The sequence below is a fragment of the Sardina pilchardus genome, chromosome 12 (assembly GCF_963854185.1).
Source record: "Sardina pilchardus chromosome 12, fSarPil1.1, whole genome shotgun sequence".
In the NCBI taxonomy this organism is placed as follows: Eukaryota; Metazoa; Chordata; class Actinopteri; order Clupeiformes; family Clupeidae; genus Sardina; species Sardina pilchardus.
The window spans coordinates 15279676-15412175 of record NC_085005.1 but is presented as its reverse complement, the minus strand read 5'-3'; the positions used below and the strand labels follow the sequence as shown (position 1 = coordinate 15412175).

At 42.8% G+C, this 132500-nt stretch overlaps 8 protein-coding genes and 4 non-coding genes across 16 annotated transcripts; 9 read left to right on the top strand and 3 right to left on the bottom strand.

Moving 5' to 3' along the window:
- The first annotated feature begins 4287 nt into the window (after positions 1 to 4287).
- LOC134097749 (flap endonuclease GEN homolog 1) lies at positions 4288 to 12745 on the top strand. The gene is made up of 14 exons (XM_062550696.1): positions 4288 to 4401; positions 4752 to 4946; positions 5791 to 5992; positions 6838 to 7014; positions 7366 to 7476; positions 7597 to 7670; positions 7906 to 7991; positions 8585 to 8735; positions 8911 to 8947; positions 9057 to 9137; positions 9477 to 9607; positions 9827 to 9888; positions 10449 to 10598; positions 11192 to 12745. Exons 2-14 carry the CDS (start codon positions 4786 to 4788, stop codon positions 12607 to 12609), a joined length of 2841 nt encoding a protein of 946 aa, XP_062406680.1. The 5' UTR covers positions 4288 to 4401; positions 4752 to 4785; the 3' UTR covers positions 12610 to 12745.
- Positions 12746 to 15159: 2414 nt separating this feature from the next.
- On the top strand, positions 15160 to 20487 carry si:ch211-51e12.7 (uncharacterized protein LOC336335 homolog). Its single transcript, XM_062550967.1, has 6 exons — positions 15160 to 15306; positions 17529 to 17614; positions 17797 to 17943; positions 18100 to 18234; positions 18906 to 19019; positions 19435 to 20487. The coding sequence occupies exons 2-6, from the start codon at positions 17529 to 17531 to the stop codon at positions 19523 to 19525; spliced, it is 573 nt and encodes a 190-aa protein (XP_062406951.1). The 5' UTR covers positions 15160 to 15306; the 3' UTR covers positions 19526 to 20487.
- Positions 20488 to 23542: 3055 nt separating this feature from the next.
- mrps10 (mitochondrial ribosomal protein S10) lies at positions 23543 to 25777 on the bottom strand. Its single transcript, XM_062550704.1, has 7 exons — positions 25648 to 25777; positions 25442 to 25494; positions 25087 to 25153; positions 24824 to 24963; positions 24505 to 24613; positions 24272 to 24361; positions 23543 to 23864 (listed from the first exon to the last, which is right to left on the bottom strand). Exons 1-7 carry the CDS (start codon positions 25717 to 25719, stop codon positions 23778 to 23780), a joined length of 618 nt encoding a protein of 205 aa, XP_062406688.1. The 5' UTR covers positions 25720 to 25777; the 3' UTR covers positions 23543 to 23777.
- A 29852-nt stretch (positions 25778 to 55629) lies between these two features.
- Positions 55630 to 84829, top strand: tulp4a (TUB like protein 4a). 4 transcript variants are annotated; one of them, XM_062550629.1, is made up of 14 exons: positions 55630 to 55693; positions 56936 to 58037; positions 66795 to 66923; positions 67924 to 68085; positions 70644 to 70824; positions 74093 to 74200; positions 74393 to 74562; positions 75393 to 75617; positions 76239 to 76473; positions 76743 to 76887; positions 77233 to 77377; positions 77534 to 77627; positions 77759 to 81381; positions 81601 to 84829. In XM_062550629.1, exons 2-14 carry the CDS (start codon positions 57786 to 57788, stop codon positions 81715 to 81717), a joined length of 5586 nt encoding a protein of 1861 aa, XP_062406613.1. In that variant the 5' UTR covers positions 55630 to 55693; positions 56936 to 57785; the 3' UTR covers positions 81718 to 84829. The 4 variants fall into 4 exon arrangements, with proteins under 4 accessions (XP_062406613.1, XP_062406612.1, XP_062406611.1 ...); XM_062550628.1 differs by having other exon boundaries at positions 77206 to 77377; XM_062550627.1 differs by having other exon boundaries at positions 76239 to 76506.
- A 674-nt stretch (positions 84830 to 85503) lies between these two features.
- tmem181 (transmembrane protein 181) lies at positions 85504 to 96137 on the top strand. 2 transcript variants are annotated; one of them, XM_062550800.1, is made up of 16 exons: positions 85504 to 85724; positions 87137 to 87240; positions 87430 to 87488; positions 87643 to 87733; positions 87880 to 87998; positions 88940 to 89068; positions 89308 to 89388; positions 89683 to 89782; positions 89984 to 90114; positions 90420 to 90511; positions 90622 to 90679; positions 92926 to 93028; positions 93118 to 93169; positions 93299 to 93921; positions 94035 to 94101; positions 94233 to 96137. In XM_062550800.1, the coding sequence occupies exons 1-14, from the start codon at positions 85594 to 85596 to the stop codon at positions 93486 to 93488; spliced, it is 1440 nt and encodes a 479-aa protein (XP_062406784.1). In that variant the 5' UTR covers positions 85504 to 85593; the 3' UTR covers positions 93489 to 93921; positions 94035 to 94101; positions 94233 to 96137. The 2 variants fall into 2 exon arrangements, with proteins under 2 accessions (XP_062406784.1, XP_062406785.1); XM_062550801.1 differs by lacking the exon at positions 85504 to 85724 and adding an exon at positions 86418 to 86534.
- A 188-nt stretch (positions 96138 to 96325) lies between these two features.
- Positions 96326 to 99689, bottom strand: dynlt1b (dynein light chain Tctex-type 1b). Its single transcript, XM_062550792.1, has 5 exons — positions 99534 to 99689; positions 98742 to 98783; positions 98517 to 98640; positions 96831 to 96908; positions 96326 to 96562 (listed from the first exon to the last, which is right to left on the bottom strand). Exons 1-5 carry the CDS (start codon positions 99558 to 99560, stop codon positions 96492 to 96494), a joined length of 342 nt encoding a protein of 113 aa, XP_062406776.1. The 5' UTR covers positions 99561 to 99689; the 3' UTR covers positions 96326 to 96491.
- Positions 99690 to 101479: 1790 nt separating this feature from the next.
- On the top strand, positions 101480 to 101552 carry trnar-ccg (transfer RNA arginine (anticodon CCG)). The gene has a single exon. It is a non-coding gene; the product is annotated as a tRNA-Arg (tRNA).
- Positions 101553 to 102682: 1130 nt separating this feature from the next.
- trnar-ccg (transfer RNA arginine (anticodon CCG)) lies at positions 102683 to 102755 on the top strand. The gene has a single exon. It is a non-coding gene; the product is annotated as a tRNA-Arg (tRNA).
- A 917-nt stretch (positions 102756 to 103672) lies between these two features.
- Positions 103673 to 105843, top strand: zmp:0000000634 (putative nuclease HARBI1). Its single transcript, XM_062550931.1, has 3 exons — positions 103673 to 104450; positions 104591 to 104708; positions 104968 to 105843. The coding sequence occupies exons 1-3, from the start codon at positions 103735 to 103737 to the stop codon at positions 105388 to 105390; spliced, it is 1257 nt and encodes a 418-aa protein (XP_062406915.1). The 5' UTR covers positions 103673 to 103734; the 3' UTR covers positions 105391 to 105843.
- Positions 105844 to 108253: 2410 nt separating this feature from the next.
- Positions 108254 to 110668, bottom strand: LOC134098403 (uncharacterized). Its single transcript, XM_062551434.1, has 3 exons — positions 109486 to 110668; positions 109028 to 109360; positions 108254 to 108880 (listed from the first exon to the last, which is right to left on the bottom strand). The coding sequence occupies exons 1-3, from the start codon at positions 109943 to 109945 to the stop codon at positions 108381 to 108383; spliced, it is 1293 nt and encodes a 430-aa protein (XP_062407418.1). The 5' UTR covers positions 109946 to 110668; the 3' UTR covers positions 108254 to 108380.
- A 15150-nt stretch (positions 110669 to 125818) lies between these two features.
- On the top strand, positions 125819 to 125891 carry trnar-ccg (transfer RNA arginine (anticodon CCG)). Its single transcript has one exon. It is a non-coding gene; the product is annotated as a tRNA-Arg (tRNA).
- A 4210-nt stretch (positions 125892 to 130101) lies between these two features.
- On the top strand, positions 130102 to 130174 carry trnar-ccg (transfer RNA arginine (anticodon CCG)). Its single transcript has one exon. It is a non-coding gene; the product is annotated as a tRNA-Arg (tRNA).
- The last annotated feature ends 2326 nt before the right edge of the window (positions 130175 to 132500 follow it).

Genomic DNA, 132500 nt, shown 5'->3' with positions numbered 1-132500 from the left:
AAATACAGTAACATGTATACATATACACATACATATACACACATATACACATACATATACACACATAAGCACACACGCATACACACATGCATGCCCATACACTCACACACATGCACACATACACACAAACACATACACACAGACACATGCACACACACACAGAATTAAACCTAACTTGTGTAAATATTTCTATTCTTATCTAAATTCAGCCATAGCGGTGACCCCATACACTGTAACCCAATAAGTCTATCAATTACTTTGGTTTCCTTGGACACCTACATAAACAACAGCTGCAGGGTTTAACAAGCACTCCATGCAACCTTACCACTGTGGTCAGAATATCAGCCTCCAGAAATGCACAGCGATGGTGATGGAAATAAGCAATCATCCATGGCAACACAAAAATGCATTTAGCTTCTTCAGTCCACAGAATGGTCTTCATGATTTCTTTGAATGCTTTTGTACTTTCTGGCAAGAAGACCAATATCCTTTTTTTTAATGACGAAAACCATTTACAACCATCTACAAAATTATTTCATTATTTATTCAAGGTGAATCTCCAATAAATTCTCATTAATTACATTTCTTATTTTTCCATTCATCTTTGTTGCGTTCTCTCACACACTCAGGGCTGTCTGCATTTGACCAGGCCCTATAGTGAAACAGACACCGTTCAGAGGTTATGATTTTGTCTGGTGTCAGTGTGTGTGTCAAAGGTAGAATGTTTCCGTCATAATTCAAAACGCTCAAAAGCTGCCCTTGCATAGCTGTCAAAAATCTGTCCGCTTTTAGATGTAATTCGAACACTCCTCACTGGAACATGTTTGGGCCCACAACCACATGCGCCCCCCTATTTTTAGGGTGACATTCACAACAATCACAATAAAGAGGCTATTTATACTGCCTGCTCAGTTCGAGCACCAATACATCATCCACGGATGACACGCAAGCGTTCCGCAGCTGGAGGAGAGTCACTGGGAAAGTCGGGGCTCGTGACAGGACCACTGGCATGACAACTATTTAGTATCAGTCATAATAACAGAAAACATTACCAGTGTAGCCCTACTGAGAAGCATTACAGGCCCGTGTAAACTTCATTAACCCATAGGCTGTGGGAACATGTTCACACGTTTTTTTCCTTCTACGATCATTATGTTACAATGACATTATGATATTTGACTCGTCAAGTTTAGAGTTTGTTATCTTGTAACAGTGTGTTCAGTATAGGGATAGACTGCAATGACTAAGTTGTACTGTACCATCACAACTGGAAGCTGGGAGACGTCATCTGACATTCTGAGGATAGCAGGGATAAGAGATTTCAGCTGGAATTAAATCAATTCAGTTTAATGTTGCGAAGGGAGATATAGGCTATAGGGTGAAGGAATGGCAAAAGGGTCATTCCGTGTCAAATCACCCAGTGCCGGAAAGTGACCCTCTCCGAAAAAATCCGAAATAAATCACAGGTGTTTGTAGACTAGACCTATGCACAAATCTGAAATAGTATACCTGGATCACTAATGGTTTAAAATCTACAGCCCTTTGAAGCTTCAAGTCATTTTAAGCATTGTGGTGAACAGTCCTTTTTGGTCAACTTGCAACGTTATTGGTTCTTTTGGTATTTCACACACATCAGTGAAACTATGTGAATGGAAGCACATTTTCCTGTTGAATTAAGAAATCTAATCAGATGAGACGTGTCTTGTGTAATTTCCCCTCTGCAAAGCTCTGAAAATGGCTATAAATTCATTATGTGAAAAGACATCATCACATTTGAAGGCTTCTCATTCGAAAGGTATGTGCCACAAATTTCATCAGGTTTTTTTCCCACTCATATATGGACTATAAGGTCATGTCCATGCATCAACTTTGGTTGTAATCGTTGTCATATTGTCAGAGCATTTTGTTTTAATTGGGCTTGATTTTCAAAAAGCCCATTTTCGTCCTATCATTTCACCATGTGGACAGTTAACAGGATTTTTTTTAAATTTGACCATATCACATTCTGTATGTGAGGATCATCTGTCCAAAATGTGGGCTTGTTGCTGAGTTTCTTTATTGGAGATATGATTTTTGGAAAATATTCTCTATAAATCCACTGAACTTGCATTGGATCTGCAGTACTACTTTGCACCACATGGGATGCTCTTTTAATACAATGGAAGTCAATGGAAGAGTAAGAGATTCACTTGTTTGCTGCACATATCCAATCTAAACACACATTTTATGGTTCATAGTTAAATTACTCCAAGTAATGATTGCAACATGAACAACATACTACTCATAAATAAATCTTATTTAGCTAAATAAACTGATCAAGCTAAATATACACACATAAGACTGACTGATCATACATGCAGCAAGAGGATTTAGCTTGCCATCTTTGTAACAGTTTTCTACACCACCATAGAAGTCGGAAAATGAAAGTCATGAACATATTCAAGAAAAAAGGGGTTTCAAGAATTCAGTGCATTATCAGATGCAGAAAAAGCGTCAGATGCAGTTTAGAGCAGATATTTCACTTGATGAAGATGACCATGCATGTTTCCATCACATAAAAATTTTAATCAAAAGGTATGAGGGCTCAAAACGCTATTGCCTGGATCCAAGACGCATTCATGAAAAGGAGATAACTCATCAAGTATCTTGTATGTATGATGACCAGTCAGTCTTATGTGTGTATAATTTGCTTGATCCGCTTATTTTCTCTAAATAAGATTTATTTATGAGTAGTATGTTGTTCATGTTGCAATAATTACTTGGAGAAATTCAACTAGCCTGAACCATAAAATGTGTGTTTAGATTGGATATGTGCAGCAAACAAGTGAATCTCTTACTCTTCCATTGACTTCCATTGTATTAAAAGAGCACCCCATGTGGTGCAAAGTGGTACTGCAGATCCAATGCAAGTTCAGTGGATTTATAGAGAATATTTTCCAAAAATCATATCTCCAATAAAGAAACTCAGCAACAAGCCCACATTTTGGACAGATGATCCTCACATACAGAATGTGATATGGTCAAATTAAAAAAAATCCTGTTAACTGTCCACATGGTGAAATGATAGGACGAAAATGGGCTTTTTGAAAATCAAGCCCAATTAAAACAAAATGCTCTGACAATATGACAACGATTACAACCAAAGTTGATGCATGGACATAACCTTATAGTCCATATATGAGTGGGAAAAAAACCTGATGAAATTTGTGGCACATACCTTTCGAATGAGAAGCCTTCAAAAGTGATGATGTCTTTTCACATAATGAATTTATAGCCATTTTCAGAGCTTTGCAGAGGGGTAATTACACAAGACACGTCTCATCTGATTAGATTTCTTAATTCAACAGGAAAATGTGCTTCCATTCACATAGTTTCACTGATGTGTGTGAAATACCAAAAGAACCAATAACGTTGCAAGTTGACCAAAAAGGATTGTTCACCACAATGCTTAAAATGACTTGAATCTTCAAAGGGCTGCAGTTTTTAAACCATTAGTGATCCAGACATACTATTGAAGATTTGTGCATAGGTCTAGGCTACAAACACCTGTGATTTATTTCAGATTTTTTTGGAGAGGGTCACTTTCCAAATTGGCTGAAATTGGGTGATTTGACACGGAATGACCCAAAAGTGATAGGCGATAGCTTTAATCTTTATATTGCTGGAGTCACATGAGTCAAAAGAGGTGGCTATAAACTGAGCATGGCTGAGTGGAGCTCTGAAAAAAGTAATGCATTAGGCTATTTGTCATTTGAATTGCACATACAGGGAGCCATCCTGTGGTAACAAGTGAAAAATGCAAGGAACCAAAAAAAACATGTACAAAGTGACATCTGTTCAGTTAATCTATAGCACCCTATTCCATTGACATCTAAATCATTAATGCAAACTACAGGGCAGAGTAAAATGTATGATCTGAAATTAAAACTTAATTTCTACTGTAGGCTTTCTTATATTAGCCTCTATATCACTGGAATAGCCTCCAAGTCTATCATGTTGTGGAGTAAATTTGTCTTCTAAAGCCTACATGATGGTGTGGCATTGGGTGACTTTCACATAAAACAGGGAATTTAGTCCTCCTACTCCTAGGGGGTTCATGTGAGCCTTTTTGTATCAAATCACAAAATATTATTTATCTGAGCAAACAGTGACACACATGCTCTCTCTCTCTCTCTCTGTGTGTGCCAGATCGGAATGTAATTTGGGGTTTAATTACGAGGTTGAAGCTGATATGACCTGATATGGCCTTGGCCTTTGGGCAATTCCATCATGTCAACTCGTTTGGAGCGCGCATACTAGGCCTACTCCAAATCGTAGAGGGCGCTATGTCCCCACTAGTTGCTTGCTTTGTCTCACATTATTGTTTACTCACACACAATCGGCGGCGGATTTGAAATGAAGGTACTCTTTGCATAGTTATGCTTTAATAATCTACTGTAACAACGTCTTGCTTTATATCGTATTGCGTAATATTACGTACAATCACAACATATACTACCCTGATACTTGTTTTTAGATGTAAAGCGTACCGGTTCACTGGAAAAGAAAACTAGTGTTAGCTGATGTTAGCTACCTAGCGTTAGTAGCCTACAGGTGGTGTCTGTGTTGTAGAGACTTTGGAGGACGGCTAGCTAGGATGAGAAACATTAAAGAAGTCATATACATATTATTCCCTTCCGTCTCGGCTTACTGCTCTGTGTGGTGATGATGTCTTGTCAATAAAGTTGACGGTTTTGGCATTTTTTTGTTAGGTTTGTTGTCCCTGCCGCTTGTACCACTAAAGAAATGGGTGTTACGGAATTATGGCCCATGTTGGAACCAGCACGAGAATCTGTACCATTGTACAGCCTCACTGGAAAGACCCTCGCAGTGGACCTCAGTTTGTGGGTCTGCGAGGCACAACAAATCCAAGCGATGATGGGTAAAGTCCACAAACCACACCTTCGGTAAGAACCTCTCATGTAACCCAAACGGAAAATTTCACAGCTTGTGGTACATTTGAATAGCCTACCATCGGTCTGGAGACATTAGTCTACTCTATTCATGAATTTCATCAGGTCCCTTTCCACAGGTGTATGAAATCAAGACTGCGTGGTGCTTGATTAATACACCTGTGGAAAGGGACCTGATGAAACCCATGAATATAATCTATCTTTCTATTGATCTATTCAAATATAGTTGTCAGCAGGTGTAGGCCTATGCCCAAGTACATGGGTTATTCTATGAAACGGATGCTAGCATCCACAACATTTGATGAGATGCATAAAGAGGCACAAACTGGGGCCAAAGTGGACTTCTAAAGCCCAAAGCTAATAATTCCAGAGTTCTTGTTAACATGGTGTAGCCTACTCTTCTCGAAGAGTAGGCTATCATGCCCTTTTTAACCATCAGAGGTGCATGGCCATTTCCATGTCTCTGGGTTGGCCGACATTACATAAGAAATATATTCTCGTGATATTTTCGTGATTAAATATATTTTCCTGATGATGACAATAGATAGATATATAATCATTAACTTGCTTTGTCTGTAAATAATTAGCATATTGTTACTTGACATAAAATACATGAAAGACAGTTTAACAGTCTTTGCCTGTTGAGCACCCAAGAAACTAAGCAGAACAATCCTGACATTATTTTAACTATTTTATACAAGTTTACTTTGGGTGAAAATATAGAATGTGATATAGTGGAAAAGGCAGCCATTTCATACAATGACCCACTTCACAAATAGGCTGAATATAGGCATTGAAACACAAGGTACCTATTACTAAATGGACATCTCTTCTTCAGGAATTTGTTTTTCCGAGTCTCATCTCTCAGACTGATGGGAGTTAAGCTTGTTTTTGTAATGGAAGGAGAAGCTCCCAAACTCAAGGCCGAAACCATGAGCAAAAGAACAGAGATGAGGTTTGGAGGATTTCAGAAGAAAGCTCCCAAACCAGCAGCAGCTAAGAGCACCAGTAGGGGACGCTTTAACGCCGTTCTCAGAGAGGTTTGTTCCAAGTTTCAAGTTCCAAGTTCCAATTCCACTCCAGAATGGTCACTGGCCTGGCTCTTGCTCTTGCTCTTGTTATAACCAGGGTTCCCACGGGTTATGGCATTTTTGGAATATCATGGAATTTCTATTCCAGACATGGAAAGTCAGGGAATTGTATAATTTGTAGCGCAAAGTCATGGAATATTAGGGAATTTTGTGGTTGCAGTTTAAAACTTACTTGCCAAAATACATTAATACAAATATATTTCCACACAGTAATGGTGTATATCTGGTTATTGGCTTTACTGCTTGTTTGAGCCCAACTTTCTTTATTCAATGCCCATTTATTCATTCCCTGCTCTAAATAGTAAAAGATTCTCAAACATTATGCGGCTGCTCTGAAATCATTAGTTGGTCGATATATTGTACCATTCGTTATAGTAAGTCATAGAAATTCAGTCATGGATTGAAATGTCGTAGAATTTTACATTTGACTTAGAGTGGGAACCCTGTGTAACTCATTCTCTCAGACTATCACAGATGATGTTGCTATATGTTAAAAACTGAAATGTCACAGATTAGGTACACACAAATTGCCTGCTTTCAGTCAGAAGACCTAACTTACTTCCACGCTATACAGACTTAAAACAAGTCTGATCATTCTGAGCCGTAAGTTCCTTTTGTGAATAGATACCGGACTCCGTTGCCAGATGCCCACCTATTGTCAATGTCCACTGTTGCTCAAGCAAAATGTAAACAATGCTGTATTTTCGTAATCAACAGGTTTAGTGACAGCATAGTTCTGTACCCCTACACGTAAGTTTGTTTTTTTTCTGACCTGTCTTGGGTGTGTCGTCCAGTGCGGTGAGATGCTGGATTGTCTGGGTGTGCCGTGGGTGACCGCTGCTGGGGAGGCAGAGGCCATGTGCGCCTTCCTGGATCTACACGGCGTTGTGGATGGCTGCATTACCAACGATGGAGACGCCTTCCTGTACGGAGCTCAGACCGTTTACAAGAACTTCAATATGAACACAAAGGTCAGAATTAATACCTTGTCTATTTGTCTTTTGTTATCAGGTATGACATTAACTTGAGATAGTTAATTAAACAGGGAACAATATTGTTATCCACATTGTTATTAGTATACATTATATCTTTCCTCCATCCACAATGCAGGAATCATGTTCACTTATGGAGTAGTCTTTGCTTGCTATCGAGTTAATTATCTCAAGCCAAGTGTGGGGTATCCCGACAACGGTATCCTTTTGAATGAACAGAAGTCTTATTTAAAAGCTTGATGACACCAGTGATGTGTATCATTGGGACGGCAATGTAATGATCCACCCAGTTTCAGTGTTGTCTTGCTGTCCCCATGTGTTCCACTGTAGGATCCCCAGGTGGACTGTTACAAAATGGCAAAAGTGCAAGAGAAGCTCCATCTCTCTCGGGAGACCCTTGTAGGCTTTGCGATGCTGCTCGGTTGTGACTACATCCCAAAGGTATTTCCTCCAGGTTCGGAGGGCAATGCTGAGAACTTACCACCAAGGATTTTTGAAATACAAAGCTCTCATAACACTTTGACGAGAAATTGATGAACTAGGGTTTTTAATTTCTCAAAGGGTGTTCCTGGAGTTGGAAAGGAACTGGCACTGAAGCTGATACAGAGCCTAAATGGAAAAAGTCTTCTGCAGAAGTAAGAATAGTAATTTCTTCAGTTTTAAGCTCAAGGGGGTTTGAAAGAATGCTGAAATTGGGGGAGGGGGTGGGAGGTAAACTGCACATTTCCCAGTGAATTAAGATTCCTAATATTCTTATATTGACAATATGTCACAGAGTTATAGAATTAATTCCCGAAGGTTGACCATAGCTTTTTAAAATGTGGTGTAAAAGATCTGTGTGTGTGTGTGTGTGTGCGCGTCCTCTCACAGGTTCAGGGAGTGGGCAGCTGCTGGTGTTCAGGCCCAGGAGATGGCCGTTAAGAAAGTCCCCCACTGCAACGTTTGTCACCATCCAGGTGAGAGAGTCTGCCTGAGGTGTCGGGTTACGGGGGTGGGGGGTGTTCACGGATCAGGGGCTTTAGGCACCACTTTCTTGATTAAGACCATTTCACAGTAGGCTCTGATGTCGCCACCTACACGCTAGACGTGAGCGCCTGCGTTGCCTTGGAGCCTCTTAGCCTTGTAAGGTTACTTTGCTTATCAGCGAGGCCCAAATTTACAAGCAGACTCGAAGTCAGGCCTTGAACAGACCACACTCCTCTGAGTTCGTCTAGACAGCATGAAGGCATGGTCTATTAACTAATGTAGTGCTTGTCGTCTTTAAAATAGTCACAGTCCCTCTCAACTCAAAGGCTGTCTTTTGTGATTTCGCACAAAGCTTACCTGAATCACCTCATATTAATGCACATAATTCATACTTGGAATGATAGAGAACCTATTAGCAATGCCTTTAGAGAATGCTGCGCAAAGCTTTGCAGAAATTGGCACTTTTATTGCATTTCTTTAACCCCTCATTCATTTTATGGTGCAACAATAATTTCTTTCTTTGACTTTTTTTGGTTTGTTTGTTGTGCTATTTTATTTATGTCTTGTTTTTATGCTTCTCCAGGTACTGCCAAGGCTCATGAGCGCAGTGGTTGTACCCTGTGTGACAGCACCCACTTCTGCCAGCCTCAGGACTACGATATGCAGTGCCCGTGTGACTGGCATCGCTCTGAACGGCTACGCCAGGCCAATGCTACTGAGTTCACCGTCAGGAAGTATGTACTGTAGTAGGGCCGGGCAATATGGACCAAAAGCCATATCTTTAATGATTCTGTCTTTGGAGATCTCATAGTACTTTTCTCTGATGTTCAAAAGCTTCTTTATCATAGGTTGAATGATGTTGGCAAGTCATGGTATTTTCTGATAAACCTCTTTTATTTGTCCTTGAAGGAAAACTTTGGCATGTGAAAGGTTCCCTTTTACTGAGGTGAGGATGTTTGTTAATGCTGCATGTTATCACAATTAATGTATTACAATTAAACAAATCAAGATAAACTATTAAAAGAAACATAAATCTAGTTGATTCTGTTTTCCAGATTATTGAGGAATTTCTGGTGAACAAGGATAAACCCATTCAGCCTCTCAGAAAAAGAAAACCTAACCTTTTGTCCATGCAGGTACTGTTTATGAAAACATTATGCATTGCATTTATATTGTGTATGTATGCATGTGTATGTTTACAGCTCTGACCACTGCACATTTTTCCGCGACATTCAAATGTCTTGATGGTCATATTCAAAATCAAGTGACTACTGCAAATAGGAATATGAATGTCAAGTAATTTGAATGTCACTCAGCAACCGTAGGATGATATCAGAAAAAGTGCAGTGGTATCATCATTTATTGTGTGTGTGTGTGTGTGTGTGTGTGTGTGTGTGTGTGTGTGTGTGTGGGTGTGTATTATTTCCATAAAATGTGTTTTTTAAATATATTTTGCTTTGTCCCAATTTTTCAAGAATTTTGCCCTGGACAAAATGGAATGGCCAAAACACTACACCAGTGAGAAGGTCTTGACATTGATGACGTACACAGAGCTGGTGAACAAGAGGCATGGCAGAGACACCCTGAGTCAGATAGAGCCCATTCGGTGTGTAGGCCTTTAGTTTCATAGTTTAGTTTAGTTTGATTCAGTAGATAGATACTTTATTGATACAAATTCAGTGTATGCAATGCATTAGACATTTGAATTACAAGTATTAACTGCAACATTTTACGTATTTTTCCTGTCCTGTTTCCTGTTATTTTAATATACAGTATATGCACAAACCATTTGGCCATATCTCATAAAGCCTGTTTTCTCCTTTAGGATATACAAGCCAAGAGTAAGAAATGGCATCTCCTGCTTTGAAGTCATATGGAAAAAGCCAGGTAAGAAAAATGACAGTGCTGTCCAAATGTTGATTCAGTCATGTCTTTGAATTGATAATTCATTGCTCTGGTCATTTGACACTCTCAGGTTCTCGCTGTGTTGGTCAACCTCGTAAAAGTGGCAGGTTGTCTGTCCACAGCCTGTTAGTGTCTTGTTGTGAGGTCAGGTTGAGTCCGGGGAGTGAGGTGGGAGAACAGGCGCGTATCGGGTGCTAAAGGTGCTAAAGCTGCTTCCTGTGGCCACCAGGGCTGCTGGCCCATCTCAGCCTGTCTGATAGCGCTGTGTGTGTGTGTGTGTGAGTGCGAGTGCGTGCATGCGTGCGTGTGCAGTCAGTGGAGAATAATGACCGTGAAGAAAGTCTGCTTGCTTTTGTGTTCTATGTGCACTTTTATGTGTCGTGTGTTGGATACCATTATTAAATTGGTCAATCTAATTACTATAAATTAAACTTAAATATGGTCCCACAGCAGGCTAGTTATTGGCTTGCAATATTACTATTAATATACGTTGTATGTTGTAGTGAGAATATGGAGTTAAATTCGAACCATATACTTTACAGAACACTATGTATTCCCTGATGACCAAGAAACTGAGGACCAGGATGTGGTGAGAACTGTGGAAGAAGAGGCACTCTTCCGGGTGGCATATCCAGACATTGTGGACCTCTATATCAAGCAGAAAGAGGAAGCTGAGGAAAATAAGAACAAAAGTATGTTTTTCACTCTCTTCCTGCCTACGGTTGTAATTATATTTCCCTATACATTTTTTTTTTAAAAAAATGGAAAAACTCTTAAGCCACTACAAATGTAATCTACAAACCTCTCGCCATTTAACCTCATCAAAAGAGCTGGTGAGCAGTGTGACACACTGCGAGGTTTTTCGTTAGTGCCCCCTGACACTTCAAAAGACAGGTTTTGTCACTGGCAACCCTTCTCCCTCACGTGAAAGGCTTTGATAAACCAAGAGGTGTCGCACAGGAGCTCCTGCTTGTATCCTTCAGCTTGGGCCTTCTGTGACACCCCCGACTCTCTCCCACCAACCATCATCAACACCACAAGACACAACAACACTTGTTAGTCACACATTGGTGGACACACACACACACACACACACACAAACACAGAACATTTCCTTAGTAACTATCTAAATACACGTCCACTATCTGGTTCCAATCCTTGTAAGAGGTGTTTTCTAAAATGACTCCTTATCTCTAGTATAAGGATCTGAAATAACTAATTCACACATCCAAAATGGGAAAATGGACATTGACAAGTGAGTGGATGTTCTTGGTTTGTCTTACAGAGAAGAAGCCGAGGAGCAAGAAAGAGAAATCCCCAGATGTCTGCGATGATGACGTGTCTGATCTTCTGGCTCGGATGTCACTGAAAAACGCCCCAACAGAGAGCACCGCGAGCTCCACCACAGCTGTTCCAGCCAGACCAGCTGAGAAACTCCCAAAGGACCCTTGCGCTGAGGGAAATCAAGATGGCATCAAAAAAGACACCGTTAATCAATTCAACGTGAAGCCGAACGCTGAGAAGCCACCGTCATCCCCTCTCCCTGGACCAGTGTCCCCGACGGCGACATCCTTATCCACGTCCACTGTGGTGGACAAGCTGCATCTGAGTGATATTGACTGGGAGGCCTGGTCCTTCACAACATCTCCGTCCCAGCCAGCGTCAAGCAGCAAGATCGATCAGGAATCGACAGAGTGTGTGAACACAGAGGCTTTGGGGTCAGGTTTGGTAGGATCGGTCTTTGACTCCGGATCACAGGTTGGCCCAGTGTCCAACAGAACGGAACTCTTGTCTGAAAATGAACCCGGTTCACTACGGGAAAGACTCCTCATGAGGAACGCTCTGAAGTCTCTTAGTTCACGCAGTGAGCCGACTGAATGTGTAAATCTGACAACAGATAGATCATCAGAGGCCCAGTCCGTCCCCTTAAAGAGAGCTGACTCCACTGTGGTCTCTGGACGTTCAAAAGCTGACACTGGTCATTCAGGAACTGAGAAAAGTCGATCAGTTTTACCACAGTCTCAGCCTCAGAATAAAAAGCCAGCGCAGCTTCATTTGTCTTACAAAGCTGCCAGTGGATGCAACTCTGAAATCGCAACAATAAAAGCTGCCACCACTTCCACTACCGCACACAAAGCGAAACAACCTCACGTGGGAAGCACAAACCCATCCGCCAAGTACAAATTTGTGAAGACAAATAAAGAGTATGCCCCTGCTCTGCTGCAGCAGCCCAACATCCATGATCTGACCAGCAGAAAGCAACCCAAAGGGCCTGACCCAAAACCCCGAAAGGTCTCGAAGCCTAGCGTCTGCGTCGGTCTGGTGTACTCGAGCGACGACAGCGATGTGGAGAACCAGCCCAAGAGAGGGCAGCAGTGGAACAGGGCCAACAAAGCCAAATCAAAGCCCATTCACCCCAAAGTCATCCACAGTCATATCCCTGCTGCAGCCAAGACAGTTTCTGCGCCCAAGCTAAAACCTTTGAGCGTGACTGATCCCAGGTCAGATGAGATCCCGGGCGTACCGCTGTCTGAGCGTGTGCAGCAGCAAAGCCAGAGAGCTGAGGTGGAGGTGATTGACTTGTGTCTCTCGGCTCCGGCCTCCCCACTTTGTGCTGCTCCGAGTGAAAACGACGACTCCGTCATCTCCATCGAGAGCCCCCTGCCCCTTGCAGAAAGACTCAAACTGAAGTTTGTGAAGTAAGCACCAAAATACTGCATTGGAAATACTGTGTATTACTGTAATAAATATTGTGTAATACTTTGTGAGTCCTTTTAGCTGTAGCACTGTGAAGTGTTATTTTTTATTATGTAAAATTAAAGATGTGTTTCATGTGCAGTACTTTGGACGTTCTTTCATTTCCATATAATATTTAAGGGCATCCATACTTGTGATTTAAGTGAACTTGACAAAGTGTGAATTTGCCTTGTCAAAAGCATGGCCACACATGGTGATGAATACATGATTAGGCTTGTTCTGAGCCTGTGTTCATTTTCAAGCATGGGCAGCAGTTTGACGCAGCTGCCGCGCCAGCAGCCTAGATGATTTGAATGTCTACAATGTTTCCTCTTGGAGGTGGAGGTGGAGATGAGGGTGGTGGTGGTGGTGGTGGTATCACAGCCACTGCTGGGGTCGGTTTATGGCAACTGGTGTTGGTACCCCTTGATCATTAGTGGCTTGTTGCACACCTTCTGCCAACATGAAAGGGTGTCTGTTCACGCAGAAACATGACAGCTGCATCTCATGAGGACGAACCTACTACCTGTTTAACACTGCAAGGCTTCAAGGTCATCTTTAGTTTTGTGAATTTTGACACTCTTCTTCCTCCTCAAATTGATAGGAGCCTTATTTAACCTGTAAAAATTAAAGGAAATGCTTTTAAAATAAGGTCATTGCAAATGCCTTGTGTAAAAAAAAATTCTTAATCAAAACCGTTTTGTTTTTCAAGAATTAAGTAAAGTTGCATACATAAAGTAGATAGATAGATAGATAGATAGATAGATAGATAGATAGATAGATACTTTATTGATCCCAAGGGTAAATTCAAGGTATCATCACTTACCTCAGTTGACCGATATTTTAAAGATCAGTTTGGTGTTGTTAAGATGCTTCATAACTGATACATGCTTACTACGTGTAATACACATGTTATGGACTGGGTCCTGACACATGCGGCTTGTAATCTCACGGAGATGCTAAACCACCAGGTGCAACGTCTGTCTTTTGTCTCTGGTCGCATCAAACTGATAATTGTGGCCAGACTGACTTAAAGAGTGATTTCCCACAAAAGGGAATCCAATTATTTTTCTTTCTTTTACACATTAGTAGTCTATTGCGTCTCATTCACACATTGGTGCCAACGAACGACGGCCTTCGAGAAGGTCGCTGTTTGGCACTTAACTTTTCTTTGAACTGCTGCCGTACCTGTGAACTCATAAATCGCCGGAGGGTCCCTGCAGTATATAGACTTCAGCCTCTCTCTGTTCGATTAGACAAGACGCTGATTGAGAACGTCATGGACAGTCAGCCGAATACTCCGGTCATGATGGGAGAGCATTTGGACGACCTTACGGCTAAATTACTCAAGCAGTGGGAATGGAAGAACGGAGACGGCTCGTTCGTAAGTGGACAGCGGACCGTACATAGTGCCTCTTCGTCACCGGAATCATCAATTGATTCGATGTGCTCTTCTCCGGAGATGCCTGGAAGCGCCGGTGGGTGCCAACCTTTCGCCAGTTTCCCCTACACACTGTTGGGACACAGTCCATCGCAGCGTACGCCACAGAAAACATCTAAATCCAAGATGTCGACAAAAAGGCGCGTCAAGGCAAGTGAGAGGGAGAAAATGCGAATGAGAAGTTTGGCTGAGGCTTTGCATCACCTCCGTGACTATCTGCCACCTGATTATAGCCGTAGAGGTCAGCCGTTAACTAAAATCCAGACACTGAAGTACACGATTGAGTACATAAAGGAACTTTCAGATATTCTCAACCATTCGTAATCTCATTGGAGGTCATCATCTTTACCATGGACACACCCAGAGACAACTACCTCTGTTATTTAATAGAACTTTGGGATATCATAAATCGTGCGTCATTTTGTGCGCTCTGGTGACCTCTGGCAATGCTTGGAATTTGGCGTTGTAACGGCGTCCAGTTTTTTCAATGATCTTACTGCAATGGATTCGTATTTTCTTTGTTGTTGTTGTGATAAAGGATGGGATGGTAATTCAATGTTGTATAAATTTGTTTTGCTGAATATCATCCCTCACCTGATGTAAATAATAATGTTTCAACGTTATTTGGCACTTGAAGATGTGTCAGTCTTCCGTAGACTATGTTGTAATTGATTTAGTGGATTGTTCAGTGTTAATAAAAATATTACTTTTAAAAGCGGCCATTTGGTGTCTTGTAAATATGTCAATGTAAAAAAAGAATTTTAAGAATTATGACAGGTAACATACGACATACTGTATGTGCCTTCATTTCAGGGCACCGAAGTTTTATATTTTGCACGAATTGACCACAGAGTTCAGCTTACGCGTTCTCCAGTCCACCCAGCCTGTGGATTGAAATAATTCCAAACATGGATTCAAAAGCAGTGCGTTTATGCCACCAATAACAATGCCACAATCACATTGTGGCCATTACGACATCAACCCATAGCCAACCACATCCCGACTTAGTTTCCTGTGGGCGTGATTCTTGCTACAATGTATTCTTGACAAAGAAATCTGAGCTGGATGTATTGGTCGGCACACGCCGCCATTTCAAAGCATAATAACCGATAGGGTAAAGATTTTTATTTTATATAATGTTTATAACCTCATAAGTTTTATAGAACAGGCGCATTTGCAAGGGTTTTGTTATTTTTAAAACGCTGTCCCTTCTGCACCCCAAGGTAAGATTTGTCATATTACCTTCCCTCGGTATTTTGTACTAGGTTGGAATGTAGTTTTTGTCAACCGCAAGGATGACATTGATAGAATGTTTTTTTTTTTTTTAATATTCATATGAACCTGCATGTGAGAGGTGTGCTCGGACACGGTGACTTCTATCTAATTAATATTCCTGTATTCCTGACTATAATCCTTGAAATATGGTCGACTGAAATGCCAAGGCATTCAATTCCAGATTATTTTAATGCTCCATAAAGGTGCTTTTACGCTTTAAAGTGCGTTCCATTTCTGTTGGGATATATCCTCAGCGAAATACTACAGTTCCGTTACTTTAATTCACGACGTCGGTTCTAACGGTAGGCTACTTTCCAGGCTAGTAGTCGCAATATCAGAGCAGTTGCAACAATTACGATGTTATGTTCAGGTAGTATCCAATGCCATTTCACTGTTCTACCTGTAACGCTTTAGAAATGCCAGTAAATGTCGACGCGCTGAAGAAACACTGGAAGGTATAGCCTACACTTGAATTCATGTCTACAACGGCAGGCCTAGTATGAAATGAGACCACAGTTAATTATGGTTGCATGTTTCCATTGTTTTCAGTGGCATCTTTCTGTGTCAAAGAACGGCTTTCCCTCTGAAGTCTTCCTGGGAAAATGTACGTGTTTTAGGGTATCCATAAGACAAAGCAGAGGGCAAATCAACAGATGGATTGCTTATCCGTAATATCAATATTAATGGACGGCCTGTGTCCCTAACACAATCAGCGTTCATTTCGTAGAATTAACCCTATTTACCAAAGTCTACAAAACTTGGTGGCCTACAAAACATCACTATTCCTATATGTTAAAAGGAAGTAAGACCCCCCCCCCCCCCCCCCCCCCCCCCCCCGGCCCCTCCACTGAGGCAATTTGATATTTTGGCCAAGTGGCCTTGTGATCTGGTGTTGAGAGCTTCTCAGCTGTGTACACCCCACTCTTTGAGATCCTTTCTTATTCCAAATGGTCTGCTAAGGGCTGGCAAGTAGCAGTCCTCGGATACATTTACACCGGTGTCACTCGGAATGTAAGTCGGCTTTGAATAAGCTCCTTTGAGTACTTGCTAAACCTGGATGTCATGGATCTCAGTCAGCCCACAACTGCTCCATCCATTTGTTCTCACACATTCCTGCACAAGACAATTGTTGGTATTAGCTGTTCAGTATCTTTTTTTTTTATTTTTTTTTTAACATTGCATATACTGAAATCGTGAGTTGATCCACTGACCAGCTGTGGACTCAGCATATAATATATATGTATATAATATATAATAACATATGCAACATATGTATATAATGTATATGGTAATTCTCTGTGTATTGCACAATTCATTTTCTGACTTTTTAATCTCTCTAAATGCTCGTTTGGTGAGATGCTTCAGGCTGTGTGGTTAATGAAAAGTTAAACGGCATAAACTTGTTATAAGCACTGTATATAGTTTAACCAATCAACTGACATGCAATTAGATGTATACATCCAGTGTAAAAGGCAGTGGGGAAATTATAGAGATTTTTCTTTTCTAACCAAGATCCGTGCTGGCATTTCCTCCTCTCATGCTTGATTACCTCCCTCAGGATGCTTCATTTGTATTTCCCCCCCTCCAGTCAGTCAGAGTATGCTATTTACAGAGAAATCTGTGTGTGTGTGTGTGTGTGTGTGTGTGTGTGTGTGTGTGTGTGTGTGTGTGTGTGTGTGTGTGTGTGTGTGTGTGTGTGTGTGTGTGTGTGTGTGTGTCTGTGTCTGTGTCTGTGTGTGTGTGTGTGTGTGTGTGTGTGTGTGTGTGTGTGTGTCTGTCTGTCTGTCTGTCTGTCTGTCTGTCTGTCTGTCTGTCTGTCTGTCTGTGTGTGTGTGTTTGAGAGAGTGTGTGTGTGTAAGCGAAATAGAGAGAAAGCGAGTGAGATTCTGTGCTTGTATGCTGTTACATGTGTACAGTATGTGTTTTTGCATGCACACTGATGTCATGTTGATTGCCTTTATCTCTTCACCTGATTCCCCATTCCCAACTCACCCCTCCTCTAAAAGACAATAGACATGAGCTCAGGCGTTTTCCAGTCCACAATTTCATGGCGGATTGGAACTATGTCAATTGCTTTGCGATTTGACATAGTATTTCTGCTCTTCGATCAAGGCCTTGAATTAAAACTTAGATAAAATGTTAAAAATGTACTAAAATGTATTTTGTACAGATGGATGTTGAAACAGAGCAAGTCAAGGAGCAAACAGACATCCCAGCTGCTCCCACAGAGGAAACCGCACATGAGACAAAAAACAGGTTAGGCAAAGTGTGTTTCATACACTACTTCAGAGTTCTATGCATACATCATGATATGAAATACAATATGGATTTTATGTGATATGTAATATTTATATAGATATATCATGAATGTTCAAGATCTTCACAACTGTCTAGTTAGTAGCTCTACACAGGTGCAGTACATGTTTCCTATTTCACAGAGACCGCGGGGTGAAAGGTCGCGGACGTGGTGACCGAATGGGCCGAGGAGGGCGAGGTGGGCGTGGCATGATGAAGACGTTCGGACCCCATGGACGGGGCAGGGGTCGAGGACACGATGGTTTGATGAACGGATTTGGGCCCATGAGGTACACAGTGCAGCACACACCTCCTCTTCAGACCCCTCTAACAGCCCAATATCTCTTATCCTTTCTGCCTTGTTTTGCACATTACAGTGACAGTGACAGCTAACAGCTTCTCACTTCCCTTGTTGTTTTTGACACACGTTTTTTGTCTTTCCTCAGAAGGGGGATGGGAAGGATGCGGCCGTATCCAGACTTCAGAGGCAGAGGGGGTATGAGGGGCGGCCCAAGAGGCATGGGTCCCCCGCCCCCTCCTCCTCCTCCGTTACACCTAAGACCTTATCCCCCCATGCCCAGGTACAGTAGGTGAATGTCTCCAGCTCCAGGATGGTGAGCTCCAAAAGAATTACATGTCAGACGATTTGTCATTCAAGGGACAGAGAAGAATATTTCTACACTTTGTAAATGAGAGTTCAGGAAAATCTGTTACAATGTTACAAGATAGATAGATAGATAGATACTTTATTGATGCCCAAGGGGAAATTCAAGGTCCCAGCAGCTTAAGACACCACAAAAAAACATACACTTCAATGTAAACAGGATGATAAAAAGCAATGTAGCATTACCAGGAGAACAAGGCTGCAGCTTTGTAAGCTTCTAAGGTCTGTGAAGTTTTCAGTTGCTGTGGCACATGCTGGGACTCCACCTTCACCAGTGTAGGAGTGTCTCAGACACTGTTTTCTGAAACAGACTTTAAAGGAACACGCCTAACAGCTGACCTGTGCCTGGCCCGTAGCTAAAAGGAAGCTATAGCTAACTGGTTTGGCCCACTTCCAGTGAATTACACCAAGTAAGGTGAACGGTGTTAGACTGAGTTAATGCACCCACAGAGAAAAGAAGGGTATATATCCTGTTATCTAACTCGATACGGTCAGAGGTTAGATGGCAAATATGCTTATTTTAAGTTGGGCAAGTTTTGGCTTTATGTAAATATCCTCATCCTCATCATCCTCCCTGTGTACCGACAGGCATGGTCCCCCTCCTCATCCGCTTCACGGACCTCCTTGTTTCCGCGGTCGGCCACCTCCACCTCGGGGCCACAGTGGTCCCCTAGGCCCCCCTCGTCACTTTCACCCACGAGGGTAAGACACCATGCAGCATCTCTCCTCTCCTCTTCTCCTTCCCTTCCCTGCTTCCAAAATGTGCACAGATGGCTTTGCTTCTTCCTTTACTCTTCCCTGTCATGTTACAGTGCTTTGACTGAGACTGGATCAAAAAAGGCAAGAAGTAAGGTTAATTTGGTAGGGGGGGAAACAGAAATAAATAGAGATTAAACTATGAATTGAAGACACAGGTACTGAAAAGTGTAGTGCATGAGATACACTCAAACAACAAACAATTGAATTGATTAGACATGAATAGTCACCCTGACTGCAGTGTGGTTGGTAACATAATACTGTGTTTATGTGAGGCATCAACGCTACTTTTGACACACGCTGATTGACTAGTACAGCGGACCACCCGAATGCAAATGTGTGATTTTATCCTTTCATACAGCTACCACAATGGACCCGCCCCTCCTCCACCTCACCCCCCGCCCGGCCGGGGTCACCGGTGGGCAGGCCCGCCGAGGGGCCGGCGTTTTTAAACGCGGCTCTGGTTTAAACTGAGCGCTTTTCCTTAACACTCGGCGCCGGTCAAACAGGTATTAAACAAAGACAGCCCGCCCATGTTTCGGACTGGATAGCTGCCAAAAAAATCTCCAAAGTTCCACGTCCCAAAAGAAACCCGCTTGCTCCGGAGAGGTTTGCTTTGTTTTGAGAAAGCTCCCTTGAGAATCAACAAATTGGCGAGAAAGTATGAAGTATTTTTTGGATGTGAGAACATTATTATTTAAACCAGAAAATGACTCTCCTGGAAAAGATGAAGAAATATAGCCCTTTAAATGTTGTTCAGTCCAGTTTGTGGTTATCCTGTGAGCCTTAAAATATGTCATTTATAACCCATAACATTTTAAGCAGTAAGAAAATGTAAGAAAAGAAATGAAAGGATAGCATTTGCATCTACTCTCTCAGCCCCATGACAGTATTCCTGGATTCCTGGGACCTCCTTAACTTTCCTCTGGTGACAGTGCATGGATGTACTTTTTCAACTTGACAAGACAACACATTAGCACCATAGTCACAACAGAAGCTCTTATACTACAAGTGAAACCATACTCTGTGAAGTATTCTTGATCCAATGGAAGTGATCTTTTCTATCATTAATGTGCAGCTACCTTTAAGTTATTTGAATATTGCTGTATGGAACCATTCATGTTTGTGTTCAGCAACCCAAACTGTGGAGTGAGTTAATATATAAGAAATAGAATTAAGTATAAATACATATAATAGTGAAATACCATTAAATGCCGAAACAGTGCATATATATGCATTTGTACTTTAAGGCAAATCAGAAGATTGAATTGCTTTAAAATAGTGTAAAGTATGTGTTCAATATTGAAATGTTATAATACCTTCACTTGTGGATTTGTGAATGTACGCTTGGTAAACGGACAACAGATTTGACCTAGTCATGAAAAAAAAAATAAAGTTAAAATAACCCGAACTGTTTTTTACTGTTTATTCAAAGCCAGCATAAGAATGTCCGTTCTTTGTCCGTTGGACATCTAACTCACACCAAGTACAAGTCACTATAAGGAAACGGTGACCACAATTTAAAAGCTATGCCAATGAATGTACATATTGCACTTAGAGTATTTTATTTGAATACTATAAATTATAATATTGAAATATTGTATTTACACTCCTTATGGAGATGTTATTATATTCTGTATATGTTCCACAACATATGAGGTTAAGGCTCATTTGTAAGTGAAGTTGGAGGACCAAGAACCCATTAGGAATATGAAACTTGAATGAAATTTGATTTAATTAACAGAATACACAGACCTACATTTATTTGTGAGAAGAAAGATGAATTGGGCTGAGACAAGAGAAGAATGAACAAGAGGGCTGTGACATGTTAGAATAAAATTGATATTTGTGATATATTAATGTCTGCATCAATCAATTACTCTATGAAAGCTTAAGGATTGTGATTGAGAGTCACAGTTAAACTGACATCAAAAGTCCTCACCCTGAAAAAGTAGATGTAGAATTGCAACCGTGTGCTGGATTTTCATAGCATTCTAAGGGAGATCTTTCATCCACGGTTTTTGCTTCCAGTGTCAATCTCACTGTTTAATGTGAATAAGATGCGACTCGCTCTGCTCATGGTGTGTGTGTGTGTGTGTGTGTGTGTGTGTGTGTGTGTGTGTGTGTGTGTGTGTGTGTGTGTGTGTGTGTGTTTTAAACACATCTGAATTCAGTCTTGTGCATGGTAATGCATGCAAAGGTGCAATACCTCTGATGAGGACAGATTTAGTTTTTCTTTTCAAGCACCAAGAATGATCTCATGTGGAGGTGGAATTTAGAAGGATGTAAGCAATGCAATAAGCCACTAAAAACATTGGCAATGATTTAAGAATATAATCATACAGGCCTTGTGCATTTGAATGTTTCACATTTAAGTATTATATACTCGTGAAATGTAAACATATATTTACTGGTCTTTGGAGTTGATATGTCATCATATGGCCTAAAAAAGCTCTGTTTGTTTTAAACACCTCACAACACGATATGACTTGAATTATGGAAAATACCGGTAGTATGCCACATTTGTATTTCAGTCCATGTATTCTAATCTACCGACAGCAACGGCATACACCAAATATGTGCCTCAAAACAATGACTTCAATGCAAAAGTAATAAGGAATATTATTCAATCTATCTGTAAAATACTGTACTGAAAAAAAAAAAACCCAAGCCAGAACACCCCTTGGACGAGACTTTTCCGATTGGATCGAAACAGGTGTTGCACCTTTTTGTATGAGATCTTCAGCCTCCTCTGTTATCTTCCCTCCTCTGCAACTGAATGCTTCTCTTCTCTGCTGTTGGCTGTGCTGCTGCCTCTAACAGTGATGACAGACTGATTGTTATTGTCTCCTGAAGGGACACACATAGTCACCCTTTCCAAGGCGGTGTGATGCGGAAGCAGACTTTCCTCTCTCTCTCCCCCCCCCTCCTCCTCTTCTTCCACCACCGCGTCTCCTTCCCAGAGACATGCAGCTGTGGTCACTCATCAACTAACACTGCCCAGGTGAGAAACAACCTCAGCTCTTCAGCTAGTTTAACCCCCCGAGCATGACTTCCTTTGTTTTGCAGGGGGATGAAAGCAGACTCTGTATCTGTATTGGTTATATACTATATAACCAATATAGGGCTTTACTAGTGAAACGTAAATGAAAGTGAATCTGATTCACCTTTTTACTGCCTCCAGCTATTTTTTTAAATGAATGCTCATAAGCAATGATAGCCTAAACATTTATTTTAGTGCCTAAGTGCCACATCCCTCATAAGACACTGCAATAAGGGAAAAAGGACACGTTATTACATCCTCTGTGTAGCTTTACTGTAGTGTGAATTGTGTGAGAGCTCTGCTCCGTGTGACTCATCACAAATGACTCACTGGAAGCACTGCATAGTGCATGCATGAGTTGATATGGGGCCAGAGGGCTCGGCAGCAGGAAGCCTTTCCAGATGAGCTGAAATTAGAGAGCAGAAGAAGATGGCAAAAGGACAGTGTTTTCTGGAAAAGTCGTGTAAATGGAGAATCGGGGTTTGTTTGTGATTTTCATATAAATTAGAGGCACTGCTTTGTATTTTGTTCTTTGCACTCATTAAAGTATATTTTAAACCCCCCTCAATTGTTGTTGTATTTATAATTGGTTAAACAATATTCAAATTGCAATTGTGCAAGGATGGAATCCTTTGTGCATTTAGATCCTGTGATTCTATATTTCACACAAAATGATAGGTTTCCTGGGTCCATGATTAGTCTGGCCATCACCATGGCGCTTTATTTCTATTGCACAAGAGGCGTGATTAGTGGGCATCGTTCTAATGACTCCGTATGCTTGGATAGTCCTTCAACCAATCAGACCAACCATCCGGTGCGTCTTTTGGATCAGGTAGTTTGTGATTGGGCCCAAAGGTTGTGGACAGGAAGCAGAGGAAATAGATGTGTTTCCAGCCTGAGCTGCCGGGCGAAATCCAGATTCGCCGGCAGGTCAGGCAGGGTTCACCCAGCCTAGGTCCTGATAACTAGGCATGTATTTATCAGAGTAAAGACTTTTGGCTCTTTAAAAAGAGCACTAATTGGGCTTTTCCTGTACTGGATTAGAATGTGACATTTGCTTCTGCCCATTTTACAGCCTCTGATCTTTAAGACTGCTTGTAAAACCGCCTGAAATAAATAACAAAAAGCCTACTGTTTCAATATGGTGCAAAGTTGAGCCTGTAGAGGGAGCTATGGCACTTTGAGAGGCAGAGCCATACAGTACATAGATAGAGCCATACATACATAGAGATCTATCTCTGTTCAGCTCTGGCGAGAGGAACGAGCAGGATTTAGGGATCAGTTCCGTTGATCATCGTCTGAGCCGAATAAATAAATGACATGCAATACATTACTACATTACATGGGCCATACAGCATATTACTGCTCCTGTAGATACTCATCAAAGGATAAGCAGTTGATACGAACACACCAAAGACTTATGTCCTTTCTTCAATGATTTAATAACACAAATATTTAACAGAAAATTATATTAAAACAAATGAACAATTCCGACATACACGTAGATAGATGCATTATACTTTCTCTGTTGACAATGACACAGAAATTTTCAAATGCCACAAATTGCAGCCTATTTGGAGTAAATGTTTGGAGACCACTCTTCAAACAGAGGGCAGGAAAGAAGTGAATGAGACGTTCTGCTGATGTTCCTCATTCTCCACTCACTGGCTTGCTTTTTCTTGCTCTTCTGTTGGTACTTCATCCCACATGGGTTTCTGGATATGCTCTGGAATCCTCTCTATGGCAGTCTATCAAGGGCCACAGACAGATAGTGTAAGTTGTAGAATAACTAACGAGTTCTAAGGAACTGCTTTGCTGTACACAGTCAAAGGAAAACTTCAAAAACATTATAGTTGTAAGTAAACACAGTCCACATGAGCAATTAGCCAATAAACTGTGCCAACTAAACAATTACACAAACTAAACACTCACCAATTGAATTAACACAATTAAATTTGACTGCATATTTCCAGAGTACTTATTTTCTTTGTAAAATGAAGTGTATCAATGTTTAAGTGATATAAAAACTGAACTGCCATTGAAATCTACATATTCACACTGTGTAAGGCCTACATTTTGGTTTTAAACAACATGTAGTATAAGCATCACTTCCCATGAACATAACCTCCCAGAAACAAGGTTATATGAGACTCACCTTTGTCACCTCCATGGCTACACCTTCAGGGAGATTCCTCTGAATGTATTCCAAGTATACTTGCGCTGTGGATCCCGTTACCCTCGACAGCTATCAATAAGAGAAAACTGGCCTCAGAAGATTCATTCATATGAATACAGTTTACATGTTAAAAACTGCATTGACCCACTCCCCACCCACATACATACACACACACACACACACACCTATGTCCCTATATATTATCCACTCACCTCAATGCATCTGTAATGAGTTCTCATCTCATACTGAACCCTATGGTTTTTGAAGATGTGCACCGACTTCAGCAATGTTAACCTCTCAATGTGTTTTGGTGGCTCATATCTACAAAAGAACCAAAAAAAGAAAAAGAAGCAGAACAAAATTAAAAACCTCAATTTGATACTGTACTTTGATGATAGCATAACGTAATACTAATAAGCACTGTTGTTACCACCACAAATCCTACTCACATTAATAATCACATTGATTAATGGTGCTTTAACTGCAATTTAACGGGTACCAGAAAATGGCACGTTGTGACTTTCTACTCACACTTTGCTGAGACCAATGCCCAGTTCTTTGGCAGCCATGGTGGCAAAGAATTCATAACTGTCCAGAACAGCCTTGTCATGACTCTTCACCAGCACTTCAACCTTCTGATAGAGGGTATCTGGTTCATCTGTGACCGTGATCTTACAAAGAATAAATCATAAAAAAACAACAACAATGAATATGGGTTACATAATCCTGAGGTATGCTGAATATTATGGCTGACATTTAGCATCACTGACAGCAGTGTAGTCAATGGAACTTACAGCAGGGGCACTTCTGAGGACACAAGCAGTGTGGAAAGTTGCTGGTAACGGCAAACGGCATGATTGGCTGAAGAGAGAATGATATCAATACACTCTAAACATTAACGGTTGGTAAACATTTAACGCCTGCCGTACATTGCAATATTGTCTAAACAAAGTCACGGAACAGCAACATAGCTGTAGGGATATGTCATATCGCAAAACGTCTATGCAGCTAGGCCTACGTAATATTTAGCCTAGTTGACTGCCGAGGTCATTAATTATTATGCTGCCGAGACGGCAAAAGTCAAAGTTACAAAGACAACCCTTTGAGCAATCCTTGCAAAAGCAATCCCTAGATACTGCACATACAAACCTGAGAATAGCCGGTCTGTCATACAGTCCACAAATGTCCACTTGATGTAATGCCTACGAGAGGTAGGGATGTTAGTGTTCACTGTTTAGCCAGTCTAACATTAATCATAACATGACACAGAAATATCGCCTCAAACAAAACTATGTAAAAACAACATTGGAATACATAAAATAACACTATATTCATTGTTCTAGCGTGTATTTTACCCGTGATGTCCTAAAGATTGTCCTCGCAATTGCCCCAGCATTTCTCCCGAGCATTATTATGGGAGCCGCCATGATTGCTATCCCAGGGTTCCACTCTCTCTATCGTCTGACAAGATCCTTTGTGGATTCATGAGTCGCCCTACGCGCCACCGCCGCCTACCGGAGAGATAGACTCAAAGTCGTCAAAGCAAAGCACATCCACTTTTAAAAAGATTGGTTGACAAAATGAGAAATCTTCATTAGTTGACAAAATGACTCATCTTCATTAGTTGACAAAATGACCAATCTTCATTAGTTAAAATGACCAATCTTCATTAGTTGACAAAATGACCAATCTTCATTAGTAAAAATGGCCAATCTTCATTAGTTAAAATGACCAATCTTCATTAGTTGACATGACCAATCTTCATTAGTTGAAATGACCAATCTTCATTAGTTGACAAAATAACCAATCTTTATTAGTCAAAATGACCAATCTTCATTAGTTAAAATGACCAATCTTCATTAGTTGACAAAATTACCAATCTAAATATAGCTGCAAGCAGCAATGAGGGGCCAAGCAGGGAGGTTTGAAGATTTTTGCAGCGTTGGATTTGTCAGCAAATTTAGCGCATTGTCCTCAGGATGTGCTCTCAAGTCCACGTACCAAGTTTGGTGTCGATACGAGAAAGTTTTGCTAATTATAGCGCCCCTAGTGTTCAAACGTCACCAAATTTAGTTTAGGTCCTCAGGATGTGCTCACAAATCCACGTACCAAGTTTGGTGTCGATCCGAGAAAGTTTTGCTAATTATAGCGCCCCTAGTGTTCAAACGTCACCAAATTTAGCGCAGGTTCTCAGAATGTGCTCACAAGTCCACGTACCAAGTTTGGTGGTGATCCGAGAAAGTTTTGCTAATTATAGCGCCCCTAGTGTTCAAACGTCAAACGTGGGCGTGCGCAAGTGGAACCCCCGCCCCCCACGATCACCATAGAGGAGATTGTATGTGCTTTTGTCTGGGTTTGGGACAGAGAGAGAGTGGATGTTAAGAAAATAGCCAAAATTAATTTCTATTTTTTTTTTTTTTTTGTGTGTGTCCTTGGGATGTGTTCCCAAGTCTTGATACGTGCTCAGTGTATTAAGGCAAGAGTCAAGGCCCCACCCACCAATTAACAAGACTTTTCCATGAACGCTGTAGCGCCACCAACAGACCAAAGTCAAAACTTTCAAAAGGCTACTCCGGTCACAAATTTCATCCGATTCTCACCAAAATTTGCACACATCATCTTCAGACCATGCCTTCTTATTGCATTGCTTTTTGGAAGAATTGACAAAATTATTTGCCCGTAACAGCCAATCAACTTAGGCGGCGAAGCCGCCACACAGACATTAAACTTATATCTCTATGGAAGCCATAGAACCATACTGTAAAAAGTTCTGAAATTTAACACACATATTCCGCTATGGCCAATGGCCACTTTCCCCAATTTACAGACTCCAGACGCCAAAACTGTAGCGCCACCAACAGGTCAAAATTCCTCAATTTTTCAACAACATTAATGTAAATATCTCTGCTATGCTTGAACCTATCAAGCTGAAACCTCCTGAGTGTATTAAGGCAAAAGGTATGGCCCCACCCACCAATTCACAAGACTTTTCCATTAACGCTGTAGCGCCACCAACAGACCAAGATCAAAACTTTCAAAAGGTTTCACAGGTCACAAATTTCCTCCATTTCTCACCAAAATTTGCACACACCATCTTCAGACCATGCCTTCTTATTGCATTGCTTTCTGGAAGAATTGACAAAATAATTTGCGCGTAACAGCCAATCAAAATTGGCGGCGAAGGCGCCACACAGACATTAAACCCATATCTCTATGGAAGCCTTAGAACCATACAGTAAAAAGTTCTGAAATTTAACACACATATTTCTCTATGGCCAATGACCACTTTCCCCAATTTACAGACTCCAGACCCCAAAACTCTAGCGCCACCAACAGGTCAAAATTCATCAATTTTTCAACAACATTAATGCAAATATCTCTGCTATGCTTGAACCTATCAAGCTCAAACTTGCTCAGTGTATTAAGACAAAAGTCAAGGCCCCACCCACCAATTAACAAGACTTTTCCATGATTGCTGTAGCGCCACCAACAGACCAAGGTCAAAACTTCCAAAAAGTTTCACAGGTCTTAAATTTCATCCGATTCTCACCAAAATTTGCACAAACCATCTTCAGACAATGCCTTCTTACTGCATTGCTTTGTGGAACAATTGACGGAAGTGCTCGCCTCTAACAGCCAATCCAAATTGGCGGCGAAGCCGCCACACAGGAAGTGAACCTACATCTCAGCAAGGCTTTCACGTCATGGAGGTATTATAAGAACTGGAGAGAGGGACTAAGTCCCGCCCCCATTCATTTCAATGGCCGATGCTAGGCTAGCTACTTCAGCCAAAAAAGTTTGAAATTGGCCGCAGCCATCTTTGAGAAAATGGCGTTCCATGGGTGTCCATTTCCGTCACCAGCTAGAATGAGCCAATTAGGTTTCACGTTACAACGAGACAACATAGGTACATCGTTGATGAAGATTGGAGAGTGAGAGAAGGTGTTCGTGAACGCGCTCCTATCGTTACAGGCGCAAATGTATTTAATTATTTGAGTTGGGATGGTGGTGGAGAAGTTTGCCCCTTGTCTCGAAATCCTATAATGTGATATCCATATGTCATGATATAATAAACATGGCGAGTCAATATTGAGCAAGAATTCACTTAGCATACACATAAATATGATCCCCACAGTAAATGCTTTGAACTGACTGTAGCCTAGGCCCCTATGTGCGCAATAGGCTGTCTACCCGACGAAAATGACTCATAACTAGACATGGGATGTAAGAAACGTGTGGATACCAGATATGCTATTTGTGCTGCACCCAGTGTGAATTTGCAGCTTAAACCTACAGACAGATGAAATGAAGCCAACGCATATTATAGGCTTACCGGTAGAAGCGCGCATCCATGTGTTATGTTTCGAGCAGCATGCATTTTAAGTCTGCTGTCACTGTCGGAAACTTTTGCCGTTATCTAGCCTACTGTAGGCTGTGACCCCCAACGCTGCGTTGTTATGAACTAGGCTACAGGTCTGCAGCTGAGCGTTTTAAAATAGTTTTCATAGCCTAGCCTACACGACAGCGAGTAGGTTAATAATTGGGTTTAGTTAGAGAATTTCTTCGTATTTCCTAGAATGTCTTATCATACCTTGCCAACTCATACATAGTCTAATGCAAATAATAGTAACCTATTAGAACGACATTTGCTTTTTTCTTTTATTCACAAAGCCTGGTATAAAGATAACCCACAGGCATCAAGTATCGGTAACTTAATCCTAGTCGTCAGTCATTTTATTTATGTCTTCTAGAATGCGTTATCAACATGGACGCGCGAGGACGCTCGTGCTCAACACCAAACTCGTGCATGAGCTGAGACAGCTCGTGCATGAGCTGTCTCGTGCATGCGCTGGTGCCGGATATGGTACAACCATGGAACGCCATTTTTTCAAAGATGTCGGCGGCCAAATGACATGCTAACTGGCTGAAGCTAACCCTCCAAATCCTGACCCCCTGTTTCACGTATCAAGACTTGGGAACACATCCCAAGGACACACACAAACAAAAAAAAAAAATAGAAATTAATTTTGGCTATTTTCTTAACATCCACTCTCTCTCTGTCCCAAACCCAGACAAAAGCACATACATTCTCCTCTATGGTGGTCGTGGGGGGCGGGGGTTCCATTTGCACACGCCCACTCTCCCATTTCATGTGTTTTGACCACTAGGGAGGTGCTATAATCACATGAAGTCATCTCATTTTTCGTTCATGTTTTCATGGGGGGGGGGGGGGGGGTGACTTTCCCACATTTTCCCATGGACTTCCTGGATGACCACTACCTCTATCCACCTACCGTCTTGGTGGTAAGACACCTGGGATTTTCCGCTGCTGTGCCTCAGCCGGAGGCCATGTGAATCTTAGTAATGCCGCAGCCTCGAAAGGGATAGAGGGACTTACTCACTGTTAAACATGCTGCTAGTTCATTCTCTATATATAGCCCACTCTTACCAGAGATGTCTCTGCGACGGTGTGTGTTTGGACGATTGAGAGCTGAGCATTGTGGGTAAATCACACTCAAAGAGTTTAAAGGGGGCCAAGCAACAACATTAATGCAAATATCTCTGCTATGCTTGAACCTCTCAAGCTCAAACTTGCTCAGTGTATTAAGGCAAAAGTCAAGGCCCCACCCACCAATTAACAAGACTTTTCCATGATTGCTGTAGCGCCACTAGGGGCGCTATAATTAGCAAAACTTTCTCGGATCGACACCAAACTTGGTACGTGGATTTGTGAGCACATCCTGAGGACCTGCGCTAAATTTGGTGACGTTTGAACACTAGGGGCGCTATAATTAGCAAAACTTTCTCGTATCGACACCAAACTTGGTACGTGGACTTGAGAGCACATCCTGAGGACAATGCGCTAAATTTGCTGACAAATCCAACGCTGCAAAAATCTTCAAACCTCCCTGCTTGGCCCCTCATTGCTGCTTGCAGCTATATTGGTTAAAAAGATTGGTTGACAAAATGACCAATCTTCATTAGTTGACAAAATGACCAATCTTCATTAGTTAAAATGACCAATCTTCATTAGTTGACAAAATGACCAATCTAACTTGTTTTAACCATTAGATCGTGTAATATGAGTCCGAATAACATATTGGTTAAAAAGATTGGTTGACAAAATGACCAATCTTCATAAGTTGACAAAATGACCAATCTTCATTAGTTGACTAAATGACCAATTTAACTAGGTTGTTTTAACCATTAGATCGTGTAATATGAGTCCGAATAACATATTGGTTAAAGAGGCCTGAAACATTAATAACTTTTTTTTTAACTGAGCCTCAAGATAATAATTAATAAAAACAAATATTTATTGAGTTCACACAACAAGAGGTAAACAGTAGGGCCTACAGAAAAGATAAGGGGGGGACACATTGATAAGGCCAGTATAGGGTAGTATATTATTGGTTTGGGAATGGAATAACAGTATGAGGCTTAGGGGTAGGCCTACCCATACAAGTTTGGTTTAAACGTTGGAAAGTTGTTATGAAAAGAGTAGGGACAGGTCCTAAAAGGTGAAGTCAAATACTATACATCAGGTGGTTCCTAGTGTCAAGCTATCCATGGCATGTATGAGACCACTTTGAGTGTCCACAATAGTGCATTGTAGGCTAGTCTATAGCTCGGCCCCATGTATTAACAAGCTAAAGAAATTTCACAAAATCAGTTTGTAAACCTTGGTTAATAGAAAGGAAATTAAGTCAACAGCATACTCTGAGTAGCGTATTGTGTTTTCTCTGTGTGTGTGTGTGTGTGTGTGTGTGTGTGTGTGTTCCTAACCAGACGCTGGTTTCAGCCCAGTTTTAATAGAGCAACGTTCAGGCTCTAAACGGTTCTCATGAAGCTGATTCTACAGAGTTTGTTACCTAAATGGTCAATAACATGAGATAGTATAACTCTTCCTCCGCAAAATAATACTTGACATCTTCACATAATGCAAGCACAGGTTACTTCAGGTCGTATTTTAATGCCAGATTCCAGACAATTCCACCGACACAAATATGAATATACACTATATTGCCAAAAGGTGAAAGAATGTCTCTGTGTGTCTGAAGAAGCTTCATATGAGGTTGGGCAGCAGTATGTCATCACCACATTTGATCTTGGAGTCTGCATGAAGGCAAACCCTCTTGTGTGAAAACCACATCATAATGATTGGCACATTCCATTTAGTGTGTGGCTATACCTGAAGATGTTAGGCAAAAAGATGGAATGCACTGGACTCTCTGATGCACAGTTGGAGGCAGGCCTAATTTCCTCAGGATCTCTGTCAGGTGTGCTTACAGGGAAAAACTATGCCCGCGCAATCCATTGTCAAAGTTATGGTGGAATCTTTAGAACGCCTGTTGTTTGCAGAATTCCTGAAGACTGAGACTGAGACATCTCTGAACGATTTGCCACCAGAATCAAAGGAGTGTCTTCAGTTACTTATACAGTCACCCAACAAAAATACTGAGACAGCTGTGCTCACTGACTCTCATGTTTGTGCTAAAGTACATGAAGTTTCGTTATGAGGTGAGTGCTAGAAAACTGGGCAAAACAGCTATTCTCTGGATGTCATATGTTGACCACATTTGGCTTGTCATGAATTTACTGCTGGCTGTGAAGAAGAATGACTTTGAAGCTTAAAGGGATATTCCGCCATTTTTGGAAAAAGGCTCATTTTCCACCTCCCCTCGAGCAAAATAATTGATATTTACCCTTTTCCCATTCATCCAGCCATTCTGTGAGTTTGGCGATACAACTTTTAGCTTCGGCCTAGCATAGATCATTGAAACTGATTAGACCAATAGCATCTCGCCTGCTAGCATCATGTTTAAAAGTGACTAAGATTTCCGGTAATTTTCCCATCTAAAACATGTCTTCTCAAGTTAGAAAGTGCAAAAAGACCAACTGAAAATGAAACCTGGGCTCCGTTCGAATCGGGTAAAACTGCTGCCTTCTAAGATATCCAACTAGAGAGCAAGGCAGCGAAGGCCGTTCGAAACCGAAAAAACGATTTTCGCTGCCTTCTAAGATATCTTAGATTTCCCGAATAACGGTCATTTTTGAAGGCAGCATCGATGTACACTTCAAGCTACCTACTACCCATGATCCTCTGCGGTCAGCTGTCAAATCCATAAAAAAAAAAGATGGCTGACGAGACGGCAAAAGTGGACTTTGTGTACAAATGTAAGTATTTACTTTACTTTTCATACACTTTTTCACTTCTTTCTCTGTATACTTACCGACAAATACATAAAATACTATCAGATAATGTCGCTATTGTAACCAGCAGTTTATTACATATGTGAGTTCACAGCTTTTAGCCAGCTAGCTAAATAGAATTAATGGAAACCGTAACGGAACACTAATAACCTCGAGACGACGTTAACGTTAACGTCTTTGCCAGTTTCATGATACTAATGTCTGAATTCACAATGAAGTTAACAAGTTTCCAGTTATGATGATATGAATCTGCAACTCGATCCAGTAGTAAATATCCCTGTTAACGTTGTTACGTTACGATGGCAAGACTAATCACTGTGACATTAACGTTAACATTTATGTGTTTTTCGCAAATTACGTTAGCATCAATAGGTCGCTGCTTAGACTCGGCAAAACAAACCACTGCTATCAAAAAAGTTACCCCATTAGGAGCATCAAGCTATCGTGTAGTGAGAAAATAATAAACTAAAGTGTTTGATGGCTGTTTCCTTGTAGGGACATCCAATGACACAGGACGGTTCATCCGGGCGAGGGGTGAGGCAGACCGGCTGTTCACAGGGCAGAGGAACAGCGCGATGGATGGTTGGAAGTAAGTTTAAGTTAACTGTTACTGTTAGAGGCTTTGAAATCAAGTGTCTCGTAAAAAGCTCTGGATATTAAATAAGCATACTGTGACATTCTTTATATGGTCTTAGCTCTGACTCAATTGACTGTTTGTTTTAGACAGCTCCTTAGGTCTGTTGACCTGGATGGCAAAGTGACCCCACAGCAGGCCCGCAAAAAGTGGGACAATCTAAAGAAAAAATATAAGGTATGACCAGACCATCGACCCAACAGTACAATTTTTATGTTTTAGTGTAGGCTACATTATGATCCAACAGATCATTAGGAAAAATAAAAGTGTAAGATAAAATAACATCAAACAAGATTACTACTTAATTGTCTGTGAATTCTGTTACCGTTACTGGTTACAGTAAATGTTACTGGTAGTTGAAAAGCTGATTTTTCCATTGTTTTATTGCTAATTACATATTCCTCATACCGGTAGGAACTGAAAAACCCTCCAACAGGGACAGGGACAGATGCTGGGGAGGACACGGCAGCCTCGTGGCCATGGTTCTGTGCCATGGATGAGTTTCTGGGGCAGAGGCATTCCATCTCCCCTCCAGTCATCAGGTCCTCAATGCCCCAGAACTCATCCAGGGAAGCAGAGCCATGCCGCGAAGCTGCCGTGTCCTCCCCAGCAGAGACAGACAGAGAGCCGCAGGGAGAGGCCAGGGGGCAGAAGCGTAGCAGCTTTGCTGCTTTCCTCAAGGAGCAATTTGAGAGGGAGGAGGCCATGGAGAAGGAGAGGCAGAAGGCAGCCGACGAGCGGTTTGCCCGCCTGGTGGCGGTGTTGGAGAGGATGGCAGAAAGATAAATAAATATATATTTTTAAAGTAGTTACACTGTATTTTGTCCCTATTAAGTGAGTTAAGTTACACTAGGCAAGAGGGACATCAACATGACATTTACTGTGAAGTGTATTTAAGAAAATATACGAATAATGTGACACAACAACAGAGTTTATATAAGTTTAAAAAAAATGTATTTGGTATGTATCTAATCTAGTTTTTAAAAGCTCCCCAAGCAAGCCGAATCTCTACACTAATTTAAGTGGCGAGGGAAAACTCCCGCATGGGTAGAAACCTCGGGAGGGCCCAGGCTTGGGGAGCGACCACCCTCCTTGGTCATGCTATTTAAAAGAATAGAATAGAATAGAATATATACTTTTTTGATCCCGTGAGGGAAATTCAGTTCTCTGCATTTAACCCAATTTAACCGAATTAGTGAACACACAGCACACAGTGAACACACAGTGAGGTGAATCACACAACCCAGAGCAGTGAGCTGCCTGCCCAACCAGCGGCGCTCGGGGAGCAGTGAGGGGTTAGGTGCCTTGCTCAAGGGCACTTCAGCCGTGGTGGACTGGTCGGGGATCGAACCGGCAACCCTCCGGTTACAAGCCCGATGCGCTAACCAGTACACCACGGCTGCCCCTAAAAGTTCCTGCAACGACATGAACAACAGGTTATTCAACATTGTGAACTGATTTCATCAACAGTGATTACAAGTGAAACAGGAATTGGACTTCCGGGCAACTTCTTAGACAAGACTGATAAGGCAAAGGCATATGAATGTGTAGCAAAGGATTTTGATGATGCCAGTGTCCCACAGGATCCTATCAGTTGTCTAGTCATAGAGGATGGAAATACCATTTTCCCCCGGATTAAAGACCTTCCTAGAAACTTTGAGGAAATATCAGAGTTGATCCTGAAAGTTGCATTGCACAAATCACCGGTGATTTTCAGAACAATGATAACTCCATTAAGAACATTGAACGAAAAAGAAGGGGATGTGGGGAGAAGCTTATTGTTCGTGGAGGAAAAACTATACGTCCAAAAAACTGGAAAGGCTTTCTGATGAATGATGAAAACAAAGAGCAGCTAACACAGGTTTGGACACATGGAGCAGTGATGCTTTCTCGCAAATGTTGCATGGTCAAGATGTCACCTTGATTTGTCAGGGAAAAGCATATCATTTTTGCTCTAATGTCAAATCAACTGTGACGGAAGAGGTTGCCTCACTAGAATCTACACAGGAAGAAACTGATTCCAGGGTGATACTCTATTGTTTGTATGCAAAGGAAAGGAGGTTCAAGTATGCACGTTTGCAAGTCCTGACTCAGACATTTTCTTCATCCTGCTGCACCATGTTAAACAGATGAATGGGCTTGAAGTTTTATTTGAGACGGGGAATGGAAACAAAAGGCGTTGCATTGATATTACCAAAGCCGCACTGTCTCTCTCGCCTCTGATTTGCATGTGGACCCCTCCTAGCCCATAGACTATTATTAAAGCGTAACTGCACCCTAAAATATGTTCTTTGAGCTGTCGATTGATTGAAATTACTCATAAGTGGTGAACCACACTATTACCAGGGTTAATATTGACAAAAATCATGTTTCCCGAGAAAAGTAACATTTTGGAGATCTAGCTCTCCGCGCCTTCTACAGGTTGAAACATGCTATGGCATTTTGGTCCAAAATGCTGACATAGTCCTGCACTTCTCTGGCAACTCTACATCACCAGGGGTGCATTTCCCGATGACAATGGATAGACGCACTTACGAGGGTTTTCTACGATTCATTTTATATCGATCGTTTGGTTTTTCCGACTGTTTCCCGAACATGCTCGTAACGTGAACGCGCGTGCACTGCTCTTAAGATGCTCTTAACTCATTGGCTGCCAGCCATTTTCAGGGCAGAGCGCTTCTTACTGCCAAGCATTTTACAGCATTTTGACTGATTTTCAAAGACCCACATAACGGTGAGTTTTATGAAACCTACCACAAGAAAGAGTAGACTCTCTACTTTCATCAGGAAAAATCTGTTTGTTTCTAGCTTTTTCCGTTCTTTAGTTATTGGCACTAGAACACATGTTGGTTTCACCAAAAACACCAGTTTTTGACCAAAAAATGGAGAAAACAAGCTTTTTGTGAAAGCATACATTTTCTTGCTTTATTCACATCTCCAACATCTGAAAAGTGTTTTCCTTCCATGAAACATCTAAAACAACATTGAAAAGGTCTTTTCATAGAAAATACATAACTGTGTGTGTGCGTATTTGTGTGTGTGTTTTCACCCCTACACAGAGTAGTTCATCTTAGCTGTGAAAATAAACATTTTCTTACTTCATTGAAACCTCAACCTCTGAAAAGTGTCTTCCTTCCATAAAACATCAAAAACAACATTGAGAAAGGTCTTTTGATAGAAAAGTGAAAAGTTTTTGCAAATAAATAACAGATACCTCCTGTGTGTGTGCGTATTTGTGTGTGTGTTTCCACCCCTACACAGAATAGTTCATCTTAGTGTGGTAAGCTGTAAAACACTCTCCTGCGTGCAAGGGGACAGAGCAAGACTTGCACCACATTTTGGTCTCGCTGCGCAGGCCCTTGCGAACAGACCCTACACATCCTAACTGGTGGGCATCAGGCGCTCGAGCTTGTGTCTGCTGAGCTGCCCGCTCTCTGGGTCAGTGTTATACGGTGCTCTCGGAGTACGTCAGCCTTCCTCCATGCCATTCATCCCTGTGATCTTTGCTTGATGCACGACCTGTGCATTATAGAAATATATACAATTACCATACAAATATATATACTTGTTGTGTAGTGTAGTGTTGTGTAGTGTTGTGATGTGATGTGGAGAATACTTTTCTATTTGTACCTTTCTTCTTTGCATTGCCAACGGGAGTGGGAGTGGGGGCCCTTCTGGATGAATGACCTGTACATTACAGAAACATATGCAATTTGCCTACCGTACAAATCTATCTTGTTTTATTACAACGGTGTGATGTGGAGAATACTTTTTTTGGTTTTTTTACCTTTTTTTGCACTTCGCACAGGAGTAGGAGCTCTGCTGGGTGCGCGATCTGTAAATTGAAAATGTATTCACATTAGATAAAAGGACACGGAGTATGAACTAGTGGGACTAAATGGCGTTCATGTGACTGAAGGAGGTTAGCGGCCGCTTACCCCTCTCGTCTCTAGGAGCTGCATCTGGGGATGAGGCCCTACTGTTGCCAGTGGATGCAGACGGCAACCACTCGTCTGAAGAATCTGGGTCTGGTTCGCTGAATTCATCAGATTCTGTGTCTGCTGAGCTAATCGGCGATGAGCTATGCGGTGCTGAGCGTGGAACCTGAGGTGAAACCCGTGAAACACGTCTGCTAACTCCACTTGGCCCGGGCGCATCTCCCTGGTCTCGGTCGTTCTCTATATCCCTCCGACTGCTGCGACAAATACTTTGTTGTAAAGTTGTCTGCAGTGCAGTAACTTTGACTTGCGTTTCGCCGGCGCCATGTTGTTCCTCTGATGGATTTCAGCCTGGCGGGTTGCATTGGATCATGCTCGTCGCCACCTACTGTGCAGGAGTGTGTAAAGGTACTCACTATCAGAGCTTCAACATGCATTCAGATCACCTCGTAATGGACTGCAAAGTGAACTGTGTTCAGCCATGGTAAGTGATATTCCGCCTTGAACGCATCCAAACATGAACGTGTCGTGAATCCAAGCATCTCTGTGGTAGCAATCAGCGAACAGGGGGCGTTCCCAAGAGCGATTACATTTAAATTTCAAGCCTACTGTTATTGTTGTGTCCCCCGTGGTTTTCATACTTTACCAAACGTTAGTGATTGGACAATGAATTCAAACTTTAGACAAGCGTCCACAAACCAGGAAATAAACGTTTGCCAATGGATCTAAGCCAGACTCTCTGCATAGAAGAGAGTCTGGTATGCAGGCTATGGTCTTTACTCTTCTCCCATGAAAAGTGTCAATGCTGTCACCTTGAGGCTAATTTCTCTAGTACATTCTTTGATTACAAGCGTGATTTTCAGTGACAAGCTCCGCCAGGTTGTTCCCCAGCCCCCCCTGTAAAAAAACGTGATTGACGTCTATAGATGTCAATGGCAGTGAACGTATGTGCTAAGAATGATGTCTTTAGACGTCAATGGCAGCCAATGAGTTAAGGGGAGCTGTCCACTGAAGCAGTGCTGAATATCTCGCAACTCTGTCAGGAGGAGGACACGTTAGCACGAAGATGACAAGGGCGCGGGAAGTGGGTGCTGAGGGTGCTGCACCCCCTGCTATAGCAAAACAATTATTTTTATCAATACAAAGTTTGCCATAAGCTAGCATATTTTGTAGCCTATAAAGGCATATAGTAAAAGCTTCTGCAAAAGCAGAAGGTGTGGACACAAATAGCAGATAAAATGGCAGCCGTCACTGGGATCCGGCGGTCAGGGCCAGATTTACAGAAGAAGTGGCAGGACTTCGCCAGTCTAGCGAAGAAGAAAGCTGCTGCTGTACGGCAGCAGATAGCTGCAACAGGTGGAGGCAGCAGCACAGAACCTCCCCTAACCCCTGAAGAGGAGATGGCCCTGGGTATCCTGGGGACCACTGCGTCGCTGGGGATCCCTGGGGGCACTGATGTCATGCGGGGCATCAACCATGAACGGCCAGGGACCTCAGCAGAACCACCACCCCCACCCCAGGAACCCAGGAGCTCCGTCCACAACATCCCTCCTGCCTCTCCTGTTCCTGCTGCTGCTCCTGCTGGTCCTTTTGCTACCTGTCAGTGCAGCCAGGACCAGGTGCAGCTTGAGCTGCTGAAGGTGCTGTATGGCATCGCAACGGAGGCCTCCAAACGCGGTGCCACATATCAGGAGCAGGTCCTGGCCCTGAAGAGGGCCAAGTTGAACCTCCTGGCTCGCCAGGTGGCTTTGGAGGAGGCAAAGTTAAGCCTAGGACCCTCTTGAAAACGAGATGTCACATCTCAAGAGGCTATCCTAATAAATGAATTTCAAAATAAAAAAGTTTGCTCGGCCCACTCTTTCGGTGCCCAATGAGTGTCCCCGGAATCACCTTGTGCGTATGAACGCTACGCTTCGGGAGAACAACAACCCCATGGAGGTGTTCAATGATCGTGCGATCATTGAGAGATACAGGCTGCCGAGGGAGGCGTTCACAGCGGAAACGCAACTCCTGGCCACCCTCAGGTTCTACGCCACAGGGAGTTTCCTCTAGGTCGTGGGTGATGGGCATGGCCTATCCAAGGCCATGGTCTGTGTCATGGTCCGTTCAGGCGGTGACCGACTGCCTGTCACGCCTGGTGCCTGAACACCTCCCCTTCCCCACGAGAGAGGAGATGACGGCGATACAGGGGCAGTTTTTCCGCGCGCATCAAATTCCGCAGATGACTGGAGTGGTGGATGGCACGTTAGTTCCAATACTGACACCCCACGATGATGGTCACATCTATATCTGTAGGAAGGGCTACGCGGCCATCAACTGCCAGCTTGTGTGTGACCACGAGGCATCATTCGCGACGTCGTGGCAAGATGGCCTTGTAGCACCCACGACTCCTTTGTCTTCAGAGAATCCACCATTGGCCGGGAGGCAACTGCGTCCAGGGGTGAGTGGCGACTCCTCTGCGACAGTGGGTATCCTCTCCGGCCATTCCACTTTACACCTGTGGCCAACCCTGAAGACGACCACCAGCAAGCCTACAACGAGGCTCATCGTCTGGCGAGGAGCGTGGTCGAGCGCACCATCGGGCGGTGGAAGATGCGCTTCAGGTGTCTTCACCGATCCAGCGGGGGACTCCTCTTCAGTCCAGCAAAGGCCTGCGCTGTAATTGGTGTAACAGCCATGTTGCACAACATTGCCGTGCGGGCAGGGCTTCGGCTGAAAGAGCCTGAGGAGGACGAAGAGGAGGCTGCCGGTGTGCCACACGAGGGAGGACATCCCGACGACCAGCCTCAACATTACCAGGCTGGTTTTGAGGCCCGCCGTGATGTTACTCCCTCCCCACAGATAAGTGTCACCAATCACCACCAGCACATCTTGCATCCTCCCTATGTTTTTGCCACTACCCTTCCAAGTTCTCTCCTACACCGTCTGCACAACTCTCTCATATTTTGTTCTCTGCCCCATTCTCCTGTTGCCTGTTTTGCTTTTAGAGTAAAGCATGCTTTATGTCAGTTATTAGCTGTTGGCTAATTAGCTGGTTTGAATTGCATTGAGCTCAATGAGAATGAAACCAGCTAATTAGCTAACAGCTAATAACTGACATAAAGCATGCCTTACTCTTAGTATGTTAAGGGTATAGTGTTGACATGGGGTTATTTGAATTCCAAAGGCCAAAGGGACTTTATCAGGGTGCATAGTGTCCTGGATCCATGAAATAACTGGCCTTTAAAAATAAAAATAAAAATCCCCTATGGGAATTTAACATGGGCGTTCCAATACTTATGACCCCCTGTATTTTAAGGAAAACATTTATTTATTTACAATACATTATTCATTCACAAAGAAAATTAATGTACTTAAAGGTTGAATAGTTACTCATTGTTTCATTTAAGGCATTAAAGGTATACTATGCAGGATTGGCGATTTCATCGCCGGTTTCGCTTTCAATTTCGCTCATTTTATACTTGCATATTTCTCTGCAGAGCTTCCCCTACAGCTTTAGCGTGTATATTTGACAAAACTCCTCAATAGGTCAGTCTGCCGTGCCTTTTCATGAGACTTTACATGACACTTCCTGGAGTAGAGCATGGGTGCGTGCCCGGTGTCTCCTGAAGTTGCAAGTGTGGTTCTACCGCTACAGACCACTAGAGCGGCCAAAAAAAAACACTGTTCGACCGGTAATGACTCATTTAATCATATATAAAAGTATGGAACGAATTGATTAACTGAAAAACGTTGCATAGTATACCTTTAAGATACATTTCCAAAAGATGATTTTATATTTAACTTTAAGCATGTGTTCTAATACTTTTGGAGGGCACTGTATATGGCGCGTCGGGGTTCTGTTCATCCTGTCGGGAATTATTTTCCGATAATGATGGTGATGATACATTATCCCTTACATATATACTCGTAGATCTACGAGGTGTTTTCACGATGCTCTTAAGTTACGATGGTTTGGGGAAACAGTCGGAAAACCTTAAGATGCTCGTAAGAGGGACTTAGGCTTACGATGCTTTCGGGGAACGCACCCTTGGTCGTTACAAATTAGGAATGGAATTTTCCAACACCTGCTGCCCTGATTACCTGTGATAAGCCAAGTCTGAAGCACTCATTCCCAGATTGACACGAAATCACCATGGTTCGTGTGTGCCCCTCCCTTCCAAATTTCAGAGCGTCCCGTCCATTTTGAAAGCCTTTTTCAGAAATCTTTTACTTCTTCTTGTAACGCGGCAAGCAATTATGTGCATTATCGCCACCCTCTGAACTGGATGATGACTCTCTTTGTACAAAATGTCCTGTCACAACTTTGAACTGCGCAGATCTTCCAGAATAGTCCGGCAGCCCAGAGCCTTTTGATCACACGAAAAGAGTAACAACGTTTGACCAAAGGGGCATCCAGAAGATGACCTCTCCTATGAAGATATGGATGTCTGCCGGAGCCCCACTGCTGCGTTTGGCCCCTGGGGGCCTCAAAAAGGGCTGAAAAAATGTGTTCGATCAAACATTCAAAAGTACCATTTCAAATCAATCTGATATGAACAGTCAGGTCACACAGAGTACTGAATGGCCCCTGCCAGACAAATTATCTGTTGCGAAGGGCCCGGCAGATATGGCTTAGATCAAACGAAGGAGGTACTGTTGTGGAAAATTGTTCCACTATGCGAATCCAATTATCACTAATTAATACTAATTACCACTTAACTATATACTAAATACTAAATAGCACTCTGGAACAAAGCGTCCGTAGGAGACAATGCAGACAGGAGACTTCTGGTAGACTGTTGTTCTTTATTCCCAATATTGCAATGATAGTACAGCGAAAACAAAGTTTCAGGCTGACAGTCAAGACAATAGAGGGAGAGTGAGGTGTCGTCCGCTGGGCTGCCCGATGAACGTCCTACCTAAGATGGCGGGGTCTCATCTTATATACCTAAAGCACACTTCTTGGCGTCCCTGCTCGCATCACCCCATATTCTTTTAGCCAATCAGCGTAAAGTTTATGTAATTTTCCTCGGACCTTGTGTTCTTGTCTTTCTTTGCTTTGATATGCCAGGGGATGATATAGACTCTCTCTCTCAGACACTTTCTTCTTGACATTTCTATTATGGATGGTTGTTCCAAATTAGTTGTGTGGCGAGTTTTCTGGTACCTCAGACAGTGTGCCTCCCATTGTCCTCTATCGGACCCCGCCAGCTCGGACCCCGCCAGCGGATGACATCCCCTCTCCCTTGATCATGAAGATTCACCTGGTCCTTTCTCGGACCCGACCAGCGGATGACCTCCCCTCTCCCTTGAACATGAGGGTTCAGCCCTAATATTGCTTTCTGTCCCATATAACTCTTTGGTTTGCTTAGATGGTCAGTTAAGATATTCTGGATGAAAGTGCATTCAGCAAAACCAGATGCTAATGCTGGTGCTGATGTTTGCAGAAAAATGCCAGACACAGGAACACACACGAACATACAGTACTGTATGCAGTAGGCCCCATGTTACAGCTTATGAACCACACTAAGATCAAAGGCAGTAGGCCCAATTTTAAAGCTTATGAACCATGAGTGCATCCTGTGAATTCTGACTAAAATATCACATATAATCTGAAAACCACCACAGTACCACATAAAAAAAGGACATGCCCGGGTCACTTCCAGGCTAACGAGTTTTGGCTAAAAACGGTGAACTCGAACTTTCTCAAAATACATCCGAATGACATGATTTTGGTGTCAACTCAACGTATGTACTCCCAATAGTCTGAAAAATTGATCTAAAGTGCATTTCACTCCGGATTATCCCTTTAAATTCTTTCTGCCAAAAGGGGGTACTTTTATTACAAAGTGATCAGTCATTGAGCTTAGCCACTGTAGTTACGGCTACGGAAATGTTGAATTGGGCCATTGGGCTGTGCAACACGCTATGGCATGTCACTGTGGTTGATGGTTTAGTAGGCGATCTCACGGATGCCTCCTGGCACAACCAAAGAAGCTGTTTGTCCAGCTGGAATTATTATTAGCTGTGAAAAGTCCTGGTTGGGATGTCCTGGGATATTTCAACTCATGATCAGAAACATTTAAATAATTCGAAATAACTGATTTTTAAATATATTTTTTTGTTAATCTGTTTTATTTATCGAAGGCGTTACATTAATGCCTTATTTAATTATTGGCTCCTTTTATGTCACAGAGGAGTGCAAAGGCCTTGCAAAAGACCTTGCCTATCTCACCAAAGAGGTCCCCTTCGGCCTGGTTGGCCAACAACTGGCCGAACAAGGCTATGGAAAAGAGGATGACATAAGGTAATCTATGCATGCAGATATCCCTTTCCTTACCCTTTTTAGTCTGTCTACTTTTGACTATCATAATGTTGTGCTTTCATAGTGTAGCGTTCACATAATTCTAAAATGTAGTGTACATCATGTAACTTGTCTCAACGTCTACTTTGTTTTCAGGTCCTCACTTGACCTTATTGAGGGGGTACTGAATGAGCACATGGACAGATACTCCCTGGTTACCCATACCCTGGGGCCAGAGGTGTGTCATGTGTTCGACGTGATCCGACAATGCCTTCATGCCAGAACCTTGGCAAAAGAAAAGTAAAATTGGAGTTCTTGGATGTAAATAAACATGTAATATTTCGGTATATTACACTTTAAGTCTGTTTTCTGTATTGCCTAGCATGAAAACAAGTGTTTGACACCGAAAACTCGATGATTGAGTCCGTTTGTGGAATTTGGCAGATTTAGAATGGACCTCTGTATGGCTTTAACATGGCTCGCTTTGCGCATGGTCTATTTTGTCCTAAACGCTCGTTTTTAAAAGTGTGCAGCTCACCGAGTGGTTACTGGTCTTCAACGATCTTCTATAGCAAGTTTAGCAGCGAAATTCAGCTTCGGTCATCTGTTATCAGGGATTTTCGAAATCCTGGAAGTACCTTTTCAACTGTGTGTGCCTAATATAACCATAGACCTAAAAGAAATATAACACAACATAATTTGAATTTCACAGCGAAACTTGCTTCAGTTTGGTGGTTTGCTACCCCGTCAGATTACAGGATAATCAGCTATATTTTTGGCTTTGGAACTAGCCTACTTCTGTATGACCGTGCATGAAGTTAGCGCTTGATTGCCGACTTGCTGTGCAGTGTGAAAGCGGCCATTGAGTGTGTTAGGAGGACGCAATTTTAGTTTATATTTTCGTCGTTTTAGTCATTCTAATTATAAGGAAAAGAAACGAAACTATTCTGATGTTGCTTTTGAACAGAAGAAAGCAGAGGCAGAGGGTTGGAAGTAGGGATTATCTCACACCTCAAACGTCATAGGCTATAAGCGCTCGGTTACATGTCGGCAGTCCGACATCCTGCCAGTCCGACATCCCTTTCGTCCGACATGCCGCTATTCAGACATGGTGTTATTCCGACATGCTGCCAATCCGACACATTTTAGTACCCCCATTCCGACAGTTTACAAATCCTATTTTTTTTCCACGTCATTTGCCCGACGGACACAAAGTACGTCAAAAAACACACCCATTCTTCTCTGTTACATTGCTCCACGATTATTAGTCACAGCGAGATGAGACCTATATTGCATGAAAGAGCTCAGAACCGGGGCTTTCCAACGAGACTAGACACGTGTCTGTACGATCAAGTATGAAAATAAAAAATAAAATCATGAATTTAAATGAAAGTAGGCTATATCATATTTACAGTCTATTGCTCTGCGTTCACCCACGCAGCCACTGCTCTCGCTTGAATTACTCTGGGACCAGGCATCGCACAGACATAACACGCATATCAAATGAAAGAGGAGAAACAGAGCTTTCCATTGATACCAAACACATCGATCCTTTTGTGTTATAGAAACAGACGAAATGACAAACAAATAAGAATCATATAGCTTCGGCTACCGCTATACTTTCGTTTGATTTACTCGTGAAACCGTGGTTAAAAAGATACGACATGTGCATGTCAGATAAAAGAGGAGAGCTAGAGCTATCCACAGATACCAAATACAACCTTCTAGACCATAAAACAGACGAAGTGACAGCAGAATAATAACTTAATTTAGCTCCACTTAGTCCGCGAATAATGAGACAGAGAAGAAAACTTGCTATGTACTGCTTTCACTTCCACAAGTCGTGCACGCAACAGACACATAACCATATCAAGAAGTCTTCACAATGACATTTTAAATGTGAATCTTTATTATTTTACACAATTGGATATAGTTCTGATATTAATAGCCTATTGATGACCTCATGTCGGAATGGCACGTTGTTTGAAAAAAAAGTTAAATACCGCCACTGCGACCATGGAAAAAAAAAATGTCGGAGTGGTGGGACTTTCTCGCATAAAGAGACATGCCTCCACGACGACAATTGGACGTCAATGTCGGAGTGCTGGTATGTCGGAATGAACGGCGGTAGCCTAAGCGCTCACGTCCATCTCGGCGAGCAAAACTGCAAGTCAGTCCAAGCCTAATGTTGGTCCTGTTTGGACTGATGGCGACTCATGTAGCGTTCTCTAAATGCAGCATGTTCTTATCAATGGCTTTGGAGTGCAGATCTGCTATGTCGGGCAAGGCCAGAACAGGCGTACCTGAAAGACAACGGCATAAACATCTCAATAGGTGTGATGGGGGAGATAGAGGGTGATAGCACATTGCAGAGGTGGCAAGGCATCCTAATAATAAATATTAGTATTGTAATAGTAATACAGTTACAAAGATCTTGCTGTTACTCCAGACACAGGGCTGAGGCCAGGTTTAAGGTTGGGTATGGAATTCGCAAAACGGCTAGCAGATTTTGAAAATACACATCTCAAATAGTCCTTCCCTCAGCAGTTACAAAGATCTTTCTGTTCCTCCAGACACAGGGCTGAGGCCAGGTTAAAGGTTGGGTATGGAATTCGCAAAACGGCTAGCAGATTTTGAAAATACACAACTCAAATAGTCCTTCCCTTAGCACGCATCATGTGTGGAATGGACAGGGCTCGAAAAACTCTCAACAATTATATTGTTGACCCGCTAGGATCATTTCACAGCTCGTTCGTCAATCTAACAGTCGTAGGCCTACTCCTCCTCGCGCGCCCTTTCGTGCACATGCTCACAGCTTGTGAGCAAGTGCTAAAACGAAACCAGAGAATGTCTAATAAGGGGAGAAGGACCACTAGCGAAATACTTCCGCATGGTACTGCAACTAGAGGGCGATCGCGAGCAAGTGATGAATGAATGGGTGGCAATGGAGCTGAACCCCCCAGTACCACATTTGTCTTTATATAATTTTTTCTCCTGAAATTGCATTAATGCATGCGATGCAGGATAACTTGACTTGACAATCAGCAGACCAATGCAATTTTTAATATGTGTTGTTATTCCTAAAAACCCTTTCAAAGTTTTCATGTCACGTGACACAAGCGAACCACTTTACGGCCATAGACCTAAAAGAAGGTTCAGCTTCACGACGGTCGTAATCGGTCGCGATTGTCGCGAGCATCCATGAGCTACATGCTAGCATGTTACAGGGAAAACGGCCCATCTTATGAAAAGCAGAAAGGACATGAGTGACTTTTTATTTCATTTCCAGTGGAAAACCTATACTCAGGTAGCTACTACGACAATGTACATTAAGAAATGAAGTTGTCAACTGTGAAAAAAACGAGTTCTAGCCGCTTAGCCCCATAGACCACAATTCATTTATCACTTGCTCGGCAACGCCCCTAGCGGAATTTCAACAGATTGCAGGAACAATCCGGTACAATGGAGTTAATAGGAAGTGGACCGGCTCTCCCTAAAGGGGCTCTGACGAAACCAACTACTGCGCGTCCCCTATGTCCCCCCTTGTTGTAGGCCTATGTGTCACTTCATTTGTATAGAAACGGTGGATTTGTACAGAAACTGAAGCACCCACAACCCACGTAAAAAGTACGTTATGTAGCAAAAATTTTATTTTACCGTGACTCGAAGAGTGTGGTATGGCTGAAACAGCTCGTGCATGTGCGTGCATGTTCTTCGAATGGGTGGAGTTACATTTCCATTTCAGTGCTTCCAACTCAGTGGCTGTAAGTGGGTTAGGAATAGGATTAAATGATTTTGCAAAAATGGCCAAAAAAGCGAATTCCATACCCTACCTTTAAGGGACATGGGTCACATGATTTCCTTACCCCCCCTGCTTGACAATGGACCTTAGTTCGCCCAGCTTGGAAAATCATTCCCTGAAGTCCTTCTCCCCTTTATCAGTCTTTCCTAGTCTGGTTTTCACCATACTAAGCTCAATCTTTAAGATTGAACATTAGTCTGGGGAGGCTGCGCTTTGTTTCTACTGCACTTCGTGTTGTTTAAAGGAATAGTTCGGAATTTTGGACATAGGACCTCATTTCCAACTTTACCGAGGTGATATAGATCGGTGGAGACCGTTTTTTATCGCGTTTAGCCCCTTCCTTCAGTTGGAGTGTCCCCCTTTTGCTAATGCTGGTTTTGAGCTAACACATTTCTACGGTAACATCAGTCTGACATCAACAACAGTCTTAAGTCCCTTTCCCACCTAACTTCTAGAAGTTACCCGGACATATTTACCCGGTAGAGGCACGACACGGACGTTTCCCACATGAGCTTTATGTCCGAGTGAGATACGGGTAATTGTGTTCACACTAGACCCGAGTAGGAGCCGCGAGGGGTGGGGCAATGTCAGCACTTGCAGGGGGAGGGAGATGACGCTAAATAAATGCGTTGTTGTGCTGTGTTGCCTGGATGATGCGAACTTGCATCAGATCCAAAACATCATGAAACAACAGAAGTAGTTAGCTCGCTAGTCAGCGGGAGCTAGCATAGAGGAAAAAATAGCTAACGCCAGGACCACAGTATAAACAAAGCTCTACTTCAACCCTCTCTGGTATAAACATCCAACACAACAAATTAATAGAAAATAATGACACACCTGGAAAATATATAAACAGCACACAGAGGTCTGAGGCTGAGGCTCCTTCCCAACAAAAAGCAACAATGCTAAATAACAGCGACGTTAACTATTAGCTGTTAATTGCTAACCACTGTAATAAACAGCTAGTTGCAAGCTAATCGACAACACTTCAAGCTATTCACGTTTGCAAGGATAATCCTGCCTGTCCCGCAACAAACACAACAACGTGATTGCAGTTTAAATTTTTATTGTACGTAGGCTACACAACAAAATGTCACTGTTTTCTGTACTCCGGTGTTCTCGTCTGTGTTCATACTCGTAGGGCAATGTTTATCGTTACCATGGCAATTTGTACTTTCTGCCTCACGCTGCAAGCAGGCTGCAAGGGCGCATTTCTATACGTCATCGGTACGCCCCCCATCTCTACCCAGAACTGTGCCGGCTGCGTTCCCACCCAAGCGCACCCGGGTAACATCTAGAAGTAGTACTAGGGGGCTAGTAGGGTGAGTTCCGGGTAAGAAAATACCCGAGTTTTGCGTTCCCACATACAGCCATCCGTTTGATATCCGTTTGACATCCGGATGTCTCGCTCATGTGGGAAAGGGACTTTACTCACTCCACCGCACACCCGAGACAAGTCAATTAAATCGTCTGACTATCGATATACATGTCCGTGTTGATAGAAGAATTTTAGAAATAAAACTAACCTTGCAACTCAATGATTTATTACATTTTGAGGGACTAGTTTCTCAATATCAATCCGCCACTGCCATACAGGGAACAAAGTAGGCTATTGCAATGTTCGATGCCAGGTTCGTTTTATTTCTAACATGGTTCTATCAACACTAGGCATGTGCATCGATAGTCTGACGTTAAAATGTATTTGTTTCGGGTGTTCTGTGGAGTGTTTTCAGTGGCAGGCTGGATGTTACCGTTGACTTGCGTTATCTTGGCACCAGATTAGCACGAGATGAACGCTGCAACTCATAGGAAGGGCAGAAATTCACTGAAAATGGTCTTCACCGACCTATATCACCAAGACTGAGTTGGAAATGAGGTCCTATGTCCAAAATTCTGAACTATTGCTTTAAGTTTCGTTATTGTCACGTCCCCGTTGTTTTTGATTGGAGCCAAAGGTTCTGGCAGTAAACAGCGTATCTGCTGGTTTCCAGCCTGAGCTGCCGGGCAAAATTCAAATTCCCCAGAAGTTCAGGAAGGGTTCACCTAGCCTAAGTCCTTCCCCTAGTGAACATATAAGAGTGGACAAGATGTGTCAAGATTAACAACTAAATATTTATGACAACCGAATCAACCTTATAAAACAATTAGGTCTGATCAAACAAGGTCTTGAAAAATAAATTATTATTCAATCGTTCCGTTCCGAACGGTTCAGGTATGTTTAACGTTTTCGTTCTTGCGTTCCGCTACTAACATATCGTTCCTGAACCGGTACGGAACGTAAAATATCGTTCGTTCTTATCGTTCTGGCAGTGTTTGGTGGGCCCATCAAGTCTATTTTTGTGGTCTATACCTTAGAATAGACGTACTCATTACTATTTGCCCTTGATTTACACCGTAGCTAGTCTATGCCCAAAAATAATAAATCACAGGCGGCATCCAAAAACATTCAGATGGGCTATCCATCCCACATAGCCTACAACTTACTGGCCTATTCTATGATAAATATTTTCTTATCAAAAACATTTCTGGATAAGTGCTAGAAACTCCTTACCTGGTTGTAAGTCCATTTTCGGTTTCCGTTTTCGTTCCTTGAACCGGTTCAGAGTCCTAGATCAAACTAACTATTGTGATTTTATCTGTGAAAAGCGCTATACAAATAAAATACTTACTATTCATTAACTTCGTCCGATCAACAAATATGTGGATGGACGCTAGCGTTTTATTCAGGAACAAGACATCGTCCTGTTCAAATTAGGCTACTGTATTAATTGAATACTATTGAATAGATCACTTCTTATTACAGGAAGTTTACCAAATGAGTCTTACCATTTGTAAATGAGATGCCTGCAAGTCATCCACCACAATCCCAATGAGGTTGTCACAGAAGACCTTGTTCGCTAAGGTCACCTTAACCTTGTCCATGAGGGAAATTTGGTCTCATTTTTCCCAATTCGTGAATTATTGAACATACACAGCGTGCAGTGAATACACAGTGAGGTGAAGCGCACACTAACCCAGAGCAGTGAGGGTTTAGGTGCCTTGCTCAAGGGCACGACAGCCGTGGACTGGTCGGGGATCGAACCGGCAACCCTCCGATTACAAGCCCGGAGCAGCTGCCCCCATGCAGAGCCACGTAGAAAGAGAGAAGGCGCGTTCAAGTTGGCTGCGCAGCACAAAAACTGCGCAGCACAAGATGCACGTGGTTAAAAATCTGTCCACGATGGTCTACATGGGCGTGTTTTCGACTCGGCAGTCGGTATCACATGGCCTCAACTTATCGCGGGAGCAAGGCGTGGCCAGGCGGCTGCTCCGCAAAAGAGCAGCCGGTCTGGAGGTACTGCGGAGAGCAGCGGAGCCTAGACCCTGCCTTCATGACGTCAGGTCTTTGCGCTAATTGGCTTTTACATCCCTGACGTGTGTGCAGGTGTTTAGATGCCTCCCCATATCCACAAGAGTCCGTGCGGGTCCGTGCCTCGTGATTCGTCACATGGTCAAGTCTAGCCAAGTCTACACTACGGGAAGTAGAGAGTGTACAACTTCATAGCAGCGTTTGCATCCCCGCCCCTGCTGCCACCGGCAGCTCTTGTTGCTGCAAAAGGTCATTTGGAGTTGAACTTGAACACGGCTAGAGTTGCGACACGCTTTGATGTGGCCGCCACATGATCAAAAGTTCCCAAAAAACCTGCACTGAATGGCTGAATCGCAGGAGGGTGGGATGTACTTCTGGATGCTGAGGGTGTAATCAGTTAACTCATTGACTACTGACTAAGAGATTGGCTGTTAATAGTTCCAAAACTCCCATAATGTGGAATTTTTTTCCTATGGAGGTCTATGGGAGTGTCGCCACTCTGTTTTATCTACCGCTCTGCCTCTATGGACATAACATCAGCGTTTGCATTTGCAGCAGATACCGATGCTGAGCAACAGAGGTGGAAAAGTCACATACCTGTGTCAACCATTCATTTAAACCAGCTGATTCTAATTAGCACAACTCTTCCACTAGGTAGAGCAGCTAATTAGTGAGATCACCTGTATTAAGTGCACAGATAGAAACAATACATGGATGGACAGTGTAGGAACGCCGACAAATAAAGCCTACCTTACACTGACAAGATTTGGGAAAGATTCTTGAAAGATTGTAGTCTTTTAACTAATGCCCCTCATTCAGACTTTACTCAAAAGACTACAGTCTTTCAAGAATCTTTCCCAAATCTTGTCAGTGTAAGGTAGGCTTAACGCATCTACTTAAAAACTTTTCAGAACGTTTAACAATTATCTGAGTACTTAATATATTGGAATTACACATTACACTTACCTCTTTGGAAACAACTGTTCTGGACCAACGGTTAACAGGATGTGAGTCTGTCACTGATTATGGTCCCCTGGAAAACATTTCCGTTTTCATAGTTTGCAGTTTGTTTTCACCTCGTTTGTAATTCGTTTCTATATTTGCTGGTGTGGTGAATGTTGCAGCATTTTCTGAGTTTGAAAGTGTTTTCTGAGTTTGCAGGTTTTTTTCTGAAGTTGCAGACTATGTTTTTGAATATGCATGTGTCGTGACCCTTCTCGGCCACCGTAGGTAAAGGCATGTATTCAACTACTGCTTTTCTCAAAATTCTATAGGATTGTAATCATAAGTGACAGTAAACACTTTTATCTGCAGTAGCTGGGCCCACTAATGGTCAAGTTATTTGCTCAACACTATTTGTTGAGGGTCATCTCACCGTACCTGGCAGCATGGAAGGTAAAGGTCTGGTCGCTGTGGTGGGCAGCGCAAGAGGGCAACTGCACTCACTATATGCTCGGTGTTGACTGACAGACAATTTCCAATCAATGCAATCCAAAAAAAGTCCATTTCCAATCATCACCATGTGTTTCAGTGATATATCTGGCCTTCAGGACCTTATCAATACCAGGAAATATAGTAAGTGTATGTAAGGAGCTTTGCGTTTTAGTAGACTATGGTGTAGGTTAATCCCTAATTCCTATCATGCCAATCAAAGGTTAAATGTGAATCTAGACATTGAGTGTGAACATACCACTGCTGGAGCCAGTGGGCTTGATCCGCTGCATGGTTAGGCCTCCAGGGGACGAGATACTGAGGTACTCCACACTGCTGCTGTGCACTGGGGAGAAACGCACAGGTACCTGGGCGGACCACCCTTGGGCCGCAAGGCCCTTGTGCACCGAGCAAACAAACACACACTGTAACAGAGGCGGCGGCTGATGCTGCAGATGAGAGAGGTAGAAGGACGAGTTCACCTGGGAGAGGACAAACCGTGAGTAAGACAGAGAGAAACAACGAGTGATGGGAGAGACAGAAAAAACAGAAAAAGGATCAGGAGCTCAAAGGAGGAAAAGGTCGGGGAATTTTCTGATTTTCCACACTCTCAGTGTGAAAGATTCCAACAAGCCTTATCTATTGTTAAACCTCTATCAAGATATATCCATCAAGAGCCATTTCCAGAATCATAACCAGTCCATAAACATGCTGGCAGCAGCAGTGTCACATGTAAACTCACTGGGGAGGGATTGGATGTCTGGGGAGGGATTGGATGTCCCAAACTCTAGCAGTCTAGAGCCCTTCTCATCTCCAGGGGCACTTTTCTCCATGTGGATAGACAGCTGCTGCTGTGAAGTGCTTTGAGTGTCATGAAACGCACAATATAAATGTACTGTGCTGTTGTTTATGTGTCCTCCAAGACTGGGCCCAAACTGTCTCCCAACACAGAGCACCCCCAAACACTAACATAACTCTATGATATAAGTATTCGTCGAAATTTTGTCAAGGCGCCATTTATCTTCCTTTGCTACGGGAGCATATGCCGCCATCCTGGCAAACGGATTCTTCACCCCTTTAATATATGGTTAGGAATCCGAAATCTATAACAGACACATGTACAACACAGATGGCAAACAAGGACAACTCAAATCTATGGACTTTGCTTTATCTCCGTCCTATTTATGGTACTCAGCCAGTACCGATGACATTCGGTCTAATAACTCTGCCATGCCCCAACCTCATGCATAGGCTCATCATAGGCTTTCTTGATTGAGCATCCTTGCTCAAACTCAAGAAATCGGTCTTGTTAAAGGAATATTTCGGTATTTTACACTTTAAGCCTGTTTTCTGTATCGCCTAGCATGAAAACGAGTGTTTGACACCGGAATCTCGATGATTGAGCCTGTTTGTGGAATTTGGCAGCTTCGGAGCTCTGTATGGCTTTAACATTGCTCGCTTTGTGCATGGACTATTCTGTCCTTAAAACACCCCTAAATGTTAGTTTTTACCACCGAGTGGTTATACTGGTCTTCAACGATCTTCTATAGCAAGTTTCGCAGTGAAATTCAAATTCTGTTGTGTTATATTGAAGGAACACTTCACCGTGTTTTCATATTAAAGGAGTCCTAGAATTCAAAACCACATTCACCTTGTTCCTGTTGAATTTAGGCTGCGAGCAGTGTCCAAAGGACAACACCAAAGACTTAACCGCGTCCCCCGCCTGCTTTCGTATGCAAATTGGGAAATAGAAACAGCCGTGTTGAAATGCTCCAATCTGAACAGAGCTCAGATAACACGTAATAGGCGCCCATCCCCCTTTAGATACACCCCCTCTCATTTGCATACCTTCGATTAATTCTTGTTAAACTGCTCTTACGATGCTAGATATGTGGTCTATGGCAGAGACGTTGTAATGCTAGCGTTATTACAGCTAACTTTGGAGAGTTACTATACTAAGAAATGTACTGATAAAACTTACCAATCTAACACATTCATTCTTTTGGGGAATCTGCTGCACTTCATCTTCGTCAGAACCTTCTTCTGACTCGGTTTATACATGTACGACTGTATTCCTTATTTAAATCCATTGTTGATAGCTTTATCAAAGACTTTGGCTTTATTTACCAGCAGTAAACGTAGTTTCACTTTGCTCTAGCTTCAGACCGGTGGATTGAGCCAATCAACTTTCAGGACATATCGGCCAATAGACCAATCAGCGCGCATCTCATTTGAATATTCATGAACTTGCTGAGTGGGCGGGAAAAACAAACTGTTTCATTGCCAGGCTTATTTATGACCTTGTGTTAGGCGATCTAGCAGTGCTCCTGGGGCGTTTTCAGCCCCACAAATTTACATATGACATTATTTAGGCTCAAAGATCAATTTGTAATGGTCAAAAAATGCGTTCTATGACTCCTTTAAACTATGTTATTCGCTTAATTAAGACGAGTTGATACATACCTCTCACGTTTCAATGTGTGCACTCACTGGCTCTGGCGCGCGGCGCAACTTTGATAGCACTTAGCTAGCCCAATGCATTCATTAGGATCCAAACAGAGATGAAGTTAGAAATTACCAAACACCTCCATGTTTTCCCTATTAAAATACAGTTACAAGGGTAGTCACACGACCAAGTATGGTGAGACAAAATAAAACGTGGTGCATTTCTAAGCAGGTAAAAGGGATGACTATATTGTGTAGCGGCATAATATTGGGAGCACTTAGACTCTGCGCAGTAATATCCTCACTTCAAAGTGAAACTGAAAGTGCAAGAGTGAGGATATTACTGCACCACACAATATAGTCTCATCCATCTTTCATTGTTCTCTTTGGTTGTTCAACATGGTCTCACACCCAACTCGTCGAATGAGGACGCATGGTCAAGCCCCCTGGCGGCAATATTGGAAGCCGAAGGTCTTTCGTCACCGTGCTAAGGCGGGCTCAAGGACTCGGTACACAGATAGAGCGTTCTGATTGGACCGACTGACCCAGTGTCGGACGCAGGATTGGCCTTAACGGTGCGACCCTAGACCATCCTGCTAGGCAAAAAGACATATTTTGCCGCTAGGGTGCGTCTAGATTTCTAGGCTAACACACTACTGTACTTTTTAAAAATGTGTTCACATGTTCTACAGGAACTGTACAGCCTGTGACTGCGGTGCCTTACAGAGAGTGGTGCAATCTGCTGAATACACCATCAGAGCACGAGCACCTCTCCCCCACCCTGCAGGATAGGCTACCTGCAAGAAAAGAGTGCTTACCAAGGTCCAAAGTATTGTAAGACTCCTTACATCCTGATCATGGACTTTTCAAAACACTGAGGTCAGGCAAACGACTCTGCTGCTACAAGACCAGAACAGAAAGCCTGAGAAGGAGATTCTTTCTTTCCTCAAGCCATTCGTGTCCTGAACAAGCACTAAACAAGATTAAAAACACTCAGAGAGCGCAAACCTCCATCAAGCGAACACATAACCGCCTCCTTTCAGCTTGAAGATTTCGCCCCTTGATATCATATAAAAAAGTAAAAAGTATTACCTCTTTTATATAAGCAGTGTATTTTTTTCTTATGTAGTTTACAAATTGTGTGCAGAGTTGTAGGCTGCCCATAGGGGCGACCTTAGTTGTCTCTCATCATGCACTGACAGGAAAGCTGCCAAAGACAGGAATCATGTGACCGTCACGTGACCCAGCATTCGGGCCCTGCATAGTGAGGTGGCTCAGGCTATCAAACATTGAACGACAAAGGTAAGCATTTTATCACGTTTCGGATTCGGTTAACTTCGATTTTGACGCACAGTGAAATGAACTTAATGTGTTCATTTACTAATATGACTGCAGTTAGACTCCTGTTAATGTCACTTTGCAACTGAATAACCGTTTTGCTTGCATATTATTGTTAATGGTGGCTTGCTAATGTTGGCTAACGTTCATATTAGACAAGCTAACGATAACGTTAGATGTCAAATTCCTTTTAAATACAACGTTGTTTCTGTATGTTCTAAGGCAGATACATCTATAATGAGAATGTGATAAAACATAGGAAGATGCATCAGGAATTGTATGTGAATTGTACAGTAGTGGTTAACTTGAGCTGTTTACATGAAGCAAAATACTAGGTATTGGGCCGATGTATTTGTAGTGGAAATTGTCAAGTTTTTCTCACCTTAGATGTGGATAGAAAAATTTTAATTATTAAGCAGTGGCACTCTGGTCGTTTGACTATGTATTTGTAGTGGATATTGCATGCTAGCTAACTTTTATTTAATGTCTGAATGACCCAGATTGACGTTATATAGTCTGCTCATTTTCTAGTTGTGATTTGTAGGTGGTCATTTCAATTGACTTGTGATAAAGCTGTAGCCTATCTGTGATTTGAGTTATCATTTTGAGTCTAATGCCCCAAACATAGGCCAGAGAATGTCGTGTACGGTATGTCACGATTGTAAGACCTACTAGGATCTGATACTGAATGCTATAAGCCAGCAGTTGTTTTTTGTGCAAAGGGAAAGTTTATGTAAGCCTTATCGCATTATTTGAAGGGATTCACCAGGTATGCTTTATTATTAGGCTTAGCCTACTCGTATCTGTACTGTTTTAATTTTAATTGTCAAGCAGCATTTCTAAAAGATTCGCAATGTTTCACCATTTTAAAGTAGTGATGTCAGTGTATTTTTTCACTTTGCTATTCGTTACCTTATTGTCATCACATTGGCTTTGCCTTAATGTGTAGACTTAGAGACTTTTAGCAAGGAACATAAATATTGATGACTGCTTGAACAGCCGAGCCCCTACATTTTCATTGTGTTGTCTTTTTCAAATCAAATGTTTAAATAGATTTCCTTTTGTAGCTATCGTAAGCTTGTGGTATTTGAAAGGTCATTATTTTGTTATTCGTGTGCATGATGGTCCACCTAACCTCGATGTTTTTTTTCCCCCTTTCTTTTTCCTTTTTTATGTCACTGCGCTTCTGGGCTTTCATCTTTGAAGGGATTCCCGGCGCTGATTGGAGCGAAAATCAATGACGCAATGACGTTGCCGGGAGAAGCCGCTCTCCCGCGGAAGGACAGCTGATGATTTCCCATCCAGGCTTCACTTTCAACTCGTTCGGACATCGCTGAATAATAAAAGTAGCTACCAATTCCACTGGCACCACAAGCTGGCTTTTTGCTGTCAGATGATTGGAGTAGATTTCTGGGATTATGTTGACACTGTAGAGAAGGCATCAGAAATGATGGGCATAGACTCGGCGCCTCTAAGTGGAGTCCATTGGATGTCTGTTTATGATCGTGGGTGTTAAAGAAATACACCTTGCCGCCGGTGACAAGAACACGGTTTTTTCCCTTTTAATTATGTCGTTAAGTTGATTGGCGATTGCATTGGTAGTTTAAAATACTGCTGTCGAGCATTAATGACTGAGTTAACACAGATGATTGAGAAGTAAAGATACAACGAAGAAACATTTGAAGTCGATCCTAACAAACCAAACAAACTATTCACTGTAGACTTTGAAATGACTTGATCAACGTGCCTTTTCCGTTTATGCATATCATCTCGTTCATTATTTTACAAATTAATCATGGAACATTTGAGGTGATCACTTTGGCAACATCACCCAGATATTCCTGATTCCAAACCACACGAAGTTCATCTCAAAAGGTCACATCGCCTATTTTGGATATCATTATTGGATCGCCGACTCCAGAGTAGTGGCCTTTGTGCTATGAACTCTCAGACCGCAGCGTTTGCTTCTAGCCCGCACTGACACTTGAAGTGTCTTGGCACGAAACTCGTGAAACACCTTGCTACTACATCGGAGAACCGTTTGTTGGCGGCAGGAATGTTCGCGGCGGTCGAGCATGGCCCCGTGCTCTGCAGCGACTCGAACATCCTCTGCCTGTCCTGGAAAGGGCGCGTGCCGAAGAGTGAGAAGGAGAAGCCGGTGTGTCGGAAGCGCTACTATGAGGAGGGCTGGCTCGCGACGGGGAATGGACGGGGTGTTGTTGGAGTGACATTCACCTCAAGCCACTGCCGAAGGGACCGGACGACACCTCAGAGAATAAACTTCAATTTGAGGGGACACAACAGCGAGGTTGGTGGCAGTCTTAATTCATTTTGTTGAATTGCAGTTCAACTAGCGATTGATCTGCTTGTTTAAAGCCAACCACTGACCAAGTAGGTTCTCTACAAGAGTTTGGAAAAAAAATAAGTAGGCTATCATACAGAAATGTTGTATGTTACACAGTGTTGAATCAGTGATATTAGCCTATATGTATTAGCCTACAATGATACTATACACAAAGAAACATGGCCTACAGTGTGGTGTATGTTGATTCAGATGTAGCCTACTGTATCCTAAGTGTTAGAAGAATGACAGGAGAGAGGACATTTTGTAAACGTTTTGCTCACTAGAGCACATATGGCTCCTAGTATTGTATGAAGTAGTGTCAGATGTGCCATCTTGCTGAAAAGAAATGTGAGTTTGATTGTTGAAAGTCCATTTAAAAACTTGTCTGAAATATTACTTGCAATCACACTCCATTTTAGTATAGAATTGATTGTACAGTAGACAGAGACGTGGAAGTGGAAATGGTAGGAGGTCAATTACATAATGCAAAAAAAGACAGCACTTCATTCTTCTACCTGCATGGCTGATCAAACGCTGAACTTCCTGCGTCGGTGTCGCAGGTGGCACTGAACGAGCAAGGTGCTCGTTGGAGAATATAGAAATCAATCATGCGGAGCCCACGTCATTTCCCGCCGTGACAGTTTGGAAATTACTCTGCCTAATGAATTCTGTCAGCCTGGTGACAGATCGACTCGCTCATCTGTGCAACCCCCTAATGCAGTCTTTTTTAACTGCGCTGGAAATCTATGTTATGCACCAAGGGGTTAAACTCCCCTGTGCAGTGCGGGTGTCTGTAAAACTGCTATCATCTTGTGCTGATCTCTCTTTACCGATGTGAAATTAGCCACGTTCAAGATGCTGTAGCCTATGTGGGCCTGACCTGGTTCAGGGAAACTAAGTGAACATGAGCAAAGCACAATCATCATGTAGCCTAATACAGAGAAAGCACAAATTTATAGGTATTTTAAGTAGCATCATGTGACAATCTACCCATTTCTGAGGTATGTTTTTGTAAGCAGCTACCTTTGGTTTCATCTTCAAATTCTTTTTGATGGAATATGGTCATGCAAATGACAAACCAGTGTTTCCTACTTGCCCAGGTTATGCACTGAGATGTTCTTTGGGCTGGTAAGGAACACCCAGCAAAAAACGCCTTCACACCAAGAATCGCAGAAAAAGACTAGTGAGTTAGTTGTTCACAAGCTTTAATTCACACAATCTGGGGTTGTGGTTGGTGATATTTGAAAGGGTTTTGTATACTTCTTACGTAGTCCGTTTGCTAGTTGTAGACCAAGGGTCCTCTCATTTTTTATATATACACCCTTCCTTCCTTACTCGATCCTCGTCCTCACTGGTCTAGATAAAGAATGATGGGGCGGCAACAATGGGATAGTCTATCCAGTGTGAGTTATAGATCAGTGGGAACGAGGACTGAGCATCGAGGAGAGAGTTTGAGAGCCACCCCAAAACTCTATGGCCTAACGCCATGCTCGATGGCCTGCTTTGGCGGCCATCGAGGATTGCTAGGGTGTGCCTCGTGCCGTGTGCTGAATGGTCAGTCCTTTTGGGCTGTGCTCATCTATTCCTGGTGCAGGTGGAGAGCTCTGCGAGGTGAGGGAAGTGGAGGTGGGGATGAGTGTGTTGAATCTCAGCCAGCCAAGGCTGGATGGAGGTGAATGGAAAGGCCTGAGGTGTGTGTGTGTGTGTATGTATGTGTGTGTGTGTGTGAGAGAGAGAATGTGTGAGTGCGCACATGTGCACGTGCACTAGGGCTGGGTGCTTCGCTGATTTACTGAATTGTTTCCACTCTGATTCACAACATCTCAATTCAGTTTGAGATATGATTTGATTCTGTTACGGATATTTCAGTTAAAACCAATGTGGACATTGTACAATAAGCCCTCTAACATGGTGCATTATTAGAAACATAATACTTACAAAGCTATTTTTTCTGATTGTGTGCACTCTGAAGAGGTTCCATGAGCACTTTTCCGCCATTTGCAGCTGCATGCGTAGGTCTGTATGCTGTCACTCTTCACATTGCCAGGCATTGTATGCAGGAATACAGCGAACAATGAGTTGTTTTTCACTCAGAGGGTGTTCATGGACTGGACTGTGTTATATCGTCAATATCGAAAGCAAGGAATGGTGTCGGTGTTATGGTTGTGCCCGATTAGTTTGAAATTTGTTTTTTGAACAGCACGATACATTTTCGAACAGTGGGCACTATGGTTAAGTGAACTGGCGTGGTGTGTCTGATCACAATCTGTTTATTTATGATATCTGCAATTACTTGCTATAATACCCTCAGTTGGGGGGGGGGGGGTAACAGACTAGACTAATAGGATATGGAAATTCTAGTTGACAGTGTGATATGTAATTGTCTGTAGTAGAGACAAACACTCAGTCGCTCTCTCAATTAGATTGTGCTACACATGCTTTTTAGCTTTGATCGAAAATGTGAACGTTTAGAAATAAAAAAAATGGATAAAAATAAACAAAAAGCAATCATGGGTCTTGACCCGCTGTCTAATCCTGAAATCATTCGTAATCCCAGAGGAGTGCATATCAGTGCAGCTCATCCCATCTGATGAAAACGCAAAGATCTGGGTTTTTATTTTCCCTCTGTGTGTGTGTGTATATGTATGTGTCTGTGTTTGTGTGGGTGGGTGACTGCGGCTCACACGCACATAAGATGCGTGAGAGAGAGCGAGCGAGAGGGAGAGAGAAAGCAAGTCAATGAGGGCCAGAAAGAGAAATCGGCTCACTTTCCAATTATATGTCATGACTGATTGGAATCTTGTGAAGTTGAGTAAATGCGCAAAAAGGCAGTGGATGATCAGCAGGAAATGTGCAGGGTTCACATCACAACACTGTACAGTATCTCTTTTGTTGCACATGGCACTGGTGCCATCAGGAGTGGCAATGCTAGGTTTTTTTTTTTTTTTTTAAGTGATTTTCTTCTCTAAGAGCTTCTAAATATGCATTGGTTAATTAAGTCAGTTAATTAGGCAGTTGTTTAACACTCTATAAAGCGCAATGTTTTGGCGCTCTATAAGTGACAATAAATTAAATTAAATTAGTTAAAAACTCGTAGAGGTGATTCATGTTCATTTCATGTTTCTGGGTTTAAGATTAGATTCAACTTCATTTTCATTGTTCAAGTAAAATACCAATGAAATACAGTTTACAGTAATATCCCGCATATAAGCCGCATTGTGTAAGCTGCAGGACAGTGTTTTATGCAAGTTAAAAGAAACAAAACCATATTTACACCATATTAACTTCCCCCCTGTATTAACCTCATAGCTGGAGAAATTTGGCAAAATCAATGTATAAGATCAAGTTCTTTTAAGCGACACCAGTGGTATGCTGAAGTGAGTTCAAATTTGACAGATAGTTTACACATATTTCAGACAAACAAACCACTCATTATCACACGCATGCAATGTATCTAACGCAAAGCTGTATCCAACTAGTGCTATGCTGGTAAATAATCCATAGCACAGACTTTTTTGTAGCACATACAGCATTTATGTCACACTGTACGGCCTAGTTCATGTCTAGGTTGCCACAGAATAAGGCCTTAAATACATGAACAAGGACATACAACTTTGTAGGATGCATTTAAATTTTTAATGAATGCACTGTCAGCTCTTGGTGAGACTGGTGTTGGCTGTGTTTATGGTGTCCTATATTCAGCAAGGGCCCAGTAGCAGGGACTGTGCATTTATACGTGTGCGCCTGTTTGTGTTTGTGTGTGTGTGTGTGCAGGCATAGTGGTAGCTAGCTGGTATGGTCTAGTAGCTGTACATTAAGTTAACCTCCCTTCCGATGCCGAGACTGGGTTTTGGCCTCCTATGCTAACTCGCCTCCCAGTCCGAGGTGCTGCAAGTTGTGGATTCAAGCTCGGGCAGGTGCAGGGCTGGACTGGACTGTGTTGTCGACAACACAATGCAGGTTTCACAGGGGCCTGGTTGGGATTCTCACCGCTCAATCATCCCCCCAGTAGTTTTGGCTTTGAAGAGGGTTTCTTGGGTTTTGGGCTTGTCCGGTCATGTGCTAGTCGTGACTGCGCTTGCCTCTCCTCAGCACCTGTCATGTTCAGAGGGGTCACCCCTTCCCTGAGGCCGGTGGTAGCGCAGAAGACATGCTCTCGGGACAGACTGTCACTGCCCTTCTCCCTTTCCCCTTCATCACACACACACACACACACACACACACACACACACACACACACACACACACACACACACACACACTCACGCATAACTACACTTTAGGCTAGGTTCCCCCACAAAGGCTAATGGCTTGTATGCTATTCTTGTGTGTTGTGCACGTGTCTTTGTGTGTGTGTGTGTGTGTCATAAGCCTGTTTGTTAGCCTACCTGTCTCCTCCACTGCTTCTGTGCGATGGCCCACTTTTGTGTAAACCCTCTTCCACTGTTCCCTCTACCTGAGTGTTAAACAGCAAAGTTTCCTTGCGCTTCATAAATGATGTAGCAAAAGCTATTTTATCTCCTCTGAAAAAAGCCTCACACTGTCCTCTCTTTCCCCATAGCAGTTGGAAGAGACTAAGCTGGTGCCCTCCCTCACTAAGCTGGTTCCCAACCTCCCGTGTGCATTTTGTAGATATTTAGTGCGCACCGACATGCTGTTTTTACAAGTTGTGGTAGCGCCGCTGTGTTAGCCGGCGACGGTGCTGTGGGGGCATGTGGGAGGGGGATTTCTGGTCAGATATCACACAGGCTGCCCAGCTTTGCGAGTTAAATCTGTTCTCAAGGTAATTATATTACGTAAGGGTTACCACTCATCTCCCAGGCGCGTGTCTGTGTGAGTGTTAGGGTTAGACTTTTACCCTATTTAACCCCAATTACACATGCTAAAAGCACTCTTGATACAGGTGTCCTGGCCGATAGGTGGCCTTAAGTTTTCCCAAACACTGAATAGCAGACTTGTGGTATCATTCACAGGTCAAAGTCGTGCTAAGACTCGTGTCGGACAGTAATCTGATTAACTCCTGCAACTGGTTTATCATTGGAGTACGTACTGACAGTACCCTCTGATCGTGTTGAGGAACAACAACAGGTTGCTTTGGCTTCTTTGCCATGTAACACAAGGTTTTATGCACTTATTGTAGGTGCTTGAAATAGGCAAAGCAGAAACTCCTGACATCAAAACAGACAGGGGCATCTCAATATAATTTCAGTCTGAGAAGAGTTCACATTAGTTAACAGTATGAGTGATTTGGAAATCGCCTCATAGGGTTCATATGAATAGCTGTGACACATGTCAGTTAGCTAAAACGAGACCAAAAGAAGTAGGCTATAACACTGACAGTTTTGACTCAAAACACCAGTACCTGTACTGCCTGGGTCAATCTCTCCAGGCAAAGAATGTTTATGATGTTTTTGTGTCTTATGTGAAACAAGGGGCCCAGGAATGCCATTTCCTGTCCGAGGATGTCTACAGTGGATGAAAGGGAGAGAATTGTCAATGTAGATATTTAATAAAGAGTTTGATGGAGTCTGCCTCCTCTCTCTGTCTCTCACACACACAAAGACACTCACCTCTCTGTTCCTTTTCCTCTGTCTGTCTGTTTATTTCTGTCTAGTCTTTCTTTCTTTCTCACACACTTTAGCAGAAGGTCCTCTGCTCGCAAATCAGCCCTCTTGTCCTAGAGCAGCAAATTTCACTAATTGAGTTCTACGTCTGATTTAAAGGCCTAACGGTAAACACAACGAATAGCAGGAACCCCCCCCCCCCCCCCCCTCTCTCTCTCTCTCTCTCTCTCTCTCTCCTACATCGTCCTTCGTTGACCCCCTGGTGCCCCACTGTGTCCTTGGCCAATGATTTAATTCAGCTGCAGTGCCGCTCGGTGGAAGGACGCACTCTGAAATGCACCAGTAGTCTATTTTTGCAGAGGAGAAGCTAATATGACGTTAAATGATGGATTCTTACATGTGTGAGCCTTGCCATGTCTCAGTCAGTCTGGCCTTCATGAAAAGAGGACTTTCTGAAGAACGTATCTTGTTTTGGATTGAGCCCATTGTGTCTGAATGTTGTGAAAATGGAAAGGTAGTGTTGAGCCTCCCAATGTTAAAATCAGACAGCCACAGCACAGACACTTCAGATCCATTCATCTTTGGCTCGTCCTGTCTCTGCAGGCCATTTCTACTTTTAGAGGTGCAGACTGTAAGAAGAAGGGACACTGCTGTCCTCTCCGTTACCTGGCCTGTCCCCTGGCTTCACTGTCCCTCCCTTTGCCGTCGTCCACGGTTTATGCCCCAGGCTCTTTAGTCTGGCGGCCGCCCATGTGATACCTGATCCCAAGAACCGCTTCGTCACTGGGACTGCTGTGAGCCCCTTAAAGGCGTCTGGTGAGGACGGCCTTTTAATCCCGCCACAGCCGAGCCTATATTTAGCCTACCGTTGTTGGGTTTTTTTCCCCCCCCTTTAGCATGAGCTGTCATGCTGGAAGTCCTTGTAGCCTTTTTAGCCTTTTGTTGGGAGTTGTTGGGGGGGCGGGCGGGGGTTTATCCTGTACCAGATGCATGCGGCTGTGGGGTGGTGTGAGGATTTTAGGCCTTGGATTTAATAACGATGGTCATTCTCGAGATTCAGGAAGCAACAGGCCAGAGTAATGCTGTTGAAGTAATAATAGGTAATTGAATATTGATCAGGGGGTGCTGAAGGCGAGAGGCCTTCTTGCTGGCCTCGGCAGGTCCACAACAGATATCACAAGATTGATCCAATGCAGAGTTAGCCTTTACATGCGCTCTCTCTCGCTCTCTCGCTCTCTCGCTCTCTCTCTCTCTCTCTCTCTCTGTCTCTCTTTTCCCCCCCCCTCCCCCCTTCATTGCACTCCATCCCTCTCTGTCCTGTCCAAACGTATGTCCAACACCGCAGGAGGAAGCGTTTGCACTGTCCTTCTATTGTGTGTGTCTGTGTGTGGGCGGGCGTGTGGATGTTGGCTTGTGTGGGGGGAGGGGATTGTTGGAAAGCCTGAGCTTTTCATGATTTATGATAGTGGGGTAGGGGGAGGTGGGGGGGGGGCAGTAAATATACCTTTTACGTCACCCTGTGTTGTAACTTTGTGTTTTGCGAAAAAGACGTGTTCTTCAGCAGGAGGCACCATTGTTGTATCTGTGTGCAGTGATGTGCGTCTTCCTTTTAAAGCTTGCAATCAAATAAACACAGACGGAAGCTCTTGAGATTGCCTAAGGCACAGTCAAATAATAGCGTATGGAAGGAACCGGAATTCTAGATGAATTGTACTCCTTTAGGCATCAGTGTAGTACAATACAATAAAATGCTGATGACAGCCTGTTGGGTGCATCCGTGGTCACAGAACCGAGTGGTTCTGGCATTGCATTTCTAGAACTTTATTAGCACCAGCTTCATCGTTGGGTGCAGGGAGTTGGAAATGTCGGAATACCTTGGTGTGAAATAGTATTAAAGTATTAAAATCGAATACAAGTGTTAGAGATACGAAACTGTAATGTAAAGTTGACCCTTTTTTCAACCCATCCTGTTGACAGAAGTGGCTCCTTTTCTCCACTCCCTCTTTCTCTCTTTGTCTCACACACACACACACACACACACACACACACACACACACACACACACACACACACACACGTGTCAGACTGTTGTGGTCGGTGGCGTGGCGTCACGGGTGCAGCGCAGCTGAGCCCTGGCGCTCCCCGGGCCCGTGGCAGCCGTGACGCCGCTGATTGAGTCGTTGGCAGTGTGCGGAGGCCTCTTCTAATCCCCGTGCTTTGGAGGGAGTTAAGCTACAGCAAGGGCTTGCTGGTCATTTTAAGCCCCAACTAAAACCCCCAGTTGCTCATTGAAGTCCAACCCCACCCCACCCCAACCCCACCCCCTTTCCTCTCGTCGCCACGTGACGGGAGGCCCTTGGCTCAGGCCGTAGATCAGACTCCGGCACGATGCTGGACGAACTCACATGGCCCGAGGGTGTGGTGCTTCTCTCGTGACGTGGCGACCGGTAGGGACACTCTCACCCAGGTTGAGGGAAAGGTTGTGTGATGGACAGACGGGTAGAAGAGAGAGAATCTGTGGAATGAGGATGTGGAAGACTGGGGAAAAAAAGCGATAGTGGGAGAGAAACAGTGTTTCCCCTAGAATTTTTTTCCAGCAGTGGTGCAAGGGTCTGTCAAGTAACCCAATTTCAACTATGGCGGTGACTGTTGTGCTTTTAGAATGTGGAAATAGGCCTAATTGTGACGACATTACTGATCATGTGAAGATGTTGCAGTGGTTCTGAAAATCCAGCCGTGGTGCTGCGCCACTGCTGAATACATTGGAGGGGAAACACTGAGTGAAAGTTGGAGGAGGTGGAAATGAGATGGGGACCTTGCTTCAGCCATTACACAGCTAGTTGAGTCCCCAGAAGACAGTAATGCCATTCTGAATGACCGCAGTCCAGACAGTTGTTGTCTCCTAGTGTGTTTCTATGCTCTGGTTTGTTTTGGCAACGTAACCGGGACTGAGTGAGTGTGGGGATGGTGAGAGGAATTGGCAGACATCTGCCATGTATCATTACCCAGCCTCAGGGGGCTGTCGGTGAGGTCATGGAGTTCGTGAATGAATAATAATAATAATAATAATAATAGTAATAAAGTGTCCATTTGCCATTTTGTGATTTTGAAGATATGATCATAATTAACCGTGTGTGTGTGTTTGTTGCCATGATAGGTGGTTTTAGTCCGCTGGAATGAGCCCTTCCAGAAGTTGGCCACCTGCGACACTGATGGAGGCATCTTCGTTTGGATCCAGTATGAGGGCCGCTGGTCTGTGGAGCTGGTCAATGACCGTGGAGCCCAGGTAAGACCCCCACAATCCCAACGCCCCCCCCAAGGGACTGGGTTGTATGAAAGATAATTGACCACTGGCACCAATAATGAGGCCATAGTTGTTTTAATGCGGGGTCACGAAAAGGAAGTAACACATTGATTCTGAGTGGTCAGTCCATTTATCACCCAGCTGAGTAAAAATGATTTATGTTAATTAGAATTGAATGGGTTCAAATGAGGTCGAGGCTAAGCCTACTATGATTATGTAAGAACTAATGGAATGTATGTGATATGTTAGATTATAGAACGCTTAAGTATAAGCAGTATCACTAACACAGTTTTATACAACTGTTTCAGAGTACGTGTAATTCTGTGTTTTTCCACTCGAAAGACTTACTAGAAAGTGTCCTCACTCAAATCCGCTTAGACTCTTTTGACTCCTCTCAATTTCCTTTTTTCATGTTCGAAAATGAACAAGGGATTAGACATCTGATTCCTTTATTCTGTTGTTGGTTTATTTGTTTTGACTGAGAGACTGGTCATGGAGGACTTCACAGTGTCACAGTGTGCTATGGCTTCTCAGCACTCATGTCTTTCCTCCCTTTAAATTCCAACAGACTGTCTCATTTTGTGTCGTTAAATCTATAAATAGGCCTTATATTTGAGAAAAGGTTAAAGCTCATGGGGATTTAAAAAAAAAAAAAAAGGATGTCATGCAAAAAATATTGGTTGCATTTCACTGCAAGAGGATAAATATAGCTACAGTTTTGTTCCTCGCATGCCAAAATAACTTGAGTTTTATTAGTCCAAAGAAAGATCCTTTTTTTAAGAGCAGTCTGCTGATCAAAGGCCTTCTCCAATGGTGCCATGTCAGAATCGAGAATGTTGTCATTTTTGTGGAGAACGCTCCCAATGCGGCTCATAATGCAACCACAAAGCCACGTCCTCGCTGTGAGCGCGCCTTGTGCATCATAAGACAGACATCCGTGCGTCTAAGTATAGCCCTTTTGTTTGCGCTTCATCTTTTATAGGTCAGCGACTTCACGTGGTCACATGACGGCACACAGGCGCTCATCTCCTACCGGGACGGCTTCGTGCTGGTGGGCTCCGTCAGCGGCCAGAGACACTGGTCGTCCGAGATCAACTTGGAGAGTCAGATCACCTGTGGCATCTGGACCCCTGACGACCAGCAGGTAAGGCAGTGCCGAGGCCTATCAGCCTAGAGTTGACCTGGGCAGGTGCTAAACTGTAGACCCCCCCCCCCCCCCCACCCCCCTTTTTTTTCCCTTTCCACTGACGGCGTCAAGAGATCCCCTCTGATAATAATCATGTTTTTAATCTTCCTGTGAATAATGTTTATGTAACATCAAGCATCACAATTGGTCTAGCTGTTGTCCAACCAGGGGCTCCTATTTTACATGTACATTATATTACATTCTATTACATTCTATTACTTTACTGATGGGGAAAGGCATGGAATAGCTAATTTATCCTACCAGCTTCACACTTTAACTGGTAGAGGACCTTGTCAAATTAGGTCTTTAGGATCTTCAGAATTGGACATGTATGGTTGAAGTACTCCAATGTTAGAATCAGCCACTGTGTTGCAGCGTGTAGTAGCAACGATGCTGTGAAATATGCTCTACCTTCTGAAGACCTCATTTTGAGGAATAGAGAAGAGTTTTAGGAGTGCGATAAACTGCTGAAGTCTGACGTTAACACATCCAGCAGTGTTAGAAGAATGGTCTAGCTGTAGCGAGATGAGGAAATAGTCTAGATCAAGTAAGATGAGACAATGATGAAAATCTAGCAAGATGACAGAATGATCCAGATCTACAGGGAAGAGTGAATTGCTCGGGGTAAGGCAGCGATACAAATGTAGCGATGTGAGATAATAAGAGAGATGAGACAGTGAGATGAGACAGTGGGGTAGATCTAGAACGATAAGAGGATGATCTAGATTGTGCAAGATTACAGATTGATCTTGTTTGAGCTAATTACTTGCATGGTCTCTGAATACTAAGTGAGTAACCGAAAAGAAAGACGCAACACTGCTCACACCACAGTACAGCGGGCTTATTGGAGTAAGCAGTATTGCACTTTTCTGTTACTTCTGATGTTTTCCTTGTGAAATAGCTGCGCCTGCAGTATAATCTATCAAGGTGTGCAGGCTCCTCCCTATCTTCTCCGAATACTAAATACAAGTGGAAAACAGTTGTGATTTTAATCACACGTAAAGTAATGGCAGAAGCAATTACGTATTTGGAATGAGAACGTGCCATTGATTGGTGTTCTCTTGGTTCTGTTTCTGCTTGCTGTGTCTGGCCTGGTGTGTGTTGTTTCGGTTGCTTCTGCTGGATGCCCCACACTGCACTCACACCCCAGTCAGAGTTTGCGTCTGTCAGTGAGACGTGTCAGCCAGGCCTCTGATCTCTCTCTGTCAGAATTCTGTCAGAATGGATCCCGTCAGATCAACTCCCTCAACCCCATCTCCCATCCCACGCCGTCCCAGCAGCTCTGTGTCATTAGCTGTCACTTTCTTAAACCCTCCCACAAAGTCAGCAAAAGTCCTGTGCTTCAGTAGCCTGGGTGTTCCCATCCTGCCTTGCGCGGTGATTTCAATCACGCAGCTAAGGCAGTCTGGAAACTAACACCCAAATTTTCGCCTGATGTTGGCGACCAGTCACAGAACAGGGGAGAAAGCAAGACCATGATGAGTTATGCACAGACGCATTTGATGACATCCGTGGTGCCCAATGAACGGATCTGGGCATTTTTTCAAATACGAGAAAATGAACGTCTGGTTGCCAGACCACGTCTCATTTGAGAAGTGGTAGGCGCTAGCCAGGCTAGCGCTTCAGTGCAATTTCCAGCTTGTAGTATTTCTGGAGGATTGGCTGCTAAAGGTTGACACACCTAAGATGGGCACACCCTGTGCCAGAAACAATGAATGGAGAAGAGTGGCCGTTCACCGTATCAGTAAGCAGTGACGGCTACGTTACAGCCCATGTAGTTAAGCAGTTGTAGATACATGAGTGCACCCATATCTAGCATATTTTACAAGTCTCGCTGATCCTTGACATACCACCTGCTTGTGCCTGTTGAGGTGTCCAAGACCATGGCAACAAGGAGGCGGACATTCCCAGCCGCATTCCCCCTCCAGACAATAGCACTCATTGATGCACTTATTCTTACTGCACTCTACCTTTTTGCATTGTTCCTAAAAGCCTAAAACGTTTACCATGTTTTTAGTTGCTTTGGCTAAAAAGCGTCAGCCAAATGTAATGTAATGTAAACTAGGATTTGAGATTTCTGATACTGTCATCTTGACTGTACAAACTCTACTTAGCGTCTATCATGACGCGATCAAATAGACTGTTTTTCCATTTGCTTTGCTTGCACTGTTCTTCGTGGTCATTACGTTTTGTGTAACAACCTCTCCTCGATTATTTGAGGAACGTGATGAAACGCTTACCGCACCTATAGCTGCTACCACCTGTGGTGGTCATGTGAAGCTTGAATGGCTTTTCCTTTCAAGCATATTTGTACTGCAAAATTAACTTGGTACTTCATGAAATGCATTATTCCTCTATTTCACAAGCCTATAATGAGTCTGCCATTTGAATGAATTGTGATGATGAATCAGGCCTCCCACATCTCATTGTAATACACTGAGAGCACACACTTATTATACCCCAGGCTCATATCCAGGCTCTGATTCAACCGTTCTGCTCTTCGCTGCCCCCTGCAGGTGCTGTTTGGCACGGCTGACGGTCAGGTGATCGTGATGGACTGCCACGGCCGCATGCTGGCCCACATCCTGCTCCATGAGTCGGACGGCATCGTGAGCATGGCCTGGAACTACCCCAACTTCCTGGTGGAGGACAGCAGCGAGAGCGACACCGATTCAGATGACTACGCTCCCCCACAGGGTAAGCGTCATTGTCCAGGGTCCTTCTGCTTGCGTGCTCTCTCTCTCTCTTGCTCTCTTGCTCTCTCTCTCTCCCTCCCCCCCGCCCCCTAATCATCCTCCATGCTCGGCGTTATTGCTGATCAAGGCGTTTTTCAAAATTCCCAAATTTCTCACTCCAAATCATTTATTGGCTGCTGTAATGAAACATATTATCCGTTAAGCGTGTTGTTGAAGCCACTCTTAGCCCCTAAAGCCCTCTCTAGAGGTTCTCCTTCACAATGGCTCCTTGAAAGGGATCTGGCCGGCCTTGTAGACGGAACTACTCAAACTCCTGAAAGCTTCTTAAGAGTAGTCTCACAGTGCCCGAGGCCTGTCACCTAAATAGTGCTTTTCTATTTTGAAGAGGTTAGTGAGTTTTGATTCCATCCCAGAAACGGCGTTGTCCAACAACTGTGCATTCTAGAGTGTTCAGACCTGCTTCACTTCATTGGTAGGAGCAGGCCTACGCACAACCAGCCACAATCAGGAGCACTCAAATCTACAATGTACCTATAACACCCCCCCCTACACACTCACACACACGCTCTCTCTCACACACACACACACACACAAACACACACACACACACACACACACACACGTCCCCTCTCCTTTGACCTTGCCCCCTGATTTGTCTCTTAATCCATCCTAGACTCGACCTCCCTTCTCTCCCCCCCACCCCCACCCCCACCCCCCCTCTCCTAAAATAAGCACTGCTGCCGCTGCTGATGCCGGCGAGTTAATCTGGAGTAGAGTGATGCTCCCCTGGGGCCAGAGTACTGCGAAAGCTTCAACCAGCTGTTTTGATTTCCCACTCGCCCGGCCCTGTCCTGTCTCGTGGTCAGCGCAGATGGAACCTGGACAGTGCCCATCTGGCACACCTCGCCAGTTTTTTGGAATCGTGGCTGTGTTCTGAACTGCCTCCACTGCGCCATCAGTGTACTGTATGCATGTTGTGTGTCTGGTCAGGATGCAGGAAGTAGGATGAGTGTTCCAAGCATCACTTTGAAGTGTGTGTGAGTGAGTCTGAACTTGTTGACTTGTTGATTGTGTATGTATTTGTGTAAACTCAGCGCAAAAAAAAGACAATATGAGGTCATCCTGGTCAGCTCTTAAAGTTGTCCTGACGATCTAACCCTCTGAAAACACTTTCAATTCATGTTTTTCCTCCTCGTCATTCCGAGTGAGCATTTTTTCAGAGCCTATTGCTTTGTGAGAATGCCGTGCTGGTTTGAACGGAGGTGGTAAACACTGCCTGAATAGGTGAGGCATGAGAAGCAGGACAAAAGCGCACATGTGTCGTCTAGGTGACCGCCACTGAACGGCCCCTGCTGTTGGCCAGCTGGTAGTAGCCAGAATCATGAACGTCACCGCCACCATGCTGGGCTTGCGTCACCACATGCCCACTGCCATTACTTCAGCTACTGATTCCATAAACTTCTCCAAAAAGTATCACCTCCCTCCCCTCCCCTCTTAAAAGGAAATCAAGACCGTATGTGCATCTTAGTCTTTTTTGGGTGAAGTATCCTTGACAATCTGGTGTTGTAATCAGGATGAGTGACTGGCAGAAGACTGTTGCCAGGGTTACCAGCACCAGTACTTAAGGTTCCATGAATATCTCCAAAAAGTATCATTGACATTCCCTGTTACTATGGCTACATAATTCATACATTAGCAAAGAAATAGAAGGAATATGTCTCTCCCCCTCCACCCTAATAGTTAGTTTAACTTCCCCAAGGTGCACGTTGTGCATGTTGTAATCAGGATGGATGACACGTAGAAGACTGTGTGTTCTGCTTTCTCATGACGAGCTGTAAACACTAGTGTAAAAGGCAGCTCTGCAGCAGCAGTCTGCTAGAGGCGGTTGATACGCTAATTTCACATCTCCGTACACTTCCCTGTTTTCATAGTAACAGGAGCCCTTTTGAACATCATTGAATGCCATGTCAGGGGTCATGACTCAAGATTCTTTGCTCAGAACCTCCTTCACAGATGAAGAGGACCTGATGATGGTTCATCCGCCCTGTAATGTTTATCTGTACACCCTCTCGGCAATCTTTAGCGTCCGTGATACAGGTTTCAGCTTGCTGCAATCTCCCACAGAGGGACCTGACTGTGTCAGACCGCATGTAGCCAAACCCTCACAGCTTCACAGGCTTGGGTCCCAGTGTCCCCATATTTCTATGCGCAAGGTTTCGACCGGTGGCCTCCTTGAGTTGAGATCAAATGAAGCGCATGTGAAGTCAGTGGGTGGTATGAATAGTTAATGACATTTGCAGGATATTTTTCTTCTGGTTTGGCATGCTCTTCTGTCCCCATAGAGAAGCACCTAATGGCGTCTGACCCACGGACAGAAGAGAAGAGCAAGTTGCTGCAGAGGGAGGGAAGGATGAGAAGCAGCCATTTTGGCATAGCAGGATATACAGACATTTTAGACAAGCTACAAAACACATTAAAGTTGTCCGTCATAATCCTTTCCCCCCAACCAGGTCAGATTGCTCAAACAGAGTCCTGTAACCTGACAATTTTTTCGGTCAGACAGGGAGTGTACACTATTCTAGGGAATTTGATGAAGTATGACAAGGTTTTCCTGTTATCTGTGGGTATGTCTCCTGACTATGAAACATTATCAAGTGGACACATGGTTACTATAAGCAACGAGAGCCCAAGGTTAGAGTTGGAGCTCTGAGTAAGAGTTACAGTAAATTGAATTTGCAGTGTTGAGGTGTGGCAAGAGCTGGTAATGAGCAGCTGTGACTAAAACACTTCATGAGAAAGCCTGGATGACCTTTCCTCTTAAGAACAATGGCTTAGCATTTTTTTGCAATGCTGCTGGGAGATCACACAACCGGTTCCTAGTGTGATGGGAATGGTGGTTATTTGGGTGGGGTTTGAGTGGCTTATTTGGATGGTCATCATGACCAATATCCTGCTGATTATTTTAAGATCTTGAGGTTAAAAAAAATGTTGCCTAATTTCAGTGTTGAAAGTGCCTGAACGACATCGATCAGAAACATTGCTGCACAGCACTGCCTAAAAACGTCCCCTTTGTATAATTACCCTTGCAATTATATTTTATCCGGAAGAATATGTGTCAGTCTTTAGAAATGCCAGTGAAAAGGGGCCCAGTTCTGTTTTTGTGGCATCACAGTTTTTTTGTCCATTTTTGTCTGTAGTGTATATTGTCGCTGTCTTTTTGGCTTTGTTCAGGCTAATCTGTTTGGTTCCTGGTCTTGTTCTTGGTGTAGTGCACAGCCTGCGGCCCCTGCTGACGGTCTGCTTCACCTCGGGAGACATCAACCTGATGAATAACTATGACGACCTCTCCCCCATACACATCCGCTCAGGTCTAAAAGGTGAGGACTCCTGCAGTAACTGACTGGTATGCAGTTTGAAACATGGACATAATTTATCACAGTGCATATTTATCCGTCCTAAATTTTATTCATGATGGATCTTGAAAAGTCTTAAACATGACTTTGAAAATGGCAGAAACCCTGTGTATGAGTATTATCCCACTTAATGTGTGTGTGTGTGCTCTCTTGCAGATGTCGTGGTACAGTGGTGCTCTCAAGGTGACCTGCTGGCTGTGGCTGGGATGGAAAGACACGTCGTGTCGTCTTCTGACCCTGCCTGCGCTCCCTCGGCAAGGAACGCCACTGTCAAATTCTACAACGTCCGCGGGGAGCACATATACACCCTGGACACACCTGCACAGGTGAATGAATCTCATGTGTGTTACGAAAGGGATAATGTATAGAACGCCAGTCATTATCGGAAAATAAGTACCGTCTGGGCGAACAGGACCCTGACGCGAAGCCGAGGGGTCTTGTTTTGCCCTGAAGGTACTTATTTTCCGATAATAACCGGCGTTCTATACACCATCACGCTTATTATACGGCTACTTGCCAATAAGAGAAAAGGGAAACAGAAGTTTATATAAAAAGTCAATAAATAACTGTTTCTGTTACCGATCTACTTGCGGAGTGAACCTGTTGCCATTGGCAGCGGCCATTATACTTTCGGAGCGGTCATTATACAATAATAACTGACCTCAGAACGTTGGGGAGGCCCATTCAAAGTGAATGGGAGCTCCCTCAGCATTCCAGAGAGCCATAAAATAAAGCAAAATGAAGAAAAAATGAAGCAAGTAATAACTAGTGTTATTCCACTGCTCGGTTGAATTCCCCATTGTCCTGCGTTCTATAAGGTGTGCATTAACTTTAGATACACGCACGGCTATGAAGTAGTTCCAATTTGTTGGCCGTATCACACTTGAATATTAATTCGCCAAACTCGTTGTGAAGTTTAAATGCACTGTCACGTTACATACAAGCTGTAAAATACAGACGTTCAGATCATAGTAACATTAAGCATATGACGGAGGTGGCAGTAGGCTAAGAAAAATAGCAATCTTTCAGAGTTAACGTTCATCAGAATCCTGGGATATGCCAGCTTGACAACGGGAGATTTAGAGGATGTACATATGTATGTATGTATGTATGTGTGTGAGTTCATGTATATGTGTTTTTGTTTGTTTGCGATCAGCGTCCCATCACCACGCTGTGCTGGGGCCACCGTGACTCGCGGCTGTTCCTGGCGTGCGGGCCCGCGCTGTACGTGGTGCGCGTGGAGCACCGCGTGGCCAACCTGCAGCTGCTGTGCCAGCAGGGCATCGCCAGCGCCGTGCGCGAGGAGAAGGACGTGGCCAAGCTCACCATGCCCTCCCGCCTCGGCACCTATGTCACCACCGCCTTCGCACCCACCATCAAGGTACAGTACGTGTGGGAGAGAGGGATGGATGGCTGGAGGGTGTCTGTCACTGGTTACAGCCTCTTCCTGCATCATTAATGTATATGTCAATTGCAATTAGCCCATTTCACAAGATGTCGCCACTGTGTAAACTAACTTCCTCTGGAACAGCTCAGTCTACAGGAAAGACAGAAACAGGAAGATGTTTTACCCTGCCAATTAAGGCATCATTAACATCAACTAGGCCAGACACCTGTCACAGACACACTGTGAAATGGGCTAATTGCAAAGGAAATCCTTAAAAGGGCTTCCATTATCTATTACATAGAACACCTTCTTTCAGCTATATTATGACTTGGTGTCATGGCGGCGCATGTAGTTTTAGTGATGGCTCAGTGCTTTCCCTGTCTCTATTGTACAAAAAACTTCCTCAATAGATGTATGGCTCTTTACAAGGACTGCGCTTAATTTCGTTGTATCTGTTACAATGACGAATCAAGATGTTCTATTCTATATTCTATATTTTAACAAAGGATAATCTAACGAGATTTATTCAGTAGCGCAGCAATTGAGTTCACTTTCCCATGCACTTGTTCAGTCATGCACTGAAGTTCACGTGGCGCATGATGCTTTTCCCCTCAGCCCCCCATCCCCGATCCCAACAACATGCGGGACTTTGTCAGCTACCCCACCTCCGGGAACGAGCGGCTGCACTGCACCATGAAGCGCACGGAGGACAACCCTGAGGTGGGGGGGCCCTGCTACACCCTCTACCTGGAGTACCTGGGCGGCCTCGTGCCCATCCTCAAGGGCCGCAGAATCAGCAAACTCCGTCCGGAGTTCGTCATCATGGACCCCAAGACCGATGGGAAGGCCGGTGGGTGTTGTGTGGAACTTGGGTGCAAGAGAGGTCAGAATAAAGTGGGAACGCTTCACTATTTCTTTTTTATCTACTTATGCAATGAAATTCCATTTTCTAATCTAGTGATTTAATGAAAGTTGTCTTTTAAAATGAGTAAGATTAGTCTGAGGTGACTATGATAGGAATAATATCATGGAAATAAATTGATGAAAGACAAATCAAGGTTGAGTTGCTATCTTTACCATGGCAGTGGTTTGACATTGGCTCTGTGCTCTTTCATTCAGATGAAGTCTACGGAAACACTTTGATCTCCTCCATGATTGACAGCTGCAACTGTTCTGACTCCAGTGACATTGAGCTTAGTGATGACTGGGTGGGCAAGAAATCACCAAAGATATCCAGGGGAAGCAAGTCACCCAAACTACCGCGGTACTAAAGTCTCTTCTGTCTGTTTACTCAGACCTCTGCTCCTTTCCCCACCCCACATTTTCAGATAAAGGCAGTGTGAAGAACAAGCTAAAATCATGCAATTGTGCATCGGTTGCAAATTATGCAAAAGAAATTGTGATTTTCTGTGTGATTTTCTTAAAACCTTTTCCAACCTTCATTTTGTTATTTCATTTCAAATTGTTATGTTTGGTATGTATGTTGAACTTTTATGTTGTAGCACTAGCAGTAGTAGGTATTCTGCATGCCTGTTACAACCTTGATTTCAACCTCTTTTTCCATCTACTACCTTCTCTGTAGAGACTTAGTGTGTCCCTTTACCAACAGGATCAATATAGATCCCCGAAAGTCCCCAAAGCTCTCCCGTGCCACACAGGAAATATCTCGATCGCCACGGTTACCAATCCGGAAACCCTCCATTGGTTCGCCGAGCCTGACCCGCAGAGAGTTTCCACTTGATGACATCACACAGGTAGCTGTAGCTGTGAATGGACTTTGTTACCTCAGTGTCTCAGCTTACAGGCAGATTTAATTTTCGTTATTGACATGTGGTTCTAGAGCAATAGCAAAATATTTGTTTGGAAGTGTTTTTGACCTGTTGACCTGTTGTTATTCTTTGTTTCTTCAGCATAATTACCTTGCTCAGGTGACATCTAATATATGGGGAACCAAGTTCAAAATTGTTGGGCTTGCCACTTTCTTGCCAACAAATCTTGGCGCAGGTAAAATTCCTACCAAAGAGCGATGCTGTTTGTTACAAATCTTTAGTACATCAGTTACCTTTGTTTGGAATCATAACAATGTGTTTTCTTCTTCTTCTTCTGTGGTTTTGTCACCCTGTCCTGGTCCACAGTCATCTACAAGACAAGCCTGCTTCATCTTCAACCCCGTCAAATGACCATCTACCTGCCTGAGGTGAGAAAGATCTCCATGGACTACATCAATCTGCCAGTGTTCAGCCCCAACGTCTTCAGCGAGGATGAGGATGACCTCCCTGTCACTGGGCCCTCAGGAGTGGCTGACGACAACCCTCCTTGCACTGTTAATATCCCCATTGCCCCCATTCACAGCCCTGCTCAAGCCATGTCTCCAACCCAAAGCATTGGGTTGGTTCAGTCACTCTTAGCCAATCAGAATGTCCAGTTGGACATCCTGACTAATCCCATGGCCACTGCAGCAGCAGCGGCAGCCGTGGCGGCAGCTGCAGCAGCATCTGATCAAGGCCAGGATTCTGTGCTGACGGCTCAGTACACTGTCCCCACCAGATACTCCAGCCCTGGTCAGGTGATCTTTGGAGGACTGGAGGTCGGAAGGCTTCTGGTCGGTTCAGCGTTGTCTCAGCAGCAGCAGCTACAGCTACAACAACAACAACAACAGCAGCAGCAGCAGCAGCAACAACAGCAGCATCATCAACTTCAACCACATCAAATTCAACAACTTCAGCAGCTACAGCAACAACAGCAGCAGCAGCAACAACAACAGCAGCAACAACAGCAGCAGCAGCAACATCAACAATTACAGCAGCAACTGCAGCAGCAACAGCAGCACCAACAACAGATGCTTCAGCATCAACAAATGCAGCAGCATCTCCATCAAATGCAACAGCAGCAGCAGATTCAACAGCAACAACAGATACAGCAATTACAGCAGCTGCAACAGCATCAACAACAACTGCAACAGCATCAACAGATGCAGCAGCAACAACTGCAGCAACATCAGCAGCAGATTCAGCAGCAACAACTGCAGCAGCAGATACAACAACAAATGCAACAACAGCAGCAGCAACAACATCAACTACAGCAGCAGCATCAACAGATGCAGCAACAGCATCAGCAGCTACAACAACAGCAACAGATTCAGCAGCAGCTACAGCAGCAGCATCAGCAGCAGCATCAGCAGCAGCACCAACAACAGATACAACAGCAGCTCCAGCAACAACAGCAGCTGCAGCAGCACCCCATTCAGATCCAGATCCCACCTAACCCCCTACCTCAGGGCCAGTCTCCCGGTCCACTCCTTCAGCTCCAACAGGCTACGCTGCAGGTGCCTCACTCTCCCAGCGACCACGGAGCTGTCGAACGAGTAGAGCACGAGCACCTGCTGAAGATCAAACCCACGCGCTCCACTCCTCAGCTGGCTGAAGGTGACGCTGTGGTCTTCAGTGCTCCCCTGGAGCTCAGCAAAATGAACCCGCCTCCCCCTTACCCCGGGACGGTGGCGGCTGCAGCCGCAGCCGCTGCTTCGGCCGCCTCGGCTGCCGGATCGGCCGTCTCTGGCGGGGCAGGGGGGGTGAGTGGAACGCCGCCCCCAGTGGACTTGTGCCTGAAGAAAGGGGAGTTCACGCTCTACCCTCCCGGGGCCCAGGGGGTGCAGTACCCGACGCCGTTGGGCTACGAGAGGATCACAACGTTTGACAGCAGCGGAAACGTAGAGGAGGTTTGCCGCCCGCGCACACGGCTCGTCTGCAACCAAAATGTTTACACTCTGCAGGGCCCCGGAAGCTCTGCCACCCTCAGGGTCACCTCTTCCTCCGCTTCGGCCGCCGCCGCGTCTGCCGACGGCAAGAAAGTGCAACTCCCGTACGCATCCGCCACCCTCAATCGCCTCACTGTGCCCAGATACTCCATACCGAGCGGAGACCCACCCCCTTACCCAGATACGGCGAATCAAACTAACTCAGGGCGGACCCCGGGCCAGAGGCTCGACAGCAGCCTCATCCATGCCACCTTGCGGCGGAACAGCCGTGAGGCTGCACTCAAAGTGTCCCAGATGTTGGATCCTCAGCGCACTCTCCCCACCAAAGCAAAAGCTAGCAGCGCACTCTCAGCCACTTACCAGCAACGCGTACCCACGGCGCTTTACACGTGTAGCCAGTGCAGCAGTAACAATAATGTGAGTGGGGCCGCCGGTAGTAGCAACGGAATTGCTGGCGGCACAATCATTCGACAGGACTTTCCGCCGACAGGAAGTGGTGCGCCACACAGCACCGTCATAGTGCATTCGAACAGCGCATCGCCTCTCCCTTCTCAGTCGTCTTACAACCTGCTGAGTTTGGATGGGAGTAGCAGTGGTGGCGGTGCCACGGGTGGTGGGGGTGGCGTTGGTCGAGACAGGGCGGACTACGTGAACACTGCCTTCACGGAGGACGAGGCACTGAGTCAGTCCCTGAGGCACCTGGCGGTGGGCACCGAAGTGGGCACGCTGACTGTCAAACGCCCGCCCCCATACCAGTGGGACCCGTCGGCCACCGAGGAGATCTGGATCCCTCAGGAGCGGACCGCCACCCTGGCACCTTCGCCTGGCCCGCCGGGCTCGCATAAGCCACCGCCCCTCATTCTCAGCCCTGCCCAACACCTTGACGTGTCGCGGGTGCCCTTCGTCCTCTCCCCCAAGTCTCCCACCTCCCCAAATGCCGCCTCTTTCCAGTTGGCCGGGGGATATCCGATCTCTTTGCCCTACTCGACAGCTACAGGTTACAGTGGGGCTCAGCTTCAGGCCATGCAGGCGTCCCCACGGCCTTGCTCCCCCAAAGAAGTGGTAGCCCCCGTGCCCTTTGCCCAGCAAGACCCACCACTGGTGTTGTCACCAGGCTATGCACAAAATCTTGCCAGTCTGGCCTGCTGCCCGCTACCCCCGATGTATCCCAGCGCAAACGCTTGCGCAGGAGTCCCCATGACCCCCATTGCCTTGCACCCATGGGGCACCTACAACCCATGCCCACCCATGTCGAGCCCAGCAGGGACCCTCCCTCCAAAGACCTCTCATATGGTAATGGAGAAGCAGGTTCTCTCCCCTCCTCCACCGCCACCCCCACCCCAAACCGCCGACCTTCAAGGGCACCTTGGATCCCCTGAGGCTTCTGCCGAGACTGGTGAAGGTTTCCAGGAGGTGCTGTCGCTCAACGAGAGCCCTGTGCCCCAGCGAGCTGACAAATTCGGCAAGAAGAGTCGCAAGAGGCTGGACAACGGTCGCACGGACGAGACAAACGTTCCTGCCATCACAGAAGGAGGCAGCAAGTCCAAGAAAGATGGTGGCCGAGCCCTTGGCGACTTCAACTCCCTCATCTCAAGTCCCAGGCTGGGTGGGCGGGATAAAAAGAAGCCCAAGGGCCAAAAGGAGCAACTGAAGGCAAAGAAGCTGAGCAAAGCCACCACGAATGAGTTCCAGGACAGCTCGGAGAGCGAACCAGAGCTCTTCATCAGTGGCGACGAACTTCTGAACCAGAGCCAGAACAGCAAGAAGGGCTGGAAGACCAAGAGGAGCCTGAGAGCAGGGGCCTGCGAGCTGGATGAGATTAAGTGCCGCAAGGCCAACGAGAAGGAGGACCGCAGCCTGGGGAGCCAAGGCTTTGTGTACGTCATGGCCAACAAGCAGCCACTGTGGAACGAGGCCACACAGGTCTATCAGCTGGACTTTGGTGGGAGAGTCACTCAGGAGTCTGCAAAGAACTTTCAGATTGAGCTTGAGGGGAGACAGGTAAGACATTCTTATTTTAAAGAATATATTTAAATAAAATGATAATATAATAAATAATGTTTTCATCTACAAGGATCTTACGCAGAGCCAGCTTCAGCTTTGTTTCGTACTCATAGGCAGATGAGCACAAAAGATCCCTCTTCAGAAGGATTATACTTTTTTTTATTATGTACTTGATCTGTTTTTTTGTTGTTAATTCACTTTTGTGTCTCTGTACAGGTTATGCAGTTTGGAAGGATTGATGGAAATGCTTACATACTGGACTTTCAGTATCCGTTCTCTGCTGTGCAAGCTTTTGCAGTGGCCCTGGCCAACGTTACTCAGAGACTGAAGTGATCAGCTTGTCTCCCTCTCGCTGTGGTTTTATAAGCAGAGTTTCTGTTGTGGGACAGTTCTTAACTTGAGTTGAGTTTGATTAGCAATCGGTTACAATGTGTCCGAGGAAGCCCACCACAAGCAGCTCTGGAAAAGCCTCCACCAGAACAGGGGAAGCTGAAAACAGCGCCCCCTTGAGGGAGAGAGTGGCTCTTCAGACTGGCAGGAGATGTCTGCTAGTCTGGAGACAAGGAGCTCAGTGTTCTGCTGTTGTAATACAAACCAACACTCCTCTGGTTTACAGAGGCTAAGAGAAACGACACCCCTGTCCCCGAACAGACTGCCTTACATGAACTTTACTCTCTTGATGAAATGGTCACATCTCAGAGTTCTTTTTGTTCTGTGCTTGTGTCTGTCCAATTTTAAAAGTAAGCAACAGTAATACTTGAAACCTTTTTGCTTTCTGGAAAATGGCCATGATTTTCCAGACTATAGAGGTACTACTGGGCACTGAAATCAATTGCTGTAAGATGTGTAAGTGATATTGTGTGTAAGGAACAATACATTTACACAAGATATCTACATCTGTTGAACTCAGAGTAAGTGAGGGTTTGTCTCTTGAACTAGGTCATAAATCCCCTTTAGTCATTTGATTGGTTTTCCACTGGCGGTGCATTTTGTGATTTGTCAAATGAAAGATGGTCACTTGATTTAAAATGAGACTGAATGAGCTGTTATGAAATGTTCTGGTAGGTATGGTTTGGAAAAGGCAAAAAAAAAAAAAAAAACAACTGTGCAGCAATCACATTTCAGGGTGATTTTTCTTTGTTTGTTTGTTTGTTTGTTTGATTTGTTCCCCCTTTTTTTGTTTCACACCATATCTTTTACATAATACATGTTCATTTGTGGCCCCGTCTACGTTGGATAATATTATTTCTCTTAATTATTCTAACCTATATAACACACTTGTGTTCATCACTATCAGCATTATAATTGTAATTGTATATATTTATGTAGGCGTGTCAAACAATGTTGTTGTACCTTGTTTACGCCACCTTTGTAGATGTTTTGTTTTGGGCATCAGCTACTTCGACTGAAAATGGCACACCAAATCTGAGTATTCAAAATTCTCAAAAGTAAAATGAAAAATGGCGCATTATTAGCCATGACCCATCACTTCTATGAAGTGAGTTGTGCAGGTAAAGCTAATGCCTGGTTTAAGCAAGGTACAATGGATATTTTTCTATGTCTCATCAATGTCATTTCATGTGTATTTTTTTTTTTTTTAATTATAACAATATTTGTCATGAACGTCATGCATTACAATGTAGACCCCCTCATAGAAACAAGCTGTATGTGTCCAACACCCTGAAATAAGTGCTTCTTTGTGCAAGCACACTGACTGACAACTAGAGACATAGTAGCCTTATGTTCAGTGGAGGTGTTGAGTCAAGTGCATGAAGCCTCTGTGAAGGATCTTATAATCTGATTGCATATTTGTTGAGTAAGTCAAGTGGATGACTGGCATTGTGCTATGATATGTGCTAGCCTGCTGGTTACTACGAGCAGGTTTGAACTGACATGATGATGTGATAACCGTGAAAGGTTTCAGTATTATGAGCAGGTGACATGATTGGCCTGCTTTTGCACAGTGGGATTTCTGGTTTGTATACCATGACTCCACTGTGTGTGTGTGTGTATGTGTGTGTGTGCGTGTGCGCGTGTTTTGTTGTATGGATATAATTGTTGCCATCCGCATATGAAGTCTAGATTGCAATATATGATTCAGTTATTAGTACAGTTATTTTTACATTTTTGCTCTTTAATACCTCCAAACCTAAAAAAGTCTGTGTGCCAAAGCTTAATGCTGTTAGATGGGACCAGGTGACTGTCTCCTCTCTTCGTCGCTCTTGTACCGATTTGCTCGACTGGTCTAACCCCACCTCCACTTTTCAAATCTCACAGAGCAGTCATTGGGTTGAATTCTTCAGCTCTTACTTGTCTGTGGATTAAACCACAAGAGCTTGTTTAAATTTCTTTAAGATAATTCATGCATTCATTATGTGTATGAAGGTAATGATGGTGTCATATAAATGTAATACCAGGAAAATGTGTCTTTGGTGTGCATTAAATGGAAGCATGACTGTTATGAGAATGACAAAAAAAAAAAAGTGATTGAGTTGAGAAGCCAAAATGGAACACGCTCATAAATTCTTTTGTGTTATTTTTGTTTGTGCAATATTTTGAAAGATCCCATCTTTCCCCAACGTTAATGTTTCCCTGAGAAACTTGCACACATTTATTGTAGTGCAGGGTGTTGGTAAAATGAGATAGAGCATCATGCAGTGCTGGTTTGTAATTTTTTTTATTTATACTGAGGACATTTTACTCCTGTTGCTGTATATAAGTTATGTAGATGTTGCTGAGCATTTCTTTGTATTGAGAAGATTTGTTACTGTCGTGTTTGTAAAGGATGGATAGAGGTGCTGTGTTTTGGAATGGCTGTGGGCTACAGAAGGGAATGAGTTTGTATATGTTATAGAGTATAGTCAAGTGCAGTATAGGTCGCGTATCATGTCAGATGTGTTTGTGTACAGTTGTGAAGTCAACCGATTTCAATACAGATGAATCTGTTAAGTACATGTACTTCTCATTATCCTCCCATGCTAGATATGAGGTTTATTTGTCCAATGAGATGCACGTTTCTGTTTCTTTTTGTTTCCGTTCATCTGTTCACGCAAGGAGACATCACATTTTCCATTCTGATATGGTGTAACACTCGGTCTTCAGTATGTGCTAATTCCAACACTTGTTGTAAATCCACTTACAACAACTTTGAACCAGTGGAGAATGATCTTAAACTCCTGATGAATGGCTGAGATTAACTGTATGGGAAGGTGTAGCATTTTTTTGAAAACTGTTTAACTGAACAGATATGCTTTGTACACATAGATGTAGGCAAAGATAAAACAAACAAAAAAAGAAATACTTGAAAAAAAATGGGAGACTAATTTGGTGACTGAATGTTTTGTGGAAGGTAGCGAGGCATGCCATGTAAATTATTTTACACTGTATATGTCACTCATTTCAAAACTTTGTGCTGGTTTGGAAGAAATAAAATGGATGGATTGGCTTCTTGAGTAATGAATCAATTATGTTCCGGTTGACACTTATGTGTGTGTGTGTGTGTGTGTGGGGTGTGTGTGTGTGTGTGTGTGTGTGTGTGTGTGTGTGGGGTGTGTGTGTGTGTGTGTGTGTGTTTTGTATTACTTTTAATTGACTAATAATATCTAATCTTATAGGCCTATTAATGATCTTAATCATGCAATAACAATAGATGAAAATGCAATGTAAATTGCTACATGTAACAGAAATGGCAGTAAGAAGTACTTGATAATGAATGTTTTAATTAAACAGCCCGGTATGGGAATATACACTGTTTCTGAAAGTCATGATGAGGGTGGGGATAGTCCGAGCCAATCACCCGAGGGTAGCAAGAAGAGATGCAAGTGCTGCGATGCAATTGTTGCGACTTGTTTTCTTGAGGCAGCGTGTGATGTAGGCTAAATGTCCTAAACTACGTGGACAGTTGCCCAAATATATTTCTAAAAGTATGGACATGGAAGGCTGTTGTAATTGAAGCTTTTTTTTAGATTGATACAAATTTACGCTGCTTAGTGTATGAAATTAATGACGACATCAGCTGTGTACAAATAGCGGTCGTCTCTATCCAAGGTGCTGAAATCACGTGACACTCGCATCCAGTTCCCTGTCGACATGGATTGCTTCCATGCAAACCTAATGCACGAAGGCTGATGAATCAGTTAACTAGACTCGCTGCGAGATAGAGCCAGGCTTGTGTTTCACTTGTCATTGTAATCGTATTTATGGATAGTCATGGACACCGACTACACCAACTTTGAGAATCCGCTTTACAGCGACTTCAAATATTTCTGCAAGAAGATACAGGAGGCCTATAATGAACTAATGGAAGACATAACTCCGTACAGAGACGATCGGTTCTACAGGTAGGTCATATACGGGTGATGGATTAATTTGATGATCTCTCAGTGAAGCGAGATACACAGTAACCAACAAACGAGCGGAATTGGTCATGTCCCGCTGGGCTTGTAAGGAATAAATGGTCTATTATGTTAGCAAAATGTCATCTTCAGCAACCATGGCGATGTGGTCAACATGGCGGCACTAACGTTAGTTATTTTGTGAAATTACATGGAACCTAGTCCGTAGGTTATGTTGGCTGAGACTAGGCCAGTGTTTGCATACTACCTTACAACTGCAACCAAGTCTTCTCATTATGCTCTTAGCAACCTAGGCAAGAAGATGGTCTACATTTGTTGAGAAAGTATGATGTACTTGTGCATCTTTGAAAACTCGTAGCTCGACAGGTTTAGGCTATCACAATGGCTCATGATCGAGTCTTGACATTTTCAGTGCTTTTTCAGTTAGACAGTACCTCTGCGCGTAACTGGACTGTTCAGTCTGTATTAACCCTATATACACAGCCACATCGTGGTATCATCTGCATATTGTCACTTTTTTATTTGACCTCTAAGTCATCGTTTAATTTGTTTTGATTCATCGTTAAATAGTTAATAATCAATTGATGTATGGTGTTGACATGGTTTATTGAACGCACCCAGGGTTCTTCTCCTCCCTTTGCGAATATCACGTGACTTGGTCTCAGACCAGAATAATGACGTAGATATCGCTTAATTTGTCGCATAGTCTGATGTATACGGATGTGTCTAGAAGTGAATTGCAGCTGTCGAAAAAAAATAATTTCGCCCTACCGGCGAAGTTAACCAAATGGATATGTGAGTAAAAAGTATTTATTCTTACTCTGGGCCTTGTCTGGATAAACATGTAAGGCCTGTAAAGGCACAGCTGTTAACTTGCAGATGTGCTAACGTTGTGCTAAAGAAAACCTGCCTGTTGTGTGTGTGATCAGTGTTGAAAGAAAAGCAGGAAAAGTACTGTTCTTGTTAATTTCCTAACGTTAATGTTACCGTAATTGTGTAAAACCACTGCCAGCAGTTCAGTGATGCTTGTCGTTTATATTTCGCAACGAGGAGCTGGCTGTTAACGTTAGCTAGCTAGTCACAAAGTTACCGTCGGCGGTAACGTTAGCCAACAGGGTTCTTGAACGAGAAATTGAACAGCTGGTTAGCAGCTAATTTAGCGAAGCTAACGCAAACACAGAAAACGTCGCTAGTTGTTTTCGTGTTTCAGCAATGTAAGTCATCTCATATTTATGGATGCTAACGGTATCAGTAAAGCCAACGCATAATTGAAACCATGTCTAGATTATGCAGGTTGTGTTATTATTTTCTTGAGTTTGTGGTGTGTTTTCAAATGATCTAATACACTGTTGCCTCACTGACTGCATTTGTGTCCGCCTCTGTCTCTCCTGTTTCAGGCTCGCCCCCATGCGGCTATACACACTCTCTAAAAGACATTTCGTGTTGGTTTTCGTGTTTTTCTTGATATGCTTTGGACTCACGGTCTTCATAGGAATAGCAGGTAGGTGGTGTCAGATGTTTGTAACGCATCGTGCTACTCCGGAAGTAAGATTAATGTATGTGACGTGGGTATTTTAAGTGTAAAGTAGTTGGTGATATAAAATATGATTTTATACAATGTGGTTCAGAGCCAGTGTGTTAGATAGCCTCGTTAATGGTATATTTATTTGCCTTCATCAACCCCTTGTAGGCCCAAGAGTCATAGAAGAGACAGATTTCCTTACCAACGCAGTGACAAACGGTTCAAAGGTGAAATACACTCTTATATTTCAAGTCTGTAAGGGTGACTGTAAGTGTCATTGATCACAGAATGAGTGAGGAGTGTGTGATTTTGGATTTTGTTTTGCTGTAGGTGTGGAGGGGGGGAAATGACTGTTTAACATTCTAATGTCTCCTCTTTTAGACTGGGCAGTATAGTTTATATTCCCCACCACTGTCCACGTACAACCAACAGTTATGGCTAACCTGTGTCATCCAAGTGGCCCAGAGTGATGGTGAGTCCCCCAACACATTGTGATTGTTAATACATTTGGTGTATGATTGTGTGCACGAGCGCTGTATAATAAAATACATTTTCTTTCAGTCTGATGATGGCTCCACTGTTCACTCTTCTGTGTATTCTTTTGTTCTTCTGTTGTAGTGGCAGACTTTAAACAGCCTTTCCAGATCAATGTGCTGTTAAAAGGAGTCATGCAGGATGCCAGTGTGATGCATATCACTGATGACGTGCACCAGAGGTCACGTATGCTGCACTGTGCTGTGAGTGTGACTATATTATGACATGTATGACTCTGTAATGTAGGGCTGAAAGATTCATTTATGTTTTTAATTGAAATGGTAACCCATGCAATTAACTAATCACAAAGGCTGTAATTAATTGTACAGCTTGTAACTCGGTCCAAATAGTCACATCTTTGATGTTTTATATTCGTGTCGTCCGCCTCGTGTGACAGACATGCTGTGTATAAGCCGCATTGTGTACAAGGCGCAGGACAGTCTTTTATGCAAGTTAAAAGAAACCAATACCATATTAACTGTCCTTGTGTATTAACCTCATAGCTAAGGATATTTTGCCATATCAATGTAAAAGCAATAGCTAATAATTTGGATGTTACGGTACATTCCATATGAGTAATTTGAGTATGCTCCATATGAGTCATTTGAGTATGCTCCATATGAGTCATTTCAGTTATTATGGACTTGGAAAGTCTTGAGAATGTAGAGTGTGAACTGTATCAGTGTATCAGTTTGGAACAGTGGCACAGGTCCTTTGACACATACACTCTCTGTCTCTCTGTCTGTCTCTCTCTCTCTCTCACACACACGCGCGCGGTAGCCTATATAGACTACCCCTAGTAGACAGCTAAATATAAATGACGTAGGAGTTGCATTGTTAACTTCAACTCCTGGGAACAGTGTTGCTGCATGCTTAGGTTACAAGCTAATAAAAGAAAGGCAAACATTTGCACTTGCAGTGACTAAGCATAACACTTTCATCATCCCAGAATTATTAGGTACGAAAGAAACCCTTTTTGATGTATGATAAATTCATATTTTGTGGTGTTTCCTGAGGCATTTGCACAGCGTCGTCTAGTGTACCCCGTGATTTAGTGATGAATAATTAAGCAAGGTGTCTTAAAATACCTTCAAGCCCACATGAAGCAGTAACTCACTAATGCTCCCTTGTTTGCCTTTTCTAGCCACAGAGAGGTTGTGATGAGATCATAGTGATGCACCTGGGCTACCTGAATTATACTCAGTACCAGGTGAATGTGGCTCTAAAAGGCCTGGAGAACCTCACGTATGGCATCCGAGATGTCACATTTGTGGTAAGACCCGAGTCTGTTGATCGATCACTGTAATAGATACTTCATTATCTTACTTCATTATCTTACCATATCTGTGCTGACTGTCTACTGTACGACTAAAAATGAAAAGTAAAAAAAAAAAGACCCAAGTCTGCTCCTAAGAACACATTGTACTCTTGTAATCTTTTGTGTTACTTGTCAGCTGCCTTGTTTCTAGTTAAATTCTGTGTATTTTGTGTGTGGTTTTTGCTCTCTCACAGTGGAAGAGGTACAACCCCACCTTTTCACAAGTGGAAATCTGGTTTCGATTTGTGTTCGTTGTTTTGACCTTCATGGTAACGGTAAGGTTACAGGAGGACATAGTAGTTTAATACTAAAGTTAAAGTTAAAGTTAATAAGTTAAACATTGCTAACCCATCATATTGATATAGCAGAGAGAATATGTAGTTTGCACTTTTTTCTTGGTTTTAATGTCTATACCATTACTATACAGAACTTTCTGGAAGCCATACTCCATGTTACTATAGAGCTTTCTGGAAGCCGTTCTGTCCATGTTACTTATGTGGATATACAAAGTCAAACTGATAAACTATCAATCTAAAAGAAGCACTTGTTTTGGACTCTTGGTTCCACAGTGCATGTTTGCTCACTCTTTGAGGAAGTTCTCCATGAGGGATTGGGGAATTGAGCAGAAGTGGATGTCAATTCTACTGCCGTTGTTATTGCTCTATAATGGTGAGTCTGAATCTCTATTTAATTGAATGAGTCTAGCAGCTCAGTTTCTCTCTCTGTCTCAAAATGTTATTACAGCATATTTTAACAGTGTCTGTCACTATAATGAAACACCTATTTTTTCCCTCTTTGTCACTCTCTCCCGGTGTCACTCCCATGTTCCCCCATTTGTTTCTGTTGTGTGCCCCTTTTTGCTGAGGTCAGATCCCTTCTTCCCATTATCGTTCCTGGTGAACAGCTGGTTCCCTGGGACCCTGGATGCCTTTTTCCAGGCCCTATTCCTCTGTGCCCTGCTGCTCTTCTGGCTCTGTGTGTATCATGGCATACGTGTCCAGGTGGGTATTCTACCTGATCATCTCCTATCCTTGTATTATGTATTAAGCACGCCGTCAGATTACCTGTACCCTAAAACCCATCTCTAGACATTTTACCTTAAACCAATTGATCACAACAATTTCCAAACATTTTTTTGTTTTGTTTTGTTTCCTGAACATCAGCTGCACATAATAGTGACCAGTGCATTTGCCCTGCTTTCTTTATGTTCATCTTATTTGTTAAATGAATGTTTTGATTTAGATTTGTCTCTTCTCCTGTGGGCAAACTACAGTATAATCACCACCTATTTGTATTTGTTTTGTAGGGTGAGAGAAAGTGCCTGACATTTTACCTGCCCAAACTGCTTATTGTTGGGCTAATCTGGCTGTCAGCTGTAACACTGGGCATCTGGCAAACGTAAGTCTGTTTAAAATAATCCTTGTGCTTTGTGTATATTTGGTGGGAGCTATCAAAAGTGATTGCCTAAATGAAGGAAAAGATGACACTGAGATGCTTCTGTTTTACAGGGTGAATGAACTGCAGGATCCCACATACCAATACAAAGTCGATATTGTCAACTTCCAGGTAAAGCAAACCACCTGAATGGTAGGGGTGGGAATTGGCAAAAAAATTAAGATTCGATACTATTGCGATATTTGGGCCACAATTCGATAATATTGCGATTCTTAACATATTGCGATACACCAAGTATTGCAATTCGATTTTGCGATATATTGCTATTCATGTCTCTCATATTATTCTAAGTCATTACAAAAAATTAGGAAAATAACACTGTTCAACTTACTTTGCAATGGCATGGTGCATGTCAAGGTCCTTACTATTCACTTCTTGTTGAAAACCAAAATACACCCACCTTTTTCGATGTGAAAGTAGTGTAGAGTGTTGTGTACAACAGGTTGTGATTGTGAAGCCATTTTCATTAGGGCCCGAGCACCGAGGTGCGGCCACTGAAAGTGGCTGCACCGTAGGTGCAAGGCCCTATTGTTTTTGTACAGATTATTATTATTCTTTCTTCGTCTTAGCCCGTTTTAGGGCCCGAGCACCGAGGTGCGGCCACTGAAAGTGGCTGCACCGTAGGTGCAAGGCCCTATTGTTTTTGTACAGATTATTATTATTCTTTCTTCGTCTTAGCCCGTTTGGCCGTTTCACCAACTTGGCATGCTCCAAAACTCTTGTAATTTGGCAGGCATATGTAGAATTGCATTTGATACTGAGAGTGAGAGCCCTGGCCTAGGGTGTGGCTCAGGGGGTCTATAGCGCCACCTACCGCGCTGTCTGTTGTGGTTGACATGTGCATGCACGAAAATGAACCAAATTTGGTAGGCAGATGTGTTGTATAAATCTGAACAACTTTTACATTTACACTACATAGTGAATCTTAAACAAATTTGAGTTATGATTATGATTATGATTTTTGCACATCATGTATTTTGAAACACTTCTCCTAGACGGTTTATCGAAATCGTCATATGAGCAGTAAAAGGATCTTGAGGGGTTGCCCGAGAGGAATTGCGAACAGATTTTTGAATTTTCGAAGCATATCGAAATGGCGAAGGTTTGAATTATGGCGTCTTATTACGAAACAGGAAGTTGGTGTTATAAGCAGAAAAAAGGTTATAAATTGGATGTAATTTGGCAGCTACATGTGGAATTGCTTCTGCTAGTCAGGGACAGAGCTCTGGCCTAAGGTGTGGCTTAGGGACTCTATAGCGCCACCTAGTAGCACGTTATCTGTTGTGGTTGACACAAACATTCACGAAAATGAACCAAATTTGGTGGACTTATGTGTTATTGCTATCGCTAGTCAGAGACAGAGCTCTGGCCTAGGGTGTGGCTTAGGGACTCTATAGCGCCACCTAGTAGCACGTTATCTGTTGTGGTTGACACAAACATTCACGAAAATGAACCAAATTTGGTGGACTTATGTGTTATTGCTATCGCTAGTCAGAGACAGAGCTTTGGCCTAGGGTGTGGCTTAGGGACTCTATAGCGCCACCTAGTGCATTGTCTGTTGTGGTTGAAACATACATTCACAAAAATGAACCAAATTTGGTGGGCACATGTGTTATTGCCATCGCTATTCAGATACAGAGCTCTGGCTGAGGGTGTTGCTTAGGGACTCTATAGCGCCACCTAGCATGTTAGCCGTTTTGGGTTGACATTTACATTCACAAAAAATTCACAAGCTTGTGTGTTATTACTGCCGCTAGTGAAAAACAGCTCTGGCCTAGGGTGTGGCTTAGGGACTCTATAGCGCCACCTAGCGCGTTTTCTGTTGTGGTTGACACATACATTCAAGAAAATTGACCAAATTTGGTGGCCATGTGTGTTGCTCATGCACATGCCCACCAACACGCCTCATGTTGCTTTGTTAGATTCCGAAATGTCACAGGTCTCCGCACCGCAGGTGCTCGGGCCCGCCATCGCCGCTTGCGGCTATATTTTATTATTGCTGTTGAATGCACAATGAAGCACCACAACACGTGCCCCCCTTATAAGCGTAATAAGCTAATTTAATGTGATCAGAGTAGACCCTGAGTAAACTCGACTCAAATAAAAGTAAAATGGATAATTAAATTATATAATTAAGTATTGCGATACTTTGAGCTACAAGTATCGATTTAATTGTGTGCACAAAATATTGCGATACTGAACAGAATCGATTTTTTCCCCCACCACTACTGAATGGATATGTAGTGCTTTGACTTTCTCTGACCTTTTGATGTGTTTTGGTGTTTATTTTTAGGCATTAGCCACCTAGAAAATTTGTGTCCACTACATTGACTTAATTTCTGTACATTATCTTACAGGGTATGAAGATTTTCTTCCTGTTGGTCGTGGTCCTTTACGTTCTCTACCTGGTGTTTCTGGTGGTCAGGGCGTGCTCAGAGCTGAAGCACTTGCCTTACTCAGGTAGTTACCAGAGAGACTATAAAACATGGTTTATTCTGTGAACGCACACATACAAACTCACATTTAATGGCTCATCTTTATTCTCACAGATCTTCGTCTCAAGTTCCTGACTGCTCTGACATTTGTTGTGCTGATAATTAGGTACACTCTTGTTGTTTGTGTTTGTTCCTCTCTTCTGCCTGTTTGTGACTATTTATTCAGTAAAACAATTTCCTCCTGGTAAGAACAGCACTAAAGGTAGTTTGGGCTTGTCTGTGTTCTCTCCACCAGTATGGCCATACTCTACCTGAGGTTCGGAGCCAAAGCTCTGCAAGACAACTTTGTGGCTGAGCTGTCCACCCATTACCAGAACTATATCCTTTTTTATTTATGCTGTATGCGTGCCTCAAAATACAGGAGACATTTTTCTGTCAATATACACTACACTACTCTCAAAAAGTCAGGGATATTTGGCTTTTAGTTCAAATGTGTTGCCCTTTGTTTCAATAAATTGTTTGAGATGAGGAAATCACAGACTATTGCATGGCATGTTTTCACTTCAATTCCCTACTTTCATTATATAATACCACTGTAGCTTGAACTTTTTACATATTCCACACCTTTCACCCGAAAGCCAGATATCCCTAATTATTTGCAGTGTTTGTTGGTTGGGAAAACTTGATTTTGAACCACATTAGCGCTTTACCTGTCGATGTTTCTCATCGCCTCTATTGACATAACTTTTCTTACTCTGAATCTTGCTATAGCTAGTTTAGGAAATTGTCTCTTTATCCTTCCATTGTGTTCCTTAACACGTCCTGCACCCGCTGAGTTTTTATCCTTCTACGGCTTACTCAACTTTTATTTGTACACATTAGCCTTTGTGTACTCTCCATCCAAGAATGCCATGTATGGTGAGTAGTACTGACTCACTGAAAAGCATATGGTTGCATGTAAATTCATACGTCAGCCATCTGAATGCTTTCTTAAGAGGGTGTGTTTGTTCAATTGTTCGTTGTACTTCCAGACTCCCAGCTGAAGGATAACCCTGCATTTTCAATGTTGAATGACTCTGAAGATGAGATCATTTATGGGTAGGTATTTGCAATTTCAAGCATTTGAAGGATTTGAATAGGAATACATAGCCTAGCTCTCATAATGCAGTCTCAATTATGTGTTTCACTGTGTGCATGTCTGAGTGTTTACTATTTTATTTGTTTTGAAGGAGCGACTATGAAGAGATGCCACTTCAAAATGGCCGTGCCATCAAAGCCACTTCGAAGTACCAAGATGAAAGTGACAGTGACTGATCCATTCTGTGGTTTCTCATGATTTTTGACTATCTGACTGCACATTTGCAGAACCACACAGTGTAAATATAGTCTTTGAAAAGATTATAATATATAAATATATATTTTTAAACAAAGAAAACAAACAAGTTTTGTGTGAATGTAAGAAAAAACAAAAACAACAGCGTGCTTAAGGAGTTTTTCCCCCTCCTTGTGGTATTGACGGAATGTAAACTTACCACTTATTTTCCATTTATTGCTATCATGCTTACATGCGTTTTGATTTTACTTTTTAACGGTTTGCAACAGAAAGTGCTAAAAACTAACTTCAACACTATACTAAAATAAATCAATGGGTTGAAGGGTTCCAAAGTATGGGTAATGCTGATGGCAATTTAAATTCTCCCTTTCTGAACTCTCATGTTGCTAATGTAATGCATCTGAGCTCAAGAGGATGTCTCGCCATACTGTACATATGTGCCAAAGACACTTCCAGCAATCTATGTCAGTTACTTCTTCACGATACACATCAGTGTTTTTCCTTCTGTTTTTTTTTTTTTTTTTTCAGTTATGCCAGAATATCTAGTTAAATCTGGATGTAAATCTGAATTAACGTTTTGCCGGGAAGAACATTGTACGCCTATGATTCGGTGTAAAAGTTGATGTACGTTTTTGCCAATTCATTCCTTAATGTATGAGTTTAAACAGGCTTATCTGTTCTACTAGGCCCAGGGGCGGAGTGGGGCTACTTCAGACATGTCAAACCTTAAGTGGTCTGTACCCATCTCACAACCTGCATGTCAGGTCGTCGTTGTTCTATCTTACCACATTATTAGGCTACCAGGGCTATGGGGAGGAGGCCCAGGGAGTGAGGAAGGGTCTGCAATCGCAGTCCACAGACAAACAAATATCATGCACTTTTTAAGCTCACAGTAATCATTCTGGCCTCAAAATGTTACCGGCTGGCCAGGAATTCTCCCAATTCTCATTCTGCCATTAACTGGGCCTAATGTGCTCAAATGGTTGACCCCATTTTTTTTTTAAAATCTTGCCTGTGATGTCACATTCCAGATATGTATGCACTTTTGATTTGATGTTTTGTCCTTTTGTGTATATCAGGCTGTATGTGGGAATTCCTGCTTTTGCTGTAAGGTCTGTCTGCCCATTTCAGAGTTTTTAATGTTTTATCATGTATTTTTTATTTTCATATCAAGTCTAGTACACCATCAGAACTCATCAGTAACCGATGATGTTTATGAACACTGTTAATATGTTGTAAAGACTTAACCACCAAATATGTTGTTGTTTGTTACTCCATATACATTAACAGGGGTGTACTGGTAATGAAATTGGGCCCAGCGACTTCTCTGGTAACACCGGCTGGATAGCCTGCATTGAGGTATATAGGGGGGGGGGGAAACTTGATATAGTGTATCAATGGCTATCAGTTGCTGGAGCCCACCAGGATTTGTCCCTGTATACCAGATAGCCTGTACACCACTGTATACCGTTTATAATTCATTAGAAAATATAAATTCAGACGTTTTGGGGAAAAAATGAACGTGCCTTTCTTTTCATTTTGCACAGTATTAATCCTCCGATCTGTCTGTAAGGTTCTTGGTTGAAACGAAGAACACTCTTCGTTTGGCTGTTTACCCGTTTTACCTATGGGTATGAAGGCTGCTAGTTAGGTGACTTTAAGGAAATAAGGGATACTAATCATAGACTGAAAGGCATATTCTTACAGTTTGTAAAATAAAATCACTTGTAAATATAATTCTGTGATGTCAAGTAGTCATTAAAGTTCAATATTAAAAGCTTGCCTGACAAGGCTTATACTAGGGAGTGTGTGAACAAATCATTTTTCTAACATTTTGTGTATATTCTAAAATAGTGTTGTCTATGCTAACAAAGGGTAATGAATGATAGTAATATAATGGAAATAGACCTGAAACCCCATAATGTTTCAGAAAGATCAAAGAACGTGACAAATGAGCTTCTCTCAAAAGAAGAGCTGAAATGAAGAAAATGAAATTAGAAATAATTTATTTGCATTGTTCATGAAAAGTAAAAACAGCAGAATGGTTCACATGGGTGGAAAACCTTTGGTCCAAAGGGATTTTTTTTCTTGAATACAGTAGGCACAAAGAAATCACCAGGTGATAACTAATACAGTAATCTAGCAAAGGTAGTGTTTAAATGGCAAGCCCAAAGACACTGACGATGCAGTACATTGACTTGTTCTCCCATCTGACAGTGCAGCTTCCTGGAGGAGGAAATTGAGATTAATTTGAAAGGAGTAATACAACTGTAGACAGAAGTAAATTGAATAGCACTCAACTAAAGCTGACATTTACGACAAACATCCTCCATGTACATTCACATGCTCTGCATGACCTATGCTTGATATTTCAGCATCTTGTATCATTCACACTATAAATTGCAGCCTTCAATGTGTTGTTTTGAGGTCATTCATTAGCCACAACATAATTCAGTAAAAATGTCTGATGGATGTATGGCCATCTGTAACATACCATCAGTGCTGTTGTCCCAGAAGCATGAACTGGCTGTCTGCAATCCTGCTCCATTCTTCTGCATAATGATGCACGTCACTGGTAGAATCATGAGGTACAATTATAAATAACAAGAAGTCAGTGGATGGTGCATACGCGTGTAAGTAGGTGCAACATGCATATTTACATGTATTCATTTAGCAGACACTTTTTATCCAAAGAGACTAACATATTGCTGCTGTCGGTTGGAAACCTTGTATCTCCAAATGTGTTTGTGATTTGATGATGCAATGTTGGGTTATTTAAAAAACAAAATACAAAGTTTCCACAACAACAGCGATATGTCAATTACAATTACATTACAAGGGATTACATTGTACCAAAGATCCTTCATTACTGGCTCCGCTTTAACCCTCTCTGATTGTAACCAGAGCAACTTTAAGATTAAAGGGATATTCCGCCATTTTTGGAAATACGCTCATTTTCCACCTCCCCTCGAGCAAAACAATCGATATTTACCTTGTTCCCGTTCATCCAGCCATTCTGTGAGTCTGGCGATACAACTTTTAGCTTCAGCCTAGCATAGATCATTGAATCGGATTAGACCATTAGCTTCTCGCCTGCTAGCTTCATGTTTAAAAGTGACTAAGATTTCTGGTAATTTTCCCATTTAAAACGTGTCTCCTCTCAAGTTAAAAAGTGCAGTAAGACCAACTGAAAATGAAACCTGCCGTTTTTCTTGGCTGATTTGACATGGAACTACACTTTCATCTGGCGTAATAATCAAGGCAACTTGCAGACTACTGGCACTACTACTGCTTGTTGTCTATGGGGACTATTTTCAGGTGCTGCGTACGATATTACTGCGCCTATGGTACGTTTGCAAGTTGCCTTGATTATTACGCCAGATGAGAGTGTAGTTCCATGTCAAATCAGCCTAGAAAAACGCCAGGTTTCATTTTCAGTTGGTCTTATTGCACTTTCTAACTTGAGAGGAGACACATTTTAAATGGGAAAATTACCAGAAATCTTTGTCACTTTTAAACATGAAGCTAGCAGGCGAGAAGCTAATGGTCTAATCCGATTCAATGATCTATGCTAGGCTGAAGCTAAAAGTTGTATCGCCAGACTCACAGAATGGCTGGATGAACGGGAACAAGGTAAATATCGATTGTTTTGCTCGAGGGAAGGTGGAAAATGAGCGTATTTCCAAAAATGGCGGAATATCCCTTTAAGTGCCTTGCTAGGTCATAATGATGGAAGCTACAAATTGAACCGACAACTCTTCAGGCTTCTACAGTACATGATAGCCCAGCACTTTGCTACCACCATCCTTCAGACCATGTTCAGCCTACGTAGTAGTGTTGGGCCATATCGTATCATTATCTCAGAAGAATTCCGCTCCATGTTAAGAATGTGTCATAGAGGGATATGAACGATACAGTTGATGACACCCTACATGATGAATGATGACAGTTGATGACACCCTGCATTTATGCACCACAGGCTATGGGTAGCTCCCAACTAGAATGACAACTAGCATGTCAGTCGGCAGAATTCAAACCATACGTGAGGAAGAACTGATCATTTTTGTTAGTGTTTTGCACAGTTTTCAAGACTGCAAGCTAGTGTGCTTTGTAGCAAATGGTACTATTTTCATATCATACTGTTGAATAATAATAATTGAAAAAAAACTGATTAACATACCAATGTACTTAAAAGGCTTGCCAAGTTTGCTGAGTTGACTGAGGCACTGTTCTACAACATTAGTGGTCCACTGGTTCACCCTACTGTGCTGGTAGGTATTGCCTCCAATTGCTGCTTCCACAGACTGCAAGGGAGAACACCAGAATATCAACATAGGGTATGCATAGAACGACAACGAATAATGTGTCAAGAGACACCTCCTTTAATGCTTGGCACACAACATACCTCTTTAATGATTGTGCTCACGTCATCCACAATAAAGGTTGTCTGACAAAACAAAACACAGAAAACATTGAGAGAGATCCTATTCAGTGAGTTGAAATCCATTTAAACGCTTTTCTGCATGAAACTACCAACAGAATTCAGCTGCTGTAGCATTAGATGGCGTTGCATTGACTTGACTTGTCGTTAGAGCAGCAGCAGCAGCAACATAACTACAGTAATTGACCCTGACCGTGTTTAGAAAAATGGATGTAAACAGGAAAGCTACCTAAAGTTCAGCAAAGTATTCCTTGCTTTCAAGTTATACATATACAGTTACGTTTTGCTACCACCTGATATTGCACGTTTGCTTGGCAATGAATGATTAGGGAGGTCACAGCACAGAGCTAACGTTAACGTCAACCTATCCAACCATGTCAAGTTGTAACGTTAGTTGCCTAACGTTAAGTTTTCCTATCAAATTTTGGCCATTACTTACCACATTGTAATAGCCTATTTCATAATGTCCTTGTTTACTTTAAATGTGGCCAGACAAACGTACATATTTAAATGAAGTATGACCAGGTTAATTAAGGTATGGTTGGCGTTAGCAGGCAGTTAGCTAGGAAGCTAAACCGCTAACGTAAACAATAGGCAACATCTTCCTAACGGTAAATGATGCCTTGTAGATCTGCCTGCCAAATTCATGCTAGCCAGCTATCTTATATCAACAGCAAAATAAACTCATAGGTCAGACATTGTGATTCCGAGAACGCTGTGATTTAACATTACTGTGTTAACTGAAAAGTTAGCTACCTCTTCTCCTGATTGAAACTCATCCATGATGTTGACCCGTCCCCGTTGCTAACCAGCTGTTGTCTGCAGTTGCCCTGCTCCCGTTATCCACACACGCGCACGCGCACAGTAGCTCTAGTGAACTGACAGGAAGCATGGATTTATTCAAGTATGTCAGACATTCTCTGGGGCGTTTAAGCTCATATAAGTGTCTCTGGTTTAAGGGCCCCGAATCTATCATTTCTCCTGCTTCTTTCCTTTTTTGTGCCCGGATAAAATGTTAGAACGAGATCTGCAAATGTGGTAGGGGTTCTCCACCACTGTGAGTTACAGAATCTTGGTGCTTGTTTGCCAACAGCCACTAGATGGTGCAGAGGCGTTTGGTGCTGTGGTAGCACTTTCACATTCACCTCACCTCAATTCACCTATTGAGAATTGCAAGTCCATGTAATGACGGGATGCAGATTGCTTTGAAGCAACACTAAAGCACTTTTCCTCTGTCGTACGAACGCTATTCGTTTATCCAGCAAATAATGTCCACAGACAAGGTAGAGTATGTTGCATAATTTTTTATGAAAGTATGATATATTGTGACATTGAAGCAAGTCAAATTTGTAGTTTCTTATCTCTCATTCCATCGTACTACAGAACCGCTACCCGATCTGGTAAACTGGGCCACGAAGCGAATGCAGAAGTGCCGTTAACCCTGCCACTGAAACATTATTTTGAGACACAAAAAACCTCTTTAATGTTGCTTTAATTGATAGCCTAGTGCCTTGCAAAATGCATGGCCTGTTTTCCTTGTTTGCCTGGGCCCGCTTTCTCTCTCTCTCGTGCGCGTTCTATGGACACCCGCCCCTCCATATGCATATTTAATCCAAATGAAATATTAAAAATCATGAAAACATTGATGCATAGAAGACGACTAGCTTAATTGTTATTAAACCTGATTAGCACCATTAGCATGCTGCACACGTTTGATTAAAACACTTGCATTCAAGTTGCCAATGTTTTCCAACTCCACGACTCGAAAGGACCTGAGAAAAAATATTAGCCTACCTTGAAACTTAAACACATGTGGAGAAACTGAACAGTCCAACCAGTAGACTATGATGAGCTTGGGATCGGCCAATTCTGCAGTGACTGCTTCAAAATCTGCTCAACCTCAATCCTGCGAAATGTAAGAGCACAGCTCGCTATGGGCTACCGTAAGGGGGTCATCCCTATGTTCCCCGGGTCCTTTGTTACCCGGTTTTCCCCAAAAGGGTCCTGTTCCCCGGTCGCAATACCGAGGAACATAGGACCCGGGGAGGTACGCTCCCACGGTAGGGTGGCGCTCTACATTTTAACTTGGTCATTAGCTGTCAAATCAAACAAAGATGCAAAGTACTTATTTAAGTGGTTATTGTAAAACAAAAAAAATATATTATTTAGCACATTAAGTCATAACATGGGCAGGGTGTTGGGTAGTAGAGGGAGTTTCTAGTGTGGAGGTCAGACTATTGTCGTAAATGGTGAGAATGCACTGTGAAAGGTTGCTCAGTGTGATGCTAATAATGTAGCCTGAAAAACCATCATGCATTCATAGCGCCTCTGTGACTCTCCTGACAGCTTCAGTCATCCTACAGTTGGAAACGTGAAAAACAATTGAATTGGCAGACTGTTTGGCTGAGTGTTCATGAGAATTCATGTGGGAATCTGGGCTTTGTGACCCTTTGTTAGACTTTGCTTCCTCCAACCACTTCTTGTTATTTAAACACATATGCCAATACAGGACATTTACCCATACAGGAGAGGTGAGCTGCACAGTGACCCTCACACAGAGACTTGTAGGGCCCTAATTTACGTGGCACGCAAAGTGCACAGTCTCTCAACACGTTCTTGTGCATCCAACACATCAAATCATGTGACATGTGGAAGCATAGACCTGATCGATCTTTGAAGTCTAACCATAATTGTTTTCAGCAGGCCCAGTGGCCTAATGGATAAGGCATCAGCCTCCGGAGCTGGGGATTGTGGGTTCAAGTCCCACCTGGGTCGCAGTTATGACATTTCCACAATGTTTGATAGAGTTATCACATAGGCAAATTCACCCCACTGCCCCCTTTACCCTCAGGAAGGTTATTAGAGGAGACTGTGCAAAAGAAGCCCTCTTAAATGTTATCCTCCACCAACACAGAATGGCAGCTCAACAGAGACCAAATCAAATCTAGTCAACTGCAGTCTGGTCATTGTTAAGTGTTCGTAACTGGTCAAATGTGATGATAGATACTTTATTGATTCAAGATTACTGATTTCATTGAAATTCAAGATTATAATGGTTTCACTGGCATATAAAAATCTATCAGGTTTTTATATGACAGTGAAACCATTATAAGATCCTTGCTAAATCTGTGTAACCTGAAACATATAAAACATTGTAACCTGTAAGGATTATATATGACGTTGTATGAGGAAAACGAGAAGGGGGCCACTTTCAAGAGTAAATCATACAAGTTTTGTATATAAAACACATTGCTGGCATATACATTTTTTCTATATCTTTTCCGTATGGGTAAGCTCCTCACAGGTAATGGACTTATTAAGTCCATCTACAAAAAAAGCCCCTCCAATGTTTGTAAACATCCAGAGCCAAGGTTTGGTGCACGGCATGGGGTCAGAAAAATAACGCAGCTGATAGACCGACATGTTGAGCTATGAAGGTATGTCATTGTCACCCCAGTGCCACGAACCATACCTTAATAAATCAGTCTTAGCTGATGGCAATTGTCTGCCTGATCCTGAGCTGATAAAATAATTGGTTGACGTAAAAGAAGTACACGTAGCCATTCTTCTTGAGGTTTCAGTCAATTCACACACACACACACACACACACACACACACACACACACACACACACACACACACACACACAATTCAATAGAATGCAAAAGCTTTGTGACCCCGATATGCGCACACATTTTTCCTGTGACGTGAACCATGAAGGGGTCAATAAGGAGATCCTGTTCTCCTCATATGGGCAAAGATTGAACTTTTTTTTTAAAGGCAAACTTCAGAGGTCTATTAATTCTTCTGCTGTCTCTGCATTCTGCAGATAACAGCGGTGTAATTGAATTACTGGTCCTTAGGTGCTTTGTGCTCTGAGTGTATGCCACAGAGAAAAGGCAGCAGGCCCAGTGGCCTAATGGATAAGGCATCAGCCTCCGGAGCTGGGGATTGTGGGTTCAAGTCCCACCTGGGTCGCAACATTATGATACCTCCCTAATGTCCATCTCCATCCCATCCAGTGTGCATGCACTGCCATTACCCCCAGGACATGCTGTTCTCAAACTTGGACAGAGTGACTTCACACAGAAACAGACAATTAAGATACTTAAAAAAAAAAAACCTTAGTATTTGGCTCAACAAACTACAGAGTTCAGGCTTTGTAAAGCCTGAAGTTCTACCCAACTACATGAGGATTGTTTGTCGAGCCAAATACTGAGCTCCCTTCTCCCTCAACACTTTACAATCTGATATTTGTGGACTATGACTCAGGAAATATGACAATGTCAGTAAAAAATCATGAGTAGCCTATCCCGGTTAAGTGTACCATATAGGCCCAGAGAGGCATCTGCTGTTGTGATGGCTGCCTAGATGTTAATGCTAAGTTTGCCATGAAGGAACTGCAATCTGCTATCCCGAGAAGCCTACATTGTCGTAGGGGACATCAACCACTCAAAGACTGTACCTAAATCCCATCAAAGTGGATCATGTCCCACAAGAGGAGACAAGATTGGACCATGTCTACACATTGCTAAGGCATACAAAGCCGTTCCCCTCCCCCCATAGCACACTCTGATCACCTCTCATTAGTCCCTTTCAAATTTAAAATGGCCACATTGGCAGGCAGGTGGAGGTGGGAATATGTCCTTTTGTCTGTATAAAATGAAGGCGTAATATTCCTCTTTTCAAAAAAGCCGCCACGGTGTAGGCGTAAACATGTGACGTGATTTGCACTAAGTTGGGCGTGAACAGTGACCTCAGATGAATATTTAGTTTCAGTGCCACAAATCAGTTTATTTGATTGCACCCCAATCCAGTAGACGGCGGTAACACGAGATTAAACTACTATAAAACCTCACAGAAGAAGAGAAAGAAGATTTTCAAAACAACAATGGCGGCAGAACAAGAAGCACTGTGGTCCAAGGCACTGTGCATTTTTGAATCACTTCAGTCGCGAATGAAGTTGATATTGTTTTTGGGTTATCAAATGGCAATGCTTGCTATGGAAGACACGAGTGAACAAACAAGAAGGACACAGCCGAGGATACGCCGGGGGCATTCGGAGGTTAAACAGCTATTGAAGCTACGACGAAAGCGGAGACGGAGATGTTTGGCGATTCTCGATCAATTGCCATTGAAATCTGGAAGAACGGTGTGGAAGTTCGATAGACCACAAGGGCCAGAGTTTTGGTCGAATGCTCTCAAACATTTTGATGATGTTGAGTGGCTGAAGCGTTTCCGTATGTCGCGGCGTACTTTTGAATATTTGTTGGGACTTGTTGAACAACACCTGAGGCGCAAAACAACAAACTGGCGACAGCCACTGGAGCCTCGAGTCAGACTTGCCATTGCTTTGTGGTGGTATGCTACCCCGTCAGAATACAGGTCCATCAGCTGTATTTTTGGCGTTGGAATTACTACCGTGTGCATGACAGTGCGTGAAGTAGGCGCAGTGTTGAAGACACTTCTTCATCGCTTTGTTAGCATGCCAAGTGGGACTCGTCTTCAGGAAACTGTCGACGGTTTTGCTGCACGGGGGTATCCGATGTGTGCAGGTGCTATAGATGGCACGCATATCCCTATCCTCACGCCAAGACACGACCCAGCCTCCTATTACAACCGAAAGGGCTGGCATTCCGTTGTCCTCCAAGCTGTCGTGGATCATAACCTCTGGTAAGGACGACTCACTATCAGCTTACAAATAAATTGTTGTTTAATTGCTACTAGGTCGAACCACTTTACAAAGCATTCCCATGGAAATCCATTAAAATAGTGAGTAGATTATTAATATATTTTCTGTACTACCAATAAAGCTTTACAGATTTGTTCGTGGGAAGGCCTGGCCGTATGCACGATGCCCACATATTTGCCAACTCCCACCTCTTCAAAAAGGTCGAAGATGAACAAGGAGGGTACCTGTTTCCACGCGAGGTAAGGTTCTTGCCAAAGGTTTTGTGCATTTCTACAGCTCAGGTTTAAGTTCTCTATTAGCAGAGATCGCTTATTCGTCGTTTATGGAAGTCCAACTGCCTGTGCACATTGTAATAAGCCCTTCTGACACTCAAGTCAGTCAGCTATCTTGGCTTATAATAATTTAGCAGTTACTGGATATGGTCTGTATACTTGTGTGACTTGCTCTTGTTACTGTGGTTATTGTGTTATTTACGCTATTGATTTGTTTACCTTTCAGGTGTCCAGAACTGTAAATGGTGTGGAGATCCCTGTGCATATCATTGGCGACCCTGCATATCCCCTCAGAAAGTGGCTGATGAAGGGTTTCACCAACCAACAGGCACTCACGAAGCAAGAGCAGAATTATAACGGTCACTTGAACTCGGCAAGGATGGTGGCGGAAAAATCATTTGGGCGTCTCAAAGGTCGTTGGAGGTGCCTGGCCAAACGACTAGATATTGCCACTGCTTCAGTATCCGATGTTGTACTCGCCTGTTGTGTTCTCCACAACATATGTGAGATCCACAAAGAAGACTTCTTGCCAGAGTGGAACATTGCTGGAGACCAGAGATGCCAGGTACCTAGCCAGGTTGCTCACCAAGATCCACAGGCACACACTGGTTACCAAGCTATCCGGGAAGCTGTTATGTCAATTCTCTGAACTGTGCCAAGTCTATTTGACATTTTGTGGCTGCTGTACATTTTCTGTAAATAAAATACTCTAAGGATTCACATGGTGTTGTATAACTTAACTGACTAAAACATGTGTATGATAATCAGCCCAACTAGGAATTAGCTATGTGTTTGTACCTGATGTTGTACTCGCCTGTTGTGTTCTCCACAACATATGTGAGATCCACAAAGAAGATTTCTTGCCAGAGTGGAACATTGCTGGAGACCAGAGATGCCAGGTCCCTAGCCAGGTTGCTCACCAAGATCCACAGGCACACACTGGTTACCAAGCTATCCAGGAAGCTATTATGTCAATTCTCTGATCTGTGCCAATTCTACGACATTTTGTGACTGCTGTATATTTTTTTGTAAATAAAATACTCAAAGGATTCACATAGTGTTGTTGTATGAGAATGTACGCGTGTTTTTAGTAAGTTGCTATCGCAATCAGCCCAACTAGGAATTAGCCATGTGTTTGTATCTGATGGGGAGAGGATTTGACTGCAGGTGGATTGAATACACATTTGAGACATCCTATCATTATCCTATCTTTGGCTGAAAAAAACGGAAGCCAAATGTAATATAATGTAATATGTAATATAAAAAATAGTTGCATTTTACCTTTATTTTTAAGATGCCATTTAAGGCCGCATAGCTTACAAAAGCTGTATAGCATTTATGTTGTCCTTGTCATACAATTAGAAGTCTGCAGTCCATCTCAGGAATTTGTCACCCCATTCAGGGGCATTATCACCTATCCTGGCTGTCCATACTGTACTATAGCATTTGATCGCTTTGCCACCATTTACCATATACACTTGCACATCGACCATTTTAGCTCGTTGTCACCTTTGTAGATTATTATGCAGACTTGAATGCCAAGCTACTAGTGGAGCGGTTAAGCTCACATAATGAGAAGTATTGTGCATTTTATGACTTAAGGACTATATCTTAATTCATTGCTGTGTCCCATGGTGACATCAGGTCTGAAAATCTGTCACTTGTTTTCATTTGCACACTATTTTAGCCTTGTACTATTCATGTTCTACTACAGATTTTGTCTTCTTTTCAAACAATTATTTAGCTATTTTAGCCATGTATTGAAGGCATAGGAGACCTATTGTAATGTGAATAAATTGAAAACACTGAATGTTCAAATTGTTTTTTTTATTATTCAAACTGCACTGACTTGCAATAGTAGCAAGATTTTATCTATTCACAAGTTTATTACAGTGTAAGGCCCCGGTTCAGTGCAAAGAACTACAAGACATTTACAAAACCGAAAGTTTTTGTTTTAAAATAAGGAGTTTGCAAAGCATGAGGGAAATATATAATCCAGTTGTTGCAGGTGAGGAGGAAGAATGTGAGTCTTCAGGGTATTGTGGTGCAGGTGGGGCTGCAGCAGGTGTTGCCAGGTGTGACATCGTCTCCTGCAGGATATTTGACTACAGGTGGATTAAATACATACAACACAGTTGAGATATTCTTTTCTTTTTTTTAAGTATATTTTTTGGGCTTTTTGCCTTTATTTGTATAGGACAGTGGAGAGAGACAGGAAGCAAGTGGGAGAGAGAGATGGGGGTGGGATTGGGAAATGACCGCAGGTCGGACTCCAACCTGGGTCCCCATGGGCACTCGGACCCATACATGGCACGAGCGCTGTAGCCTGTTGCGCCACAGTGCCCCCCGAGACAATCTATCATCTAAAAACAGTAGCCCATTTCAGCTCGTTTTACAGTTTTTCTCAGTTGCTTTGGTACATTTCTCAGATCAGAATTGAAATTCTCAAAACAACGTGTTCAATCTTCAATCAGTCTGGGTCACTTTTGCACATCAAAAAAGCAGTTTCTCATTTCTCTGATCAAATTGCAAATGTTTTGGTACATACATGCAAATTATCTTGCACAATTCTCTGCTGAATAGTCTCACCCCCCACAACAATTAGGCATTAGTTCAAGTCTTTACATGCAAAATGGTTGAACATCTCGTATGAGAATTTGTGGCCCAAAAGACAGGAACGTCAGGAGGAAGACTGCACTGTAATTCCTACAGCACTGCATGTACAGTTTCCCTAAGGAGATTGTCCAATGGTCACATTTCTACTTTTTCTTTGTACTATGCAGTACTGTCTTTTCCTCTAATGACATGGTCTGTCAACAAGAAACAGTGCAAGTGTAAATGTGAATCTTGTCCAGTCTCTTGCAATCAAACTCCCACATACACTAAGGTGTAACCTACACCTTGGATGACAAAAAAAATTGTCATCAAAACTTTAGCCATGATAGTTTACATCAGAACATCCCTCCAGAGTACACTGACAACATGACTAAGTAATTTGACTGTCTTATATGTACACAATGACACAAGGACTTGTGATTCTGATACACTGACATGTTAATTTACACAGATATTTAGTTTTGAGAGATTAACTGGATTTTGAGCAAGAAACAGGTCATCCATGGTGTTTTGATATTTGTACAAATTGTTTTGAGAAATGCACTTACTGTTTTGCAAATCTCAAGGATGATTCAAGAAATGTACCAAAGCGACTGAGAAAAACTGTAAGATGGCATTCAAGGATGCATAGCCTAAAACTATAGCATTTGTCTGCATTCCATCTCATGAACTTATCACCCCATTGAAGGCATTGTCACCCATTAAGGCTGTCCATAATGTATCCTTTAGCATCTGACTATTTTGCATATCGCCAATCTAGGTCCCTTTGTCACCAAGCTGTTATGTTCTACTACGGAAAGTTCTCTTCTTTTCAAACAATTGTGTAGCTATTTTTAGCGTAAATAACCTATTGTAATGTGAATGAATTGAAAACACCGAAAACAAATGAAAACACGTTTAAATTAGATTTTTTTTATTCTTCAGGCCGCATTGCCTTGCAAGAATGGCATGATTATATCTATTTACAAGGTTACAACAGTACAAAGAACTACAAGACACCTACAAAACATATATGTTTTTGTTTTAAAAAAAGGACGTTTGAAAATCTATTCCAGTTGTTGCAGGTGAGGAGGAAGTGTGCGAGTCCTCAGGGTTGAAGCTGGGCAGCTGTGGCGGCACACTGTACCTACTGGGCCCAGATGGGCCGCCATGCTGGGGGCTGCTGTATTGTGGCGCAGGTGGGGCCCCGGCAGGTGGGGCTGCAGCGGGTGTTGCCAGACGTGACATCGTCTCCCGCAGAAGAGCGAATTCGTTCAGCATTCCTTGGTGCATGTCTTTGAACAAACTAGAGAGTGACTTAAATTGGTCGGCCCGCATCGAACTTTCTGCCTCTCGCATTGCCTTCTCTTCCTCCCACCTTTTCTTATCTTCCTCCCGCTCGGCTCTCCGTTGCTGGTCTTCCCTCTCCAGCCGCTCTTTCTCCTTCTCCTCGTCCTTACGGTCCATCTTCACCAGGAAATCTTTAATTTCCTCGGACACAGCCTTGGCTCTGCTCTTCCTTTTCTTAAAGGGGGGGGGTTGCTCTAAAGAATAATAATAATAATAATAACATATTTGAAATTAGAAAGCATATCAGTCATAGCTCATAGGCTAAACATCTGTAGGCCTATATGAATAAGAAATTCAACACAACAACCGTCAGAACACACTGAAAGGCTAAAAACATTTACCTGTTTGGCTTTCAAGATTTTCTGTTTGGCTTTCAAGACTTTCTGTTTGGCATTCGTTCTGCATTCCTTGGTCCGTGTCTTTGAACAAACTAGAGAGTGACTTAAATTGTTCACTCCGCATCGCCCTCTCTGCCTCTCGCATTGCCTTCTCTTCCTCCCATCTTTTCTTATCTGCCTGCCGCTCAGATCTCCGTTGCTCGTCTTCCCTCTTCAGCAAATCCTTCTCCTTCTCCTCGTCCTTTCGGTCCATGGTCATCAGGAAATCTTTAATTTCTTCGGCCACAGCCTGGGCTTTGGTGGTGGGGGCAGTCCTCCTTTTCTTAGAGGGGGGTGCTATTTAATAATAATAACAATATATTCAAAATTACAAAACATGTCGATTATAGGGTAAGCATAGGCCTATATATATCAAATAAAGTAAACACAAGTCAGAACACACCAAAAGGCTAAAAACTTACCTGATTGGCTTTCAGGGCTTTCTGGAAGGATTTCGGGAGAGACTTCGCCACTTTGGCTGTCAGCAGCGTCCCTTTCCTCATCTGCAAAGGTGTCGGCATTCTCGGAGGTGTTTGATGTGGGAGAACCGGTGAGAGTGGTGTCCAAACTGCCCTGGCCATTTTGAGAGTTATCCGAGTTGTTGTTCCCCCAAATGGCTTGGCAAACCTTGAAATATTCCCAGCTCACCCTCCCTCTGCCGGTCCTTTTTTGGCCACGGACCTGGTGATACTTTTTCCTCATACTTTTCAACTTGCTGGTAACTTGATTCTTCACTCGGCGATAGCCGCGTCGCTTAAGCTCCTCAGCGACCTTTTCATATAACATGCCATCCTTCACAGTCCCCGTGAATGGCTCCTCCACGGTCTTCTGGGCAGTGATGTTTAGCAGCTCCCGGATCTCAACAGCTCCCCAGTTGCTCATCTTGAAGTGCAGTGATGATCTGACAGCTGTGATCAACTGTTCCCAGATTTTAAAACTCCCGGCTGTGGGTCGCACAATTTGCGTCGTCGACACCTCCGCCCCTCTAACACGACAGTCGGCTCATGACTGCTTGGATTTACACATAGGATTTACATAGCAATAGAGGCGACAATAAGTGTACAGGAGGGATATTCAGGGTTCAGTCTGAACTATCAAACAGACTCAAATTCAGAAATATAAAGAGGCCTATAAGGCCTCAAAAGACTAAAGAAACCACACGTTTATGTCCTCTATTTAATTTACACAAGTCTTAAATGTTACCTCTGTTCAATTGTGTTAGGCTAAGTGATAATTTTGTTCAAGCGTTGTCCGCCGAAAATATGCGTGATCGAGTGATATTAAAAGATGCATGCTCTACCCATAGAGCGCTCCGCTACAAAACAAATCAAGCGCTCCTTCCGTTCTGACCATGCCAGCACGTAGCGTAAAAAGCAGTCCCTGCACTGCTCAGCTTGAAGTTTTCTAGATGCACTTGTGAATTAGCATGTTAAAAGACTACATAAAAACGACGGTCAAAAACAAACTGTGGCTCAGCAGAGGGCGAAGAGCTTGTCCCTTAAAGCGAATCATCCGTTGTTCGGATATAGCCTATTTCGGATGTCAGGAAAGTTAAATTAACCAAGTACAAGTCATGAGCAATGCAAGTATGGAAGGTTGGTCTACTTCTCCACAACCATCTTCGTGACCGTACCCTGTGCGTGATTGGTTACACTGCGATTATTCTTCTTCTTCGGTTGAAACTAGCCTACTTGGTGTACTACCGCCACCGCTGGACTGGAGTGTGGAACAGGAGTCGCAGACAGTTTAGGCTATAAATTAGTTTATTTTAACCCTTTATCCTTTGAAAAGGAAAACAAAAAAGAAAAATCGTTCCTGTTCCTCTAGCCTACCTAAAGCAATAAATATTTGCCTCTATATGGTATAGCCTACTTCTGACATTGAATCAGCACATGTCCCACTGTTTGTAGACAGTGCCGCTCACAATTATAGCCTACCATCAACATGTTTAATCATTAGAAAAATGTTAATTTGCAGTGACCAAGCCTCAGCCTAGTCAGCACCACTTCCTCATGTCTGGTTCTGTTAGCGCTTATGCTTATGTCTTTCTTCACGTTAGCCTGTTCTGTTCATGTTTCAGTAGGCCTACTGGGAAGTTAGTTAACAAGGCACTGTCCACAGTAACACAGCTCACAAGTGTCATGGGCATGACTCCATCAGAAATGTGATACTCTTTCATCCTAATACCATGTTCATCATGAATTCTATGTCTAGCTATTGTTTGTGTCTGACTGACTTCCTCAGCACTGAAATGTCCAGTTGGGCCTAAGAAGGGTGGCATCACAAAGGAGAAATTCACTTTATTTATCTGCCATGACGGCATCGCCCTTCTCAAGTAAATACAGGATGCTTGACATTTTTGTTATCTCTTTGTCAGATATTCAATCTACAGGTCACTGACAAAATGTCACCTCTCCAGATGATGCAATTCCAATCAGGCCCTTGAAGTTGTCTGTTGTGATCAGCTGTTCCCTGATTTTAAAACTCCCAGCTGTGGGTCGCACAACAGTTTACATCATCGACACCTCTGCCCATCTCACACTATAGCCGGCTCATTGACCGCTTGGATTTACATAGCAATGCAGGCGATAAGTGTACCCCTACAGAAGGGATATTCTCGGGGTAAAATTTACCCCAATGTGCCGCACCCACCCAGTATGAAACTACGGTCCGAACCGCAACAAAGGCAGGCAAATTAGCAGAGGGCTATCCAGTTTGAAAGCCCCTATTGTTAGTACTGCCCAAATACTCAGCACTAAACAAACATGTGAAGCCCACAGCCAAAGTGTGGCCAGAGGCAGCAGACTCAGCACTTCAGTAGCATTTTCCTTTTTTTTTTTTTTTTTTTTAATTATTTTCATTTTTTTATTTCTCAAAAGAAAATCATTCAGATAACATAGAGATATTGTACTGGTCCTCGGTCTTACCGTTTGCAATTTTCCTTTGTGCATTATTCCCACCCCTCACCCATAGAGGGATAACCCAACAAAACACATAAAAGTAAAAGTACAAAATGTTACTGGAAATGAAAATGGAAAAAGGATAAAAGGAAAGAAATGATAATGATAATAATGAGAATATATATTATATGTAGGGGGAAAAATAAAAATAGTATATGAGACAGCAGTAACAGCATATCGATGAGGTAGCCTAAATTACAATAAAAGGACAGCATGCATAACACTTGATATACAAGTTGATGCTTTCGCCACACCCAATAGCATAAGGGCACCAAAATTCTTTGAAAGATGGAGGGGAATCATTCTTCCTGAACATAAGTATGCATTTCTTTGCAAAATAAGTGATCAAAATGATCCTGCATTTTTTTGTGATCTAACTGTAAATTATTTGTGTCATTGAGTAAAAGAATGGATTGAGCTCCAATAGCTTTTTAAAAGACTGCAGTACCAAAACATATGCATGACTGTCCCTTCCAACTTTTTACATTTCTGACATGTTGCTGAGATAGCTATTTTATGCATTTTTTGGGAGTTCTGCAGGTTTTGAGGATGTCTTGAAATTAACTTCCTAGAATTAATTCTATTACAGATATTTAACCATGTTGTCTTCAAAAGTTCTCCACATATCGTTCTCCCATATTTTCTTCAACAAATGGCAAGAGGATTGACCTTCTCTTGCCAGAATATTGCAAAATTCACTGATTTTTCTGTTTATTGTGTCTGAGGATAAGTGTACTCCATGTCAGATAGCCCATGCCATATTTTTTTCCCCTTAAAGCAACACTGAGGAGTTTTTTGTACCTTAAAATAATGTTTCCAAAATCATTTCAGTGGTTCATCAACTCAAAAAAGTGTTTCAATGTTGCTTTAAGGGTGGTGACACTGTTGATGTTGGAGATGTCCCGAATGGAGGAGGTGTATGAGTCAATGTCCGTAAGGGTGTTTTCAAAACGCTACAATCACTCTTAAAGGGACACTTCACCGATTAGCATTAAGCTTTGTATCTTTAGAAAACCCGTCATGTTTTTGAATGGTCGTGCATCATTCCCTCAGTTTGCCTTGAGATGGGAGAAATACGGATTTCAATGTTGGACTTCCTGCTTTCAATGATGTAAAAATCATCATTTTACATCATTGAAAGCAGGAAGTCATATTCATGAGTTTCATTGAAATCTGTATTTCTCCCATCTCAAGGCAAACTGAGGGAATGATGCACGACCATTCAAAAACATGACTGGTTTTCTAAAGATACAAAGCTTAATGCTAATCGGTGAAGTGTCCCTTTAAACAGATTACCACTTTCCTTAATCAGAAGCCAACTGGTGTGAGACTGCAGCTTTATACACAAAACCGGAAGAATGAAATGTCAACTATGCGGCACTTGTCGTGGACAACGCCGAAAACTTGTGAATTGTCGGAAATTGACATGGGCCTTGCTTGGCAGTCCCCCCACCCCCTAATTGTAGGTGGAGGTTTTAACATGTAAATGAAAATGCGGTGGGCTATACAAATGCAAATCAGGGTTGCAGGGGGAGTTTTACCCTATAGGTGACATTTTGTACTGCTGTGTCATGCCCATGACCTCGCACGTGATTGGACAAGAGAAGGCTCGTCACCGTCGAGCTCCTCCAATCACATGCAAGGTCATTGTTATACGGAAGGACTCGCCAGATGAGCTCACATCGATGATATAAATAAGCACGGTGTGCCAATGAAGCTCTGTCAGTTGAAAGATGGAAGTCCGAAGACTGAGGAAAAGACCTCGGCGTGTCTGTGGCCATTGCAATGCTGAACTCTGTCATACACAGTATTATGACCACAAAAAGCGCTATTTCAAAAATGGAGTTTGGGAGAAAAAACCCAGAAGGGCAGCTAGATCAGATAACGTACAGAAGCTGCTGCTATCCAGTCATGACCCAACCGGCAGAAGTTATGTGCAACATGAAGTTGGAGAGATCGATGAAAGTGAAATGCAGTCCGAGGACCCACACAAAGAAGTGATGGAAGAACATGAAAAAATGTACCCAGCGACTGACTGTCCAGACAATGGTGAGCACCACAATTGTAACTGTTATTGTCGAGTTAAACGTGGTTGCTTCCCATTGTTATGGTTATTGTAATAATAATTAATAATCAAATACGGAAATCGCATTATAATGATTAATGAATAACTGTATGTTCTGCATGGATTGTTTTCCAGACAAAACAGCAGATAACCAAAACATTCATCTTTTCCTGGACTCATGTGAGTCAGTGCAAGATGATGAAGAAATCTCCTGGTATGCGGTAAGCATGAAATTGCCTTTGAATATAGCCTACAAGTATAACGTTTCATACATGTTAATCCAGAGCTCAAACGGTAAAAAGCCAACATGTTTCACCTGCATTATTGTTCTCCATTCTCAGCACTACTGTTGGGAATCCTACTCTACAGTTTAAACTTCTGTTATGGAACTATGAAAGCAACTAAAATAAACAATTATATCACAAACAACGTCAAAGATCCCCTGAATGAAGTTCATACATTGTACTTTACAGTAGAGTATAAAGTTGTTTGAGGTGCTGAGTATGAGCATTGCATGCATTTTTAATGTGCCTTCTTTACATAGGATGAGGATGAGTATGAGGATGACGAGGTGGAAAGCCTTGCTGAGGAGCTGCAGACCGACGAGAAGAAACTGCTGATTGCTATCAGTGGGCTGTCTCGTCAGCTTAATCGGGTTACTGCCGAAATGAATAAGCAGTTCACTGCAGTTAACTCCAGGATGCTGACCATAGAGGATAGGTTGGCTGCTCTGGGGTCGAAAATCTGTGCGGGACAGAAGCAAAGATGCGCACAATAACAAGACTGCGGTAAGAATATGTTCAATGACTCCTAGCTTTTAAGCCCGACTAAAAGTAGGCTGGTAGCCTGGCAAAAGAACAAATGAGCATTAAAGTGTATTTTTTTGTCTTCTAATTTACAGGAAACAGTACTGAATGATTAACACCACAAATGGAGATGTCATCTTTGTCAAGCTATAACAAGTGTAACTTTGTATTGAATCGTCAGACTGCTTCTGCTAGCAACACAACGTCTTCGGTACCGTGAATCAAGCTCTCTGAGATTTCTGACTGACTGCTGACTGCCTAAAGATTTCTTGAACGAATCCAGAATTTTGCACTACAGTTATGAGATTAAAAGAACCGTAAAAGATTTTTTTGTTTAGAGTGGTGTATTGGTCTTTTGTCTGTTTTGGATCTTGCATCACTTGACAACATGGACTGACTCAAACATTCACATTCATCAGCTAGCTGCCTGACAAATAAACCAAGCTAAGCAGTAAATGGTTCATCATGACCTGTGTGAAGTTGTTAGGACCAAATAGACACAATTTGTTTGTTTTGGATGGAAATGGCAGGGCCGGCCCTAGCCCATTGGCTGCCCTAGGCGATACTGAGATATTGCGAAATATTTCAGTTGTACCTTCACTTGCTATACATTTCCCACAAAACACAATGCATTATTGTGAGCCAATTTAAACGTAAAAAAAAACAACAACCGGAAATCCTTTGTGGGGAAAAGTCCAATAATTTTGCAACTCTATCCAGTAACATGCACAACAACTGTTTGAAGACAAATATTGTTTGTAGTATTCCTTTGCTTTCCTTTTTTTTGTAGATACCAATTGTGGTGGCAAAGAAATGCATTTCTTATTTGTAATTTTTGTGTTGATTTCGGACATATGTTTCAGACCATTGACTATCTGAACGATCCAATCATGACCCACCTATAGGGTGCTTCTCATTTGGTCTTTTATACACCCTCCCTTCCTTCCTCGGTCCTCGTCCTCACTGATCAAGATAAAGAATGATGGGTGGCAACAATGGGATAGTCTATCCAGTGTTAGTTATAGATCAGTGGGAACGCCCCTCGAGGACTGAGCATCGAGGATCAAGGAGAGTTTGATAGCCACCCATCGTGTCTTGGCAGAGGCTAATCTTGAGTTCAAATGTCCCATGGATTTAATCAAGTTCCCAGAGCCTTTGGATTAAAAACAGACCTAGACCATTACAGACCCTCCACCTTATGTCGTAAGGAATAGGGTTATTTTCGGTAGTCATTGTTCTATGCCAAACACAGTGTTTGTTGGCAAACAGTTGGTCACCTAACCTTAGAACACATTACAGTACATGCAAATCTGGGCATAAGTAAATCAGGCAAGTACCTGTTTCTTTTACCCATTTCCTGATTAACTGATGTGAATACACTTTCCCTTTATGTGAATTATCATGCATTTCCCCATGTTAAAGATTGATTAGAGCATTTGATGCCGACATTTTTATATGCCTTGGAATAATGATTTACTGCTTGAAAAAAGGAAATGAAAGAGAATAATTATATTTTGTCCATAAGATTTTCCAATATTTGTGGCACGGTTTTGATAAATAAATAGATTCATAAAAGGATTTATTTCTATTTTGACTAAATTTAAATGTCACAGCAAGCAACAAAATGGGTACCAGTACCTTTGTTCCATTGGGGATGCAGTGAATTAGGTGGAGTTTGTTGCCAAAGGCAGTGGATGGAAATTGTGAAGATGTTTGTATCAAATGTATTTTGATCAACAATACAAAAGTAATAAAAAGTACAAGAAAAATAATCATCCTGTATAAACTTTGATTTTATTTGTGTCAGAAAGGGATATTATCAGCACCACAAGCCTTGAAAAATATTTTCTCTCTATGTGGCAGTGGAGTAGGCCTATTATGTCTGGCTATGACGATGCCTCTTCATTTCAGAGCAACATTTTAAAAAAGGACAAATAATAACAACAGTACTCACACTAAATAATCAGGAACAAACTCAACAGATATTCACCAATGTACTGTTAAACAAAATGCAGATAAAGATGTGACAAAGCATAACAATGTATAACAATATTGAATTTACCTTAATATTTGTTACAAGAGCTTCAGACAGCAAGCCATTAATAACAAAACAAATGTTTGCTCAATTGTCGCTATTCTGCGGATTCATTTGGGTCACTTATTAATTAGCTCTACATCCCTTGTATGGACGCTCTGGTGGTGTTTTTTGAGTTGAGACTTTAGATAAAAAGCCTCGCCACACTGAGGACACTGATGTGGCTTTGCTACACAGTGTGTTTTCTCATGTTTACTAAGATTAGAGGGGTTATTGTAGGCCTTTCCACACTGAGAACATTTAAAAGGTGTTTTTCCTGTATGAATATTCTGATGTACCCTAAGACCACCTAAAGTTGTGAAGAACTTTTCACACTGAGAACACTGATGTGTCTTTTCTCCTGTGTGTGTCATCTGATGAGTAGCGAGTTGTGAGCTACGCCTGAAACGCTTCCCACACACAGTACACTGATACGGCTTTTCCCCAGTATGAATCATCTGGTGTCTTTTAAGATGATACGTGCTCATATAGGACTTTCCACACTGAGAACACATATATGGCTTTTCCTCATTATGTGTGATTTGATGTCTGGTGAGGTCTGGCTTCGCCCTGTAACTCTTTCCACATGTAGAACACTGATATGGCCTTTGTCCAGTGTGGATCATCTGGTGTTTTTTTAATTCATTTGCTTTCCTATATATTTTTCCACATTGAAGACAATGATGTGGCTTTTCCACATTAGGTCTATGCGTGATTTGATGTTTGGTAAGATCTGACCTACTCCTGAAACTCTTTTCACATTCAGTGCAATGATATGGCCTTTCCCCAGTATGGATACTCTCGTGCATCCTGAGATGAGATATTCTAAAATAGGCCTTTCCACATTGAGAACACTGATGAGGCTTCTCCCTAGTGTGCATGATCTGATGTCTAGAGAGATTTGAGCTGAAGCTGAACGTCTTCCCACATGTACTGCACTGATAGGGCTTTTCTCCTGTGTGTATTCGTTGATGATGGATAAGCTCTGACTTAATCCTGAAACTCTTTTCACATGTAGTGCAATGATATGGCTTTTCCCCAGTATGGATCCTCTCATGTATCCTGAGATGAGATATTCCAGAAAAGTCCTTTCCACATTGAGAACACTGATGAGGCCTCTCTCCAGTATGCATGATCTGATGTTTAGTGAGGCTTGATGATGAAACAAAGATTTTGGAACACTGAGGACATTCATGTTTTTTCTCTTTGGTAACCAATCGTTGATGTGATTTTCGGTATGAAGTCTTCCTGCACCGGAAACCTGTATGACTTCTCTTTTTGTGCCTTTTTTCCTCAGTGTTCACTTTTTTGTGAGACGGAATCCTTTGAAAGCCTCCTACAGTATTAGAAAACATGTTTAGGGAATATCCTCTTTCTTTTCCACTACATAGTATGCACAGTATGGTTCCTACTTTGAATGGGCAAAGTCTTACAAAGGATGAACAGCAGACCTCACAAGTCTGAAAAATAATTTTGGATGGCATGACCTGGGGGGGGGGGGCGACTCCTGAGTTGTATACTGTATTCTGTCAGGCCCGGGGTATGTTGCAGATGATGGTTGCGTTGGGATACGACCTTGCAGGTCAAGACAACCGTATGTGCTGTTTGAGTTACATGCCAATTGTGTAGACATAATCATTCCTGAACTGAATAAGAAAGGTGCTTTTTCAATGTATTGTCAGACTGCGTTGGGTCGCCCTAACGTGTAAGTCTCCGTTGCCGTAATAAAGCTCTCTGAAAGAATCCTGACTGACTCTGAAAGACTCTGCCTGAAAATCTCTTTGTCTAATCCTGAAACTTAGTACCACAGAATTTTGACAAAATAAAGAGGCAGAACAAAATGTACACCCCCCTCCCCCTGTAAAACTGTCTGCAACTTGGAAAGAATTGATCTTAGCACAAAAAACAATTACAGAGTGTCTCCTGGGTAACAAAGGTACACATGATATTTTTTTCTGATTTTTTTGAGACGCAAGTGCGTGCGCTCTGGTTGAACTGACGTGGAATTGACCCAGGGACGACGCGAAGCGAAGTACCTATTCAGTATAAACCACGGCCTTGAGTGGCACAGCAACGGAAAATTTATTAATAGATAATCATTCTTCTGCCAAGAAATATATTCCTTCTATGTGAATGATTGCCATGCAACATCAAGACGCAGCCACTCTAACTTTTGTTAGTTGTGGTACCGTGTTACTATAGAACGAAATGCGGTCAAGGTGTGTGGTTATGCTGGAATTTACAACATCATCGAACGCCATTCAGCCAATCATAATCAAGGACCGGAACTATCCGTTTTAGAAAATCCATTTTAGAAGACTGGTCTATTTTTTTCAAATGTATGCGGCACTATCCCGTCTGGTGTAGCTACTTCCATTGATAGCGATCATTAATTGCTGCAGCATACGCTTCACGAATGGAACGCTTCAGTTACGCGCCAGCTCCCCTGTTAAGTCGAACTAGGCTACAGCTACTTTAATAATTAGGCAAAATGCTAATTTAACATCACTAAGACCTTAAGTGTGAACATGGATAAGTACACTTAACGCATCTAAAAGCAATATGCAATAGTTCATGCATGCAAACTCTGCTTGTGGACAGATTTTGCCCACCTTTTAAATTAGGGCCAATTGTCTACCTGGTCTACGTCCAAGTGTCTACCTGGAGCCTAAACGTAAATAGAAATAGAGGTATGAATTTGAGTGCTAAAAAAAGAAGATCCTTCCAAGGTGTGTAACTGGCTCCATGGTGCGTACATGTCAGACACTAGTGAAGGGCAGAATGAGTGCAAAAAGTCCTTAGTTGCAAGTTTTTTTTTTTTTCACTATGGGGGAATTAGCCTCTTAGTCTTATTCATTTTGTTTTTTTTAATGGTTTTTCTTTTCCTCATTTATTGCTTATTTATCTTAATTATAGTAAACTTTTTTACTCTCGATTTGTTTTAGCCTTACATTATCTGATGATCAAGCAATTGAGCAACTTACTTCTCGGAGAAGAGTCCTCATGATCAAATTCTCTTAAATCATCTTCTTCTTCCTCTTTAATGTTCATCAGTGGAGATTCCTCTTCTGTGCAGGTCAAGATTGGTGCAGTGTGCGTTTCAGTCTTATAATCATGTTCCAGTACAGGCTTTTCATCCTCTTCAGGAACTGCACTCAGATACTCGTGTAGGAAATTATCAAACTCCTCTTCCTTTATCTCCTGCTTCACTGCCACAAGGACTTGTGAGGGCCTGGGGAATCCTGACATTTCTGTTTAGCAAAAGAAATCCAGAATTAAGAAACCATCATTAATTGCAAAGATAATATAGTGAACACTAGTTGTGCTACTGGTGAATCACACATTGTTGGATGAAAATGTTTCTTCACTATAAACAGGCAACAGCAGGTTTCCAGATCAAGGTGACCTTCATTTATGCACAGGATCAGATGTACAAAACAACAAGAACCGTGCTGAGGTAGTCATAAAATGTGACTTCTCTAACTTAATGCTTGCATAATGACTTAATACAATGACAAAATAAACATGATAGATAAAAGGATAAAACATTTTTCTCCCAAACACATACATCAGAGGAGTTATCTCAAGACTGCAGATGAAGCAGCGCTTACCCAAAAAGTTACCAAAAAAACGTACAACTATCATGTACTTATTCCATTGACACAGAAATGTGATCACAAACACGAGGTTGTTCTACTGAATCCACTCTTTACTATTACAATCTGAATGTGAAACATCACCATCGTCACTCATTGTGAAACAGAGAATTAGATGAAGATGATTGTTTCACTAACATAGATGTTCCCTTTATTTGCAATAGGCTATAGATCTAGATCAGACCCTGGCATATGGTATTCAAATTTAAAGGAACTCGTATGGCAAATGGGTAGACTGTCATACGTTCTTCACTTAAATATGATTGACGTAACGCTCTGGCCAATTAGCCTATACAGCCTTCATTAGACATCATTTTCATTTGACTGAAGAGAGCTTCACAAACAGCATAACACATAGGCCTACACTTCCTACAGTTCGTTCTAACCATTTTGTAAAGCACTGTTGTTGTTTTTTGTGAAGATGAGGAAATGTTGCTTTGGTCACCAGCCACAACGGACACACCAGAGAGCCCATGTGTCCACTGTGAGTTCAACAGTCTGACTGGACTCTGACTCTGGTATTAATGCTTCTCCTTAGCATCCTGGATTATACAGTATGTCTGTCAGTCAGCTGTAGGCTAGACTTCTATGGCAAAGGCTTATGGGAAGGAATTCCATGAGCCCTGTTTATAGCTGATGCTTCCTCAGCTAGGCATGGTCATGGCACAGAAAGTCCTCTTAGGTGTGTGTGTGTGTGTGTGTGTGTGTGTGTGTGTGTGTGTGTGTGTGTGTGTGTTACAACATTGGATCTGCTAACCAAGTAACCTAAATGACTGAATAGCAGCCTATAACCATTAGTACTAGTTTAGCCTACTCTGACGTTTTGGCGCATTTCTCACTGAACACTATGTGTGTTCTCGGATAAACGCGTCAGTAACCTCAATAACTATGTAGCCTAATGTAGAACGAACACACACTTATCTACAAAAATTCACCTGCATCCATTAATTCATTTAGATTGTATCGGGAAAACAGCACATTATGGTAGCACATTATTGAAGCCCAGTAGCCAAAGTTTGGTCAAAGTGTGTTAGCTCATGGCGCATTCCTTAAATTTTGAGCTAAACACGCGTTTATAACTTAGTCTTGCCTATAGCCTACTCTTCACTTCATGAGTAGCCTAACCGTTTGATATCGATAGTTTGACTATGATATTAACAACAGAGACGTCTGAGTCTGCCGACAACTGAAATTATTCTCCCCTAAGGACATGAATTCGCGCTGTCTGCGTCTCATGCTGCCTACCTCTGGCCGCACCTCCAGTAGCCTGCAGGCTATGTCTCAGTTGTGTCGGCCTCTATCTCCCGAATATTTCCCATTGGTTTGCTGCTCGCAAACGTCCAGATTAGCCTATAAACACTTGATTCCACGACCACAGAGCCTTGAGTCCAGTATTCCCAACTCCCAAGTCACGTTTTGGAAAAAGAAGCAACCCGGATTCTGAGGGAAGCCTAACATAAGCGACTCAAGACCAAATGGTTACCGTCCACTCCCCGCCCCCTGAGTCAGGGGCGGTCAAGTCAGTCAATAATGCCAACCGCCAATAAAATCAAAGAAATCAGGCAACGGTGTAGAGGCGATGAACATAGGGATACGATGTGCCTGTGTGACCTTTACCATTGCTTATGCATAAATAATGCGCAATTGCGCATTCTCGGTGCGGTGCAGATTTCTTGGATTTGTCAAAGTGCAGGCAGAGTCTTCAGTCAGTCAGAATTCTTTCAGAGAGCTTTATTTCGGTACCGGAGACATGAGGCGTCAGGCAACCCAGAGCAGTCTGCCGATACAGTCAAATTACTACAGTAGGCCTATAATGATGACATCAATGTATGTACGCATGAGAGAGCAACACTTTGTTTTAACCCCACAAGACCGCAACCTACCGCAACCGCCATAGCATGTACCCAGACCTGACCTAATCGCCCCCTGGGAGAGGGGGGCCGGACCATTGGTCCGACATCCCATTAGTCCGACATCCCATTCGTCCGAAAATGAACCATTCAATAGAGATACCATTAGTCCGACATCTCATTACTCCGAAAAAAAGAGAACCATTGGTCCGACGTCCCATTAGTCCGACCATACACAGTAGAGATGCATGGATGACTTGAAACTGAAAGATGCAAAATTCGCAGAAATTGTGTGTCTAACAACAGGTGGAAATGTGCTAGCCTGTTGTAACAATCAACCGTTTACCTTCGGCTGTGTTAATTAAACGCAGAAGGGTTTTTTTGAATGACTAAATATGAATGGCAATAAACAGATAATTCTGAGAATGAAGTAGGCTACAACGTAGACTACACATCTGAGTGCGTCTCTTGATTATAACAATGAAACAATGTCGCTTTCTTCGGTTTAACAGTAAAGGAAGACACACACCAAACAATAACCCAGGTCGTGCACAGCGGCGCTTTATATTCACACACAATTAAATGTCCCAAACAATCCCAAGCGTTGCAATTCCCCCTTTCATTCAGTCCCGAAAATAAACCTAAAAGTCCAAACTAAACGAAAGATGTCCTGTATTTTGCCAGGACCGCGCACAAGAGTCAATAATCCAATCCAGGAAAACTAAAGGGCCGCTGCCGACAAAACGTCCCGCAGCAATCAAAAAAATATAATGCTCAGAAAAAAGGGAAAACGCGATTGCTGTCTCTCTGCTAGACCAAGCAATATGAAAACACAGAAAAGCAATCGATCTCACCAAATCTGGTGAATGCACCAGCAGTCCCCGAATTCGGCTTTTTCTCTTCGTGCGCCCTCTGTTTGGTAACGCAACGGTCCAAACTGCGCACAGCGTTGAACTAATGTGAAAGTACGTTTCCTCGGTATTGTTGTTAGTTTCAAACTCGAAGGAAAACATTTACAAACACTCGTTGCCGCAGCACTGAGTAGGCTAGGCCTACTGGCGCCACAGATTCAAAATCTCACACGCACTTGCTACCCTCTTCAGACCGCCCCCATCATAGCGCATTCGGGTAAGGTGCGCGGGTGCGCGTGCATATAAAAAAAATACATAGAAATAAGTAGGCTACATATACATACAATGATATTACATGATAACAGAGTTATTATATGCAATTAAACAATGTAATATTTAAGAAATGGCACCTAAATCAATGTGGCAGTGTGTTGTGCGACATTTTGGGAAGCCAGGACTATGCACAAATTAAAACGAGTTTCTGGAGTGAAACTTTGAATTTAGTCAGACCTGTGTGATAGAAGAATATGGCAAGGCTCTATTTCTAGCTCATATCGAGAAGAACGCACGATGGAAATAACTGTGACTAACTGTGGATAACTTGTAGCCTAGAACATAAAGGTAAGAGTTCATTGTCCTATACGTTTAGCTATGTTGGAATGTAGGCTAATTTGTGGTTTTGTATACGACTGAAACACGTTTGCTTCGATGTTCGTTTGCAAAAATATAAAACACATCTCATGCTAGATGAAGTTCATCGCGGGATGTGAGCCTGGGTCACCTGCATGACAGTCACGCACTCATCCACTAGCCTATGTCCCTGCCATTGAAATCATACTACAAATAGCGTCACATCACTCTAACTGTAAACAGAGGTAGACGGAGTTTTTAGGAAATAGACCAAAGTCTGGATTTGTTTATGTATTGTATGGTCGGACTAATGAGATGTCGGACCAATGGGCTTCTTTTTTTCGGACCAATGGGATGTCGGACTAATGGGATCTCTGGTCAATGGTTCATTTTCGGACTAATGAGATGTCGGACTTATGGGATGTCGGACCAATGATACGGAACCGGGAGAGGCAGCCTTCGAAAGGCCATGGAGACATACCACAGATGTCGGACGCAAATTATCATGTCGTTCATGTTGACTTCATGCATTCCACAAAACTAAGGACACTTTAGTGAAAGACAAGACAGAAAAATGAGAACACAAGCACAGTTATTTTGTCCTAATGTTTCCACACCCAGGTCATAGAAAGGTAAATGAAATGTTACAGTTTATTGCCACAGCATAGAATGCATATTTTTTTCTAAAAAAAAAAAGCCTGAATGAAAACATGTGCTTTCAAAATGGCTGTGTCTCTGATATTGTAGCCTACACATTGTAACTATACAAATCACTGCATGCGCAGGGAAATGTTGGAGTTTTTGTTAGTATTGGGAGGTGGAGGCTATTTTTTTTTTATATAAATAAAGACTAGAAAGTGATCCCAAATGACAACACAATTGTATTATCTTTGCAAAGAGAGAGTGATACTACACAAAATGGTTCGCACCAGACCCTGATGAGTTATGTCTGACTGCTTCCTTAAATACAAGTTGAGTCCTTGTGTAAATGCACTTTGCCACACATTTTACATGGTTTGAAACCACAATAGTCCTTTGCCTAGCATGACATTTGTACTCTGGCTCTTTTCCAGCCAGACATGTTTAAAGGGCAACAGGTATTTGAATCAGAAAATAACTTTTGATCAGAATAACAGAACAGAACTTGTGGTTTACACTCGGGTCTAGTGAAAGCAGTTCCAACTTTCATTTCCCATAGTTAGATTTTGCAGACATAAGAGCTATGTAGATTATTAGTAAGAATATTTGTTTTAAGATCAATATAAAATAATACATGTTTAAGGATTATGATTTGACAAGAATGTCATGTTTCATCAATCAGTATATTAGAATACATGTTTCATTAATCACAAGCATGGAGTGGAGAAGGTTTTGTATCGATTTATGTAACTCTGGGGAATATGTAGTCTGGCTAGTGGAGTCTTCGCTCTATTTCTACTGCACAGGAGGCGTGATCAATGGGCATAGTTCAAATGACTCCGTACACTTGGATAAACAATCAGAACAACGATCCAGTGTGTCTTTTGGATAAGCTAGTTTGTGATTGGACCCAAAGGTTGTGGACAGGAAGCAGGGGAGATAGACAATAGATAAATTCAAATTCGCCAGCAGGTCAGGCAGGGTTCACCCAGCCTAGGGAATATGGTGAAGTCCTAAAAAGTTGCCGTGTTCCTTTAAATATTTTTTTGGCTTCCGTGCCTTTTAATGTGACAGAACAGTGATGAGAGTGACATGAGTCAATCTGCATTGCACTGCACAGATAACAATGCACATTGTTGCAATGGAATTTCTGTTCCTTGTGTGTTTTGTCATGTATAACGTGTTTATACAGTTTTGACAAGATACCCAACACCTTGTTGAGCAGGCCCAGTGGCCTAATGGATAAGGCATCAGCCTCCGGAGCTGGGGATTGTGGGTTCGAGTCCCACCTGGGTCGTAAACTTATGAAAGTCCCATAATAACATCACTGTCACATGCAAACACACATGTGGAAGTCTTCCACAAAGCAGCACTCAGACAATGCACTTTGTTAGTCCTGCTATAACTTAAGGTTAATCAATTGGTGTATACTGTAAGCAGGCCCAATCATGGAGGTGTTGTATATAACTGGAGAGCGTGATTAACTCCCGCCAGAGACGGTTTGTAAAGCGAGACGACTCATATGAGGGTGAATTCCGGGTACGCTGTGACGTAGTGCCACTCCCATTTAGGAGGCAAATGGGAGAAATAAACCTTATCTCGGATTATGACCATTCCCTTAGCCCTACATTCAGCAATGCAAGTAACGAACCCATATTCTACAAGGCACACGTCTTTCTAACATTCCCACATTGAAATCGTATTTTCCAGCGTGATAAATACAAAGCAACTTTGTTCACGACCTGTCCCTCCTGACCTGAACTGTCTCCGCTAATTGCGCAGGCCACCTGTTATCAACGGCACACTGCTTCTGCTGCTTCTACACTGGTCTAAACCGATTACTCGCCACTGATCACGCCCTGATAGGAGGCGGAAGTGGGCACCATTTCATTCCATTGAAAACCCCCTTTATGATTCATCTTCATAACTATACGATCTTTGCTCCCGCCGTCCATGCAAATTAATGGCGGAAGCTAGGCTAGTAAATCCAGCCAATTCATAGTCCACGCCATATTGAACACTGGAGCTCGGATACAGCGCCAGTTGGCTCTGACCATGCGCCAAGTTCAAAAGCTGGAAATGTCGTCAATTTTTATTGGACATTCTGTAAAAAGAGAATCGTCCTCCATGTCAGGGGGTGGCAATAATGACAATAACCTTGCTTGCCGCATAACAGGAAGAAGAACAAGTTGCTCAGGCACGCACACCTGAGTCCGAGGGAAGTGGAGTGGAGTCCCGCGCTGAGTGTATGCGCAACGTGCCCAAGAGCTCATGCCCAACACAGACTTTTGTGCACTGAGCTGGTTTAAAATGCTCCATGCGGCGCAATACTTGACAATGGCGTATGCTAACATGCTGACGCTAATCTGCATGGTCTTGACCTCCTGGACCCAATGGCCTAATATAAGGTAGCAGCCTCAGGAGCTAGGAGCCTCTCTCAACATCCCTATCCTCGATCCTCTAGACTCGTTCCCACTGATCTATAACTAGCACTGGATAGACTATCCCATTGTTGCTGCCCCATCATTCTTTATGTAGATCAGTGAGAACGAGGACCAAGGAAGGAAGAGAGGATATTTAAAACACGAATGAGAGGCACCCTGGGTGTTGTGGGTTCACACAAAGTCCTTTTAAGGCAAGTCACGTCACTCAGCAGCCATATTGGCCATGGGGTCGGGCAGCGACTTTGACCGGAACAAGACCAGGCCCTATCTAAATGAATGGGGAGAGAGCTGGATGTCCATGTTCCGAGGTAAGGGACATAAAAATCACGTGTTTGAAATCATGATGAAAATCTGACTAAAATCGCTAAAAAGGTTTGGTGGTGTAGTATCAAATTAACGCTTAAAAAGCCTTTTTCTTACTGGTAATCTTGGACTGCGCATGCTCAATTCTTCACGACGCAGCTTTCAAAAAGCGTGACCGCCAAGGATCTGCAAAATGATTGGAGCAACGGCACTGGAAGAGGCGGGACATGTGCAAACCGGTGTAAACACCCGCCATCTTTGCGTTACAAAGTTACCCCATGCATTTCAATGGGCAATTTTTTCAGTGCAGTGTCTCCTCATATGTAAGTGTCTCTGGTTCACACCCCCACCCTGTAATTCCCCCTCGTACATACCAAGAATGCATTGTTGGTTGAATGAAACTAGAAGAAATCTACAAAGAAGAGTTGAAAATTAACTTAATTTCTATCATAACTACTCCGGGAATAAAGCTCTTGAGCTCTGCAGTTTTACTGTATGAAGAAACGTTAACATTTCTCGGACTTTTGTGAGTGTATGTGTGCTCAGTTGTGCTGTCTAGCCATCACATAGCTAGCAGCCGGCCCAGTGGCCTAATGGATAAGGCATCAGCCTCCGGAGTTGGGGATTGTAGGTTCAAGTCCCACCTGGGTCGTAAAGTTATGAAAATCACACGCAAATACAAGTGTCTGCCCTCAAGAAGATGGTACTCAGACATGGCTCACTTGTTAGTCCTGCTCTAACTTCAGGTTGATCATACCAAAGATCGTATAGTTACTAAGATGAATCATAAAGGGGTTTTTCAATGGAATGCAATGGCACCCACTTCCGCCTCCTAAAAGCGCGTGATCAGTGACGAGATAATCGGTTTAGAACGGTGTAGAATCAGCAGAAGCAGGTGCCGTTGATGACAGGTTTATTTCTACCATAGAAATGCTCCCGTTTGCCTCCTTAATGGGAGTGACAGTTGCGTCACAATGAAACCGGAATTTACCCTCATATGAATCGTCCTGCTTTATAAACCGCCTCTGATCATACTGTATGCAGGCCCAATGGCCTAATAATGGCCTGACATTTCTAAGCCAACCCTAATTACTCCGCGAATAAAGCTCTCTGATATAATTCTGCCTGACACTCTTTAGTGAATCCAGAAAACTTAGCACCCAACCACAGAACTGACTGTCTAGCCAAATACTAAAATCCAAGAGGTGCCTTTTTCTCTGCCATCTGGAATTTGTAGGCTATCACTTAGGAAATAAGGCAACAACTAATATTGGCAGCAAAACAAATAGGTGAATTGACATGCTCAGTTGTGCTGTCTAGCCATCACAGAGTAAGGACCTGGCCCAGTGGCCTAATGGATAAGGCATCAGCCTCTGGCGCTGTGAATTGTGGCTTCAAGTCCCACCTGGGCAGTACAATTATGAAAGTCACACTCAAATACAAGTGTTGGAGTCTTCCACAAAGCATTACTGCCCCCACGAAGATGGTACTCAGACATCGCTCACTTGTTAGTCCTGCTATAACCTCAGGTTGATCATACTGTATGCAGGCCGACTACAGGACTGACTATCTGAAATACATGCCTTTTTTTCTGAAATTCGTAGCCTCAGTTAGGAACAACTGATATTTTCAGTACAAATTAAACTTAATTGCACTAGCCAGCACATAATAACAATGAACACAAGAGGAAACAGGCCCAGTGTGGCCTAATGGATAAGGTGTAACCTTATGGAGCTGGGGATTGTGGGCTCAAGCCCCACCTGGCTCGTTGCGTTATAGGCAGTGCTGGAATTTCAAGGCGGCCACAATGGCCACAACAAGGCTGCTGTAGCCTTGTTGCCTAGCATGACCTCCCCCTCCTTCCATATCCAACTGATGCAGCGATTGTAGCATCTTAGCATTCACAGCACAAATGAACTTAGTCTTTAATGTGGAGAAAGAGTTCTGCACCCATCTCCCCACCCATTACTCATCTCAGTGGAATATCTCACAAACTCTTCACTTAACACGTGACAAACCACACAGTATATCAGAAGAAACAGCAGACATAGGTGTGATGCATACCCCTGTTACAAAGCCGTTCCAGAGTAATCCACCTTTGAAATTGCATCAAATTTCTACATGCATGTAGAACTTTGAGCTTGAAGTTTAACAATGTGCTTAAATTGTTCAAAACACGATTTCATAACAGGCCAAATACAATTTACAAATACTGTTACAAATATTGCCTCGGTATCTGTAAAAAATAAAATCAGAGGATATGCAGCTCAAGACGTAAGAGTTTGTCAATGTAGCCTTAATGATCACAAAATGCTAAGCATGCATGTACTGTAGGCTATTAGAGTTTCTTAAAGCTGCATTTAAATTGTTCAACTGACCCTCTCCAGTAACTAAAGCTCTGGATACAAAACCCCCTCCCCCAGGATCTATTAGGCCCACATCTCACTGTCTTATTTGCATAAAAGCCTCCCATGACTCTCTCAGTACAATCACTCTCTTACCATCTCTTGATATAGATGTGGACAGGATCCAACTCTCCTCCTCCCTCTTACTGTGTGTGTGTGTTTGTGTGTGTGTATAATTGTGTGTTTTTAATGCATGCATACTGCATGTGTCTGTATGCATATGTGGATGTCTATTTCTTTCTTTTTACCAGGAAACCTCATTGCTGGTCACTTAGTTATGCTACCTAGCCATCACCTGGATAACAATGGGGCTTATCAGTGGGGACTATAGTGGCTTGCAACAATGTTGTAACCTGGCCCAGTGGCCTAATGGATAAGGCATCAGCCTCCGGAGCTGGGGATTGTGGGTTCAAGTCCCACCTGGGTCGTAATATTATAAGTGAATGTGACTCAATGGCTAGACAATTGTTTAGATGGTCATCACTTGCTTTGTGCTTGGTAGTATTACCTACACAGTACTGCAGTGTGCAGCCCTTAAGGTGCCCACAGACGCTTGCATTGAATGGGTTTAAGATCATCTGTTGCGAAAGGGAATTGTGTTTCCTCTGTGTTCTGTTTTGCTCCCATTGCTTCCGTAAAAAAAAGTTGAGAAATGTTCAAATGTTGCTGCACCAACAGACAGCAACGCAAGCAAGGCACCAGCCAATCAAATTACGGCAGCTGGGTGACTCTTCAGAGTGAAGGAGTGAAATAAAGGGGAGTAGATGAGGTGAGCAGGGAGGCCTTGAGATGAGAGAAGAAGTAGAAAGAAGAGAAGAGAAGATTACTGGAAAGGAAAGGAAGCTGCAGCTGTACCGAGATCTATGTGGAAAAAATCTTCCCTCTTTAACATTACAGGCCCAGTGGCCTAATGGATAAAACATCTGCTGGATTTATAGATTACGAGTTCCAGTCCCACCAGGTTATAGTGTTAAAGAACAAACTGCTTGTTAGTTGTGCTCCAGAGAACAATGAAGAATCACTTTTGTTGTCTACTCTATTTCTCTCCACAGCTGTAGCATTAGCAGAAGGGGATAAACAAAAGGCGAACCATTTTTATTCAATTCAATATCCACTGGCATGATATATCTTGCATTGTGAAAGCAAAACATCAAAACAGATTTACATCACACACACACACACACACACACACACACACAAATACATCTGGCTCCATCTGTCTCTCTCTCTCTCTGTTCGATCAGAATGAGTTCAGCTCAAAATGTTTTATTGGCATGACCATGTCAAGGAAAGCTGTGTTGCCATGCATGAAACACGGAAACGCATCTCTCTGTTGTTATCACATCTCTCTCTCCCTCCTTCCATCTATCTCTCAGAAGGCCATTTACTTATTTTGTATTTTTGCTAGTTTGAGTAACTGTGTTCTGTGTTTGTTTTGCAACGTAATTGTTTGGGGACATTGAGAATTGCTGCTTATCTGGAACGCATATTTTCCCCCATACAAAAAAGCCTTCTGCCTCCAGGAACACTGCTGGGACACATGGACCAGTGGCCTAATGGATAAGGCATCAGTCTCCAGCACTGGGGAGGGGCCCACCTGGGTCATAGAAGCCTGCAGATAAATATTTAAAGTGAACATTCTGAGCTGCTGGGAGAGTTTCTAACTTGTTCAGACTGCCATATTTCATCAGTGTCATTTTTTGAAAGCTCAACTGGATCAGTAGATTCTTTTTTAGCCTTACTGACAGACGTCCCTCCTGGCTAGCAACTTTAGATATGTTGCAACCCAGAGTGATGTTTGAAAATGGGCACTGTCATCATGACGGTAAAAACAAAATTGCTGTCTTCTTATAGCTCATATAGTTCTGCTGCTCTTTCAGTTTCTTAGTTTTCGTTGTGACTTTATTAAATGTTACTTGAAATAATGTATTTAAAGTTAAATGTGTATTTTTCTTCCTTGTCTTGCTTTTAGTGGATTTAATCTAATTTCCCTGGACATCAAATTGATGGAATTAAAAAAGAATATGCCCTCAGCTATGAATAGCTAAAGATGTGCACCATTATAAGAATGCACCTTGAAAGACAGCCTGTAGATGGCACTGTTGCATCAGAATAAACCATTCAAAGGAAGGGAGACAGAGTCTGTATTAGAGAGGCGTTCAGTCACAGACTTCTGCTCTTGGGAAAATGTCAGAACAGGTCATGACCCTCCCCAGAGAATAACCTGTCACAATGTGTGTGTCACAGTGTGCATGTGTGTGTGCGGGCATGAGCGTGTGTGTGTGTGTGTGTGTGTGTGAGTGCATGTGACTGCATATATCTGTGCCCACATATACTGCATTTGTGTGTGTGTGTTAGCCAGTACCAATACCGAATTTGTACAGAATCAGATACAGAGCGCCTCGGCCTAATTTCGCTACAGTGTCTCCTAAATGAAGCCTACTTGAGAACAATAAACTAAGGAAGTGGAAACACTGAAGAGTAAACATTTGACAATGCACACACTCACACACACACACACACACACACACACACACACACACACACACACACACACACACACACAAATACACACATGCACATGCATGCACACACAGACACAGACACAGACACAGACACAGACACACACACACACACACACACACACACACACACACACACACACACACACACACACACACACACAGACACACACACACACAGAGGCTGAAAGACAGACTACAACTGAGCTGAAACTGTCAGAATAAAATATGA

Excerpts from the sequence above, each read along its gene's own strand:
- LOC134097749 (XM_062550696.1), top strand. The coding sequence starts at position 4,786 with ATGGGTGTTACGGAATTATGGCCCATGTTGGAACCAGCACGAGAATCT. Across the intron at positions 8,948-9,056 it reads AAAGGTTCCCTTTTACTGAG|ATTATTGAGGAATTTCTGGT; the intron begins GTGAGGATGTTT and ends TCTGTTTTCCAG. Across the intron at positions 9,608-9,826 it reads AGTCAGATAGAGCCCATTCG|GATATACAAGCCAAGAGTAA; the intron begins GTGTGTAGGCCT and ends TTTCTCCTTTAG.
- si:ch211-51e12.7 (XM_062550967.1), top strand. The coding sequence starts at position 17,529 with ATGGATGTTGAAACAGAGCAAGTCAAGGAGCAAACAGACATCCCAGCT. Across the intron at positions 17,615-17,796 it reads GCACATGAGACAAAAAACAG|AGACCGCGGGGTGAAAGGTC; the intron begins GTTAGGCAAAGT and ends CCTATTTCACAG. Across the intron at positions 17,944-18,099 it reads AACGGATTTGGGCCCATGAG|AAGGGGGATGGGAAGGATGC; the intron begins GTACACAGTGCA and ends GTCTTTCCTCAG.
- mrps10 (XM_062550704.1), bottom strand. The coding sequence starts at position 25,719 with ATGGCGGCTCCCATAATAATGCTCGGGAGAAATGCTGGGGCAATTGCG. Across the intron at positions 24,964-25,086 it reads TCCTCAGAAGTGCCCCTGCT|ATCACGGTCACAGATGAACC; the intron begins GTAAGTTCCATT and ends ATTCTTTGTAAG. Across the intron at positions 24,614-24,823 it reads GGCATTGGTCTCAGCAAAGT|ATATGAGCCACCAAAACACA; the intron begins GTGAGTAGAAAG and ends GTTCTTTTGTAG.
- tulp4a (XM_062550626.1), top strand. The coding sequence starts at position 57,786 with ATGTTCGCGGCGGTCGAGCATGGCCCCGTGCTCTGCAGCGACTCGAAC. Across the intron at positions 66,924-67,923 it reads TCAATGACCGTGGAGCCCAG|GTCAGCGACTTCACGTGGTC; the intron begins GTAAGACCCCCA and ends CATCTTTTATAG. Across the intron at positions 74,563-75,392 it reads CCCTGGACACACCTGCACAG|CGTCCCATCACCACGCTGTG; the intron begins GTGAATGAATCT and ends GTTTGCGATCAG.
- tmem181 (XM_062550800.1), top strand. The coding sequence starts at position 85,594 with ATGGACACCGACTACACCAACTTTGAGAATCCGCTTTACAGCGACTTC. Across the intron at positions 90,512-90,621 it reads ACACTGGGCATCTGGCAAAC|GGTGAATGAACTGCAGGATC; the intron begins GTAAGTCTGTTT and ends TCTGTTTTACAG. Across the intron at positions 93,170-93,298 it reads TTTGTTGTGCTGATAATTAG|TATGGCCATACTCTACCTGA; the intron begins GTACACTCTTGT and ends TCTCTCCACCAG.
- dynlt1b (XM_062550792.1), bottom strand. The coding sequence starts at position 99,560 with ATGGATGAGTTTCAATCAGGAGAAGAG. Across the intron at positions 98,784-99,533 it reads AGTTTCAATCAGGAGAAGAG|ACAACCTTTATTGTGGATGA; the intron begins GTAGCTAACTTT and ends TTGTTTTGTCAG. Across the intron at positions 96,563-96,830 it reads CTGGGACAACAGCACTGATG|GAAGCTGCACTGTCAGATGG; the intron begins GTATGTTACAGA and ends TTCCTCCTCCAG.
- zmp:0000000634 (XM_062550931.1), top strand. The coding sequence starts at position 103,735 with ATGAAGTTGATATTGTTTTTGGGTTATCAAATGGCAATGCTTGCTATG. Across the intron at positions 104,451-104,590 it reads GTCGTGGATCATAACCTCTG|CTTTACAGATTTGTTCGTGG; the intron begins GTAAGGACGACT and ends CTACCAATAAAG. Across the intron at positions 104,709-104,967 it reads GGTACCTGTTTCCACGCGAG|GTGTCCAGAACTGTAAATGG; the intron begins GTAAGGTTCTTG and ends TTTACCTTTCAG.
- LOC134098403 (XM_062551434.1), bottom strand. The coding sequence starts at position 109,945 with ATGAGCAACTGGGGAGCTGTTGAGATCCGGGAGCTGCTAAACATCACT. Across the intron at positions 109,361-109,485 it reads AAGCCCTGAAAGCCAATCAG|CACCCCCCTCTAAGAAAAGG; the intron begins GTAAGTTTTTAG and ends ATTATTAAATAG. Across the intron at positions 108,881-109,027 it reads AAATCTTGAAAGCCAAACAG|AGCAACCCCCCCCCTTTAAG; the intron begins GTAAATGTTTTT and ends ATTATTCTTTAG.